This window comes from Sarcophilus harrisii, chromosome 3 (genome assembly GCF_902635505.1).
Source record: "Sarcophilus harrisii chromosome 3, mSarHar1.11, whole genome shotgun sequence".
Classification (NCBI taxonomy): domain Eukaryota; kingdom Metazoa; phylum Chordata; class Mammalia; order Dasyuromorphia; family Dasyuridae; genus Sarcophilus; species Sarcophilus harrisii.
This window is the reverse complement of record NC_045428.1, coordinates 134,572,931-134,717,109: the sequence shown is the minus strand read 5'-3', so window position 1 is coordinate 134,717,109 and position 144,179 is coordinate 134,572,931.

Here is a 144,179-nt window from a genome sequence, read left to right as displayed (position 1 = left end):
CCAAATTTTCTAAATGTACCCATTACAGAAATATAGTTCTCAAGATCTCTTTCCATTTTACCTGTTTAAACTTCTCTTGAGTTCTGTGTTTAGAGATAATTTTTTTTGTTGTTCAATTCTTGTCTTTTCATTAGAAATTGGTGAAATTCACCCTATGTCCATCTTCCTCCCTGAAAAATAATGCTCATTTTAGCTGGGATAACTTTTTCTTGACTATAATCCAACTCCCTTTTCCTTTTGGAATATCAGAATCCAGGTGCCTCAATTCTTTAAGTTGGAACTGGTAGGTCCTGAGGTTATCCTAACTGTGGCTCCTCAGTATTTAAATTATTTCTTTCTGGCTGCTTACAAGATCTTTTTTCTTAGTGAGATAGTTCTGAAGTTTCACCACAATGTTCCTTGGGGATTAAATTTTCAAGTCTTTTTCAGGAGGTGATTGGTGAATTCTTTCAATGGCTATTTGATTCTAAAATACTAGGGCAGTTTTCTCCTGTTAGATAGTATCTAAGTTCTTTTTTTATCATGTCTTTCAGGAAATCCAATAATCCTTAGAATATTTCTGCTAGATCTATTTTCGAGGACAGTTGTTTTTATTAAAAGATATTTCATATTTTCTTCTATTTTTTTCATTTTTTTTGTTTTTGTTTGACTGATTCTTGAAGTCTTATTAAGTGATTCATTTCCATTTGTACAATTTTAATTTTTAGTGTATTATTTTATTCAGTTACATTTTTTAGCTCCTTTTGTAATTGGACAATTAAAATTTTTTGTTCATCACATTCTTTTTTCATTTTATAAATTTTGATTTTAAGAGAATTGGTGTCTTTTTCAGATCTATTTTGTAGGGCATTTTATGCTTTCTAATTCCTTCTTGCAATGATCTATTTTCATTTCCTTATTTTGCTTCTATCTTTTAAGATCCTTTATGCAATCTTGCAAGAAAGCCTTTTGAAATGGAAGGCAGCTCATGTCTCCCTTTGGAGTTCAATATGGAGTTGCTTTGCCTTTAGGCACCTGAGGATTTGAGGTTTGTTTTCTCTCTCTCCATAAATGCTGTCCATGGTGAGAGTTCTTTTTGATTTTTTATTTATTTATTTATTTTTTAATAGGCTTTTATTTACAGGTTATATGTATAGGTAACTTTACAGCATTGACAATTGCCAAACCTCTTGTTCCAATTTTTCCCCTCCTTCCTCCCATTCCCTCCCGCATGTGGCAGGATGACCAGTAGATGTTAAATATATTAAAATATAAATTAGATACACAATAAGTATACATGACCAAACTGTAATTTTACTGTACAAAAAGAATAGGACGCTGAAATATTGTACAATTAGCCTGTGAAGGAAATCAAAAATGAAGGTGGGCAAAAATATAGGGATTGGGAATTCAATGTAATGGTTTTTAGTCATCTCCCAGAATTCTTTCACTGGGTGTAGGTGGTTCAGTTAATTACTGCTCCATTGGAATTGATTTGGTTCATCTCATTGCTGAGGATGGCCAGGTCCATCAGAATTGCTCATCATATAGTATTGTTGTTGAAGTATATACTGATCTCCTGGCCCTGCTCATTTCACTCAGCATCAGTTTATGTAAGTCTTTCCAGGCCTTTCTGAAATCATCCTGTTGTCATTTCTTACAAAACAATAATATTCCATAATATTCATATACCACAATTTATTCAGTCATTCTCCAATTGATGGGCATCCACTCAGTTTCCAGTTTCTGGCCACTACAAAGAGGGCTGCCACAAACATTTGTGCACATACAGGTCCCTTTCCCTTCGTTATGATCTCTTTGGGATATAGTTGGGATATAAGTTATAGTTATAGTTATATAGTTATATAGTTTATATAGTTATATAGTTATATAGTTATATAGTTATAATTATAGTTATATAGTTATATTTATATAACTATATAACTATAACAATAACTATATAAATAACTATATAATGTATAACTATATTATATAATATATATCCATATAATATATCCATATAATAGTTAATCCATATAAATAGTTATTTTTTCTAGGTCATTAAAATAGTTTTTTGGGAGTCTGATTGGTATAGAGCTAAACAAATTGATTAGTTTAAGTAGTATTGTCATCTTTATTATATTTGCTCGCCCTATCCAAGAGCATTTAATATTTTTCCAATTGGTTAAATCAGACTTAATTTGTGTGAAAAGTGGTTTGTAATTTTGCTCATAAAGTTTCTGATTTTCCCTTGGCAGATAGATTCCTAAGCATTTTATACTATCAGTAGTTATTTTAAATGGATTTTCTCTTTGTAACTCTGACTGTTAGATTTTGTTAGTGATATATAAGAATGCTGATGATTGACATGGGCTTATTTTGTATCCTGCAACTTTCCTAAAGTTGCATATTATTTCTAATAACTTTTTAGTAGAATCTCTGGGTTCTCTAAGTATACCATCATATCATCAGCAAAGAGTGATAATTTGGTTTCCTTATTGCCTACTCTAATTCCTTTAATCTCTTTCACAACTCATTGCCAAAGCTAGCATTTATAATACTATATTGAATAGTAACGGTGATAGTGGGCAACCTTGTTTCACTCCTTATCTTATTGGGAATTGTTTCAGTTTTTCCCCATTATGTATGATGCTTACTGATTGTTTTAAATAGATGCTGCTGATTATTTTAAGGAAAAGTCCATTTATTCCTAAACTCTCAAGTGTTTTTAATAGGAATGGATGTTGGATTTTATCAAATGCTTTTTCTGCATCTTTTGAGATGATCATATGGTTTTTGTTAATTTGGATATTAATATGGCCAATTATACTGATTGTTTTCCTAATATTGAACCAGCCCTGCATTCCTAGTATAAATCCTACTTGATCATAGTGTATTATCCTGTTTCTGTAGTCTCTTTGCTAATATATTATTTATGATTTTAGCATCAGTATTCATTAGGGATATTGGTCTCTAATTTGCTTTATGTTTTCAACCTACCTGGTTTAGGTATCAGTACCATGTCTGTGTCATAAAATGAATTTGGTAGGACTTCTCTATTCCCTATTTTATCAAATAATTTATATAGCTTTGGGGCCAATTGTTCTTTAAATGTTTGGTAGAATTCACCTGTAAATCCATCTGGTCCTGGGGATTTTTTCTTAGGGAGTTGATTAAGAGTTTGTTCTATTTCTTTTTCTGAAATGGGACTATTCAAACAATTTACTTCCTCCTCTGTTAATCTGGGAAGCCTCTATTTTTGGAGGTAGTCATCCATTTCACTTAGGGTATCAAATTTATTGGCATAAAGTTGGGCAAAGTAACACCTTATTATTTCTCTAATTTCCTCTTCATTGGTGGAAAGTTCTCCTTTTTCATGTTTAAGACTACTAATTCTATTTTCCTCCCTCCTTTTTCTAATCAGATTTACCAAAGGCTTATCTATTTTATTGGCTTTTTCATACAACCAACTCTTATTTTCATTAATTAGTTCAATAGCTTTTTTACTTTCAATATTGTAATTTCTCCTTTTAATTTTAGAATTTCAAATTTAGTATTTGATTGGGAGTTTTTAATTTGGTCTTTTTAAAAATTATTTTTGTTACAAGCCTAATTCATTGATCTTCTCTTTCACTATTTTATTCAAGTAACCCTCTAAGGATATAAAATTTCCTCTTATTACCACTTTGGCTGCATCCCACAAATTTTGGTATGATGTCTCATTGTTGTCATTATCTAGAGTAAAATTATTAATTGCATCTATAATTTGTGTTTCACCCAATCATTCTTTAAGATGAGATTATTTAGTTTCCAATCACTTTTTGGTCAATTTACCCCTAACTTTTTTGTTGAATGTAGTTGTTAATTGCATTATGATCTGAAAAGGAAGCATTTACTATTTCTGCCTTCTTGAATTTAATTGTGACTCTTTATATCCTAATATATGGTCAGTTTTTGAATAGGTTCCATGAACTGCTGAGAAGAAAGTAAATTCCTTTCTGTCTCCATTCAGTTTTCACCAAAGATCTAACATACCTAATTTTTCTAATATTCTATTTACCTCTTTAATTTCTTTTTTATTTGTTTTGTGGTTTGATTTGTCTAATTCTGAGAGTGCAAATTGAGATATCCCACTATTACAGTTTTGTTAACTATTTCTTCTTGCAACTCTCTTAACTTCGCCTTTAGGAAGTTGGATGCTATACCACTTGGTGCATATATGTTTAGTCTTGATATTGCTTTGTTGTCTATGCTACTCTTTAGCAAGAAGTAGATTCCTTCCTTATCTCTTTTAATTAGATCAATTTTTGCTTTTGCTTGATCTGAGATAACGGTGGCTACCCCTGCTTTTTTGACTTCATAATAGATTTTTACTCCAGCCTTTTACCTTTACTCTGTATGTATCTCTCTGCTTTAAATGTATTTCTTATAAACAACATATTGTAGGGTTCTGACTTTTGATCCAGTCTGCTATCTGCCTCCTCTTTATGGGAGAGTTCATCCCATTCACATTTACAGTTAAAATTACTAAACCTGTATTTCCTGCCATTCTAATAACTTTTTTTTTTATTATAGTAACTTTTTATTGACAGAACCCATGCCAGGGTAATTTTTTTACAACATTATCCCTTGCACTCACTTCTGTTCCGATTTTTCCCTCACACCCTCCACCCCCTCTCCTACATGGCAAGCAGTCCTATATATGTTGAATATGTCGCAGTATATCCTAGATACAATGTATGTGTGCAGATCTAAACAGTTTTCTTGTTGCACAGGGAGAATTGGATTCAGGAGGTAAAAACAACCCAGGAAGAAAAACAAAATTGCAAACAGTTTATATTCATTTCCCAGTGTTTTTTCTTTGGGTGTAGCTGCTTTTGTACATCATTGATCAATTGAAACTGAATTAGGTCTCTTTGTCAAAGAAATCCACTTCCATCAGATTACATCTTCATACAGTATCATTGTTGATGTATATAATGATCTCTTGCTTCTGCTCATTTTACTTAGCATCAGTAAATGTAATTCTCTCCAAGCCTCTCTGTATTCATCCTGCTGGTCATTTCTTACAGAACAATAATATTCCATAACATTCATATACTGTAATTTACCCAACCATTCTCCAATTGATGGGCATCCATTCATTTTCCAGTTTCTAGCAACTACAAACAGGGCTGCCACAAACATTTTGGTACATACTGGTCCCTTTCCCTTCCTTAGTATCTCCTTGAGGTATAAGCCCAGTAGAAACACTGCTGGATCAAAGGGTATGCACAGTTTCATAACTTTTTGGGGATAATTCCAGATTGCTCTCCAGAATGGTAGGATTCGTTCATAACTCCACCAACAATGTATCAGTGTCCCAGTTTTCCCACATCCCCTCCAGCAGTCATCATTATTTTTTCCTGTCATCTTAGCCAATCTGACAGGTGTGTAGTGGTATCTCAGAATTGTCTTAATTTGCATTTCTCTGATTAATAATGATTTGGAACATTCTTTCTTATTAGTGGTAATAATTTTAATTTCATCATCTGAAAATTGTCTGTTCATATACTTTGACCATTTGTCAATTGGAGAATGGCTTGGTTTCTTTTAAATTAGAGTCAGTTCTCTATATATTTTGGAAATGAGGCCTTTATCAGAACCTTTAACTGTTAAGATGTTTTCCCAGTTTGTTGCTTCCCTTCTAATCTTGTTTGCATTAGTTTTGTTTGTACAGAAGCTTTTTAATTTGATGTAATCAAAATTTTCTATTTTGTGATCAATAATGGTCTCTAGTTCATCTTTAGTCACAAATTTCTTCCTCCTCCACAAGTCTGTGAGATAAACTATCCTATGTTCCTCCAATTTGTTTATAATCTCGTTCTTTATGTCTAAATCATGGACCCATTTTGATCTTATCTTAGTATATGGTGTTAAGTGTGGGTCCATGCCTAATTTCTGCCATACTAATTTCCAGTTATCCCAGCAGTTTTTGTCAAATAATGAATTCTTATCCAAAAGTTAGGATCTTTGGGTTTGTCAAACACTAAATTGCTATAGTTGACTATTCTGTCTTGTGAACCTAACCTGTTCCACTGATCAATTAATCTATTTCTTGGCCAATACCAAATGGTTTTGGTGACTGCTGCTTTATAATATAGTTTTAGATCAGGTATAGCTACGCCACCTTCACTTGATTTTTTTTTCATTAATTCTTTTGAGATTCTTGTCCTTTTATTACTCCATATTAATTTTGTTGTTATTTTTTCTAGATCATTAAAATATTTTCTTGGAAATCTGATTGGTATAGCACTAAATAAATAGAATCATTTAGGGAGTATTGTCATCTTTATTATATTCGCTCGACCTATCCAGGAGCACTTGATATTTTTCCAATTGTTTAAGTCTGACTTTATTTGTGTGGAACGTTTTTTTGTAATTTTGCTCATATAATTCCTGACTTTCCTTTGGTAGATAGATTCTCAAATATTTTATGCTGTTGACAGTTATTGTGAATGAAATTTCTCTTTGTATCTCTTACTGTTGGATTTTGTTGGTTATGTATAAAAATGCTGAGGATTTATGGGGATTTATTTTATAACCTGCAACTTTGCTAAAGTTATGGATTATTTCTAGTAGCTTTTAAGTAGAATCTCTGGGGTTCTCTAAGTATACCATCATATCATCTGCAAAGAGTGATAGTTTGGTTTCCTCACTGCCTATTCTGATTCCCTTAATCTCTTTCTCGACTTTTATTGCTGAGGCTAGTGTTTCTAATACAATATTCAATAATAATGGTGACAGTGGGCCACCTTGCTTCACTCCAGATCTTACTGGGACTGCCATTCTAATATCCCCAGATTATGCTTTACCTTTTCTTGACACCCAACCCTCTTTCCCCTTTTTAAACTTATGTCCCCCACTTGTATCATGATATTCACCCTCTTCAGAATCCCTCCCTCTCCCCTTTTGAATCTTTTCCCGTCTCTTGTACCCTTCCCTTATTACTCTTTTTCGTTTCCCTTTTCCTCTCCCCCTTTTTAATGAGGCGAGAGAGAATTTTCTCTAAAACAAATATTTCAGTTATTTTCTCTTTGAGCCAACTCTGACAAGAGTAAGATACACACAATGTTCCTCCTTCTCTCTAAATTCCCTCAAATATGATAAGTTTCCTTTGCTTCTTCGTGGGATGTGGTTTCCCTTTTTTTATTTCCCCTTCCCACCTTTTTCTGCCATCATCCCTTTTCCATATCTACTTCCCTTTTTATGTTATATCAATAAAATCAAATTATACATGTTAGTCTTTTTGTATATCCACAACAGAAATACAATTCTCAAGAGTTCCTTTTACCTTTTCTACATCTCTTGAGTCCTATGGTTGGAGATCAAATTTTTTTGTTTAGTTCTGGTTTTTTCCTTAAAAACAAATGGAATTCATTTGTTTCATTAAATGTCCATCTTCTTCCCTGGAAGAAAATGCTCAGCTTAGCTGGATAGTTTATCCTTGGCTGCATTCCAAGTTCTTTTGCCTTTTGAATATAAGATTCCAGGCCCTTCGATCCTTTAATGTGGAGGCAGCCAGATCTTGGGTGATCCTTATTGTGGCACCTCAGTATTTAAGTTGTTTTTTTTCTGGCTGCTTGTAAAATTTTTTCCTTAATCTGATAGCTCTGAAAACTGGCCACAATATTCCTTGGGCGTTTTTTGGTTTTTTAAGGGTCTTTTTCAAAAGGTGTTTGATGAATTCTTTCAATGCCTATTTTACCTTCTGATTATATTACATCTGGGCAGTTCTCTTTGATGATTTCTTGCAAAATAGTATCTAGGCTCTTTTTTTCATCATAATTTTCGGAAAGTCCAATAATCCTCAGATTATCTCTCCTAGATCTATTTTCCAAGTATGTTATTTTTGCAAATAGATAATTCATGGCTTTTTCCAGTTTATAATTTTTTTTTTATTTTTGCTTGACTGATTCTTGCTGTCTCAATGAATCATTATTTTCTATTTCTTCAGTTCTGATTTTTAATGAATTATTTTCTTCATTAGTTTTTTTTTTTTTTTTACTTATTTCTGTATATGTCCAATTGAGTTTTTAAATGAATTGTTTTGCTCTATGGAATTTTTTTTCCATTTCACTAATTTTTTTTTTAGTGAATTATTTTCTTTTTGCAATTCACAGATCCTACTTTCTTTCAAGTACTTTGTCTTTTCCAATTCAAAAATCCTACTTTCTAGTGAATTCTTTATTTTTTTTTCAATTCATAAATCTTACTTTCCTGAGATTTTTTTACTTTTTTCCTATTCACAAATTTTGTTTCCCTGTACTTCCTGGGAATTTTTTATCTTTTCCAATTCATATTTCAGGAAGTTGTTGCTCTCTTGTAAAGCTTCTTTTTCCTTTCCCCATTTTTCTTCTAACTCTCTTTTGAGACTTTTAATGTTCTCTTCTATTAGAGCCTTATGTAAAAGGAGACAGGTGACATTCCCCTTTGGGGTATTGTCTGGTGCCTGTTTGCAATTAGATTCTTCAGGTTTGCAGACCTGGTCTTTTTTTGTATAGAAGCTGTCCATCGTTCTTTTCATTTTTTTATTCATTTTTTAAAGCCTTTAGGGTATGCCTTCTAGGCAAGGGGTTACCAGTTTCCTCTGCAGAGCAGGGAGAGATGTAAACCAGACTCCAAGGTATGTGAGTACTCTGGATGAAAGTTTCCCCTTCCCCCAGCCGGAGGTGATTTAGGATTGGCCAAGCTATCAAAGTGCCCATTTGAGCTGTGTGGTTTAGCAACTGCCCTAAGGCTAGAGACTAAGTGGTGAAAGTGTCATTGTCCCAGGCCAGAGTCCCTTGTGGGGCTGTAGGTATTAGCAACTGACCAGCAGATAGCCAGGCTATACCAGAAGTCTCTGCCCAGAAGTCTCTGCTTGGAAGCAAATTGCCTTGCAAAAGCTGTATTGCCCCAAGCTGAGCCCCTCCCCCCCCCCCCCCCCGTGCAGATTAGAGGCTAACCTGGGCTCTGCCCTCCTGCCTTGCAGGTTCGCAACTGCCTCAAGCAAAAGCCCCTTTCTGCCGGTTGGGTCTGTGAACTTGTGCTGCAATCTGTGCTCTCACTTCTGGTTTGGGGCTCTGCTTGGGGTCTTAGTTCTCTCCCTGCTTGTGCTGATCTTCACCCCAGTCCCAAGGACCAACATTTTCTGGTGAGATTCCAAATTTTCTTCAGCTGGTGAGTTGTTACACTTCTAATCTTTATGAATTCTAGCAGTTAATACTATTTTTGAGGCTCAATATAATATTGATAAAGAAGGTAAGAGAAGAGCTTAGAAAGTCGCATGTGCCTTCTCCACCATCTTGGCTCCGCCCCCATTTTTTTATTCATTTTAAAGAGTTGAGGTCTGTTTAGTGCAAATGAGTGACAGCTACTTTAATTTGCCCTGGTGTAGTTCTGCTGATTGATTTCCTCTGGGTAATTCTAGCTAGGTCTGGGGTTCTTTGGGAGCTCAGTGGTTTCAATTTGCCTTTTACAAAAGGCAAATCTATCAAACCACTTTCTTGCAATCAGAATAGAATGGCCTAAAAGGTTCACAGAAGATTCCCAAATGACTGGAAGCTGACACGCTCTGACTCCCGGGCCCACCTTTTTCCCTTGGTCTTCTTGTGCTGTTTTCTGGGCTTGGCAGCTGTCCCCCTACCCATCTGAAGCAGACCTGTTCTGAAGCTCTTCGTAGGTATCTTCTTCTAGAAATTTGTGATGCTGCAAATATTTGTTGGTTCTTTGACTCAAAAACCAGTTTAAAGGCTTAGTGTGATGTTGGTTTGAGAGAAGGTCAAAGGAAGTCACAGAGAGTCTTGTCTGCTCTCTGCCATCTTGGCTCCACCCCCTACACTAAATTTTTTCATCGAAAAGGAAGTGTTTCCCATGATATGATTGGCTAGGAATTTAAGGTTGCTAATTAAACTTATTGGTGTTTCCAGAATGCCAAGGTAACATAATTTCTCAGTCACTTTTTGGCAAAAAAGCAACAATATTTGCCTATAAGAATTGAACTATTCAGACCAGATGGATATCCCAAGACCATTTGACCCAGCCCAGATCAGTTTCATTATGGAGTATAGGGGATTCTATATTCATTTTATTTTATTAATTTTAATGGTTTTATTTTTTCCAATTATGTATAAAGATACTTTTCAAGACTCATTATTGTAATATTTTTGAGTTTAATTTTTTCTTTCCCTTCCTTATCTTCTTCTTCCCAAGACTGCAATAAATCTGACATAGGATGTAAATGTACAATCTTTTTATGCATGTTTCCATATTAGTGATATCATGAAAGAAAAATCAGAGTAAAAGGGAAAGATCATGAGAAAAAGAAAAACAAACCAAAAGGGTGGAAATTATATGCTTCTACACATTCAGTCTACATAGTTTTATCTTTGGATGCTTAGGATATTTTCTATCCCAATTCTATTGTATTTGTCTTTAATCAGTATAATTCTGAAAAGATTTAAGTCTATCATAATTATCATCACATAATCTTGCTTTTACTGTGTACATGGTTCTTGTTCTGTATGGTTAGTTCACTCAGCATCAGTTCATATAAGTCTTTTCAAGCTTTTCTGAATCATCCTACACATCATTTCTTACAGAATAATAATATACCATTATATTAATATACCTTAACTTATTCAGTCATTTGCCAATTGATGGGCACTTAATTTTCAATTCCTTGCCACCATAAAAAGAACATCTAGAAATAACGTTTCACATCTGGGTCCTTTCCTCTTTTCTATGTTCTCTTTGGGAGTGCTGTATCAAAGGTAATTCATAATTTTATGACCCTTTGGGCATAGATCCAAATTCCTCTCCAGAATGGGTAAGATTAGGTCACAACTCTACAAACAAACCATTAGTGTTCTAGTTTTGCAATATCATTATCTTTTTATAATAATCTTTTTCTGTCATCTTAATCAATCTGACTATCTGAAGTGATATCTCAGAATTTTTTTTTATTTTTATTTCTCTATAGTGATTTAGAGAATTTGTTGCTATGAGTATAGATGGCTTTTCCTAATCTAAAAATTGTCTGGTTGCAGATTTTGACCATTTATCAATTGGATAATTCTTATAAATTTGACTCAGTTCTTGATATATTTTTAAAATGGGGCCTTTATCAGAAATGTTGGCTGTAAAAATCTTGGCTTCATTGATTTTGTTTGTGCAAAAACTTTTTTTAATTTAATGTAATTAAAATTGTTCATTTTGCATTTCATACTGTTCTCTATTTCTTGTTTGGCCATCATCTCTTCTCTTCAGAGCTATCTTGTTTAGTAAACTTTCTGTTCTTTAGGTAAGTAAACTTACTTTACTTGACTATTAAATGACATATGAATGCCTCTTCTCATTCTGATAAACTTCCAAAAGACTCACTCCCCCAAAATAATTGTGGGCCTCATCTTAAAATCAAATACTAAAGATGATTAACACCTGAATCAGCAAAAACTGTTGCTTCATATGCCTTGCAGTCTTTGTTGTAATGATTTGAATATCATTCCTATAACAATGTCACAATTCCATTTTCACAGTTCACTACTCTAATGAGAATGGTTTAAGTGTTCTGCCTCACAAAACAGTAATATTATCCCTCCTTTTTAATTTTACCTTTTTTAAAAGGGTGGTTCACATATGTACTAGCAAACACCACAAACCTCTCAAATTAGAGATAAATCAAATGCAGATAAAAAGTGTAGCTTCCAAGTGCTGATTCTTAAGCTTCTCATTAAATTTTGCAGAGCTGCTAAATCATGACTGACCTGTATTAACAAATAGCTGTAAGACATTGCATTTAAATGTAAATCCTCACATTAAAAATTCAGAGAAGAATTTATCCAGTCAAGTCTTTTATAGTTATTGTTTTTTTTTTCTTCCCCTCCTTACTTCTTAAGAAGGAGCAGAATTTTTGAAGTTGTAGAAGAAACCTAAAAATTCAGCAATATGTGAATATGATTTACCTAAGCTGATGAACAAAGTGAAAAAATGATAACATTGAATCTCTCAGAATGGACAAAAGTTTATTCACATTTTTTGTTGTTCCAATTAGAGATTATGCCTTCATATCTTTCTTCACTTGCTAAAATCATTTCTTGGTAGCTTTTCCATTCTTCCCTTTCTTGCCCCATCATTTCCTTTTTGTAGTTGTTCAAACATAGATTAATGGCTTCTGCTGCAAGAATGCAATGTTTCTACAAATAAATATTGAGAAAACAATTGCAAAAAAAATTTAAAATTTTAGACATACAATATGAGGTAAGAATTCAGCAGAGGTAAATAAATTAACAATTTTAATTTAACATAATTTGAGACATATTTAATAATTCAGCAAATAAAGTCAAGAAGATATGAAAGACTCAAGTGGAAAGCTTCCAAATTTGAAAGTACTTTGAAAAATGTTTACCTTTCTTAGTTATTTTGCATGGATGTTATTTATTTCATATGGGGAAATATTTCCATCAAGTACTCTGGATATTGCTTCCAGTTCAAAAGTGAGAATATGTGAGAAATATTTGTTGAAGTTTTTCAAATATTTTACTTTGTCCTCTAGTATTTGAGGACAGTAATAATTTCCAAAACTTAGTAACTTGTCACATTCTCATATCAGAGATAAGAATATATCTGTTTAAAGAGCTGAAATAATGTTTCTTAAATCAGAGCCCAATAAAGAGAAAGATACTTTCCAGTTCTTAGCACAATATTTCTTCTATGTGGAAAATTGGTTTTTCATATAGCATAGGTACTAATCACAGTTCTACAATTTAATTACTCTTGCTATATCAGGAAATTTGATTGACCTTTCTGAATCATAGGAAAGAATACCATAACTGCCTAAGTCTCTCAGATGTTATAATGATTCAATTATAATAGATTCGATTTCATTCAACAGAACTTATCCTATTAGATACCAAGAAGGAATTTCTCTGACAGAGGCTTCCTAAAATATAGATAGATACAAGAAGTATTGATAAGTACGTTGCTTTAGGATGCATTTCTTTTCTTTTTTATTTAATAGCCTTTTATTTACAGGTTATATACATGGGTAACTTTACAGCATTAACAATTGCCAAACCTCTTGTTCCAATTTTTCACCTCTTACCCCCCACCCCCTCCCCCAGATGGCAGGATGACCAGTAGATGTTAAATATATTAAAATATAAATTAGATACACAATAAGTATACATGACCAAACCGTTATTTTGCTGTACAAAAAGAATCATACTCTGAAATATTGTACAATTAGCTTGTGAAGGAAATCAAAAATGCAGGTGGGCATAAATATAGGGATTAAGAATTCAATGTAATGGTTTTTAGTCATCACCTAGAGTTCTTTCTCTGGGCATAGCTGGTTCAGTTCATTACTGCTCCATTGGAAATGATTTGGTTGATCTCATTGCTGAGGATGGCCAGGTCCATCAGAACTGGTCATTATATAGTATTGTTGTTGAAGTATATAATGATCTCCTGGTCCTGCTCATTTCACTCAGCATAGGATGCATTTCTTGCCCAACTTCCCCCCCACTCTTTCTCCAGGATGGACATTAATTCTCCATGTTCATTGTTGTGAGAAGAAATTTATTCCATACAGTTCTTTAGTATCAGTTCTTCTTTCCCACTGGTTCTGAATAAGGGTCCTCCAAAGTTCTTGATCATTTGAACAGAATTGGATGATATGGGTATCATCATCTACCATCATTTCATTAAAAAAAATACACAGGACTTCTGGGCAAGATGGTGGAGAGGAGGCACACATCTCCTTAAGATCTGCATTTTCTCTCAGAATTTATTTTTTCACAAGTCTCAGAATTAGTGCTTGACTGAAGAAAAACCCAGAAATAATTACCAAGAGAAAACATCCTTGAAATTTGCCAGAAAAGGTTTGTTTTTGCTCAAAGGTGAGGACAGTTTTAGATCAGGTGCAGGCTGAGGGCAGGCAGCGGCAGCAAGAGCACTGCAGGCAGCTCACAGCTGAGCAGACCAGAGGGGCTGGGGTGTGATCTCAGCCATCTCTGTGGGGAGAGCTTTACTATAGTATTGGCTACTTTGCCCTGGCAGCAAGCCAGAAGACAAGCAGAGAAGCTAAAAACACAGGGTGTAAAGACTATAACCCTACAAACCTAGGGTCTCTCAGGACCTGGCCATACCCACTTGCAATGTCTCAGCATACTCTCAGAGTCTCAGAGTACAGATGCAGCACAGCAATTGCTGCTCTGCTAGTGCCTCGCTGCTGACCCCTGCAGCCTGTCTAGGAAGCTCAGTAACACCATCCAGTTTCCCCTCCCCCCAAAAGAAGCAGATTCCATTTTTTTTGTCTTTGTTTTTCTAGTTTGTCTTCTTTGATTCTTCTCTGACAAAATGAGCAAACAATTTAAACAGACCTTAACCATCGATAGCTTCTATATGGATAGAGAGCAGATTTTAAACCATGACGAGACTAAAAACAGACTGAATCCCCAAAGGAGGATATGATCTGGTCCCCAACACACGAGACTCTCATAGAAGAAATTAAAAATGCTCTCACAAGAGAGCTGGAAGGAAAATGGGAAAAAAAAGGGGAACATGGCAAGAGAGTCAGGATAAGCCATCCCACTCATTTAAAGATAGAGTGGATAAAGAAATCAAATCCTTGAAAAACAGAATTAGTAACCTGGAAAAAGAAAAAAAAGCTCTCTAAAAATTAATTGGTAAAATGGAAAAATTCCATAGAACAAAACAGCTCACTTAAATACTCAAATGGATAATTAGAAAAAGATATAAAAAATTAATGAAGAAAATTCACTGAAAATCAGAATCAAACAAATGAAATTAAATGACTCAAGAAGACAACAAAAATCAGTCAAGCAAAACCAGAAAAAGATAAATGAAAATAAACAATGGGGGGAAAATGTCAAATACTTTCCTGGGAAAACAATAGACCTGGAAAAAAAGATCTAGGAGAGACAATCTGAGAATTATTGGACTCCCTGAAAAATATGATGAAAAAAAGAGCCTCGACACTATTTTCCAGGAAATTATCAAAGAGAACTGCCCAGAAGTTATAGAAACAGGGTAAAATATAAATTGAAAGAAATCATCAATCACCTACTAAAAGGGATCCGAAAATCAAAACACCAAGAAATATAGTGGCCAAATGCCAGAACTATCAGACAAAGGAAAAAGTACTAAAAGCAGCTAGAAAAAATCAATTCGAAATATAGAGGAGCCACAATAATAATTACTCAAGATTTAGCAACATCCACAGTAAAGGATGGAAGGGGCTGGAATATGATATTCTGAAAGGCTAAGGAACTTGGTATGCAGTAAAAAAATAACTTATCCTGCCAAAATGAGCATTTTTCCAGGGAAGAAGATGGACATTCAATGAAATAAGTGATTTTCATCTATTTTTAATGAAAAAACCAGAACTAAAGAAAAAGTTTGATCTACAAATATAGACCTCAAGAGAAACCTAAAAGGTTAACCTAAAAGAACTATATTTCTGCTATAAAGATATAAAGAGCAAATTTATACTTTGTTCTAGAAACTAGAGGTGGAAAGGAAATTATACATGGAAAGGGGTAAACTGAGGGTACTACATCCCATGATGAGGAAACTAAATAATCTCATACTAAAGAATGATTGGGTGAAACAGCAAATCATAGACATGATTAATAACTTCACCCAAGAAAAAGACGATAATGAGACATCATACCAAAATGTGTGTGATGCAATCAAAGTGGTAATAAGAGGAAATTTTATATCTCTAGAGGCCTACCTGCATAAAATAGAAAAAGAGAAGGTCAATGAATTGGGCTTGCAACTAAAAATGCTAGAAAAGGAACAAAATAAAAAACCCCAATCAAACACTAAACTTGAAATTCTAAAAATAAAAGGAGAGATCAATAAAATTGAAAGTAAAACAACTATTGAATTAATTAATAAAACTAAGAGTTGGTTCTATGAAAAAAAAATAGACAAACCCTTTGTAAATCTGCTTTAAAAAAGGAAAGAGGAAAATCAAATTGTCAGTTTTAAAAATGAAAAGGGAGAACTCGCCACTAATGAAGAGGAAATTAGAGCAATAATTAGGAGTTACTTTGCCCAACTTTATTCCAATGAATTCGATAACTTAAATGAAATGGAAGAATACCTTCAAAAATATAGCTTGCCCTGATTAACAGAGGAAGAAGTAAATAGATTTAACTATCCCATTTTAGAAAAAGAAATAAAACAAGCTATTAATCAACTCCTTAAGAAAAAATCCCCAGAACCAGATGTGAATTTACATCTGTAAATTTACATGTGAATTCTACCAAACATTTAAAGAACAATTAACTCTAATGCTATAGAAACTATTTGAAAAAATAGGAATTGAAGGAGTCCTACCAAATTCCTTTTATGACACAGACATGGTACTAATATCTAAACCAGGTAAGTTGAAAACAGAGAAAGAAAATTAGAGATCAATTTCCCTAATGATTATTGATGCTAAAATTTTAAATAAAATATTAGCAAAAGGATTACAGAAAATCATCCCAAGCATAATACACTATGATCAAATAGGATTTATATCAGGTATGCAGGTCTAGTTCAATATTAGGAAAACTATTAGCATAATTGACTATATCAATAACCAAATTTAAAAAAAAATGATCATCTCAATAGATGAAGAAAAAGCATTTGATAAAATCCAACATCCATTCCTATTAAAAATACTTGAGAGTATAGGAATAAATGGACTTTTCCTTAAAATAGTCAGAAGCATATATGTAAAACTGTCAGTAAGCATCATATGTAATGGGGGAAAACCGGAACCTTTCCCAGTAAGATCAGGAGTGAAACAAGGTTGCCCACTATTACCATTATTATTCAATATTGTATTAGAAATGCTACTTAGGCAGTAAGAGTTGATAAAGAGATTAAAGGACTCGGTGTAGGTAATGAGGAAATTAAACTATCAGTCTTTGCAGATGATATGATGGTATACTTAGGGAACCCCAGAAATTCTACTTAAAAGCTTTTAGAAATAATTCATAAATTTAGCAAAGTTGCAGGATACAAAATAAATCCACAAAAATCCTCAGCATTTTTATACATCCCCAACAAAATTGAACGGCAAGATATACAAAGAGAAATTCCATTCAAAATAACCACCCATACCATAAAATATTTGGGAATCTATCTACCAAAGAAAGGTCAGGAATTATATGAGCAAAATTACAAAACACTTTCAGCACAAATAAAGTCAGATTTCAATAATTGGAAAAAAATATTAACTGCTCTTGGATAGGCCAAGTGAATATAATAAAGATGAAAATACTCCTTAAACTCATCTATTTATTTAATGCTATACCAATCAGACTTCCAAGAAACTATTTTAATGACCTAGAGAAAATAACAACCAAATTCATATGGAACAACAAAAGGTCGAGAATTTCAAGGGAATTAATGAAAAAAAAATCAAATGAAGGTGGCCTAGCTATACTTGATCTAAAACTATATTTTAAAGCAGCAGTCACCCAAACCATTTGGTATTGGCTAAGAAATAGATTAGTTATTTTTACCTTCTGAATGCAATTCTTCCTGCACAACAAGAGAACTGTTTGGTTCTGCACACATATATTGTATCTAGGATATACCATAACATATTTAACATGTGTAAGACTGCTTGCCATCTAGGGAAGGAGGTGGAGAGAGGGAAAGGAAAAGTCAGAACAGAAGTAAGTGCAAGGGATAATATTGTAAAAAATTACCCAGGCATATGTTCTGTCAATAAAAATTAACAATTAAAAAAAATAACGTCATGGTTTTATTTTACTCTGGGTTCTAAGGTCTTCCAAGCCTCATTATCTGCTCTATTGAAACAATTTTAGGTTACCTTGTCTTTTTCTATTACCCTCAAGCAAGGTGGTATAGTGCATATAGTACTTAGTATGAAGTCAGGAAGACCTGAATTCAAATAAATTCATCTTCAGATACTCACTGCCTGTTTGACCATTAAGAAGTTACTATACCTCTGATTGATTGTAAAATGAAGAAAATAATAAGCACTTACCTACCATAGTTGTCATGAGGATCTAGAAAGATATATTTGTGAAGTTGCTAAACATAATACTTATTATAAAGCAGGCACTTGATAAATGCTTCTCAATCTCTCTCTCTCTCTCTCTCTCTCTCTCTCTCTCTCTCTCTCTCTCCATTGTTCTTTCCTTTTTTCCTAAGGAAATGGCCTCTATCTATTCATTCTATATTTTCTTTTGAAACTTATACTCTTGTATGATTTTTTTCCTTAGGCAAACTGTACTAATCATAATTTTAATGTGTTTTAAAATTGATTAATGTGAACCTAATTTTAATGAATATGCCATATGTTGTGTTAAACAGTTACTTCCAAATGTGGCAACAATAACAACTGGAAAAATTCTCTTCATTGTGGACCTTCATATTACTGATAGTGTTGCCTTTACAAAGTACCATGTACTTTGTACATGGTACAAAAGTACCATGGACAAGTTATGGCATATGGATGCTATGGAATATTATCATTCTATAAGAAATGATAAACAGGATAATTTCAGAGAGGCCTGGAGAAACTTACTGAATGATGCTAAGGGAAATGAGCAGAACCAGGAGATTATTGTACACAGAAACAGTAATATGATACAATGATCAAGTCTTATGTTGGTGGTTCTCTTCTACAACGAGATGATTCAGACTACTTCCAATTGTTTTGGGATTAAAAGAGCCATCTACACCCAAAGAGAGTACTGTGGGAACTGAGTGTGATTCACAACATAGTATTTTAACTCTTTCTATTGTTGTTTGTTTGCATTTTATTTTCTTCATCATTTTTACTAGTTGATTTGATTTTTCTTTTACAGCAAGATAATGGTATAAATATGTATGTATGCATTCTATTTAATATATATTTCTACCATGATTAACATATATTGTACTACTTGCCATGTAGAGGAGGAAGGGAGGTAAAGGGAGGGGGGAACTAATACAAGGTTTTACAAGGGCTAATGCTGGAGAATTATCTATGCATATGTTTTGAAAAACAAAAAGCTTTAATAAAAATGGGGCGGAATAGTGCCTAAGAAGCAATAAATGAATCTTTTTTCTTTCCTTTCTCCTTCTCTCTCTCCTTCTCTACATACCTTCCTCCCTCCATTCCTTACTTTTTTAGTACCCTAGAACTTATAACAACAGGGAAATTGGCCAAATGAAAGGAAGTAGAAAGGCTAAGCGAGGAAAACAATTCCTTTAAAATTAAAATTCAACAAATGGAAGCTGATCACTTCATGAGAAATCAGGAAACAATAAAATTAAACCAAAAGAATGAAAAACAAATTGAACACAGTATGAAATATCTAATTGGAAAAACAAATAATCTTGAAAATAAATCCAAGAAGCATCATTTAAAAATTATTTATCTACCTGAGCCTTGATCCAAAACAACCAGGAAATCATTGTAAATGGCAACAGCTGTCCAGAAATTATCAAGAAAATTTGTCCAGATATTTTAGAATGAGAGGGAAAATTAAAAATTGAAATAATCCATAGATTACTTTCAGAAAGAGATCCCAAGATTAAAACTCCCCAAAATATTAAAGCAAAATTTCACAGCACCTAGTTTAAGGAGAAAATAATGAAAGAACCCAGAAAGAAAGAAATGAAGTATAGTGAAACAACAGTCAGAGTAACATAAGATTTAGCACCTTTTATGTTAAAGTATCAGAGGCTGGGAAATATGATATTTCAGAGGGAAAAACTTGGATTACAAGCACGAATCACCTACCCAGAAAAACTGAGTAATCCTTCTGGGGAAAGGTGAATCACTGAGAAGAACCAAGTCTTTCATAGTTGATCATAATCTTGCTATTACTGTGTATAATATATTCCTGGCTCTACTTGTTTTGGTCAGCATCAGTTCATGTAAACCTTTCCAGGCCTTTAGAGGATTAGTTTATTAATAATTTTTATTAGAACAATTATCTTACATTACCTGCATATACTACAATTTCCTTACTCTTTCCCCAGTTGATGGACATCTACTTATTTTCCAATTCTTTGCTACCACAAAAAGAGCTGTTACAAACAATTTTTGCACATGTTCATCCTTTCGCCTTTTTTATGATGTCCTTGGAATACAGATCCAGTAGTGGCATTTTTGGGAAAAAGGATATGCAGTTTTATAATCCTTTGTGCAAAGTTCCAAATTGTTTTCCAGAATGTTCTCTAGTTCTTCTTTAGTCATAAATTTCTCCTTTCTCCAAAGATCTGATAAGTAAATTTACTCTTTCTCTCCTAATTTACTTTTAGTATCACCTTTATATGGCCAAATCATGTCCTCATTTTTGACCTTATTTTACTATGGGATTTGAGATGTAGGTCTATGCCAAGTTGACATATTATTTTCCAGTTTTCCCAGCATTTTTGTCAAATATTGAGATCTTATCCTAGAAGCTAGAGTTTGGGTGTTTATCAAATACTAGATTACTCTAGACCTTGATTACTGTGTCATGTATATCTAACCTATTTCACTGATAGTCTTTCTCTTTCATAGCCAGTATCAAATGATTTTCATGAATGGTACTTTATAATATAGTTTTAGGTATGATATTGCTAAGCCACCATATTTTGTATTTTTTTTCATCAATTCTCTTGATATTTTTAACATTTTTTCTTCCAGATGAATTTTGTTATTAATTTTTTCTAGTTTTATAAAATATTTTTGATAGTTTGAATGGTATGGCACTAATCAAATAAATCAATTTAGGCAGAATTGTCACATTTATTATATTGGCTTGGCCTACCCATGAGCAATTCATATTTTTCCAGTTGTTGGGAATTGACTTTATTTGTGTGAAAAGTGTTTTGTAATTGTGTTCATGTAGTACCTGCATTTCTCTTATCAGGTAGATGCCCAAATATTTTATTTTGTCTACAGTTATCTTAAATGGAAATTATTTTTCTGTCTCTTACTGCTGGGTTTTATCTGTAATAAATAGAAATGGTGATGATTTATGTGGATTCATTTTATATTCTGAAACTTTGCTACAGCTGTTAATAGTTTTCAATGGGATTCTGGATGATTTTCTACGATTCTTTAAATATATCACTCTATCAACTGCAAAGAATGATAGTTTTATTTCCTCAATGTCTATTCTAATTCATTGAATTTATTTTTCTTTTCTAATTTCTAAAGCCAACATTTCAAGTACAATATTGAATAATAATGATGATAATGGGTACCTTTGTTTCATTCCTGATTTTATTGGAAATGTGTCCAACTTCTCTCCATTACAAATAATGCTTCCTATTGGTTATAAGATAGATACTGTTCATTATTTTAAGGAAAGCTCTCTTTCTCTCTATTCTCGCTAGTGTTTTTAAATAGGAATAAGTGCTGGGTTTTGTGAAAAGCTTTTTCCCATATCTATTAAGATTACCCTATGATTTCTGTTGGTTTTGTTTTTGACATGGTCAATTATGGCAATAGTTTTCCTGAATTGAACTATCCCTGCATATGTGATATAAAATCCCACTTAGTTATAGTGTATTATCATGCTTACAAGTTGCTGTAATCTTTTTGTTAATATTTTAATTAATTTTTTTGCATCAATATTCATTAGGGAGATTAATCTGAAATTTCCTTTCTCTTTTGAGTCTTCCTTTTCTAAGATCAGTACCATATTGTGCCATAGAAGGAATTTGGTAGTACTCCTTTTTACCTTTTTTTTTTCAAAATAGGTAAAGACCTTTTCATTTTTTTCCTAAAATGGGAACAATTTAAGTAGTTAATTTCCTATTCTGTTAATTTGGACAACTTATATTTTTGTAAAAATTCATTCATTTTTGTAAAATTTGTCAGATTTGCTGCCATACAGTTGGGCAAAATAGCTCCTAATTTTTGTTTTAAATTTTGATATTGATGGTAAGTTCACGCTTTTCATTTTTGATGCTGCTGATCTAGTCTTTTTCTTTTTTTTTTCTAATCAAATTGATCAAAGATTCATCTTTTGTTTTGTTTTTACATAAAACGAACTCTTAGTTTTTATTAATTAGTTCAATAATTTTCTTACAATTATATTAATCTCTCCTTTGATTTTTAGAATTTCTAATTTGGAGTTTTTAATTTGTTCTTTTTTTAACTTTTTTAGTTACATGCCCAATGCACCGAACATATTTAGTGTTATTACTACTTCATTGTTTATATTATGTTTTATCAAGATGTACTTCCTTCCTTATCTCTTTTATTTATTTAGATCTGTTTTCACTTTTGTTTTATTTGAGATCACATTTGCTACACCAGCTTTTCATTTTTTTACTTCAACTATTTTATTCATGCAGCTATTTAGAGATATAAAATTTTCCTAAGAACTATTTTAACTATATCCCCTAGGCTTCAGTGTGTTGTCTCATTATTTTCATTCTCTTGAATGATATTATGGTTTCTTTCTGTGATTTTTTATTTAACCCACTCATTCTTTAGAATCAGATTATTTAAATTCCAATTGGTTTTAATCCATCTTTACTTGGCCCTTTATTTGATATAATTTTATTGCTTTTTGATCTGAAAAGGAAGCATTTACTATGTCTGCCTTTTTTTGCATTAGATTTTGAGGTTTTTGTGCCCTAATACTGGGACAGTATTTTTTCTAAGTGCCATGTAGTACTTAGAAAAAAAAATGTTTATTCCTTTCTGTCTCTATTCAATTTTCTTCAGAGATCTATCATATCATATCAAACCTAGATATAATAGACTGAGAAAATTGAATATGCACCACTTGGTAGATACACATTTAGTGTTGTTACTACTTCATTGTGTATGTTATCTTCTATCAAGATGTACTTCCTTATCTCTTTTATTTATTTAGATCTGTTTTGACTTTTGTTTTATTTGAGATCAGAATTGCTACACTAGCTTTTTCATTTTTTTTTACTTCAACTGAAGCATAATAAGTTTTTTTCAAGATTTTACCTTTACTTTGTATGTATCTCTCTGTATCAAATTTGTTGCTTGTAAATAATACTTCTGGTTTATGAGAGAGATCATCCCATTCACATAAGCAGTTATGATTATCATATATATTTTCTTCCAACCAGTGTTCTCCCTTGAATATACTTTTGTTCTCTCTTTTCATCCTGACCTTGGGTGTTTTTTTTTAAGCCACCAACCCACTACCTTATTTTCTATGACCCCTGCCCCATTTTCTTATTCATGTGTAAGTGTTTTTGCCCTCCCTTCTATTCAGTCCCTCCTTTCCTCTTTTTCCTTCTATTTCTTTACAAGGTTAGATAATTTTTTATATTCAACTGAAAAATTGTTATTCTCTCTTTAAGCCAAAATTGATGAGATCAACTTTCAGACATTGCCTACTTTCCCAGAATTTGCCTTTTGTGTTGTGACTGGGGACTGCTCTTCTAGTTTGCTTCTCTACTGAGCCAGGGTTGGTGGTCTCAACTGTTGCTCTGCTATGATTAAGACCCTTTCACTGGATTTCCCACCCTATGTCTGAGTTGGGCTGAATATCTTATTCATCTTAGTAAGATTGTCCTTTTACATAGTTCTTCTGATCTACCTTGATCTGAAAAATAGTTTCATTCCATCAGGCTCTGTTTAGAGCCTTGGTTTCATGTGGTTTTCAAATGAAATTGGGAGAGCTGAAGCAGTTTTCTTGCTTTATTTTGCCATCCTATTTCCACCCTCGAAGTAATTAATGTTAATCTTAAGGGAGATTTGAACAGCATTTTATTTTATCAGTTTTAAAAATATATCAGACATTTAAGTATAATACTTTTACGGGGCTGGAGCCAAGACTGTGGATCATAGGCAGCAATCCTCACACCACTCTCCTCCAAACAATTATACACTGAAACTTCAAATTAAATTTTGGAGTAGTAGCATCAAAAAAGGTCAGGATGAGGCATTTTTCCAGATCAAGAAAACTTAGTAGGTCATTGGAAGTCTGTGGCACTATGATGAGTGCCTGTCCAAACTCTATAAACTTAGACTTGGCAACAGCAGACTCTTGGCAACAGATGCTTTCTATGCTCTTAGTCCACACACAGTAAAAGGGTCAAAACTGTTCAGAAAGGGATTACAGGGAACCATTTTCTAGTACTGGATAGAGGTGACACTATTAAGTAACTCCCCATACATACATACATAGTTCTGGGCTCTGTTCAAGTAATGAGGAGTGCTTTTTGTTAGTCTTGAAAGAGTGGGAGCCAAAGTTCCAATAAAAAGAGGAGTACTAGTGTCTGCAACTGCAAGGGAGAAAAGAAGATAACCGTTAAGACCAGAGTACAAACAATGAAAGTAGTGACCATGCTTCTCCTAGAATAAGACCACATTGAAAGCATGAAAAATTAATAGACAACCAGAATCAGCTTTGAAATCAGCATCACAAGTCTGAAACTTCAGACAGTGCCTTCCCAACCTTCATGAGAAAAGCCCAACTTTAATATAAAATTCAAAGTCAAACAAGAATTTGAAAATATGAGTAAAAAAAAGGAATTTGGCCATATAATGCTTCCATAATGTTAGTAAAAACCCAAATTTAAACTTAGAAGACCACAATATGAAAAGGATTGTAAACAAAGCCAAAAAATGTGTTTTTTTATTCTTTCATAGCTTTTTATAAAAGTTATATGTATGGGTAATTTTACAACATTGACAATTGCCAAACCTTTTGTTCCAATTTTTCTCCTCTTTCCCCACAGTCCCTCCCCTAGATGGCAGAATGACCAGTAGATGTTAAATATATTAGAGTATAAATTAGATACATAATAAGTATACATGGCCAAATAGTTATTTTGCTGTACAAAAAGAATTGAACTCTGAAATATTGTACAATTGGCCTGTGAAGGAAATCCAAAATGCAGGCAGGAAAAAATATAGGGATTGTGAATTCAGTGTAATTGTTTTTAGTCATCTCCCAGAGTTCTTTCGCTGGGCGTAGCTGGTTCAGTTCATTACTGCTCCACTGGAATTGATTTGGTTCATCTCATTGCTGAAGATGGCCAGGTCCATCAGAACTGATCATCATATAGTACTGTTGTTGAAGTATTTAAGGATCACCTGACCCTGCTCCTTTCACTCAGCATCAGTTCGTGTAAGTCTTTCTAGGCCTTTTTGAAATCATCCTGCTGGTCATTTCTTACAGAACAATAATATTCCATAACATTCATATACCACAATTTATTCAGCCATTCTCCAATTGATGGGCATCCATTCAGTTTCCAGTTTCTGGCCACTACAAAGAGGGCTGCCACAAACATTCTTGTACATACAGATCCCTTTCCCTTCTTTATGATCTCTTTGGGATATAAGCCCAGTAGGAACACTGCTGGATCAAAGATTATGCAGTTTCATAACTTTTTGAGCATAGTTCCAAATTGCTCTCCAAAATGGTTGGATGTAGTCACAATTCCACCACCAATGTATTAGTGTCCCTGTGTTCCCACATCCCCTCCATCATTCTGCATTATCTTTCCTTGTTATTCTAGCCAGTCTGACAGGTGTGTAGTGGTATTTCAGAGTTGGCTTAATTTGCATTTCTCTGATTAATGACGTGGAGCATCTTTTCATATGGCTAGAAATAGTTTCAATTTCTTCATCTGAGAATTGTCTATTCATATCCTTTGACCATTTGTCAATTGGAGAATGGCTTGATTTATTATAAATTAGAGTCAATTCTCTATATATTTTGGAAATGAGCCCTTTATCAGAACCTTTGACTGTAAAAATGTTTTCCCAGTTTATTGCTTCCCTTCTAATCTTGTCTGTATTAGTTTTGTTTGTACAAAAACTTTTCAGTTTGATATAATCAAATTTTTCTATTTTGTGATCAGTAATGATCTCTAGTTCTTCTTTGTCATAAAATCCTTCCTCTTCCACAGGTCTGAGAGGTAAACTATCCTGTGTTCCTCTAATTTATTTATAACCTCATTCTTTATACCAAATCATGAATTCATTTTGACTTTATCTTGGTGTGCAGTGTTAAGTGTGGGTCGATGTCTAGTTTCTGCCATACTAGTTTCCAATTTTCCCAGCAATTTTTGTCAAACAGTGAGTTCTTATCCCAAAAGCTGGGGTCTCTGGGTTTGTCAAACACTAGATTGCTATAGTCATTGACTGTTTTGTCCTTTGAACCTAACCTATTCCACTGATCAACTAATCTATTCCTTAGCCAATACCAAATGGTTTTGGTAACTACTGTTCTGTAATATAATTTTAGATCTGGTATAGCTAAGCAACCTTCATTTGATTTTTTTTTTCATTAATTCCCTTGAAATTCTTGACCTTTTGTTTTTCCATATGAACTTTGTTGTTATTTTTTCTAGGTCATTAAAGTAGGTTTTTGGGAGTCTAATTGGTATAGCACTAAACAAATAGATTAATTTAGGTAGTATTGCCATCTTTATTATATTTGCTCGCCCTATCCAAGAGCATTTAATTTTTTTTTCCAATTGGTTACATCAGACTTAATTTGTGTGAAAAGTGTTTTGTAGTTTTGCTCATAAAATTTCTGATTTTCCCTTGGCAGATAGATTCCTAAGTATTTTATACTATCAGTAGTTACTTTAAATGGAATTTCTCTTTGTAACTCTGACTGTTAGGTTTTGTTAGTAATATATAAGAATGCTGATGATTTATGTAGGTTTATTTTGTATCCTCCAACTTTGCTAAAGTTGTAGATTATTTCTAATAACATTTTAGTAGAGTCTCTGGGGTTCTCTAAGTACACCATCATATCATCAGCAAAGAGTGATAATTTGGTTTCCTCATTGCCTACTCTAATTCCTTTAATTGCTTTCTCAACTCTTATTGCCAAAGCTAGCATTTCTGATACAACACTGAAGAGTAACGGTGATAGTGGGCAGCCTTGTTTCATTCCTCATCTTATTGGGAATGGTTGCAGTTTTTCCCCATTATGTATGATGCTTACTGATTGTTTTAAATAGATGCTGCTGATTATTTTAAGGAAAAGTTCATTTAATTTTATACTCTCAAGTGTTTTTAGTAGAAATGGATGTTGGATTTTATCAAATGCTTTGTCTGCCTTTATTGAGATGATCATATGGTTTTTGTTAATTTGGTTATTAATATGGCCAATTATATTGAAAGTTTTCCTAATATTGTACCAGCCCTGCATTCCTGGTATAAATCCTATTTGATCATAGTGTATTATCCCAAGGATGATTTTCTGTAGTCTTTTTGCTAATATTTAAGATTTTAGCATCAATATTCATTAGGGAGATTGGTCTATAATTTTCTTTCTCTGTTTTCTGCTTACTTGGTTTAGGTATCGGTACCATGTCTGTGTCATAAAAGGAATTTGGTAGGAATCTTTCATTCTCTATTTTATTAAATAATTTATATAGCATTGGGGCCACTTGTTCTTGAAATGCTCGGTAGAATTCACCTTTAAATCCATCTGGTCCTGGGGATTTTTTCTTAGGGATTGATTAATAGCTTGTTCTATTTCTTTTTCTGAAATCAGACTATTCAAGCAATTTACTTCCTCCTCTGTTAATCTGGGAAGCCTATATTTTTGGAGGTAGTCATCCATTTCACTTAGGATATCAAATTTATTGGCATAAAGTTGGGCAAAGTAACGCCTTATTATTTCTCTAATTTCCTCTTCATTGGTGGAAAGTTCTCCCTTTTCATTCCAAAAATGTTAATTAAATCAATGCCCCAACAAAAATTCCTGAAAGAGTGCAATAAAGAGATAAGAGTAGTAGAGGAAATTTTTGGAAAAGAAATGAGAATAATGCAAGAAAATTATGAAAAGAAAACTAACAGCTCAACAAAATAAAAAATATATAAAAAGAATTTAATATATGCTAAAATAGGCACAAAAATTCATAAAAATAAATTCTTAAAAAAAAACAATGGAAATATGAAACAAGGGTTCCAATTATTACCAGTATAATTCATTATTGTTCTAGAATGGCTATCAATTACCAGAAGATAAGAAAAAGAAACTGAAAAATTTAGACAAGTAAACAAAATTATCACTCTTTGCAGATATAATAGTCTACTTAGAGAATCATAGAGAATGAACTAAATATTTTGAAATAGTTGAAATAATTAACAACTTTAATAAAGCTCTGAAACATGAAATAAATTCACATAAATTATTGATATTTTTATGTTATCAATAAAATTCAACAAGAAGAGATAGAGAAATTTTATTAAATATACTTTTAAATGATATAAATACTTGGGGGTCTGCTTGTTAAAACATATAAACACAGTTATAGAACTCTTTTTTTCATACAAATAATCTCATAACTAAACCATTGGAGAAATATAAATTGCCCATGTATAGACTGTACATGCAATAAACATGGTAATTCTATTTAATTTAATTATTCAATGCCATACTGATAAATTTGCCAAAATTATTTTATAGACGTAGAACAATAATAATGGATATTCAAGGAAATAAAGAATTTTCAAGTATTCCTGATGAAAAGATTAGAAATCAATAGAAAATTTAACATAAAACCCCAAGATTCAAAAGAAAAATAAAAAGTATAGTAGGGACTCAAAAATGCTGAACTGTTTAGATCCTTATGTGAGGAAATTATACATGTGACTCCTAAGAGTTATTAAGACAGCTATAAGAAGTTAATAAAGGAGGTTGGCTGTGATTCAATTATATTGAAATGTCTTCATTAAAAAAAAATTAAAAAACGAAACAAAAGGGGTGAGATATATAGATACTCTGGGAAAAGATGAAAGGGAAAGTTAAAATGGGGTAAATTATCTCACATAAAAGGCATACCCAATCAAGAACTTTTTTAGTGTAGGAGTGAAAATAGTGGGTGTTGCACACAAATGCTTCAATCTTATTTTCACTGGAATTGGTTAAAAGAACAAACACACAGAGAGACAGAGTTGAGTAGGGAAAGATAGCTTACTGAAGAACTAGAAGAGTAAAGGACTAAACAACCAATAGGATCAATAATAAAAAAGGGGACAAATTAAAGAAGTTGATGGTTGCAAGCACTATGTACTTTTCAGAAAATGGAATGAAGGAAAATACAGAGTATGGAATCCTAACTGTGATTGGGAATGGAATAAGTTCCCCCATAAACACAAGGGCATAGCAGAATGAATTTAAAAGCCAAGATCCAAAAAAAAAAAAAAATTTTTATAAGAGATGAATTTAAAACAGAGACACACCCAGAGTTTAAAAAGAGAGGATAAAATGGATCAGTACAAAATCAAAAATAGATATAATTAAAAGAAGTAATTTAAGGACTAAACATAAAACTATATTTTGTTAAAAGTACCATGAACAATGAAGTCATATCAATGATTTTCACTAGAACTTTCTCTGTTAGAGGGAGAAAATTTAGAATTCAATATTTGTAAAGAAATTAAAATTAAAATAAATAACCATTTAAAGAGTTTTTAAAGCTTTATTTTTTTCCACCTGAAGTTTATTTTTTAAAAATCTGCACACTATGAGCTTATATTTGCTACATATCTCATTTTAATGCATTATTAATTTGAAAATATTAGATATTGTAATTGTATCTTTTTGAGCTTTTACCAAAGAGTGAACCTACTCAATCAGTGGCCTTTCTGAAAGACCTTTACATTCCAACAGCATTCCACATTTTAAAATTTGAATTGCTGCATAAATAGAGGGTCAAATGGAAAAGCAAAACAAAACAAAACAAAATCAGCACAAAACAAAAAATAGAAAAAATTATTAGAGGTGAGATATTTCAAAAACTAGATAACCATCCACAGATAGTCATGAGCAAACTACATACTTTAGGGTCTAGAAACAAAATTCCTCTATGATCCATAAGTTTATGGATCCAGTGAAGCAAAGTTTCCTTTCAAACAACTATGAATTATGCAGTACAGAGAGTTCATGGGAGACTAAAAAATGTTAGGAAGAAACCAAGATTTAAAATCATTTGGGAGATCTGAATCCCCTGAAGCACAATTAAAAATATAGCTTTGTGGTCACTGATGTACTCAAACAGACAAATCATAATAGTATGTATAAACAGAATAAAATAGACAGAATGGAGAGGATTTCTCCCACCAGAATAAGGTAATGTTTGACATTAGATTATTTTCTGAATTTATCACACTCTCCCTATGATAATACTTTCAAATTCTATAAGCACATCGAAGCTGAAGAGGAAACTATTTAAAGATGCATACATGCAACATGTGTTAAGAACCTTTCATTTATATCTTGCTCAGTACATATGTGCTATTAAATTATTCTATATTACTGTGAAACTGAATAGAAATTTTCTGTGACCCACTGTACCAAATCAAAAGGAATTGGAAGAGGAGACCCTATACAATACAATCTTGACCTGACCAAGAATCTCTTTTACTGATTACCTAAAAATTAATTGTCCAGCATCTGCTTGAATTCTTTCAATGAAGGAAAATTCATTATCTCTGAAGTCAACACTTTCTTTTTGGTATATATAACTACAAGTAAGATATTAAAAGGGATTGAACATCTTGATTGACAATAACCCAGCATGCTCTGTGTGGCAGCAGGCAATTAGTGATAACATGGCTGGGAAGTAGAATAAAGCTTGGATTGTACTAGTCTGAATGTAGTGAACCCTAAGCAAAAATGAATAAAAAAAAACAAGCAAACAACACAAACAAAACATTTGAAAGAATATCATCCAGTGAAAATTCCAGCTAGGCAAGTGAAATTCTTTACAAACTGCGTACTATACATATGTAATTTATTATTGTTGCTGTTGTTGTGTTATTATGATTCAATAAATATTTATTAAGTTCATAGTATGCCCAACATATTGCACTATTTATATCATGATTAATCCAAGTCAAAAATTGTGGAAGAATTTGTGATTATGGTTTATCCTACCACTAACTAAACAATTTACAAATCTGTTAAATTATCCTATCCATATGTATCAATTCAGTAGCTATGAATAACTTAGGAAGAAATTATCCAAGTAAAAATAAATAACTCATATTCCCATGATATATTAAAAATGGGTGAAATACTGCCTGACATGATTCTATGAAGTAGGTAGTGTCATTTTCATATTCTCCATTTTACTGCTGAGAAAACCATCTCAGTTTGAGTTTACTCAGTGCCACCTAACTGACTGAACCTTGAATATTTATTGGAAATGAAGTTTATTGGCCACTTTAATTCTCCCTTCCAAGTTCTAACCACAAATAAACTCACATAGTTTTAATAGTATGATGCTTAAGAGTCTGTTTTTCATAATTTGTGCTTTATTATATAAAATTTCATATTTCTCTATTGATTTTATGAATATGCATCAGTTCCCCTGATTAGGTTTAAGAATAGCAAAGATATGGGCAATATATTCTATTTATTTATATTGAGGGACACATATTCTATGTGCCTCAAAGAAAAATGATTTTTTTCATATAGAACTACATAACAAATATTTCTTCAATATATTTGACTAAATAATTCAATTTTTAAATGTCTAAATCTCCCCTTTTCCATTTTTTGCTGTCATGTGATTCCTTTCTTTAATTCTGTCTCAGACCACATTACTTAGGCTTTACTGGGCCAGATATGAATTTCTACTTTTACTCTTGGCTCAACTAATATGATTTGCATCATTTCCTATAGACTTTAGTCTTCAGTTTGTCATACCATCACTCAATTCCCAAAGTAGAACAGGAGTCTACAAACAAACAGCTGAATCCATAACTAGGAAATGCCTAGTGAGAATTTTCTCCATGTTACTGGCAAACAAGAAAACGTGTTATTTTTTCTTACCCTGAGCATAGTGGCATGGCTTCCTATCCACTTATGTGTCCCCAAGACTGATAATTCTAGACATATGTAGTGTTTTGCTGATATGCAACCTTTCTCAAGGACCTTTCTATTTATAGTGTCTTAATTCTTGAACATGGGAAATATTCTGTTGAGATGAGAAGACACACTAGACAGACCTTCCTGATATATGAAGTGTTCTAACCTGTTTGAGTATTTTGAAATAGCCATTCCATTGTCTAAACATTTTATTTGTTAATCTATTGGTGTTTATAGCTCCCTTTCCAATGGACCATATGATCCGTATACCTGGGAGATTTTAGAGGTCCCTGAGTAAAACCTATTCATTTTACAAATGGTAAAATTGAGTCTCAACACAGAAAGCATTAATTTTGGAATTGAGTTTCCTGGTTTTAAATCCTGTGGTAATCATAAGATTACCACTACCTATATAACATAGAATAAGTTACTTAGTCTTTTGCCCTTTATTTTTTTCCTATTCTTTTGCTTTAAGTATAACATCCTTTATACTTCGCCTTCTTTTCCTAATATTTGACTGGCAAGTTCAAAGCTGTGCTTTTTTCATTCATATTCTAAAAACACTTTGCTGAAGAATGATTTTGTGGATTGTTGGGTTTTTTTCAATTCTGAATATTTCTGACAAAATTTGCTCTCCTTATATAAATATCTTGAGATGGTTTTGTAGATCATTTCCCCTTTCTTCACAGTCTTATCTGGATATAGCTAGCTGTGTTTTTTCATATCCAATCAGGAAAATATAGCCTCTTTTCCTTTAGACTGGGAGAAAAGTCCCAGATTCTGAGAATAGGACAAAACCAAGAGGATAAGGCTTTGAACCTGAATGTAAGAACAAATTTTACATTAATCGGAACTTTCCAAAAGTGCAATGGGATCATTCAGGACCTGATTGTCTTACCCTCAGTAGAGGATATTAAATTATTATTGGATGATCACTTGTTGGAGAGATAGTATAAATAATTTTTGCCTAAAAGTGTTTTGTGCATTTTAATGTCAAGGCAGGAGACATGATTTTGATTATTGGTTCTACCACTTATAAAATGTTTTAATCTGAAAAAAAAAAAGCTTTACCCTTGTAGACTTCAGTATTCTTATTAGCAAAATAAATGTTTATTTGACTGATTTGGTAATATGCTTTAGAAAGATTGTAGGAAAGGTATAGTGTGAGGAATGTTACAATGAGTCAGAATCTGAGCTTGATTACTAGCTTTGTCACTTGCTTGATGAATTTTTTTGAACCAGTAATTTAAATTCTTTGTTTATTTATTTATTTGTACGTGGAGCTCTCTAATTTCCAGCTGACAAGCTATAGTTCTAAATGATCTAAGGTCTTGTTAAAATTAAACTGTCTCTGTCTGTCTCTTCTTTTTGTATCTTTCTGCTCCCCTCTTGTTCTCTCACTTTTGCTCTCACTCTCCCATCCATCCATCTAGAGGTATATGGTATGTATCATGTATACAGAATGTAAAATTTATTTGTAAACCACACATCACATATATAGCTACAGATAAAAACATACATATAAATGAGTCATAGATAAATATAGATAGATAAATAAATAGAAAATTATAAATATAGATTTGGTAGAGGAAAGCTCTTTTCTTGTGATATGCATTTTTTTCAAATTATCATTAACTAGTTTAAACTGTACCTATACTGACTAAGTTAAGCTAACGTGGAGTACACAGGATTATTTTGCATTGGGGAGTTAGAAGCAGTTTGGGGACTTCAAAATGAAGCCTGCAAGATGGCATCAACTGGTTTAGTTAGTCCTATTTGATTCTATCTGCAATTATGTAGACATGGGCATAATCTTATGTATTTGCTGCCAAAGGTGAGGTCAAATTGAAACTTGTCAGAATAAACCTCATGAAATTTATATCCTAAATCTTCTGGGAAATACTTTCATTGACTTTAACTAAAAGCAATGTTACAATATTTTCAGAAAATGTGATACATTCATATTTAATAAAGAACCATTTTGAAATCACTGCACAGATATGAATAGCAAACTGCACATTGTATTCCATAAGAAATACACAATGACCCAAAGTGAATGTTTTTGTGTAGAGTCAAATCATATACAATATACACAGGTAGAAGCTTTTAGAAAGAAACTGTGTAAGTGACACCATGATATAAAGATGTTTTAAATAGGACTTGAAATACTTGCCCTATTGATATAAATAATGAAATATATACCAAGAGTTTTAAATGGAAAGGAATAACAATGAAGATTGGACTAGTGTTGGCAACACCATTTAGATGAAATTTTATGCTCTTGAACTTAGATTCAGCATGATAGCATTATTGGCTTTTTCTTGCTTCTCATGTTATTAATCTCAATTGCAACAATGAAATAGTTGCATTCTGACACTCTACACATACCATTTCAGAATTCTAAAACTTTTTTAGATATATAAATATAAATATAAAACCATGAAAGTCATGCTTTTTTAGCTAAAAGCTGTAAACTTTTCTCAATAGGCCACACCACACTTTCTAGAAATCTAGAAATCTGATTTTAAAGTTCTCTGGGAATTTTTTTCTATTGAGTTTTTCCAAGATCCTAGACCTGTCATTTCACAACTTTACTTCAGGGAATTCGTTATTCTACTTCCTCTTTAAAAATTATAAGAAATATCTTAAAATCCTTAACATCCTCCAAGTAGGTAATGAGAGAGAGAGAGAGAGGTAATACATGGAAGACCTATCTTCAAGCCCAGCCACAGATACTTACTAGCTGTGTGACTCTAAGCTTAATTTCTGTGTACCTTGATCCACTGGAGAAAGAAATGCCAAAGCATTCCAGTATTTTTGTCAAGAAAACCTTATGGATTGTGCTGGTGTTTCATGAAGATTTCATGAAGAGTTAGACATGACTGAACAACAATAATACAATCACCACATATGTGTATAACACACATACACAAATCTGCAATTTATTTTTTGTTACTTTTCCTTGTCTCCTATACCCAGTGAGTTATACTTCTTAACAAAAGTTTAAAAAAGAAAAAAAAACAGTTTAGCAAAAATAATCAATTAATTCCCCATGCATTTTTATTATGCAATATGCTACATGGCCATCACTCCACCTCTCCAATGAGGAGGAAAATGTGTATTTTTTTCCACTTTTCTCTAATGCCAAGCTTAGTCATCATAGTTATATAGTGTTCAGATGCTTTGTTTCCAGTTATTTCAAGTTATATTGTGTAATGACTATTTAAATAGCAACTAGGTTGTATAGATCATAACATTTAGAAGAGAAACATTGGATATAATCTTTTCACCTATTTTCATCTATAGATAATGAAACTGAGTACCATACATGGAAAGCAATTTCTTCAGGATACCAAGAGTAAGATACTCATAATGATAATATCTGTAGTATACTAATCAAAATGAACACATCTTAATATACTAAGCCTTTTAGTATTGTCTCTATACAACAAAAATTAAAATTATTTCCATTTTGTATTTTTTTTAAAAAAGGATCAGATAAATTATAAATAATGGATCCATTAGAAACTCCTGGTTCCATATTCAGTAATTTATTTATTTTTTACAATTCAAATTCACAAAGTCTGACTTCAAAAACAATGATCTTTCCATCACAACATAATGCAATTTATAGCAATGTAAACTAAGAATTTTATTATCCAGCTATGTTCAACTAACAGAGAACATGGGATTAAAAAGAAGAAAATAAGGGGCAGCTAATTTGTGTAGTGGATAGACCATCAGCCCTGAACTCAGGAGGACTCAGAAGTTGTTCACATCTGGCCTCAGACACTTAACAATTTCTGGTTGTCTGACCCTGGGCAAATCACTTAACCACAATTTCCTCAGTAAAAATGAACAAACAAAACAACAGAAAAGGAGAAAATAATAGCAGCTACAGTAACAACTCTAACTAATAAAAGTACTTAAAGTTTTCAACGTACATTTCCTACAACAGCTCTGTAGATATAAACTCACTGTTCATTTTACGGGTTGAGAAGGTAAATAATCAACTTTTTAGTTTGCATATTAAAGGATTCTCAATGGGATTCTGTAAAATGAACATCACTAGAGAGATAAAATATGTTACATTTAGAATTGGCATAACAATTTCAAGGGGAAAAAAAGATTATTATCACTGTATTAAAATGAGACAAAAAATAAGACTGCAATGTATTTCAAAAAAATTCCTCATTTTGGATTAACTATCCAATTTCTTCTCATTCTGATATATCAGTCTTTGCCTCGGGGGGTTAAGAAACAGTCAGTACTTGTCCAAATGGCTCACAGTGATTCTCTGTTGAAAATATTCTTAGCACAAGTAACTCTGTCAAGATGATTTAGGTCATTCTATTATAAGCTCAGTAGAACTCTTTTTACTAATATATGTGTGATGAAATGAAATACGTTTTGTATACATCTGAACATTGAATTTTACATTTTTCATAATTGCTTAATGAAATAGGCAAATATGATGGAATTATAGTCTTTTGATAAAGTCAAAAATAGCAATAACATGGGAAAAATTTTAATATTGGAAAGCAAGAGATTTAGATTTTACTGTATAGGCAATGACATTTAATATTGACAAAGGCTAATCTAATTATATTTTGTCTGTAAATTAATATTCTTTAAACAGGGTTTTTCACATGATTAACTTGCTAAAAATTTTCAGGATTTTTCTAGGACAAAAAGCTTGAAAAATTTTTAAATTCTTTGGAATAATATGCATAACTTTTCAAAGATATGGCCTTCAACTACTTTTATAGACATTTTAAATTTTTCTTCTTCAATGAATTGTATCTTTCTAACCAACTTTTCTACTTGTTTTTACCCAAATTCAGCATATTTTCCTTCTCATTCCCTGCCTTGCCACAGGCTACATTTTGTTGTTTGTAAATAAATATTTATTTTTAAATATGTGTGTGTGTGTGTGTGTGTGTATGTGTGTGTTACCATGTTTTGTAAGAAAAGGGGAAAAATCAATTCATTTCAATTTTATTAAAACAGTTCTTGGCCTACTTGTTTATGGATTCATATATGTATGTTTTGTATGTATACCCACATATATACACACACATATTTTAGCAAAGTATTTGACAAGGTTTTTCCTGCAATTCTTATAGGAAATGATTGAGATGTTTATTAAACAAAAGCATAAATAAATGAATTGGAACTGGTTTGAACAGATGAGTTAATAATAGCTCTATTTTACTTGAGAAGAAGGGTACAGTGGAGTATCTGAATAAGTTGACACTTATCAATGACTTGAATAAAAATAATGTTGACTTGTTGATTTAGTTTGCAGATCAAAAATTGCTACATTAAGTGATAAAATTATGACTCATAATTATGACTCATGAAGCAAAAAAAATGAAATTTAGTCTAATGGAAATAATTGAAAAAACTCATACTTTGGGCTGGAAAAATAAACTGCAAAATATCAATATTGGAGTTTCCCCCCAAAGAATAAAAGATTTATACCAGAACAATTTAAAGATCTTAAAATGGGGAGTTCTGGGGTGGAGACAAGATGGCAGTGTAAAGCCAGAAAGGAGCTCAAACCCTCCCAGTTTCCCTTAAAAACCACAAACAAAACAAAACAAAACAAAACAAAACAAAACAAAACCAAAAAAAAACACTAAGTCTCTGAACAGAATCTAGTGGAAAGAAATCATTCTTGACCTCAAGATACATTGAAAAAACATCAAGAAAGGTCAGGTTTACTGGGTGAAAAGAGTGTTCAGGCCAGCTTAGACAGACTCTGGGAAAGCCAGTGACAGGATTTTAATCATATAAAATTATCAACTGATAATCTTAGTCTGGGCTCAGTAGCGGAACAGATCACAGGAGAAGCCTTCAATCCCAGATCAGAAGTTAAACTCTGGGAAACCAGCCTGTTTCCCAAAAAGAGGAGGCAAAGCTACCCCCTGGAAACACAAGGGGCCCCTGTGCTCAAAGTCAAGGCTCAGAGCTGCACAAGAAGCTTGGGGCAGCACCCCATTTAACACAGGAGCAGAGCTCAACTATAAAAATAAAAGAGGAAAGAAAATGAGCAAGAAACAGAAAAGAACCTTGGCCATAGAAAGCTATTATGATTACAGGGAAAACCAAAACATCCACTCGGATGAGGAAAAATGTCCACAGAGGAAATCTCAAAGAGTGATATGAATTGGTCCCAAGCACAAAGAGAGTTTTTGGAAATGCTCATAAAATACTGTAAAAGGCAAATAAGAGAGGTTGAAGAAAAAAATGAGAAAAAGAAATGACAGTTATGTGTTGGAATCTATACAAAGTGTTAAGCCATTGGAGTTGATTTGATCTTAGAAAGAGATATTTTGGGCCAGAACTTGAAACAAGGTACTAAGTGGAACTGATAGAAACAATGCTTGTGTTCACACCTTTAGAGAGCTCATAAGTATCTAAGTACTCAATGGAGTTCACACGTTTGGGAGAATTCAGGGTTGGCTTAGTCTGAATTCACACCTCCCTTGAAGTTCTTAGGACCAGAGAGCACTCTGAGAGATAACCCATAATCCCTGCCTCGAGAAGGAGGAGTTAACCTTTGGGAGATGATATATATGGAGGAAGCTCTTAGAGCTAGGGGGGAATTTCTCCAGAACATCAATGGGGGTCAGAGACAGAGCACTCTGGAAGAAAGCCTATAAGCCCTATCTTCGAGGCAAGAGAGATTCATTGCATCTTCTACCTTGGTGCTGGCTGGAGGCTGAAGAAAGCAGAGGCAGAAGCCAAGGACAAAGCTGCAAGATCTCTTGGAGCCAGGCAGAGAGATAGGCCTCAACTAACTGAGCTAATTTCGAAGGATAAATAAACGTTTGCATTTTTATCAGCTGGCTGTGATTTTGGAGTAATTATTTATTTCAACTGAGACTAAGGCTGCCTCCAGGAAAAACTTCACAGGTATGCAAGAGAGAGTCAACAGCTTAGAAAAGGAAGGGGGGTGGAACTTGACTGAAAAAAAATAACTCCCTAAAAATACAATTGGTCAAATGAAAGAAAAAACCCATTGAAGAAAGCAATACCTTGAAATGTAAAATTAACCAAACAACAACAACAAAAAAAAAAAAAAAAAAAAGAAAGAAAGAAAGAAAAGGAGATATAAATGTTAACTAAGGAAAATCACACATTAAAAATTTGGGGCAAATGAAAGCTAATGACTCTTTGAGACAGGAAGAATCAGTCAAACATACTTGAATAAATGGGGAAAAAATGGGAACTGCCTTATTGGAAAAAATAAGTGACCTGGAACATAGATCCATGGAACAGCAAGGATTATCTAGGGTCTGGCAGCTTCTGCAATAAAGATTTGGGAAGCCTGGAAATCCATATTTCAGAAGGTAAATTATCTAGGATTACAAACAAGAATTAACTATTCAGCAAGACTTAGCATCATCTTTCAGTGGAGGCAATAGATCTTCAATGAAGTCATTCATTTTGAAAAGAAAAAAAACAGAGCTAAACAGAAAATTATTCTACAAACCACAGGATTCAAGAGAAGCATAGAAAGGTAAACAGGGGAAATATATATTATTTAAAGGCTATACTATTTACATCCCTAGAATAAAAAATAATATCTTTAACTCGTGAAAACTGCATCTGTTCCTGGGGCAGAAGGAGGAGGGCATCACATGGACAGAAAGTTAGGTTGTGAATAGATTCTAATTTGATATCAGCAAAGAAGACAATAAGGAGTGGAAAAATATATGTACTGGAAGAAGAAGAAAGGAGAAGTATAATGAGACAAATTAGATCACATGAAGAGGCACAAAAGACCTATTACAATATAGGGAAAGAAGGAAGGGGGATAAGTATTGCCTAATTCTTGATATCAGTTTTGACTCTAAGAGGTAATAACTTAATCATTCAGTTGTGTAGAGAAATTTATCTAATGCAATAAAGAAATAGCAAGAGAAAGAGGAAAGAAAAGGGAGAGGCAGAATAGAAGGGAGGGCAGAAACAATAGGATGTAAACAATGAAGCAATAACAATACTAAATGTACAAGCACTAATTGATAGAGCAGCCAAATTCCTAGAGGATATTTTAAGCCAGTTATAGCAAGAAACAGACAGCAAAACTATACTACTGGGGTGCTCCAACTTCTCTTCTCAAAATCAGAGATATCTAAATCTAACCACAAAATAAACAAGAAACTGGGGAGCTTAATGGGATCCTAGAAAACCTAGATATGATAGACCTCTGGAGAAATTTGAATAACAACAGAAAGGAACACAGCTATTTCTTGGCAGTGCAAAGCACCTCTACAAAAAAATTGACTATTTATTAATGCAAAAACCTCAAAATAAAATATAGAAAGAAAGAAATGGCAAATACTTCCTTTTCAGACTACAATGCAATCAAAGTTGCATTCAATTAAAGAGCAGGGAATGATAGACAATAAAAATCATTCTTTTAATGTGGATGCTGCTAGATCTTGGGTGATCCTTATTGTGGCTCCTTTATATTTGAATTGGGTTTTTCGAGCCGCTTGGAGATTTAGTAACTTTAGAAAAGAGGATTGTCTAGAGATTTAATATTTTAGTAAAATGTCATGCCTCGAAAAAGTTGAGTATGACTAGTTTAGAGATAAATGAAGAACTGAAAGTTTTGGGTGTTTGAAATTTTCTATAGAAATTTTGAATTCCCTAATTTGATTCTAGGAATTTCAGGCCAAAAAAGAATGGGGAATATCCCTGAAGTTTGTAAAAGCAGCATATAAAATTTCAATTAAATTATTGGCATGAATTGTAAATCACTCAGAGGAGAGATTAGTAATGTTGGAGCTAGTATAGAGTCTGGAAGTACAAATAAGGAGTGCATATTCTGAGTCTTTCATCTCAAAAGTGTGAATTGAGCAGAGTAAATGAGGGTGGAAACAGTGCTGGGCAGAATGTCTAGGAAGTATTTGTAATCAGGAGGGAACCAAGTCTCAGTAAAAAGCTATAAGATGGAAGGAGTAAGTAATAAAAACATTGAAAATGAAAACGAGTTTGTTTCCTATGGAATAGACATTCAAAAAGATATAGTAGAATGAGTTAGTAGAATTTGGGGAAAAGTGAGTAGATTTTGGTGGAGTTTGAGGGGAATGGGAATAAGGAATTGCATTGAGGGAATGGGAAATAGTATTTGGATGATAAAATACAGGGGCTCAGAATCATAGGAATGTGAAAAGTATGAGTTGGTGGTAATTATATAGCTAACTGCAATACACATTATGATTTAGTCTTCAGTACAAGAATTGTTTTACATATATTTATAAATCTGCCTGGTAGGGGAGAAGGTTAAAGGGAGCTAGACAGCTTGTAACTTAAAATGTAACACAAATACTATTTTTTTAATAAAAGTGTCATAAATATCTACTACAAAGAGATTGAATAAAAGATTTATTTTCTATTTGCACTTAGTCTAATACCGTCACAAGCTGAGATTCATTTTCACCGGAAATGTGAGCCTAGCCATCCCCACATTCTATTCATTGAACCACTTAATTGCTCTCATTGCTCTAGTTATTGCTGTTTGGAGGGTGGTGACATGAACTTCAAAACCTCCATTTAAGGAAGTAGCTTCATTCAGACATCTCATTTCTCACCTGACTTCATTACTTTTAGGCTCTGATTTCTTCAGTATATACTGACAGTAGATAACTTGTCACTTTGTCCTTTTCAGGTTTGTATTGTGTATCACCTACTCTCACATTAGATTATCAACTCCTTGAGTTCAAGAAATAGTTTTTTTATATATTTTTACTATAAATACATAGAATAGTGCCTGGTACATAGTAGGCACTTAAATATTTATTGACTGTTAATGAATTATTAACAATTAATTGTTTAACTAATTATGTTAATTAGCAGTTAAATTGCAGATTACCCAGTTTTCATCAGTTGATGGTGCCCCCTTTTAGAATTGTGTTTATATCTAATTTGTATTCATTATATCTAATGAAATATTTTTTCATTTAGTAATATTTCATTTTTCCAACAACATGCAAATATAATTCTCAACATTCACTTTTTTTTTTAAATTTTGAGTTCCAAATGTTTTCTCTTCTTCCTTTACTTTTCCACAACTGCAAGCAATCTTGTATATTTGAATACATGGGAGAGCTGTTGGAATACATGGGAGCCACCTGACAATGGCCGCTGGAAATCCAACCCAGAATGGATCTCCTCTTGTGAGAGGATGATACAAGAAGACTGAGACATAGTTGCTGTTCTCTGACCTCTCTAGACTGAGAGGCCGTTGTGTTGTCTGACTTCTCTCCTCTTCCCTCTGCCTCCAATTTATCTCATTCCCAATCTGCAACACCTGTGTCAGCAAAGGCTGCCTTGCAACTCTGTCAGATGTTATGATTCACAGCTGTGGAGGCTCTCAGAGAGTTGGCCTGTCTCTTAACACTTATATAGATGAAACACATGCAACCATTTTAAATATATTTCCATTTTAGTCATGTCATGAAAGAAAACTGAAAACAAAAAGGAAAAATCATAAGAACAAAAATATGAAAATAGTATACTTCTATGTATACTGAATCTCAACAATTCTTTCTTGGGTTGAAGATTGCATTTTCTATCACAACTATCAGAACTGTCATAAATCACTGTGTTGCTGAGAAAAGCTAAGTCAATCATAGTTGATCATCACATAATCTTTATGTTACTTTATAATGTTCTTTTTCTGCTCACTTCACTCAGCATCAGTTCATGTAAGTCTTTCCAAGTTTTTCTGAAATCAGTGTGCTCATCATTTCTTATGAAATAATAGTATTTTATTTTACTCAAATATCATAATTTATTCAGCTGTTGCACAATATGTGAGCATCCCCTCAATTTTCAATTAATTGCCACCACAAAAGCACAGATATTTGTGGATGTGGGTCCTTTCCCTTCTTTTATAATCTCCTTGAGATACAGTCTTAGTAGTGACATTGTCAGATCAAAGGATAAACAGTGGAACAGCCTTTTGGGTATACCTCAAAACTGTTCTCTAGAATGGTTGGATCAATTCAGTTTACAATTCTGATAACAATATATTAATATCTCAGTTTCCCCATATACCCCCCATTTTTATCATCTTTTTTTTGTCATCTTAATCAACATAATAGGTATGAAATGATAATCCAAAATTGTTTTAATTTGCACTTCTTTAATCAAAAGTGATTTAGACAATCTTTTCATATGACTATAAATGGCTCTAATTTCATCATCTGAAAATTGTCTGTTCATATCCTTGACCACTTATCCTTTGGAAATGACTTGTATTCTAATAAATTTGAATCAGTAAATTTATCTTAGAAATGAGTCCTTTATCAGAAATATTGGCAATATAATTGCTTCCCAGCTTTCTGTTTTGCTTCTACTCTTGACTGAATTGATTTTTCTTGTGCAAAATCTTGTTTAATGTAATCAAAATTATCAGTTTTGCATTTCACAACATTCTCTCTTCTTTGGTTATAAATTCTTCTTTTCTCTAAATGTCTGACAAGCAAACTATCCCTTGATCTCCTAATTTGCTCATATTATCATCCTTTATATCTAAGTTATGAAGTCATTTCAACCTTATCTTTGTGTAGGACATGAGATATCAGTTTACCATAATACTTTCCAGTTTACCCAGCAATTTTTGTCAGTTAGTGAGTTCTTGTACCAGAAACTGGAGTTTATGGGTTCATCATATAGACTGAAAGTCATTGACTATTGCGTCTTGTGTACCAAATCTATTCCAGTGATCCACTATTGTATTTCTTATACAGTACCAAAGAATTTGGATAACTGCTGCTTTATACTTGAGTTTTGGGTCTAGCATAGCTAGATCAGATTTTTTTTGCAATTTTTCATTGATTTCCTTAATATTTTTAACCTTTTGTTATTCTAGGTGAATTTTAATTTTTTAGCTCTATAAAATATTTTTTTTTGGAAATATGGTTTGGCACTGAAAAAATATATTAATTTTGGTATATTTCATATTTAATTATATTAGCTGAGTATACTAATGAGCAATTCATATTCTTCCCATTTTTTAAATCTGACTTTATTGGTGTGAAAAGTGTTTTATACTTGTGTTCATTTAGTTTTTAGGTTTGTCTTTCCAGGTAGACTCTCAAATATTTTATATTGTCTATAAGTATTTCAAATAACATTTCTCTTTCTATTTCTTCCTTCTGGTCTTTGTTAGTAATATATAGAAAAGCCTATGATTTGTGTTGGTTTATTTAATATCCTACAAATGTATTAAGGCTGTTGTTTGCTCCTAGTAGACTTGTTAAGTGATACTCTAAGATTTTTAAAATAGCTATCATATTATCTACAAAGAGTGATAGTTTTGTTTCCTTATTGCTAACTGCTAATTTCTTTCTCAACTCTAATTTCTAATACAATATTGGTTACTAGTGTTAATTGGGCACCTTATTTTCTTCCCTGAAATTCGGGGTGCATCTAGTCTATGTCTATTACAAATAATGCTTGTTAGTAGTTTTAGATAGATACTGCTATCATTAAAACAAACAAAAAACTCCATTTATTCATTTGCTCTCTAGTGCTTTATAATGATGTAATTCAAATATTTTATTTTCTCTTCTGTTAAGCTGGATAATTTATATTGTTTGTAAATATTAATTCATTTAAATTAGCTTGTCAAATTTATTGACATATAATTGGGCAAAATAGCTCCTAATAATGGCTTTATTTTTTCCTCTCATTGGTACTTGTTATTTGATTTCTTATTTACTTTTTCTAATAAAATTAAGCAAAAAATTATGTATTATTTATGATACCCTTTAATAAATTGTAATTTCCTTCCTTATTTATTTTAATTAGATCTATTTTTAATGTTTTTTTTTTTTTTTTTTCTGAGAGCAGGATTATTACCCCTGCTTCCCCACCCCCTTCAGCTAATAAGATACTCTGCTCCAGCCTTTTATTTTTACCCTGTGTGTACACACAGTCTGTTTCAAATGTGTTTGTTGTAAGCAACATATTATAGGATCCAGGCTTTTAATCCACTCTGCCATCTGTTTTGATTTATGGAAGAGTTCATTCCATTCACATTCATAGTTATGATTACTACTTGTCTACTTCCCTCCATCCTATTTTCCACCATTTATACTTTTCTCTCTCACATTTTCCCTCTTCACAGTATATTGATGTGGAACCCCATCTCCTTTAAACTTCCTCCCTTTTATTAACTCTCTTAACTCTTTCCCTTTCTACTTCTGCTGTTTCTATCAGTATTTCCTCTTTTTTCCCCCTTGCCTCCTTTCCTCTCCCATTTCCCTATCAAGTAAGATAAATTTCTATACCCAACTAAGTGTGTATGTTATTCCTTTTTTGAGACAAATCCAATGAGATTAAGGTTTAAACTATGTTTATTCCCTGCTCTTCTTTCCCTCTACTGTAATAACTCTTTGGTACCCCTTCCTGTGATGTAATTAACCCTTGTTTTAAGTACCCTTTCCTCTTCCTCAAGTACCATTTTTTCCCACTTCTTAAATTATTTTATGTCCTCACATTAAAGTTAGCTTATATCTTCATATGGATGTCATTATCATTTATAAGATTATGGATCAATTCTATAAGCCTCAAAATGAGGAAAAATATGCAATTTACTGAACCCTCAGTAAAGTGGAACAGTGTGCTAAATATTATTCAGTACTTTAAGTGAATCAAGACAGGGAATTTTTTAAACTACCAAAATCATTAAAGAATGGTATACATGGGAAATAAACTGCATTATAGAAGAATAAGACCTTGTTACCACAAACAAATTTATGGGGATATTTCTTCAGGGGCCAGTTCTTAAATAACTCATTGCAAATTATTCATTGACACAGAGATACAGAGCAATCAAATTCTAGAAAAAGAAGCATATGTTTAAATATTAAGCCTATGTTAAAATAAGAAAACACATTATTGAAAATATTGATTAGTTCAGAAAGATTTGGACCTTTTAAACTTCAGTAAAATTTGGATTTAATGTTACCTTATAAAAATTTATTTTTAAATATTTAAAAATAAGATTTGATTTATATATGTACATATGTATATGTTTATATGTGTATGTATATATATATATAATGTATATATGCCAACATATGCACACTCATATATTATCCCTTTTGAATTTTAAAATAACAAGTGGGGAAAATTATCAGAGTATGAATGGGTGTTGAAATTGAAGAGTGGTGAATATCCTTGATCCCACTACGTTCTGATATTATAATTATGAGAGATGTATATAAATTAATAGATAATCAAACAAATAAAAAGATTAACAAATGAATTAATGAATAAACAGTAAATGAATGAAAAAAACAAATAAACTAATGAATTTAGAAAAAAAATATATTTCCCATCACCTCCTGCAGCTTCAGGTTAAGTATTATCTGCTGACGTAAGGAGAATAGAATTGGAAATAACAGTGTTTGGTTAAACTTAAGTTCTGAGAATCCCAAAATAAAATTTGTGCTCAACTTCAATATTTGTCATAACGTTAACTTACATTTCTTGTTCTCATAATAACCTCATTCATTGCACAGTGGAAAGGTCTGGCATAAAGATGCCTAGTGTTCCAAAAATTAAAGTAGTCTAAATGTCTCTTCACTATTTTCTTTTTTAAGGAGAACAAAGAAACTGCTTTTGAAGTGTTATAAGTTATATTCCCTTCTCTTAAAAAAAAAAAAACAGAATTTTATTCCATTAAACTGATCTGTCTTCAGAAATGTGAACATTATTGTAATTAGGTAATTATACATAATTGTAATTATACACATGTGATTGTAATTATACATAATTTTAATTATACTGTACATTATGTAATTATACATAATCTTAATTATGTATTTGTGATAGATTCTAAGAAATTATAGATAAAATATACCTATTAGGGCATTTAGTCAATCCTCCTTTTTACAGTTCTTGCTTATAATTATTCCTTATCTAATCATCTTGTCTCATTTACCAGATGAATTAAATCATGTGACTAAACTTTAATACCATGCTGGCCAATGAATATGCTCCATATTTATTAGCATATACCTACAGTTTTGTAAAAAAACTGGTTAGAATTCGATTGTTGATAGTATGTCACTTCAGATTCTATCATGTAATGCTTTGCAAACATTATTTTCAGTGTTTAAATATATATCTTTAAAGTGAGGGAGAATCCATGTTCCTGAGTTGCCACTCATATATATAATCTTGAGTAACATTTTAATTCCCTCACCTGTGAACTGGCAATGGAACTTGTGGCAATTAGCAACCCACAATAGAAAACAAAAAGTGTCCGGATGTTTTTCAAGTGGAAATTTAAAAAAAGGAAGTGATTTCTTGGTTTTTAACCTCACAATATATAATAGAATATGGAAAAAAAAAAGATTGTATTTGTCCTATGGAGAAATGTAATAACTTCTTAAATCTTCTGGGAAAAGGAGGAACAGATTTATTATGTGCTCATCCAAGAAAGTGGTATAAATTCGATATCCTAGTATTAGGAATTGAGGCCATTTCTGTAAGTTATTCTAACTGGAAAATAAGAATAATACATAAGTTAAATTATCCATAGGTAATATTAGCTTTCACAATCAACAATTTCTTAATCACCCTAAAACTGAATCTTAATATAACATCTACAGAATTCTCTAGATGAGTAGATATTATTATATATTAATGACTAAATATTGTTATGCAATAATAATATGTATTATACAATAATGTAATATTCTAAATTTAAGCATAATCTTAATTTACTATAATGTTAAAGCATGAGATTATATCAATACACACACAAATACAAAAACATGTACACACATTGTGTATCCCATTGATATTCAGGCAGATTTAATTAGTTTTTCAAGAAGTATTTGTTAAACAGTATATGAAGAAAATTTGTCAAAAAACAATTTCCTCAAACTAGATGCATTTCCTCTCTTTATATATTCAAGCTATCAGGGGAAAGTAAGCACAAATATATGGTAAAAGGGTAAATTTATAGCTCTTGTTTATTCTTGCACTATGAATTCCTCATAAGTTTCTCATATGTGTATTTCTCTACTTATCATCTAACATTACTACCCTTATAGAATCCTGTACTTAGTGTGTCTGATTACTTAGATATTGATGATTCAGTTTCTATTATAAATATTGTCATCAAGGAAGCAAAGCCAAAATACTGGAGTAAAGGCAGAGCCTCATCTGAGATCATCCCCAGATCCCTCCAAATATCTTAAAATAATTATTCTAAATCAATTTTAGAGCATCAGAACACAGTTAATGTTCTGATGGAGTGATACAATCTCCCAGCTGAAGCAACTTAAAAGAGCAACAGAAAAGATCTGTTGCACCAGAGTGGAAGTAAATTGTAATCTGTTACACTTCCTGTCTCCATGACCCTGGCCACAGCAAACCTGGAGAATTCCTTGGGGTGTCTGAATCGGTGACAACAGTTGCAATTTCCAGGCTTCTCAGCCCACAGGCACCAAAAAGTATTCAAAAGTTGACAGGAAAGGTTTATTGCACTAAGGTGAGAGTGCAACCCAGCACACTGAAAATGCTTTTGGAATCAGGAGTGAGCAGTGACTGCCACTTCTGGAAGTCTCAGCCAACAGACGGTAAAAGGATTGAACAATTGGCCAGAGGGACATTAGAAGGGCCTCTTTGCCAGAACTGAGGCAGACTGTGTTGCTTTGCCTATACTCTGATCCAGATTTCAGTCCCAGCTTACACTCCAAGTACAAGAAGGAACATTAGCATATCAGACTTATTGGCACAGTAGAGCCTGTGGGACCTGCTCATAGTTCTAGCATAGAAAAGAGTACTTTGGATTGTTCACACACTAGAGCACATGCCAGGAGAAAAGTTAATATAGTCCTCCTTGGGTCATACCACCTCAAAAGAACTAAACACTTACAGATCTCTAGAGGAATTTCTGAAAACACTACACAAACCATCTGAAGCTTGAGTAATCAAAACTTCCACTTGGAAACAGAAACCTATCTTAGCAGACTTAAAAATCAATAATAAGGTGGAAAAATGAGCAAACAACATAAAAAAGTCTTACCCTTAAAAAGTTCCTCTGGAAATTTTTCTCTGCAAGAAAAATCAAAACACATAATGAGAAGAAGGTTACAAAAGCAAAGCACTTACATTCAAAGCCTCCAAGAAAAATAAAAATTAGTCTCAGACCAATGGAAGAGTTCAAAGGGGATTTTGAAAATCAAGTAAGAGAGTTAAAAGAAAAATTGGAAAGATAAATGAGTGATATAAAAGGAAATACAAAAATTCTAATGAGGAGAAGCGAAATTGGTCAAATGGAAAAGAAGGCCTATAAGCTCACTGAGGAAAATAATTCCTTAAAAATTAAAATTAAATTAACAAAAGCTAATGACTTTATGAGAAATGAACACAAAACCAAAAGAAGGAAAACAAGAACAACAAAACAATGAGAAATATCTCATTGGAAAAACAACTGATCTAGAAAATAAGTCCAGGAAAAAAAATTTTAAAAGTTTTGGACTGGGTGGGGGTCAGCTCAGATAGTGGAGACTGAGCACAATCTCAGTGTGCAAACTGCTGATCAGAGCACAGCTGTTGAAGACAGAGCAGATGCCAAATGCAGCACACCCATTAGTGGCCCACTGCTACTTCCTGTTGTCTGTTGAGGAAGCTTGCTTTCTATCACCTCCCCTAACCTCTCAAATCAACAGCAGATTAAGCCTCTGAACTGCTTTTGGAATGACAAAATCCATAAATATTTGTAGTACAACCCATTAGCAGAATAAGATTCTTTGGAAAAAATTCAGAACAGGTCTGTTTCAATCAAGCAGGGGGAAAGTCTGCCCAGCCCAGACTGCAGCCTAAGGAGCCCAAGGCAAGGAGTATTTCAGCCTCTACACACTCGGGAATCTTCCATAAAGCTTTTAGACTAGCTGTCCTGGTTGCAAGTGGGTGGCTAGCAGATTTGCTGCAAAACTCTCAAAAGCAAAAACAATAGGCAAATTCTAAGTCATTGAGCACAGGAAGAGCTCAGGAACTGGCTTGGATAAACCAGCACTGGAAGTCAGTAAGCTGGGTTGCTCCAGGGCAAAATAAAGAGGTATAACTCCTTTGCCTTAACAGCAGACCTCAAATCCTTAAAAAAAGAGCAAAAAAAGCAAAAAAAAAATGCTTATTATAGTTAACTTTTAAGGGGAGAGGTAACAGCCCTCTAACCCTGAGGTCCTAAAGGCAAGGAAACTCCAGATGAAGCCCTAAAGGAAAAGATTAGCTGGTTCAAATTTCATAAGACTTTCTTGGAAGATTTCAAAAAGAATCTTAAAAGAGAATTAGGGACTTGGGGGGTCAGGGGTGGAGTCAAGATGGCATATAGGACACATGCATCTATCTAAGCTCCTCTTTTCCCTCAAATTATTTTTTTTAATGAAACTCAGCCTCAGAATTAATGCTTGGCTGCCAAAACCCACAAATAAAAATATTGGGAATACAACACATTACCAACAGAAGATAATCTCAAAATTCATTAGAAAAGATTTGTTTTTGCTTGTGAACAGGGACAGTTAGGCCAGGCAAAGAATTAGGCAGACAGTGAAAGCATGGGAAACAGCTCAAATTGAGCAGACTGGAGGGGTGTGGAGTGTGGTCTTCACCAGCTGAAAATTTTCGAGGAGAACTTTACCACAGTATCAGCTACTCTGCTCTGGCAGCAAGCCAGTAGACCTGTAGAGAAGCTATAAACAGTATAAAAAACTATAACCCTAAAACACTAGAGTCTCTCTGGACCTGGCCACACTCACCAAGTACCAAGAAGGACTCAGCACAATCTCAGTGTGCAAACTGCTGATCCCAGCACAGCTGTTGAAGACAGAGCAGATGCCGAATGCAGCACACCCATTAGTGGCCCACTGCTACTTCCTGTTGTCTGTTGAGGAAGCTTGGTAATGCCACACTGCCCCAAATGCAGAGTGCAGTAATTATTATTATTATTATTTTGTTTTTGTTGTTGTTGTTGTTGCATTTATTATTTTTTTTTGTTAAATTGCATAAAAAGGCAAAGCAGGCTCTAACTATAGGTAGCTTCTGTACTGAAAGATAGTAGACTTCAAACCCTGAGGAGACTAAAAACAGATTGTCAACAGATGGAGCTGCAAATGGTGATATAACCTGAAAGAGAGCTAGAAGAAAAATGGGGAAAGGAAAGGGAAGCTTTTGTAAGAGGGTCTGAATAAGTCATGTTACTCATTAGAAGATAGAGTGGATAAAGACATCAACTCCCTGAAAAACAGAATTAGTGAATTGGAAAAAGAAAATAGATCCTTAAAAAATGAATTGGAGAAATGGAAAAAAAAATTCCATAGAACAAAATAACTCATTTAAAAATTCAATTGGACAATTACAAAAAGAAATTCAAAAGTAAATAATAAAATAATTCATTAATTCATTAAAAATCAGAATTGAACAAATGGAAATGAATGACTCAAGGAAACATCAAGAATCAGTCAAGGAAAACGAAAAAATAACAAACAAACAAACAAAAAAAAAAAAAAAACAACAGAAAAAAAGTTGTTAAATACCTACTTGGGAAAACAACAGACCTGGAAAATAGATGTAGGAGAGATAATCTAAGAATTATTGGACACTCAGAAATTCATGATGAACAAAAGAGCTTAGACACCATTTTCAGGAAATTATCAAAAAGAATTTTCCAGATGTTATAGAAACAGAAGGTAAAATAGACATTTAAAGAATTCATCTATCACCTATTGAAAGAGATCCCAAAATCAAAACCTCAAGAAATATTGTGAATAAATTCCAGAACTATCAGACCAAGAAAAATACTACAAGCAGCCATAAAAAAATTCAAATACTGAAGAGCCACAATAACGATTTCTCAGGACCTAGCAACATCCACATTAAAGGATCAAAGAGCCTAGAATTTGATATTCCAAAATGCTAAGGATCTTGGTAGGTAGCCAAGAATAACTTACCCAGCCAAACTGAGAATATTTTCTTCCAGGGAAGAACATGGGCATTCAATGAAATAGGTGAATTCCATTTATATCTGATGGAAAAAAAAACAGAACTGAACAAAAAGTTTGACCTCCAAATATAAAACTCAAGAGAAGTATAAAAAGGTAAAAAGAAATCTTGGGAACTATATTTCTGTTATGAATATACATAAAGAGTATATGTATAATTTGGTTTTATTATTATGATATAAAAAAGACTTTAGAGGTAGAAAGGAAATTGTACCAGAAAAGGGAAAAGTAAAGGGACTACATCTCATGAAGTGGCAAAAGAAAAATATCTGAGGGAAAGGGGGGGGGGAGGGGATGAACATAGTGTCGATCTTACTCTCATCAGAATTGGCTCAAAGAGAAAATATTAGATATGTTCGATTTACAGGGAAACTTCTCAAACATTGAAAAGTGAGAGGGGGAAAGCAAAAAGGGAAGGAGTAAGATAAAATAGAAGGGAATAGAGAGATTGTAAGGGAAATGTTTAAGAAAAGGGGAGGCACTTTAAGGAACTGGTTATTGACACACCCCCATCAACTTCACCTTCCAGGATGGAGGGAGGAAGAGGAGGAGTGGGAGGAGCAATGACACCACTTGCACATCCCTTCCCCACCAGGAATCTCCCCCTTCTATGACTAGATTGCAAAAGGCAGTACTTAAAGTCACAGAAGAAGGACAGGATATAGTTGATTTGAAAATAGGAATGTAAACTGTGATTCAATAGTTTAACTCTTCAGGTCAAAAAAGAAGATACACTCCTTTTGATATAGAAATACTCAAAGTCCTGAAAAAGACTTGCACTCTTTATGGGGATACATAAGCTTATGTTAAGATGTTATTACAGAATTTGACTTATGAAGTCTTAACACTTAGGGACAGGAAATCTATTGCAAGGACATCCTTAGAACTTGGACAAAATATGTTGTGGCTTTTTGAACATAGTGAACTCCGTAGGATACAAGACCAACAAAATAGTCACAGAGGAGTTAATCCTCCAATCACCTATGACCAACTAACAGGTGTAGGTTCTTATGCAGACATTTCAGTACAAATTAATTATCCCATAGCAGCATATGAGCAAATTGCTTCTGCTGCTTATCAAAGCATCGGCTTTTCTCCCCAGTAAAAATGGCAAGGGTGAAGACTGCACAAAAATTGCACAAGAGCAAAATGAGTCCTTTGTTGATTTTGTGGGACGTCTGCAGGCACCTATCATGTGAAATAATGGTGAAAATGCAGTAACAGACATTATGATAGGGCAACTTGCTAAAGAAAATGCTAATGAGGTTTGTAGAAGAATTATACTAGGACTATGCAAGGATACTCCTTTAGAGGAGATAAAAAGCTGATATGCCTCAGTGGGCACAAATAACTTTTATAGCCGGGCTATGATGCAGACTTCCCAAGATCTGACCATAGGAAGACAGGGTCTCTTTTGGCAAGGGACTTCCAGAGAGACTCATCAATGCTTTCAATGTGGTAAAGTAGGGCATCTGAAAGCTCAATGTTGGCATAGAGACAGAGTGAGAAAACAGGACGGGATAACAAGACTCAATACCCCATGTCCAAAATGCAACAGAGGCTTCCAATGGGCCTCAGAATGTACACTGATTTAGAGAAAAGGGATGAGTGGCCCAGCTCCAGGGCCCAAGGCAAAAATCACTTGGGGTATGATGGCAACCAATGCTACACCCAGAGAATGCCTAGAAGTCCAGTACCCAGACATGACCAATCAGCCAGGAAGCAACCTGATGGGAGAAAGAGATAACAATTGGAAAGAATAGAGCTGTATGCAGCTGGGACAACTGAAATTCAACCTGGAGAGGTGAAATCTGTTCCTCTCCAGCCTATGGATCCCTTGCCTCCAGACACAGGAGGCTTAACCATTTCACCTCCAGAGAGTACTTACAAAACAGTGTCCATCCATACACTGATGTGGGAACCTGGGGAATGTGTAGATAATACAGGTAGACAATATGTGACTTATCACCCAGGAGAAGTAGTAGCATCAGGTTTACTAATACAGACTCCTAATAAGCAATTTGGTGATAGTTGCCCAGATTCTGGCTCCAAGCAACAAAATCCAGGAATATACTGGACAGCAGCTGTGACAGCTGACCGACTTTGCTCACTATCTATATAAATGGCATACCATTAGAAGGATTGGTAAACACAGGTGCAGGTCATACAGTCATTAGGAGTGTCAACTGGCCCAGTCACTGGCCAAAGATTAACGCAGCCACCTACATGTCTGGCGTAGGAGGATCAATAGCAGCTGAAGTTAGTGCTATTCCATTGAGATGGACTTTTGAAAGTGAAACAGGAGTTTTAACTCCTTTTATATTTGATCAATCCCCATTAATCTGTGGGAAAGAGACATTTTACAAAAATTACAATTATAAATGAGTACTTCATTTTTTTAGGCAGGGCTGCTGTTGAAGGCATGCTAACACTTTCACCTGTTCTTATCCAAAGGAAAATTGATACACCAATGAGGATAGAACAGTGGCCATTAGGTAGCAATAAAATTCAGGCCTTATTAGATATAGTACAGGAACAATTAGACCAAGGACACTTAAGACCTTCTCTGAGTCCTTGGGATTCCCAGTATTTGTTGTGAGAAAGAAATCTGGAAAATGGAGGATGCTGACTGATTTAAGAAAGGTAAATGAATAGATGGAAACTATGGGAACCCTTCAGCTTAGACATCCATCTCCTACTCAACTGCCCAGCTAATGGCCTCTTTGGGTTATAGACATTAAGGACTGTTTCTATTCTATCCCTCTAGATAAGGAGGATATGAAAAGATTTGCCTTTTCAGTGCCCAGTGTTAACTTTGCTGAGCCTTATAAAAGATATGAATAGACAGTTTTGCCACAGAGAATGAAAAACAACCCTACTATGTGTCAAATGTATGTTGCTGTTGCTCTAACTCCAGTAAGAAAACCATTTCCAAAAGTAATGTTATTACATTACATGGATGATATATTGGGATGTGCACCTGAGGAACAAATATTAGAAGCATGTCTACAAAAGATCATAGAAACACTAAGTAACTACAAATTGCACATAGCTCCAGAAAAAATTCAAAGACATATTCTTTTTCAATATTTAGGATAGGAAGTATGGCCTAAGGTGCTTACAGTACAAAAACTTTCCTTAAGAACAGAGATGCTAAACACCTTAAATGACTTTCAGAAATTGATAGGAGATATCCAATGGATGTGTCTAGTGTTAGGCTTGACTAACTTTCAATTGCAACCATTATATGACATTTTAAGGGGAGATAGTACTTTAAACTTACCATGCCAGCTTACAAAAGAAGCTCAAGAGGCTTTGAGAGAGGTTGAACTGGCTTTATCCAATGTGGTTGAAAGAGTCACTCAAAAACACTTGGAAATATCGGTTTTTGCTACAAAAGAGGCACCCACAACAGTCTTTCATCAATGAGACAGTGTGACAGAGTGGGTGAACTTCCAGCACGACCAGAACAAAGTCCTACTCCTTACCCAGTGTTTGTGGCTAGAATTTTATTGAAGGCCATTAAGCCAGCAGTAAAATTATCTGGGATAAGACCTGACAAGATATACACCTTTTATACTAATGCACAAATTAATGTGTGCTGCAAAAACACCGCAGAGGGGCAAATTTTATTAGCCATGGCTCCAAATTTTACACACGGGTCTCCATTAAAGATAACCAGACTATTACATAATTTGCAATGGATTCTTGAAGAAAAGGTTTCTAAAGTTCCTCTTAAAGGACCAACTGTATTTACAGATGCATCAGAACATAATATTTGCGCTGTATACTCTTATGACTTAACTAAAGAGAGTAGTCAGAATTCCTTTTCAGTCCACTCATCATAATGAATTGTATGCAATCATTCTAGCTCTTACTTATTATTCAGGAGATATAAATATAATATCTGATTTGGCCTATTCAGTAGGTGTGGTACAAAGAATTGCCACAGCCCAAATAAAATTTGTAGCCTCTAATATATATCAGCTCTTTAAGGAACTTCAAGAACAAGTGAGAAAGCATCCAAGTAAGTTTTATATCTTGCACGTCCACTCTCATAGTAGACTTCCAGATCCTATTTTTGATGGTAATTCAAAGGTAGATAGCCTTCCATCTATGTTGACCAACACTCCTTTATTTCAGGAAGCCTAATAATATCCTTCTAAATATCATCAGGCTGCTCAATTTTTATGTTTACAAATTTTGAATAACAAGAGAGGAAGCTAGGAGCATGTACACCTTGTGTTCTCTTCCATGCTCCTACACTGCCTCCAAGGAAGAACCCTCATGTTTTGAGACCCAGTGAAATTTAGCAAATGTGACCCATTATAAACTTTGGGTTTCTGTCTTTTATCCCTGTTGTGGTAGACACCTTTTCAGGATTCATTTTTGCAATACCAGCAGCAAAAGAGACAGCCTGAATGGTCACTGAATTCCTTATCCAAGCATTTGCAATTATGGGTGTACCGCAAGCAATAAAAACAGATAATGGACCTGCATATATTTCTAAACATTTTGCACACTTTTGTGCACAGTATAAGATTTTACACACCACTGGCATACCCTTTAATGCTCAAGGACAGGCAATAGTAGAGAGGAAAAACAGAGACATTAAGACGCTCCTCCAAAAATGAAAGAAAGGGGGAGCCACAGGTAATCCTAGAGAACTTATAAATCTAGTCCTTTATACTATTAACTTCTTGATTTTTGACTAAGATGCACTGGCTCCGGCAGAAAGGTTTTATAATCTACCAGAAGGGCAGTGTCCAGTGCGAGCAACTCCACTATCTTTAAATAATCGCCAGGTGATGTGGAGAGACCCAGAAAGTGGTGAATGGAAGGGGCCAGATAGGTTAACTGCTTGGGGGATAGGGTTTGCTTGTACTTCTACAGATGGAAAAGGAATCAGATGGATGTCCGTTGGATAGAGATGGAGCAGACCCTTGAAATGAAGGAGAAAACCCAAGAAACATCAAGTTTTTCCATTGCTGACTGTGCCCACCACTGAAAGAGCATGGCAGTTATGGTGTTTGACTCATGGACATCAATAATTGTTGGACTTGAAAACCATCAGTAATCATTGGATTCTCTGAGAAATGATAAGACTGTTATAGAACTTCAAAATCTTCAGGAATCCTTATTAGATTTTCTGAGAAATGATAAGTATTGCAGGACTTCAAAATCTTCAGGAATCATTATTGGATTTTCTGAGAAATGATAAGTGTTGCAGGACTTCAAAATCTTCAGGAATCATTGAATTCCCTAACATATAAAAAGACTGTTGGAGGACTTCAAAAACTTGTGGGAATCATTGGATTCCCTGATATGTGAAGCAATGGACTAATAGATTAGTTTTGGACTATCTCTTGGCTGCTGAAGAAGGCGTATGTGTGACTGTTGTTTACATACCCTCCTTCTAGGACTTCTGGAAATCTGTTACAATAACATGTTTATTTACATTATTTGTTATACTACTACTTGCATGTACAATTCATGTTTGTTACATCACATTGAGCCTGCACTGACTGTGTGGAGAATCATCACTAATAGCCTGCGTGTTATTTCTATGTGCTTGTGCATTACCTCCTATTCTGATGGGTTTGTTCATATTTGTTTCTAATAAGACCTTTCAGTCCAGAAACCTACTAGCAATCCCCACTTCCCTTTGGTGCTTTTCATCTCCCTTACTAAGATGTCAGGGAAGGCGTGATCATCTCCTTTTTACTGATTTCACCTCCTTTCCTGAGAAGTCATGGAGGGTGTCATCACCTCCTTTTTGGGGTTCTCATCTCTTTGAGAAGTCATGGATGGCATGACTACCTGTGTGCTAAAATAAAAGAAAAGGGGAGATGTAAAGGGCTGAAACTGAGCACTTGGACAACTGACACTTAAGGTAATTACTTATTGGACAATACTCTATAAGCATATACTTGGAAAATGGCCTGCCCCACTATCCTGTGCTGGCTCAATCTGTTGGTGTTTACAGAGGCTTGTAAAAGGGATTAGAGGGTGGAGTAAGACAAGTGAGTTACTTTTTGGCTGTGAAAAGAGAGAAAGAAGGTGTGGAAATTGCTGTGTCCATCCCCCTGACTGCTACCCCAAAAGAACAAGAATAAAGATCAAGGGCTTTTGCTTATCCCTACTCCAGCTGCTTCTAAGGTATCCAGGGTGATAACTTGGTCTTCACACAGTATACATTAAATTAATTTGTAACTTTGTTCTATAGCAATGTATACTTGAATCTATACAGTTCTGAGTTTACTTTGAGAAAATTGCTTTGCCCATTGTTCCTAGTAGAAATAAAACTATTGTCTCTTGAACTGTGTATTGTGGTTTCTACATGACAAACACGATGATATCTGATCCATTGATACAACCAATAGTCTTTTGTGAAACATCTGAATTGCTTCAGAAATTAAATCTAATTTAATAATACATAGATTTTTGAAAAACATTTGTTCTCAGCCATAAGGTACTATTTCTTTCACTATAGACATCCTTCTTATAAAATGCCTATCAGTGCATATATGAGGCAGCTAGATGGCACAATATTAAAAGTGCTAGCATATAGTCAGGAAGACCTAAATTCAAATAAATCCTTAGATTCTTACTAGTTGAGTAAACTTGGACAAATCACTTTGATCTCTATTTGCCTTGGATGTCTGAAATGCAAAACTGAAATAATAACAGAACCTACCTTTTGGATTTTTGAGAGGATCAAATAAAAATTTTTAAAAATGTTTAGCAGGGCATCTGGCATATATTTTAGTTTAATTATTTCAGTTATATCTGTGTCATCATGACCTTATTTCAGCTTTTCTTGGGAAGGGGCACTTAGAGTGGTTTAACATTTCCTTCTTCCATTCATTTCACTGATTAAAAACTGAGGACTGAGGCAGACAGTGTTAAATGACTTGGCCAGGGTCATACAGCTAGAAAGTGCCTGAGGCCAGATTCTTCTGGCACAGTACTCTCTTCATTGTGGCACCTATTCTGGTATATACTAAGTGCTATACAAAATTTTATTTCTTTTCCTTCTCTTATGTACATAGTTTGCATAATCTTTCACCATTAAAAGATAAGTTCCTTTAGAGCCAAGACTAATTTTGTCTTTCCAAATAGCCACAGAACTTAACCCAACACATAATAAGCATCTAATAAATCCTTATTGACTTATAATTTTTAAGTAGATAGATGTTTTAGTATTCAAATTATTAATTTTAAATTATTTATTATTATGTGTTTAAAAGTAGTGTCATTTTTATTGAAATATTTTTGGTGTGTATAGATTATTGAGGCAGAACTAGCATTTCTAATGTGATGATTTTCTAAGCACTTTTCAGAGCTACTCATCCACTTTTAGCATCTGTCTGGCATTCAGCTTACATCTGTGTCTCCAAGAAGCTGTGGCATGTACAGTACCCACTTAGCAGCTGATAGGTTAAATCACTATATTTTTGTTCTCTGGGGAAACAGAAGACAAATAATAACATAATTTGTAGTTAAAATTAGAGATGATCAACTTAAGTTGAAATGTGTCTGCTACATCTCACCAGTTGAATTTGTGCCTATAAAAACAAATCAAAACAAAAACAAGAAAAAAAGCAAAACAACAAAAGAGTTGTCCCCAATCAGCCATTTTTTCTTTAATCATTAGGTCAAAGAAGGAAAAAATATCTATTTAGCAAGGACTTAACATGAGCCAGAAACTATATTAGGTCCTGGGGATACAAACATATAAATGGAAATGATCATTTCTCAAACAGTGAACAGCAACCATTTTTCACAACTGATTGTACCTGCCAAAATTTCAACTTTATATATGATACAAATGGAATTATTTTTTAATTGCTAGATCATGGCTTTAATTGCTTGAGGGGATATGGGAAAAATAGAACCTCCATATTTTGTTGGTGGAATTGTGAACTGATCCAGCCATTCTAGAGAATAATTTACAACTATTCTCAAAGGCTATAAATCTGAGCATTCCTTTTGATCCAGCAATCTCACTACTGAGTCTGTGTTGCAGAGATCATAAAAGAAGGAAAAGAATATACATGTGCAATAGGTAGGATGTCGTATTTTAAAGTGTTTTAATGTGCATTTCTCTAATTGGTGACTTAGAGCACTTTTTTCATAAGGTTATAGATAGCTATGATTACTTCATCTGAAAACTGTCCATGTCTTTTAATCATTATCAATTGGGAAATGATTTGCCCTAATTTTTATAAATTTGACTTAGTTCCCTATATTTTTGAGAAATGGGAAATGAGAAATTTTATCAGATAAATTTGAATCATAATTTTTTCACACTTATTTTGCTAACTGGATTTTGTTTCATCCTATTTTCCCCATTCCTGTTTACTTTATTCTTTTTTCTCCTTTCAACCCCTCCTTTCTATAAGATATTTTGTTTCTGTCTACCCCCTTCCTAAATCTCCCCTCCTTCTAGAAACAACTTTTTTCCCTTCACCTCCCACTTTTGTGAAAGATAAGATTTTTACATGCAATTGATTATATATATATATATATATATATATATATATATATATATATTTCCACTTTTTGAGCCAATATTGAGGATAGTAAGATTCACTCTCTCACTGCCCCTTAACTTCCCATCCTCTCTTTCCATCATTTATAAAAAGCTTATACTTGCATCTTTTACAGGGGCTAATTTACCCCATTCTATCTCTGCTTTGTACTGTCTTCTAGTACATTCCTCCATTATTATATAATTTTAATTCTTTTAGATATTTTTCTTTCTTATTCAATTTACAGGTGGCCTCTGTTTATATATACTCCTTCAAACTGTCCTAATTATAAGAAAGATTTTATGAGTTATAGGCATTATTTTCCCATTTAGGAATATAAATAGTTGAACCTTGTTAAGTCTCTTATGATTTCCCTATTCTGTTTATCTTTTTTATGTTTCTCTAAAATATTGCATTTGAAGGTCAACTTTTTGACTCAGCTCTGCTCTTTTCAGCAAGAATGCTTGAAAGTATACTATTTCATTGAATATGTACTGTTCCTTTGAAGGATTATAGTGTTTTTCTGGATAGGTGATTTTTGGTTGTAATCCTAGGATTTTTTTCCTCTAGAACATCATATTATAAACACATTCTTTCATGTAGAAGCTGCTAAATCTTGTGTTTGCCTGCCTGTGGCTTCACAATACTTGAATTTTTTTTCTGCCTTCTTACAAAGTCCTCTTCTTTACTTGCTAACTTTGGAAGTTAGCTATAAGATTCCTCAAAGATTTCATTTGGGGATCTCTTTTAGGAGATAACTAATGGATTATTTTAATTTCTCTTTTACTCTCTGGTTCTACAATATCAGAGCAATTTTCCTTGATAATTTCTTGAATAATGATGCATAGACTCTTTTTTTTGATAATGATTTTTAGCAAATCTAACAATTTTAACAAATTTAACAATTTTGCTCCTAGATCTACTTTCCAGATCATTTTCTTGACAATAATATGTTTAACATTGTCTTCCTCTCCCACCTCTTTTGGTTTTGTTTTATTTTTTCTTTGTTTCTTGTAAAGTCATTAGTTTTCATGTGCTCAGTTCTAATTTTAAATGAATCATTTTCTTTAGTGATTTTGTATCTTTCTTCCATTACATTTGCATCCCTTTTTGTATCTCCAAGTCTACTTTTAAAGGATATTTATTTATTTGTTTGTTTCTTTCTTCTGGGAATTTTTGTGTCTCTTTTTCCATTTCACCAATTCTGCTTTTTGAAGGCATTCTTCTCCTCATTGGCTTTTTGCATGTCCTTTATCATTTGTACTAGTCTTATTATTTTCTTGAGTATTTGTGTGTGTCTCTCCTTTACCAAGCTGTTGATTTTTTTTCAGATTTTCTTACATTGCTCTCATTTCTCATTCCAACTTTTTCTTCTGCCTCGTTTACTTGATTTCAAAATATTTTTTGAATTCTTTTATGTCTTGAGATCAATTCACATTTTTGTCTTTGAGGTTTTGAATGTAAAATCTTTAACTTTGTTATCTTCTTCTGAGTGTGTGTTTTGGTCTTTCTTAGTACCATGCTAATTTTCCAGTCAGAATTTTTCTACTGTTTGCTCATTTCCCCAGTCCATTATGTGACTTTTAACTTTTTGTTAAATAGGGCTGTTTCCAGAGTGGAGGGAAGACTTTCCCAAAATTCAGGGATTTTGTGCAGCTGTTTTCAGAAATACTTCTAGAGATTTTAAATTTTCACTTCTTCCAAGGTGGTATGATCTAAAGATCATATCACTACTTTCTTGCTTTCTTGCCTGAGCTCTGGTCTATGACTGACCAAAATCATTAATTTTGGCCCTAGAACTATTACAAATGTACCTGTTCCACTAGACCATAAACTCTGCTATCCTAGTACTCTTGCTTGTCCTGGGACTGCCACCTGGAACTATCACTCTATTTTGAGTATTGGCAAAGCAATAAAGTCTTGTCTCAGCAAAGAGATACCTATAATGTCTTTCTTACTAATTATTCAAATCTCTTATCATCTGTGAACTGAAATCATTGAAAACAGTTGCTACTATTGATGACTCAGTGGTTTCCAAGGTCTGCTCCTGGTTTGCTGGGTCCTAGTTTATACTGTTATGACCTGTGCTGGAGTGTTCTACATTTTCTCCATGGTATAACAAACCTTTCTTGCCAACCTTCTAAGTTATCTTGGGTTGGAGAATTGTTTTACTCTGTCTTTTTATGTGTTTGGACATTTACAATTCATTTACAGTCATTATTTAAAAGTATTTGGAAGGATTTAAGGGAGAGTCAAGCAAGTCCTTACTTTCACTCTATCATCTTGTTCCCTCTACACAGATGCAATTCTTAAATTATTTTTTTGGAGGGACCGACTTAATTTGGTACCATACATTCCATTTCAGTGCTTTGTTTTACTACTCTGCAATAGGAAACTACATAAATTTACTAGTCCATGTAAAGTTTCTGCTCCTCAAAATATACTTCAGAAGAAGACAACAAAGTCAAAGCTTTCACAGGCAAAGCCTCCAAGACAAAAATATGAATTTGTCTGAAGCCATGAAAGAGCTCAAAAAGTATTTTGTAATCAAGTAATGGAGACAGAGGAAGAAGTTGAGGTGAGAAATAAGAGCAATGTTAGAAATATATATTTTCTTGGATCACTAAGGTAAGCATTAAGAACTTGAAATAGATTTTAGGAATCTGTGGCCTTTTAGAACACCCTAAAAGTCTTAGAAATATTTCATTCCTATTGTTCTGATTTGATTTTAAGATTGTAATATATGCAAGTGGTGGAAATATCCAATGTAGTTTCATGTGTAAATATAAACAAATTAGACAACTTTAGGGGGGAATTTTCACTTTCCATTTTATAGTACATGTATTTTGTTATCTTCCAAATATGGAAAGTGTGGTACTCAGTAGGATCTAAATAGAATGAGATGTCCAGGGAACATACATTTATAATAAATACACATAGGCTGGTACTAAGCATAGGTGGGCTTTGTTGTCCAATAGCCTAAAACAAACAGAAATATGATGGTTAAATTCAATGATTATTAAATCATTGAGTATTGCTCTTCATTTAGTTCTCCTAACAGAAAAAACCTCCCCTGACATGTTGGGAGCCAAAGAAATTTAAAGGATTTCTCAGTATTTCGTCTCATTGTCTCCACTGCCCTAGGTGATTTGAAACAAACATCTGGCACTACTGAGCCCCACAAAATGCTGTGTCCAGTCTGTATACAATTATGTAGTATCTTTATATGATATGAGATTCTAAGGTGTGCTGAGCCAAGGCAGAGAGAAGCCAGGAAATTGCCTGAGCTCTCCTAAATTTCCTTCAGGAACAATGTTGAAACATCCTGTAAAAGGATTCTAAAGTCACAGAATGTACACAAATGTGAAGTAAAACAATTTTTTTTCAGTTTATGATACCTTAGAAAAACCTCAAGAAAGGTTTGTCTCACTTAAGTGAAGCACAGTTCAGTACAAACCAGGCATGTTGCAGGTAATCTAGTGGGGGTCTCTTAACCACAGCCCAGATCAGCAAAGGATGCAATCATAACAAAAAAAGAGAATAATCAATGTTGAAAGAGATGTAGAGAGATAGGCATACTAAAACATTAATGTTCAATTAAATATTTTAAGGAAAATATTCTAGAAAAAATGTGGGGAAAATGTCCATATTCTTTGACATCAAATGCTGCTGTTAGACATCTACCTCAAATACAACGAGGATATCAATGTCACAAAAACATTCATAGCAATTCTTTTTGATACTAGTAAAGAACTAAAAGGGATAAGTCAGTGCCGTTTTACTGGGGAATAATTAAATAAAGAGTGTCACAGGAAACTTTTCCAAAAGGAATGTTGAATTTTAATAAGCCAGATTTGAGAAGCATCAAAAAATTTATATGAAATGATGAAGAGTAAAGAAGACAGAATAGTAAAATATGTGCCCAATGACTATAGAGAGGCAAATTTAAATGATGCATATACACTGAAGAAATTAGAAAAATAAAAAAAAAGATATAAATAATTATATACATATGTAATATGTATATATGGGCAAATGTATAAGTATGGATGTATTTATGTATGTTTGTATGTGTATATGCATGCATGCTGGTATATTGTATCTTAACATGTATGCCTATATGTGTGTGTTCATACGTTCATATATTTTTTTTTCTCTGATTAATAATGACTTGGAGCATCTTTTCATATGACTAGAAATAGTTTCAATTTCTTCATCTGAGAATTGTCTGTTCATATCCTTTGACCATTTTTCAATTGGAGAATGGCTTGATTTTTTATAAATTAGAGTTAATTCTCTATATATTTTGGAAATGAGGCCTTTATCAGAACCTTTGACTGTAAAAATATTTTCCCAGTTTATTGCTTCCCTTCTAATCTTGTCTGCATTAGTTTTGTTTGTACAAAAACTTTTCAGTTTGGTATAATCGAAATTTTCTATTTTGTGATCAGTAATGATCTCTAGTTCTGCTTTGGTCATAAAACCTTCCCCTTCCACAGGTCTGAGAGGTAAACTATCCTATGTTCCTCTAATTTATTAATAATTTCATTCTTTATGCCTAGGTCATGAACCCATTTTGACCTTATCTTGGTGTACGGCGTTAAGTATGGATCAATGCCTAGTTTCTGCCATATTAGTTTCCAATTTTCCCAGCAATTTTTATCAAACAGTAAGTTCTTATCCCAAAAGCTGGGATCTTTGGGTTTGTCAAAGAGTAGGTTGCTATATTTGTTGACTGTTTTATCCCTTGAACCTAATCTATTCCACTGATCAACTAATCTATTCCTTAGCCAATACCAAATAGTTTTGGTAACTGCTGCTCTATAATATAATTTTAGATCTGGTACAGCTAAGCCACCATCATTTGATTTTTTTTTCATTAATTCCCTTGAAATTCTTGACCTTTTGTTTTTCCATATGAACTTTGTTGTTATTTTTTCTAGGTCATTAAAATAGTTTTTTGGGAGTCTGATTGGTATAGCGCTAAATAAATAGATTAGTTTAGGTAATATTGTCATCTTTATTATATTTGCTCGCCCTATCCAAGAGCATTTAATATTTTTCCAATTGGTTAGATCAGACTTAATTTGTGTGAAAAGTGGTCTGTAATTTTGCTCATAAAGTTTCTGATTTTCCCTTGGCAGATAGATTCCTAAATATTTTATATTATCAGTAGTTACTTTAAATGGAATTTCTCTTTGTAACTCTGACTGTTGGATTTTGTTAGTGATATATAAGAATGCTGATGACTTATGTGGGTTTATTTTATAACCAGCAACTTTGCTAAAGTTGTGGATTATTTCTAATAACTTTTTAGCAGAATCTCTGGGGTTCTCTAAGTATACCATCATGTCATCGGCAAAGAGTGATAATTTGGCTTCCTCATTGCCTATTCTTATTCCTTTAATCTCTTTCTCAGCTCTTATTGCTATAGCTAGCGTTTCTAATACAATATTAAATAGTAACGGCGATAGTGGGCAACCTTGTTTCACTCCAGATCTTATTGGGAATGGTTGCAGTTTGTCTCCATTACATATGATGCTTACTGATGGTTTTAAATAGATGCTGATGATTATTTTAAGGAAAAGTCCATTTATTCCTATACTCTCAAGTGTTTTTAATAGGAATGGATGTTGGATTTTATCAAATGCTTTTTTTGCATCTATTGAGATGATCATATGGTTTTTGTTAATTTGGTTATTAACATGGCCAATTATATTGATAGTTTTCCTAATATTGACGTTCATATATTTAAAGACAGTCTTGGTTGATATATTGGCTAAATTCTCTGAAATATGTTATTTTCTTTTTAAAAATCTTTGTTACGGTATATGGCTCTTTAGATATAGAAGACTGTTTAAATTAAAAAGAAGAAGATGCAAAAACATGTAAATAAAATTAAGAATTTAAACAGATAAAGAGGGGAACTAGAAAATCTTATGTTGGATCATGGTTATTTTATGTAAAATGTCTATCTAATGTGTAATTCCTATGTAATATTTCTTTTTACCAATACCAGTCTTTCTGGAGATATAAGAAGTCTAAGGTCCCATTCTTATCCACTTTTATGCAATCCATTATAAACTCCTCAAACAGTGAAATTGTGTTATTCAAATAAGTCTTCTGCTCATTGAAAAAGGATGAGTAAATAGGCAAACCATTCTCAACAGTAATATTTTTTTTTATTTTAAAAGTAATGATTTAGCAATCCACTTCTTGTAACATTATTTTATTCAAATTTTATTGACTTGCTCATATTATACATATCTGTTGTGGTAAACATTTTCTTCTTTTCTTAACACCTCCTTTATAACCTCTAAGCAAATGTACCTCTTATTTTACTGAGACTGAAGTTTTCTGAAGTGAATTCTAACCCATCTCACAAAATAAGTTAAACATTTTACATAATGTCAAAATTATACAGAGACAGAAACCTAAGAATCATATATTTACTTAGAAAATCACAAGTTAACATTATCTATATTTTAACACATTTTTATTTTGTTAAATATTTACCAATCATATTTAATCCACTTTTGGCTGCTGGTGACACTTTTGATTATTACCCATTATCTTCCTCTTGTCTTTGGACTATGGGTTCTACTTTCTCTGTCTTTGGTATTTGAGAACTATGAATTTGTTCTTGACCTCCCTCTTCTATCTCTTTACTTCCCTCTCTCACTTTCTCTCTCTCCACTTCCCTCCCTTTCTCTCTTTAGATAATAAATATAGATTAGACATTGATATGTAATGATAATATGTAATGACTATTTTAGTTACTCTACCATTTGACTATATCTTAACTTATTGGTTCTTTCTTATACTGATATGTTTCAAGATTTTTCTTCTCTACTTATATTGGAGCAATCCAGAATTCCTCCTCACCATTTTTTCAGATATTCTTCTACATAACATCTTTTGTCATACCATTTATCACTCCTAGCATCCAAGTTTTGAATGGTAAAGTCCTTCCCTTCCCTGAAATCCCCTCTAGGGCTTTATCTTCATCATAAAGACACTCTTCTTCTCCCCCCAAACCCAGAGAAATGATTTTTCACTTCTCTGATTTTAGTAATACCTATCTATCTATCTATCTATCTGTGTCTATCTATGTATCTATGTGTATGTATGCATGTATATGTATGTTCACACACATGCATACATAATATACATATATATGTGTTCATCTCTTTCTATCTTTCTTTTGGGGCATAATGTGATAGACAGGACACAGGATAGGATAAAAAGATAGTTTTTTTTCCATAGAAAGTGAGAATTCTGAGAATTCTGATAATCAAAACAGCTGCTTAATAGGTGCATCCAATCAATCGGATATATGTTCCTGTATCCTTTTCAAGCAGTCTTACCATAGGAATTGATCTCACTCAAACAAGCCAAGGTCAGTTATCTGGCAAAAGCAAATGAAAAATGAGCATGTTTAATAGACTAATTGCATGTTAACCAACACACCATGTTGGGGTTTTCTGCCATTTTTTTGAATATGGGATGCATGACAAGGGAAGGATAATAAGGAAGGCATGCAGAAGGCAGAAAGAGAAATATGGCTAGGCAGCAAAATATTAACTAAATAATTGGGAGAAGACTGGGTGGTACATGAGAGGGGTTTGATTAATATAAGCATGTACTTGTTTCTGTACCAGTGCATTTTTCCACCATAAAGATGTGTCCTCCCTTTTTTTTTTGCAAGAGTGCAATAAATGCTCCTTCAGCCACTCAAGAGAATTTTTTTATTATTTTGAGAGCTCTCAGACCCTGAATAATGTTCATAACTAATAGTTATTTTGACATTGCATTGGCATATCATTGAGAGTAGTGTCTAGGTCCCAATTATAAAAATTTCTCTTTATGCTTTTATTGACGAACACATTAAACTTTTAATAAAGCTTCATGTATTAATAAATGTAAGAAAAATTGGGGATATAAAAATAAATATAAACCTGTATATATAATATAAAAATATAAAATATATAAAAAAATAAAAACCTGCCTCATTCTTATTACAATATAGTTGAAGTAAGTATGCCAATAAATCCAGTAAAATGTCATTAGTTGCTAAATCACTGGCAAAGATAATGACTGATAGTACAGAGTTGGGGAACAGAGAGGACAGTATAACAAGGTGAATTTTTAAAGATTATGTTTTTCTTCCTTCCTTCAGTCTTGTTTACTAATTCTTTAATATCAAACTCTTTTAGAATAATACACATTCATATATGAATTCACACACACATGTATTTATATTTGTGTGTGTAGTATATATTAATGAAAGGCAGAATGTTAGTAGGGATAGGTAGAATGTCTAATCTTGGAATCATGAATGACTTTGGTATTGTCTTACCTATTTACATATAGTGATGTTGTTACCATGATTGAATCATGGAAATTAATTACCCAAAAGATATAAATTACCTATAATTCCTCTTTCTGCATTGATAGAGATATTTGTAATATATGGATTGGCCTCATGCAGATCATATCACAGTCTGGCATGAAAAAATGGCTATTATTCTACCTTGATAAAAAAAAATCCTTATTTCTCCAAAGAAAAACAAAAATCATAATAGATAAAGTTTTCTGTACTTAGATATTTTTTAAAAACAACATGGATAGACATTTTATAACAATGGGAAATTTTTTAAGTATTCAGTTATATTGTATGAAAGTTGTTTTGTTCATAATAATGACTTTTAAAATGTGGGTTTATTGATTTTAAAAAGAAGAAATAAGTCTCTTTAAGTGATCAGAACATTATTTATTACAAGGAATGCATTGTTATATAGAAATGGCCTACTTGCCTTCAAATTGTGGGAAGAGGGAAGGAAGAGAATTATATCTAGGTACAAAACATACATTTTTGTGAAAATCTGTAAAACTATTTCAAAGTCAAGAATATATGAAATGTGCTTTATCTGCAATGATAAATGTATACGAGAAACAGGGATATCTATAGATATAAGAAGATATATAAATACTCATGTACATGATTTATGTATATGAAAATGAAAACTATTACATCATAACATCTTCCCAAAGAGTTATGTCAGTGATACATACCAATGTAAAATAATGGAGAAATAGATATGCAAAGTGATTTCATAGTTTAATTTCTGTTTTCATGACCACATAAATCTACCAAAGATACAGTTTATAGTTGTAATTCTTAAAGTCTCTTTGAGTATTAGTAAAAGTCAGATTCTGAAAAGAAATGGTATCAAAACTACTTACTTATTATTAGAGACCATTTCTGCACAATGAAGATAAGGAGAGTGAGTATGGGAAATAGTTTTGAAATTATTTCATGATGTCTTTTGAGAACAAGATATGATTTTCTTCATAATCAATCTGTTATTGTGTTTGTGATTTCTAAAAATTATGTCATAACAGTGTTAATTGATAGAGATGGTTAATTTTGGCATGCCTATTTAAGTAAGAAAGAATTGTGATAATGGCTAAATGGTTGGAATTTTAAATACATGGAATAGTGACTTGCTTTGGAACAAAAGAGGGGTTTTATTTCTTTTTTTCATATCTAAGAATTAATAAGTTCAAAAAATCCTGCAGAGATGCCACAAATGGTTCCAGAAAGATCTAGATTCCAGTCCCATCTCTAACTCATATGCTTTGTATAACCTTCAACAATTCATTTATTCTTAGTCCCTGTAGGTAACTCTATGACTATATATTGCAAAGAAGATGCAATATGCATTATTAAGGGAAGTTTCCTCGCCACACAACTCCACAATTTCCCATGTCAGTGTAATTACAGCTACTATTTTTTTATTTAATGTTTCATTTTCAATTATACAAAGCTACAAAACCCACATACACATATACATTTACATATACATAAGCATATTGGTTTAGATCTATGATTAATTATTAAAGAAATTAATTATAATGACCAAATGTCTAAAGTGATTTAATTTAAATTAAGAGATACTAATAATAATAATATCTAACAATTATATGGTATTTGCTAAATATTAAAATCTATGCTATACACTTTACAATTATTAATTCATTTCATGCTTATAACAACCTTGAGAGGTTAGGGTCATTATTATCCTCATTTTACAAAGTAGGAAGCTGAAGCAAACAAAGGTGCATAATATCATTTAATTCTCAAAACAACCTGCAAGCTAGGAAGTATAAGTATTATCATCTCCAATTATTAACTAGAAATTCGAGTATCTGGGATATATTGAGAGCCACTGAAGTTTTGTTTTTGTGTTTCTTTTGATTTGTTGGCAGTCACATGGGTAATAACATATTTAGATCTGCATTTTAGGAAAATAACTTTGTCCACTAAATAGAAGATGAATTAGAGTGAGAAGGGAGTTGGAGACTAAATAGAACTTTTTCAATGAACTGGTTTGAGATAATAAATATATTGGAGTTCAAAGAAGATCCCCAAAATGTCAGGATTCCAGATTAGTGTTGGGAGGTGTCAGAAAAGAATTTGCAGGTTTGGGCCCATCTCCAAGTCAAGGGTCAAAGTTTATTATAATTGAAATGCCATTTAAAGCAGAGCAAATTCCAAAAGAAATAAGCAAAAACCCAGAAGCAGGAAGATAAATTTATGGGGAAAAGTTAGAGAAACCAGGTGATTCATGTCATTGATATGATAATTTTATGGTTTAGAGGTGGAGTTGAGGAGTGGTCTAGTTTTGATTTTGTGGCCAGATTTTCTGAGTAGAGGTGAGGAGGGGATGATGAGGGAAACCCTTTAAGAAGTGTGTTTTTTGGCCTGAAATGTCACTAAGTCAAGTGGTAGACAGGCAATTTTGTTATGTGCTTACTTCAACTTTAAGCACCTCATTACTGCTATTCATTAGTCTCAGAAACCCCATTATCACTGACCAACAGGCTGTTATCTCACAGCCAGCAATATTTGTGAGCTAATCTTCCTGGTCAGTTTAAGTAAAATGGGGCAAGAATGACTAGGGGAAAAAAGTATCTCATTTCTAAATATTCCACTCCCAAGACCAGGTACCTTAAGGATTATTGCTACATCTTTTCTAGGAGCTGCACATCAAATTCATGTACCAAAGTGGTGACAATGATAATAGAGAAATGTTAAAAAAAAAAAAAAGTTATGAAAATAAACAAGATTTGATATGAATGATGTGTTCAAATAAGAATTTGAAGAGGATATTGAGATTGTCACACTAGTTGATGTAATCTACCTAAATTGCCTTTTTTTTTTTTTTTTCAAAAGATGTAATCATTAAGATTTGGATAAGGCTCCACATTAATTTTTCAGTGTCATTACCAGTGGTGATTATTAATGTATCTTGAACAAAACCTTGAATATGTAGTTTCTGTATCAAAATGCCTGAAATACTTTGTTTGATCTTGATCCCTTTTGCAATAATTATTGATAACCGTGAGGATTTTATGACGTATATATGTTTACATATTATTATTTATGATGATGTTTTTAAATGGTTCCACTGAAGATGAGGGATTTGTGAGAAGGATTCTTTTCTCCTGTCACCACTATGCCTTTCTCATATCACAATGACATTGATAAAAATTATCAAGTTGAAATGATATTACAGATTTCTCAGTGATCTAATGCCAACTTTGAAAGAGTACCACCACAATCTCTCAAGTTATATACTTTCTAAAATGCTACTCACATGCACACACACACACACACACACACACACAAACACAAGTCTCAAAATCACTGCCTCTCCTTCAAGTTTCTTTCTTAGTTAAGTAAGACAACTTGCAATCAAATTGCAAGTCCATACATCTTCATAGTTCCTGACACAGTTAAATATCATCGTTGAAAAATATTTATTCATACCATTTCCTAGTTGAGAAAGTGATATGGGACAGCAGATATCTTTCTCTGGAAGAGGCAGCACTTGAGGTAAATTTCCTTTCTCACCCCAAAAGTAACAGGCAATATCAAATTTTAAAAACCGTATTGAACTAGGGATAAAAAACAGTTACTCTGACATTTCTTTCCTAAATTGACTACCTGAGAATATTTTCCTTCCAGGCTAACTTAACAACAGCAGTTGTTGTTAATAGTTGTGCTGTTAAAAAAACAAAAACAAAAACAAAACTGTGCTTTTTTTTTTTTTTTTTATTTAATAGCCTTTTATTTACAGGATTTATACATGGGTAACTTTACAGCATTAACAATTGCCAAAACTCTTGTTCCAATTTTTCACCTCTTACCCCCCCACCCCCTCCCCTAGATGGCAGGATGACCAGTAGATGTTAAATATATTAAAATATAAATTAGATACACAATAAGTATACATGACCAAAACGTTATTTTGCTGTACAAAAAGAATCAGACTCTGAAATATTGTACAATTAGCTTGTGAAGGAAATCAAAAATGCAGGTGTGCATAAATATAGGGATTGGGAATTCAATGTAATGGTTTTTAGTCATCTCCCAGAGTTCTTTTTCTGGGCATAGCTAGTTCAGTTCATTACTGCTCCATTAGAAATGATTTGGTTGATCTCGTTGCTGAGGATGGCCTGATCCATCAGAACTGGTCATCATCTAGTATTGTTGTTGAAGTATATAATGATCTCCTGGTCCTGCTCATTTCACTCAGCATCAGTTCGTGTAAGTCTCTCCAGGCCTTTCTGAAATCATCCTGTTGGTCATTTCTTACAGAACAGTAATATTCCATAATATTCATATACCACAATTTATTCAGCCATTCTCCAACTGATGGACATCCATTCAGTTTCCAGTTTCTAGCCACTACAAAAAGGGCTGCCACAAACATTCGTGCACATACAGGTCCCTTTCCCTTCTTTATAATCTCTTTGGGATATAATCCCAGTAGTAACACTGCTGGATCAAAGGGTATGCACAGTTTGATAACTTTTTGAGCATAGTTCCAAACTACTCTCCAAAATGGTTGGATTCGTTCACAACTCCACCAACAATGCATCAATGTCCCAGTTTTCCCGCATCCCCTCCAACAATCATCATTATTTTTTCCTGTCATCTTAGCCAATCTGACAGGTGTGTAGTGGTATCTTAGAGTTGTCTTAATTTGCATTTCTCTGATTAATAATGACTTGGAGCATCTTTTCATATGACTAGAAATAGTTTCAATTTCTTCATCTGAGAATTGTCTGTTCATATCCTTTGACCATTTTTCAATTGGAGAATGGCTTGATTTTTTATAAATTAGAGTTAATTCTCTATATATTTTGGAAATGAGGCCTTTATCAGAACCTTTGACTGTAAAAATATTTTCCCAGTTTATTGCTTCCCTTCTAATCTTGTCTGCATTAGTTTTGTTTGTACAAAAACTTTTCAGTTTGGTATAATCGAAATTTTCTATTTTGTGATCAGTAATGATCTCTAGTTCTGCTTTGGTCATAAAGACCTTCCCCTTCCACAGGTCTGAGAGGTAAACTATCCTATGTTCCTCTAATTTATTAATAATTTCATTCTTTATGCCTAGGTCATGAACCCATTTTGACCTTATCTTGGTGTACGGCGTTAAGTATGGATCAATGCCTAGTTTCTGCCATATTAGTTTCCAATTTTCCCAGCAATTTTTATCAAACAGTAAGTTCTTATCCCAAAAGCTGGGATCTTTGGGTTTGTCAAAGACTAGGTTGCTATATTTGTTGACTGTTTTATCCCTTGAACCTAATCTATTCCACTGATCAACTAATCTATTCCTTAGCCAATACCAAATAGTTTTGGTAACTGCTGCTCTATAATATAATTTTAGATCTGGTACAGCTAAGCCACCATCATTTGATTTTTTTTTCATTAATTCCCTTGAAATTCTTGACCTTTTGTTTTTCCATATGAACTTTGTTGTTATTTTTTCTAGGTCATTAAAATAGTTTTTTGGGAGTCTGATTGGTATAGCGCTAAATAAATAGATTAGTTTAGGTAATATTGTCATCTTTATTATATTTGCTCGCCCTATCCAAGAGCATTTAATATTTTTCCAATTGGTTAGATCAGACTTAATTTGTGTGAAAAGTGGTCTGTAATTTTGCTCATAAAGTTTCTGATTTTCCCTTGGCAGATAGATTCCTAAATATTTTATATTATCAGTAGTTACTTTAAATGGAATTTCTCTTTGTAACTCTGACTGTTGGATTTTGTTAGTGATATATAAGAATGCTGATGACTTATGTGGGTTTATTTTATAACCAGCAACTTTGCTAAAGTTGTGGATTATTTCTAATAACTTTTTAGCAGAATCTCTGGGGTTCTCTAAGTATACCATCATGTCATCGGCAAAGAGTGATAATTTGGCTTCCTCATTGCCTATTCTTATTCCTTTAATCTCTTTCTCAGCTCTTATTGCTATAGCTAGCGTTTCTAATACAATATTAAATAGTAACGGTGATAGTGGGCAACCTTGTTTCACTCCAGATCTTATTGGGAATGGTTGCAGTTTGTCTCCATTACATATGATGCTTACTGATGGTTTTAAATAGATGCTGCTGATTATTTTAAGGAAAAGTCCATTTATTCCTATACTCTCAAGTGTTTTTAATAGGAATGGATGTTGGATTTTATCAAATGCTTTTTCTGCATCTATTGAGATGATCATATGGTTTTTGTTAATTTGGTTATTAACATGGCCAATTATATTGATAGTTTTCCTAATATTGAACCAGCCCTGCATTCCTGGTATAAATCCTACTTGATCATAGTGTATTATCTTGGAGATGATTTTCTGTAGTCTTTTTGCTAATATCTTATTTAAGATTTTAGCATCAATATTCATTAGGGAGATTGGTCTATAATTTTCTTTCTCTGTTTTCAGCCTACCTGGTTTAGGTATCAGTACCATGTCTGTGTCATAGAAGGAATTTGGTAGGACTCCTTCATTCCCTATTTTATCAAATAATTTATATAGCATTGGGGCCAATTGTTCTTTAAATGTTTGGTAAAATTCACATGTAAATCCATCTGGTCCTGGGGATTTTTTCTTAGGGAGTTGTTTAATTGCCTGTTCTATTTCTTTTTCTGAAATGGGACTATTCAAGCAATTTACTTCCTCCTCTGTTAGTCTGGGAAGTCTATATTTTTGGAGGTAGTCATCCATTTCACTTAGGTTATCAAATTTATTGGCATAAAGTTGAGCAAAATAACTCCTTATTATTTCTCTAATTTCCTCTTCATTGGTGGAAAGTTCTCCCTTTTCATTTTTAAGACTACTAATTTCATTTTCCTCCCTCCTTTTTCTAATCAGATTTACCAAAGGCTTATCTATTTTATTGGCTTTTTCATAGAACCAACTCTTAGTTTTATTAATTAGTTCAATAGTTTTTTTACTTTCAATATTTTTAATTTCTCCTTTTAATTTTAGAATTTCCAATTTAGTATTTGATTGGGGGTTTTTAATTTGGTCTTTTTTTAGTTTTTTTAGTTGCAAGCCCAATTCATTAATCTTTTCTTTCTCTGTTTTATTCAAGTAAGCCTCTAAGGATATAAAATTCCCTCTTATTACCGCTTTGGCTGCATCCCACAAATTTTGGTATGATGTCTCATCATTGTCATTATCTTGAGTGAAATTATTAATTGTATCTATAATTTGCTGCTTCACCCAATCATTCTTTAAGATGAGATTGTTTAGTTTCCAATTACTTTTTGGTCTATTTCCCCCTAACTTTTTGTTGAATGTAGTTTTTATTGCATCATGATCTGAAAAGAAAGCATTTACTATTTCTGCTTTCTTGCATTTAATTTTGAGGTCTTTATGTCCTAATATATGGTCAATTTTTGAATAGGTTCCATGAACTGCTGAGAAGAAAGTATATTCCCTTCTATCTCCATTCAATTTTCTCCAAAGATCCAACATACCTAATTTTTCTAATATTCTATTTACTTCTTTAATTTCTTTCTTATTTGTTTTGTGGTTTGATTTGTCTAATTCTGAGAGTGCAAGGTTGAGATCTCCTACTATTACAGTTTTGTTGTCTATTTCTTCTTGCAACTCTCTTAACTTCTCCTTTAGGAAGTTGAGTGCCATACCACTTGGTGCATATATGTTTAATATTGATATTGCTTCTTTGTTTATGCTACCCTTTAGCAGGATGTAGTTTCCTTCCTTATCTCTTTTAATTAGATCAATTTTTACTTTTGCTTGATCTGAGATAAGGATGGCTACCCTTTTTTGACTTCACCTGAAGCATAATAGATTTTGCTCCAGCCTTTTACCTTTACTCTATATGTATCCCCCTGCTTTAAATGTGTTTCTTTGTAAACAACATATTGTAGGGTTCTGACTTTTGATCCAGTCTGCTATCTGCCTCCTCTTTATGGGGGAGTTCATTCCATTCACATTTACGGTTAGAATTACTAAATCTGTATTTCCTGCCATCCTAATAACCCCAGATTGTGCTTTACTTATTCTTGCCTCCCCCAACCCTCTTTCCCCCTTTTTAAACTTATGTACCCCTCTTGTATCACGATACTTATCCTCTTTATAATCCCTCCCTCCCCCCCAAAACTGTGCTTTTAAAGCCATTTGACATTAATCTTTCAAGACTCACTAGAGACAGGAAATAAAGAAAACAATTCTTCCCTAGTCACTTCAGCCAGTGGTAAAATCAAAAAAACATTTCTAGAATCACTAAAGGAAATATAGAGACAATGGGATATATGAATACAATAAAATATTATGCAAGTTAAGAGTGAAGTTGGGAGATGAAAGCACTATGACTATGATCTTTGTGAGTGGGGAGGGGTACCTTTGAGAATTCAAGTTGAATATAGATGTAAAAGGGTTTTGACCTAAATAATTTTCTACAGTAAAAAATAGCAATACGTGAATATCCTGTTTTTATTTTTCCCTAGTGCTTCTTGCTATAAGCTATAAAAGTAGAATGCAAAAAAAAAATTAGCATTGAGAAAATAACAAAATTTCAGACCAAATATGTGAGCAATTTGTTTATATATAAAGAATATATTTACTCAATATGTTTGGAGTATACCAGTGTTTTATATGGAATATTATAGTATAGTATAGAATGTTTAACATTCTATAAACTTGTAAAAAATGAAGAATTAATACTTCTTGAGGTATTAATATTGTTGTTCTTCATTTTGTGAAGAAGACCAAAATGATATCACTATGTTAAAATCAAGTTCCATTGTGTCTGAATGTGGCTGATCAAATCAATAAGAGCTCAGAGTGTTCTGCCACAGGTCAGGAACAAATAGTCCATATGAACATTTGGGGTGGCTTCTTTAATTTTTCATAATTCATGTTTAGTAAGGAATGGGAAGATTTAAGAATATAGCATTATAGTTGGAATGTTTTTTTCTCCCAAAATTTTCATTTATATTTATTTGCTAAAACTGAACAAAGTCAAACTGGAATTTCACCTACTTATTATTATTATTAGTGTTTTCCTCACTGGTTTATCAAAGGATCAGGCATTTAGAACTTAAAAAAAAAAGAAATTCCTTACTTTTTCATGAAAATGAAAATTAGAAAGATCAAGTGAAATATAAATTGGATTGCTCCTTAAGGGTGATAATTTTGAAAATATCAGCATTATAAATCAAAACCTCTGGCTTCATATTCACTAGTCATTCCATTAAACTATCCTGTAACTTGAATAGTAACTGATTAATTCATTCATTATAGGGGATCAGATCAAATTTTTAATATGATCAGCAGTACCACAATTTGAATACAACTATTATCCTATAGGTAAAGCAAACAAAGAGGTTAGCAATTATCCAATTAAATCAGTCAATAAGAAATTTCTGAAAAATTCTAACTTAAAATTACTTAAAAAAAAACTTCTTAAAAACAGACTTTGAGGGGTATACATTTTCTGGCTAATGGTTTTTGCAAATGTATTTCATATTGCATCAATAAATGCACTCTTGAACAGATAATACATTTTCAGGGCAGAGAATTGGCTTATATCTTCATATAGCACAATGCAAATGGAAGCTAGCAATGATTTTTTTTTTAATTAAAGAGAATGAGGGTTGTAATTTAATTTCATAAATTTTAAATTTCGAATCAAATTTTGAATTAGCATGTGCATATGCTAATTATACATATTACCATATACATATACTAATCTACTTTGAATTACCATTTACATATACTAATCTACTAAGTAATTGAAAAAAAATTGCAGAAGAAAAATTAACAATTGCAGAAGTTTTCTATCTCTATTTCTAGCATTTATTGATAGAACTACATTCATACGCCTATAATTCTTTAAACTCTCATGGTTTATGGTTTGGGCTTTGAAGTTTCATTTAAATCTAAGACATTATAATATGTTTATGAACCCTAGTTATTACTAAGTCCCTATTGGTTTTGTTATCATCATCAACAAAGGACTAAGGCTTAGTTGCTACTAGGGGATTTTCTTTATTTTGTTTATTGGGGGATTTTTGGAATTATAGAATTAATTTAATACACTGAAAAGCTATAACTTTATTATGCAAAAATAAATTCTATAGTGAGGTTGCTTAGCATTTTCTTTTTAAAGCCTCCTCCTCCCCACCTCTTTCACTATTTCCTTGAGTGCACCTTGTTTCATCCCGACTCCTTTGTTGTGTAAAATCTTCATGCTTCTTTGATGTTTCTTTCTACTTAGTTTTTGATGTCCATTCCAATTGCTAAGCTTAGTTAATTCTAGTAGAATAACATTTTATATATTTCATCTCTCCATAATTTATCAATTAATATAGGTCACACCTACATCTACTCAGAGAGATGACATAATACCTACACTTAAAGTCTAGTAGAGAAATATAACATATATGTATATGTTTCTGCATGATGCATAGCATTTAAGTAAATAGTGATGTTATATTTGCATATCACTAAACAAAACATCATGCTATCAGAGAGGTAATTTGTTTTTTTAAATAACTGTCTCAACAGAATATTTAAGAAGGAATTAGCCTTTGATTTTGGCTTCAAATAGTGAATAGGAATTCAACAAGTAATGAGAAATTCAAAGAATTAAATGTACAAGGAAAATGTGAGTAAAAATTTGAAACATAGTGGTATTTGAATGAAGCCCTAATGAAATATAAAAGGTATGAAGAATGTTATGATATAAATCCAAAATGGTAATATGGAATAAGATTATGAAAACTCTTAAATATGGAAGAAAGGAATTTGGATTTTTCTTTAAAGGGTAATTTATACTTATTGAGGATAGCCAAATGTCCTTGTAAATATTTCCACTTAACCTGGGTTTGAAATAAATACTTATATTCTACATTTTTATGTGTTCAAAATTTAGATGGAGAAAATAGATCAAAATGAGTTGAGTAATTCTATCTTTTCTTTGTTTTCTTCATCTCATTGACCCTGAGCACCAACTTAACTTCTTTAATTTCCCTTCTGTGCCCAAGATAGCTATAAAATTCATTTGTTTTATCCTTAACAATTTTCACTATCTCAGCATTTTTTCTAGTATTAATGCTCTTAAGAGTCTTCTTAAATTTTTCTTATACATTATAATTGTGTGTGTGGTATTGATGGCATAGAAATGTGTGTATCTACACACAAACACACACATACACACACATAGATCTCATTTTGTCTCCATTTCACCTCCATTTCCCCTCCATTTCTCAATATAACTCTCCTTTCTCTCTGAAGTAGAACTCATAACAAATAGTAAAAAGAAAGGAAGAAAAACATTAGAATTAAATAATGTTCAGATTTGAACTTAGTGATTATTTTTTCTATTTACTTTGTTATAATTATTATGTGTATAGGTTTCTTGGTTCTAATCTGGTTCACCTAGCAATCTCTCTCTTTCAGAAATTCAAATGCCAGGTATTTTTAAAGCATGGAGGAATCCACAACCAGAAATTAAATTTTTGATATGATTTCCATCAGCAAGACAGAACTGGAAAGAACTTCTAAACTGGATTTTCTCAAACAAAATTGCCATTAATGGTGTTGGTTAGATTCTATATTTCAATTATTTTATGAATCAACTGTGCCCATAGTGTACAATTTTTTTTTTACATTAGAATAAATTTACTGTCCATAACAGTTGAAGTTTTAGCCAGTTTCTTTAATAGTAATAATAGTGGATATTTATATTATAATTCTAAGCAAACTAGATAAAATTGTTTTTGGCTAATTATTAATTACAAAATAATAAAGTATTTTGAACTAAATTTCTTTCATCTACCTTATTATTCTGTTTTACTTTCCTTGTCTTACCTTTTCAACTATAATCTACTTATTCTTCTTAAGTTTATGAGTTTTTGCCAGATTTGATACTCTAATGTCCTTTATCCATTTCAATTTGTTTGTATCCTTCTTAATTTTTTAAATCTTGTTTTTCTTATAACTAGGAAGTAAAATTTTATCAGTTTCTAGCACTTCAGATAATTTGCTTTCAAATTTTCTTAATCACATATTTTACTTTATTACATCTTACCAAATGTGACTATTCAACTACATCAATTGTTTAAACCATTTCAAACCACATATATGGGTTTTCTTTTCCATAAATAATGCTAACTTGTTTTTCTAAGTTAATATATACAAAGATCATTATATATAGTTTTAAATTATTCAAATTTCATTTTGATTACCACTAGTTTAGAGCATGGACAGATATTTTGTGAATGGTTCCAATTGGCAAACATATTGTAAAAAAGTTCCTATTGATTGGCTTCAATAAAGAAAAAATAGAAAGCAAAACTATACTAGTGGGGAAGTCAATCTCTCTCTATCAGAACTAGGTAAATCAAAGCACAAGTATAAACAAGAAAAAAGTTTAGGAGGCAAATAGATTTCTATAAAAGTTAGGTATAATAGATCTTTGGAGAAAATTGAATGGGAACAGAAAGGAATATATATTTTCTCAGCAATATATGTAAACTATACAACAACTGGGCATGTATTAGGACATATAAACTTCAAAATCAAATGCAGAAAGGCAGAAATAATAAACACATCCTTTTCAGATCATTATGCAATAAAAATTAAATATGATAAATAATTGGGGGAAAATAAAGCCAAAATTACCTGGAAACAAAACAATCTAATCCTAATAAGTGGGTGAAACAAAACAAAACAAAAAAAAAACAAAACTTATAAAAAATCCATAATTTTGTGCAAAATTATGACAATGTTGAGGAAACATGCCAAAATTTATGGGATGCAGCCTATGCAGTGCTTAGAGACAATTATATATCTCTTGGTGCTTACTTGAACAAAATAGAAAAAAGAAAATATCAATCACTGGCTACAGTATTAAACTAATGGGTGCGTTCAAAAGGCATTAAGCAAGATTTTTTTTTTTACTACTTCTTCCTGCCTGGCAGCATTCTGAGAAGAGAAGAGAAAGACTTTTGAAAGTGGAAAGACCAAAGTCAGCATGGTCTATAAATAAGGTCTGCCATTCTATATCTTAATATTTGTCCTATCATTTTATTTAAAAGAGGTTGGAAATTACTTGAACTTTGTGAATTTCTAGAGGTCTCTGCCAGAAATTATAATAATCCAGTTTGGGTATCTCAAAGATAGATGTATTTAGGAATCAGACCAAAAGAATATTAAACAATAACTCATCAAACAGAAATGTTGTATTCATGTATGAATTTGGTGCTACTAATGCTATTTAGAGATTTTGATAATTCTGAGTACAGTATCCCTATACCACATTGGCCTATAGGTGTCACATATATATTTTTTTAAAATATAAAAATTGTTGAACTGCTTTCAACTGAAGTGATTTGTGATCTGTGTGATTTTTTCAGAATTTCAATTCTATGATCATTGAGTACCATGACCACAGTTATAAATTTTTTCAACTTTATCTCAATGGAAAATAGAAGAGGTAATTTAAGGACTTCCAAAATTGACTTTGGGATTGTTCCATTAACTATTATTTTCAGAAATTTTATTTTTTTTCATAATTTATAACTTCATAAGATCTTTCATAGTAAATCAAATTTATTAAAGAAGATGCTATGCTTTGAGTACCAATTGTCAAGTTAATGTTTGGCTAAAATCTGATACTTTTGTTCTCTTCTTTCTCCTTTTCTAACACTTTGTCCTTATTACTGCTCAAGAAGGACTAAGGGGTTGTGGAGCCAAGATGGTAGAGAGGACAAACATTTCTTTTTGATCTTTCCGAGTACTCTCACACTAATTACAAAATTCAGATTCTGAAATAGTGCTGAAATGGCAGAATCTATGCATATTGGCACTGTAGCAAGTTACCTGCAGGAGACAATTTGAAAGAATGTCAGAAATCATCTGTTTCAGTGGGGCAGTGGAGGAGGTAGTCAGACACAGGCACAGGGACAAAGCATGGAGGCCAGTACATGTTAAGCAGATGGGGAGCTTACACAGAGTGGAGAATCTATGGGAAGGACTCTACAACAGTGTTGGCTATTCTGCCCTAGCTGCAAACCAGTTGAACAGATAAGAACTTATAAAGCATCCAACACAAACACTAAAGTTAAAGAGTGCCCCACAAAGAGCAGGAGTCTCACAGGACCTGGCCACACCCAATCAGGCCCTGGAGTGACTCAGCAAAATCCCAGTGCAGCTGCTGCTTCCTAGTGTCTGTAGAGGAAGCTTGAGACTTCCTTGCCCTAAAAGAAGATCCCATTTTTTTTAAATGAGTAAAAAGGAAAAGCAAATCTGATTATAGAGAGTTTCTATAGTGAAAGAGAAGAATAGATTTCAAACCCTGAGGAGACTAAAAGCAGATTGTCTTCACATGATGTGCCAAAGAGTTATATAACTAGGTCTGCATCACACAAGACTCTCCTAACTAAAAATAAAAAGGATCTTTAAAAAGAGCTAAAATAAAAATAGGGAAAGGAAAGGAAAACTTTGCGAGAGGGTTAATAAAAAGCATATATTTCATTAAAAAGATAGATAGGAAAAAGAAAACAGTGACCTGAAAAACGAAATATGAAATGGAAAAAGTAAAGTACTCCCAGGAAAACAGAATTTGTGACTTGGAAAAAGAAATTAACTCCTTAATTTTTTTTTTTTTTTTTTGTGTGTGTGTGTGTGTGTGTGAAATGGAAAAAAAAAAAATTCCATGCAACAAAACAAGTTATTTAAAAGCACAATTGGACAAATACAAAAAGAAGTAAAAAAAAGTAAAGGAAGAAAATAATTCATTAAAAATCAGAAGTGAACAAATGGAAATGAATGACTGGATAAGAAATAAGTAATCAAGCAAAACCAAAAAAAAAAAAGAAAAAATAGGCAAAAAATGTTAATATAGTGCTTGGGAAAACAACAGACCTGGGAAATAGATCTAGGAGAGATAATCTAAGGATTATTGGACTTTCTGAAAATCATGATGAAAAAAAAATAAAGTCTAGATACTATTTATCATAAAATTATTAAAGAGAACTACCCAGATGTCATAGACTCAAAAAGTAAAATAGCCATTGGAAGAATTCATCTAACACCTTCTAAAGAGACCCCAAAATTAAAAGCCCAAGGAATATTAGCTAAATTTCAGAACTAGTGTACCAAGGGAAAATATTACAATCATCCAGAAAAAAAAAAAAAAAAAACTGTTCAAATACAGAGAAGCCACAATAAGGATTACTCAGGATCCAGCAGCTCCTACATTAAAGGACAAAGGAGATTCAAATCTGATATTCCAAAAGGCAAAGGAACTTGGAATGCAGCCAAGAATAAACTACCTCTCTAAATTGAGCATTTTCTTCCAGGGAAGAAGATGAGCATTCAATGAAAGAGGCGAATTCCATTTATTTCTGATGAAAAACCCAGAGTTAAACACAAAATTTGACCTCCAAATATAGGACTCAAGATAACAATAAAAAGGTAAAAAAAACTCTTGAGAAGTGTATTTCTGATTTGGGTATACATAGAGAGAACATGTATTATCTGATTTTACTATTATAATATAAAAAGGAACTAGAGGTAGAAAAAAAGGATTGTATCAGAAAAAGGGAAAAGTGGAGGTAAAAAGAGGGAAATGACATCTCATAAAGAGGCAAAGAAAACCTATTCTATTTCAGGGAAAGGAAAGAGGGAGATGAACATTTTATGAATCTTACACTCTTTAGATTTGGCTTAGGAGAAAATGTTAGACCTATATGGCTTATAGAGAAACTTCTCTCACCTTATTGAAAAGAGGGAGGGAAAAAAAGGAAAAAAGGGGAAGGAGTAAGCTAAATAGAAGGGAATACAGAAATAGCAGAGGAAAGGTATAAGAAAGCAGGAAGGACTCAAAAGGGTGAGGGCTGCTTGAGGCAAGTGGTGCCCATAAGTTAAATACTGGGGAGAGGGATAAAGGGAAAGGAAAGAGAAAAGTATGGAGATAAGATGGCAGTAAATACAGAATTAATAGTTTTAACCATAAATGTGAATGGGGTGAACTCTCCCATGAAGTGGAGGCATATAGAAGCCTGGATTGAAAGCCAGAATCATACAATATGTTGTTTATTGGAAACACATTTAAAGCAGGGTGATACATACAAAGTAAAGGTAAAGGCTGGAGCAGAATCTACTATGCTTTGGATGAAGTAAAAAAAGCAGGGGTGGACAACATGATCTCAGATTAAGCAAAAGCAAAAATTGATCTAATTAAAAGAGATAAGGAAGGGCACTATATCTTGCTAAAAGGTACCATAGATAATGAATCAATATCAATACTAAACATATATGTACCAAGTGGTATAGCATCAAAATTCCTAAATGAGAAGTTAAGAGAGCTGCAAGAAGGAATAGACAGCAAAATAATAATTGTGGGAGATCTCAACATTGCACTCTCAGAACTAGATAAATCAAACCACAAAATAAATAAGAAAGAAGTTGAAGGCATAAATAAACACTAGAAAAATGATAGCTCTTTGGAAAAACCTGAATGGAGACAGAAAAGAGTACACTTTCTTCTTGGTCATTCATGAAATCTATGCAAAAAATTGTTCATATATTAGGACATAAAGACCTCAAATTTAAATGCAGAAAGGCAGAAATAGTAAATGCAACCTTTTCCAGTCATGATCTAATAAAACTACACTCAATAAAAAGCCAGGGGAAAATAGACTAAAAAGTAAATGGAAACTAAATAATCTCATCCTAAAGAATGAATGGGTAAAACAGCAAATCATAGACACAACTAATAATTTCATCCAAGAGAATGACATTAATGAGACAACATACCAAAATTTGTGGGATGCAGCCAAAGCAGTAATAAAGAGACATTTTATATCTTTGGAGACTTACTTGCATAAAACGGAGAAAAAGAAGATCAACGAATTGGGCTTTCAAGTAAAAAAAAAAAAAAAAAACTATTGAATTGATAAATAAGCCTAAGAATTAGTTTTATGGGGAAAAAACAACAAAATAGATAAAGCTTTGGTAAATTTGATTAGAAAAAGTAACAAGCAAAATCAAATTGTTAGTCTTACAAGTGAAAGTGGAGGACTTTCCACTAATGAAGAGGAAATTAGAACAATAATTAGGAGTTACTTTGCCAAACTTTATGTCAATAAATTTGATAACCTAAGTGAAATGGAGGAATACCTATAAAAATATAGGTTGTCCAGATTAACAGAGGCAGAAGTAAATTCCTTAAATAGTCCCATTTTAGAAAGAGAACAAGCTATTATTCAACTCCCTAAGGAAAAATCCCCAGGGCCAGATGAATTTCCATATGAATTCAGCCAAATATTTAAAAACAATTAACTCCAATGCTATATAATCTATTTGGAAAAATAGGGATTGAAGGAGTCCTACCAAATTCCTTTTATGACACAGGAATGAAACTGATGCCTAAACCAGGAAGGATGAAAACAGAGGAAAAAAATCATAGACCAATCTCCCTAATGAATAATGATGCAAAAATATTAAATAAAATATAAGCAAGAGATTACAAAAAGTCATTCCCAGCATAATACACCATGACCAAATAGGATTTACACCAGGGATGGAGACCTGATTTTAGCATAATTGATTATATCAATAGACAAATTAAGAAAAACCATATAAAATTATCAATAGATACAGAAAAAGAATTTGGTAAAATCTAACACCCATTCCTATTAAAAACACTAGGAGGTATAGAAATAAATGAACTCTTCCTTAAAGTAATCAATAGCATCTTTCTAAAAATATCAGTAAGCCTCATGTGCAAAAGGGATAAACTAGAACATTTCCAGTAAGATCAGGAGTGAAACAACTTTGGCCACTATCACCATTACTGTACAATATTGTATTAGAAATGCTATCTTTGGCAATAAGAGATGAAAATGAGATTAAAGGAATTGAAATAAGTAATGAAGAAACCAAATGATCACTTTTTCCAGATGATATAATGGTATAGTTAGAGAACCCCAGAGAATCAACTAAACAGCTATTAGTAATAATTGATAATTTTAGGAATGTTGAAGGATTTAAAATAAATCCGCATAAATCATTTTCATACATCACTAACAAAACCCAAAAGCTAGAGATACAAATGAGAAATTCCTTTTAAAATAACTGTCAGTAGTATAAAATATTTGGGAATCTAGTTGCCAAGGGAAAGTCAGGAATCACATGAGCAAAACTATAAAACATTTTCCACATAAATAAAGTCAGATCAAAACAACTGGGAAAATATTAAATGCTCTTGGATGGGTCAAGGAAATATAATAAAGATGACAATCCTCCCTAAAGTAATCTATTTATTTAGTGCTATACCAATCAGACTCTCAAGAAACTATTTGACTGATCTAGAAAAAATAACAACAAAAATCATCTGGAAGAACAAAAGATCCAGAATTTTGAGGGAAAAAATGAAAAAAAAAAAATCGAATGAAGATGGCCTAGCTGTACCAGATCTAAAACTATATTATAAAGCAGCGGTCGTCAAAACCATTTGATACTGGCTAAGAAGTGGACTTGTTGTTCAGTAGAATAGGTTATGTTCACAGGAAAAATTAGTCAATAACTATAGAAATTTAGTATTTGACAAACCAAAAGAAGCTAGCTTTTGGGAAAAGACTTCACTATTTGACAAAAACTGCTGGAAAAATTAGAAACTAGTATGGCAGAAACTAAGCATTGACACACACTTAACACTGTATACCAAGCTAAGGCCAAAATATATTCATGATCTAGACATAAAGAAAGAGATTATAAATAAATTAGAAGAACATAGGATACTTTGCCTCTCAGACCTGTGGAGAAGGAAGGTATTTGTGACCAAAGAAGAATTAAAGATCATAATTGATCACAAAATAGATAATTTTGATAACATTAAGTTAATTTTTTTTGTACAAAGAAAATTAATGAAGACAAGATTAGAAGGGAAGCAATAAAGTGGGAAAACATTTTTACATTCAAAAGTTTTGATAAAGACCTCATTTCCAAATAATATAGATAATTGGCTCAAATTTATAAGAAATCAAGACAATTTCCAATTGATAAATGGTCAAAGAATATGAACAGACAATTTTCAGACAAATACATTGAAACTATTTCTAGTCGTATGAAAAGTTGCTCCAAATCATTATTGATCAGAGAAATGCAAATTAAGACAACACTGAGATACCACTACATACCTCTCAGATTGACTAAGATGACAGGAAAAGATAATGATGAATATTGGAGGGGATGTGGGAAAACTGGGACATGGATGCATTGTTAGTGGAGTTATGAATGAATCCAACCATTCTGGAGAGCAATTTGAAATTATATTCAGAAAGTTATCAAATTGTGTATAACTGTTGATCTAGCAGGGTTACTACCGGGCTTATCTCCCAAAAGATATTAAAGGGATCCATATGTGCAAAAAATGTTTTGTGGCAGTCCTTTTTGTAGTGGCTGGAAACCTGAAACTGAATGGATGTCCATGAATTAGAGAATGGCTGAATAAATTATGGTAGTGAATGTTATGGATTATTGTTGTGTAAGAAATGACCAATAGGATGATTTCAGAGAGTCTTGGATTTACATGTATTGATACTAAGTGCAATGGGCAGATACATATCAACAAAAAGACTATATAATGATTAATTCTGATGGACGTGGCTCTCTCTCTTCAACAATGAGATGATTCAAACCAGTTCCAATTGTGTAGTAATGAAAAGAGTCAGCTACACCCAGAGAGAGAACTATGGGAAATAAGCATGGACCACAACATAGAATTTCTATTCTTTTTGTTATTGTTTGCTTTTGTTATTGTTTTCCTTCTCAGGTTTTTTTCTATCTTTCTAGATCTGATTTTTCTTGTGTAGCAAAATAACTGTATAAATATGTATACATGTATTTGATTTAACATATACTTAACATATTTAACATGTATTGGACTATCTGCCATCAAGGGAAGGGGGTAGGGGGAAGGCGGGGAAAAGTTGGAATAGAAGGTTTTACAAGGGTCTGTGTTGAAAAATTACCCATGCATGTTTTGTAAATAAAAAAGCTATAATAATATTTTTTTTAAAAAAGGACTGAAGACCATTTTGCCTTTATGATCTGTTTTACTGTTCACCATTGCTAATGTGATCATTGCCATATACTCAATTTTTCAGCATCAAAACTTTGTATTTGTCAAAATTGGTCCTTGGCAAATAGGCTCATACCAAGACTTTATTTTAAGTCCTGGTTTATATGCCAGGTTTATATATGGCATTAGTTTATATATATGGCATATATATATATATATATATATATATATGTATGTATGGAATAAGTTTACATGCCAGTGTTAGTGTTCCATTTTCATAACATTCAAAAACTAAGATCATTCCCTTTGAAGGTAGTCTTGAGGTCTCCAACCAGAATTTGTTTAATATAGGACATGAACATAGTCTGGATCTTAAATTGGCAATTTATGTTACCTTTATGACATTTTTATATTATTCCAAATGGTTACAAAAGAATCATATTTGATTTCATGTGTGTCTTTTTGTTAATAGATTTGAAGGAGGAAAATGAATCTTTACTTTAAAATCTTTCCATCAAACTTTAACTTAATCTCATTTTATGAATAATACATTTGATTATCTTTCCATCTTCTAAAACCCTAGCCCCATATTTTTTAATTACATACATATACGTACATACATGTATGCATGTATATACAAACATGCATACACACATTTATTTATTATAAGTACTATAATTTATTCTATGTTAGAATTCCCTAGTTTAAAATGTTCTGTATTGGTGTAGAGAGACACTTTATCTCCAGCTTAATATCTTAATACATTGCTAGGGTTCCTAAGAAGATAAGTGATTTACTCAGGTTCACATAAGCATTCTGTAGAACTGGTAGGGCTTGAACTCAGAACATTCTGACTTTGAGGCCAGCTGTTTATTCACTGAGATGCAATTTCCCCTTTATTATCACATTTGTTTTTATATATTTATATATGGGTATGCTATCTCTGCTAATAATAAAATATAAGTTACTTGAGTGTAAGCACCATTTTAGTGTTCGTTTTTTCCTCATCCCAATATATAACAATTCTTGGACATGATAGACAAATAGAAATGTTAGTTGATTAAAGTATTTTTATGTTAGAGTTGTCCAGGTCTGAGGAACACTAAAGTCCATTAGTATCATTGTCTTTTACCCTGTTTATTCACTATGATGCAATTTCCCCTTTATTAACACATTTGTTTTTAATATATTTATATATGGGTATGCTATCTCTGCTAATAATAAAATATAAGTTACTTGAGTTTAAGGACAATTTTAGTGTTTGTTTTTTCCTCATCCCAATATGTAACAATGCTTGGACATGATAGACAAATAGAAATGTTAGTTGATTAAAGTCTTTTTATATTAGAATTGTCCAGGTCTGAGGAACACTAAAGTCCATTAGTATCATTGTCTTTTACCCTATCTTTCCAGCTTCTACCTTTCCCCTGGTTCTGTCTGAGCTTTTGGTGAATAATTAGTTTATCTCTGGCATTTATATTCATTTGATCTCTTCTAACATTTTGTTTTCTTAAATCTTACAATATTTACTTACTCCCATTTTCCAACATTGGCCAATATCATTGCCTGTTCTGATCTTTAAAAGTTCACTGGGTCTTATGTGTTTTATTTTAGGTTTTAATACTTAAAACATTTTTTTTCAGTGCTCTTCTCAATTCTCTCTTGATAACCTTTCTTTTTCTCCTCTCTGTCTCCCCAGTTGTTCAACATCTTCATGTTGCTCACTACTTTCTAAAGAACCTACTACATAAAATCTCACCTTTGTTTCCCAGGCAAAATTCCATGCTAGAATCATATCTTTCATGTGCATCATTCATCAGAACCATACTAAGAGATTTGCAAGGTAGTATAATAGATTCATTTAAGTTAATATAATGAAGGTTAAGTGTATTATAATATTAGGCATTTTTTATTTTAGTTACAGCTTTTCTGTGCCATTACCCAAGGGAATGAAAAATAGCATCATGACATACACAGAAAAAGTGGAATAGGATTTGAATGCTGTAACTGTGGAAAAGTTGTTTCACTTAACTAAGCCTCTGTTTACTCAAACATTAAACTATTAAAACCACTTCTAAAAATGAAAGATTAGAGTAGATTGCCTTTGAAGCTGTTTACAAGTCAATATCTATGATCCTATAATTTGATAATTATAAGTTTCAGCAGCAACACATGGGCAAAATTTTAGAAAGGGAAAGGAAGGAGTTTTGCATTGAATTTGCTTCACATATACAGTTCCCTATATTAATTGTGCATGAACACAACCATTTGAAAATATGACATTGTCTTCTTTAATCAATCATAGGCTGTTATTTTGCCTATCCACTTCTAGAACATTTATACACTTTTCTTTTTAATCATCCATTTGCTCCTTTGAAAAATTAAATATATATATATATATTCTTATAGTATACTATATTGAAAAATCCTCCACTTAGTAAAATTTACTTTTTCTTAGCATTGGAAGACATGATCTAATAATTCTACTCCTTGGCAATATGCAGAAGACAATACAATCACCAGCCAAAATGAACTACAATATTTTTTTTTGTTATTCACTTAATCAGTCATATTTGACTCTTAATGACCTTATGGACAATAAGAATCCGAGTATTGTTTTTGTTGTTGTTCCAAAAATGCTGGAGCAGTTTACTGTTTCTTCTTCAGTGGATTTAGTGGTTCCTTATGCCAGGAAGCCAGAGATTAAGTGATTTGCCTGGGGTCAAACAAGTTTAATTTGAGCTCAGATGATCCTGATTTCTGGCCCAGTGCTGTATTCATTGAGCCACCAGTTGCCTTGTAATTCATTTTACAAAAGAGTAAATAGTAAATATCAATTCTTCTTTAAGTCAACAATGAATAAATGTTGTGGAAATACACAGTTACTGGAGATGCATTTGAAGATACATTTTTTCCTCTCATACACTTCTGTAATTTGAATGAACAGATTAGGAAACTTGAAAAGACATATTCTTTACATAAATGCCATGCTATGATTCTACAATAAAGTTAATAAGCTCAAAGTTTGCTACAGGCAGATAACAAGAGGTCATTGTTATATTTTTCAGAGGTTCCCATTAACATTAATATGAACTACATTAGGGAAGATTAGTAAAGATTAGTGAGGTCCATTAGTGTTAAAGGAAATTATGCAAAGGAATGAAAAGGAGAATAGATTTCCTCAATCTTCAAAAATGCAAAACTAAGGATATTTTTACTGACACCAAAATGTCCTAACCAATGTCTGCAAAGCAGTGTGTGCTCCCCACTTAAGAAAAGTTTGCCCTGAATACATCATAGCTCTTGCCAGTTTTGCCAATATTCATTTAATCCAATAAATAGTGACACTCAAAAGTCATTTCCCCCCAGTAGCTGGATGATGTTAACTTTTTTTTTACTTTTATTTTATTTTTCACCAGTTACATATTGAAGAATTTTTTACATTTGTTTTTGAAACTTTGAGTCCCAGATTCTCACTCATGCTTCCTTCCCATCCCCCCACTGAAAATACATATGTGAAGCTATGCAAATCATTTCCATAAAAATCATGTGTGAAAGAAAACATAGATTCTTCTCCTAAGTGCACACACACACACACACACAGACACACACACACACAGGCACACATGCACATACGCAAAAATAAAGTAAAAAAAAAGTATGCTTCATTCTGTATTCAAACACAATCAGTTTTTTTTTTCTGGATATAGATGTTTTTTTCATCTTAAGATCATCAGAGTTGTCTTGGATCATTGCATTGCTGAGAATAACAAAGTCATTCATAGCTGATCACCTTACAATATTGACATTACTTTGTACACAGTACATTTTACTTTATATGAGCTCATGGAAGTTTTTTTCAGGTTTTTCTGAGAGCGTTTCACTCACATAGCAACTATTGGCCACTTAGTATATCATTGCTATATGCTACTTTTTTCAAAGCATAAATTTGTGCTCAAATAGTAATCTGAAAGCTAATACAGAGCTTTGATTGGTTTATCTGTTTTTATTTTTGAGATTGGGAATCCTCATTTTTTTTTACTCATTATGAGAATGTAGCTGTCATTTGTGGGCTCAATCCCCAGTTGGATTTACACAGGAGTTTGATTTGCTCCATTTCTGACATAAGATAACACTTTGAATATGTGCAGCAATCTGTTGGACACAAGGTTAAAAATCCCTGACTTAGACTTACTACTTGGTATATTATTTCTATGATTTAAAACTAATAATTTCTCTCCAGCCCTGAATCACAACAAGCAGTCCCTTTTAAGGGATTAGGGTGGAAATATGTGAAGTGACAACTTGTCCTTGATACACTTGGAAATACCTTGCTTACAGGGTTTTGCCAAAGAAATGGTCAATGAGAGATCATATGTTCTAATTTTCTGTTTGGAAAATATAGTCACTGTTAATTAGTACATCCCAAGATATTATAAAAGGTCACATTAGGAAGACAGGAACTTGTCTCTTATTTCTTGTTTGTTGAAATATCATATACTTCTAATGTATTCTTTGATTCAGACTTGCTGATTTTTGTTGTTATTGTTTTGATTCTCTTATTTGCCCATATATACTGATATTTGATCATTTCTATCATTTGAATCTGTATTCTGGGAGACACTCCTGATTTCTTTAATGGTTAGATTCCTTTCTTAGCAAAGTTCTTCTCCCAATATTCTCTCTAGTTTTTAGAGTCCCTATTAACCAGGATGACAAAACTTCTGCCTTCAACTACTCCCAAACTCCAAGTCCCTGAAGTTAGTCATTTACCTGACTGCATTTTATAATACAGTAAGTCCATGGAACTCTAATATATTCTAATAATTCTATGATATGTTGCTACTAATAAGGTTTATTTTCTAGGTCCCAGATTTCATCTCTATCATTACTTTCTTTAAAAGGAAATTCCTTTCTAAACATAACATGATCATTTAGTCATTTTGATTAAATTGTATCTATTATACTGCCTTTGTCTAAAACTCTGTAATTTTGTTCCAAAATTTACTGGTTGCCCTTTCAGTTCTCCTTCTGCTTGATAGCTTCTCTTGGGAAAGGGTTTGATTAACTAATTAAAGAGCACATTGCCACACAGATAGAATAGACTATAAATAGAATTGAATCTCTGTGTGGCAACTGAACCAACAGAAGACAAAACTGTTTTTAATATTGGATAGTGAACTAAACAGATCTAAAGCATTAGCTTAGCATTGTTATCTAGGCACAAATAGAAAATACATTCATTTCTTGAAACCTTTCAATAAGCCTTCAGTAGTATTTAGTATACTAAGGTCATTTAAGAACTGGAATAGTATTTGACATGTCAAATTTGTCTCATTGATTCTGGAAAAATCCTTGGCAATTATTATTAAAAAATATAGAACAGATTTAAAATAATCTTGTTGCTCAATGTTGAAGTCCTTCTCACCACCACCATCAACAATAACACATACCATGTAGTCTTTACCCCCTCTTTTTGCTTCTCTTTTAGTCCACATCAAACTATAAGAATGTTTTCTCATTTTTACAGATGTGACCAAAACATCATTAAAATTCTTTAATCTTCTCTGGATGATTTGTTTCTTCATACAATGATGAAAATATGTGCTTAAGACAAGCTACTTCCAGATTGTACTTTTGATGATCCATTTCAAAATTGTCGAAATTGAGAGTGTGGAAATGGGAAGTGATGTGCTAATGGAATCCATTCATTAGTGGGGAGGAAAAAAATTAAACTTTAAAGATAAGTATAGCTTGGAAGTAAGTATCACTTAATATTCATCCTCACTACTGCATGATAATATGTTTATTTTTCTGTGGTTAACGATATCAGAATTCTTTCAGCAACTGAAAGATGCTCTAAAAGTCCCAAATCTACCCCCTAATTTATACTTCTCTTATTATAAAATCCTTCTATTTCTCCTTTGCTGAGGAAATCATTTCATCTATTTTAAGATAAATATAATCTTCTCTGAAACCTTGTTTTCTCTGAATCATGTCTCAAAACCCTCTATATGTTTACCTGTCTATTCAATTTGTAATTAATTTTAAAAGGGCAAACTTTACCTACATTTAGATAAATTTTAGACTTTTGCCCTTATTCCCATTCTTTGTTTTATCTTCCAAGTGTTTTCCACATTGATCATTGCATTTTTACTTTTTTATAATCCAACTAATAATTAGTCATGCAGTAAAATTTAATTGTAGGAAATGAAATCTTTATGACAGTGTAAATGCAGGGACCTGCCTGAACTCTCTTCTCCCTACAAATACCTTTACATAATTACAGTAAACAAATTTTACCAAAGAAAATTATCAGAGTGAAAAAGGATATCAAAATGCACACTCAGAGGGAAATAAAGTCAAAACTCCTGAATCTAAAATATTAAAGAAAAATGGGAATTAGTCACAGGTGGTGGAAGAGCTCAAAAATCAAGAAAGAGAGATACAGGAATAATTGGGAAGAGAAAGGAAAGCTGTGCAGATAAAAAAATCATGGCACAAAGATGGCACAAAATATACTGAAGAAAACCACATTTTAATAACTGCATAGATCAAATAGCAAAAGAGGCACACACACACACATACACACACCAAAAAATTCCTTGGAAAGCAGCATTGGTCAAATGGGGGAAAACATTAAAACATTCACTGAAGAAAATAATTCCTTAATAATTTGAAATTTGCAATTGGAATCTGATGACTTTATAACACATTCAAAAACTAAACAAACAAAATGAAAAGAATGAGAAAAGAGAAGAAAATGTAAAATATCTGATTGAAAAAATAAGTAAAACTGACCTGGAAAATAGATCCAGGTAAAATAATTTAGGAATGATTGAACTATCTGAAAGTCATGATCAAAAATGGTCCTAGACATCATCTTTCAAGAAGTTATCAAGGAAAACTGTGCTGATACTTTAGAAGTAGAGGGCAAAATAAAAATTGAAATATCCACCAATTACCTCCTGAAAGAGATCATGAAAACTTCCTATAATATTATAGCCAAATTCCAGAGATCCCAGATCAAGGATAAAAAATTGCAAACAATTCAAAAAGAAACAATTCAAGTACTGTGGACACATGGTCAGCACACAACATTTAATAGCATTTACATTAAAGGATTTTAGGATTTGATGTATAATATTCTTCAGAACAAAAGTTGTAGTAATGCAACAAAGAATCATCTGCTCATCAAAATTGAAGATAATTCTTTGGGGGTTGGGGAGATTGACCTGCAATGAAATAGAGGACTTTGAAACATTCATGAAAAGACCACAGCTGAATAGAAAATTCTATTTTCAAATATGAGTCTCAAGAGAAGTATAAAAAAGGTAAACAAGAAAAAGGAATTATTGCATTCCAAAGAAGTGTTTTAAAAAGGAAAAATAACCTACATGTACAAAGATATTTATAATGTTTCTTGTAATGGTTGCAAAGAATTAGAAATTGGATGGATGGCCATCATTTAGGGAGTGCATAACAAGTTATCACATATGATCATGATAGAATAATATTGTGCTTTAAAATATTATAACAAGATGACTTCAGGACAAAACATGGAAATACATACATGAATTGATGCAAAATTAAATAAGCAGAGCCAATAGAATATTTTGTACAATAACATTGATATAGTATGATGACCAATATTGAATAATTTAGCTATTCTCTTTACAATACAATGATTCAAGATAATTCTATAGGATTGATGATAAAAGTTAATGTTACAGAAAAAGCACTAATAGACCATGATTGCAAACTAAAGATACTTTTTGTTTACTTTATTTTCTTGGGAAGAATGATTATCTGTGTTTTCTTTGACAAAATGCTAACAAAGAAAAATGTTTTGCATGACTACACATGCATAAACTTTGTTAAATTGCTTGTCTTCTCAACAAAAGGGAAAAGGCAACAGAGAAAGAATTTGGAATCCAAAATTTGAAAACAAAATATTAAAATTGTTTTTGCATGTAATTATGAAAATTTGATTGTGGAAAAAATTAGCATAGCTTCATCAAAGCCCTACCACTCAATTCCAATCTATTATATTTACATAGAGATGATGCCAGTTTCTTGAAGTCCTTTCCAATGGAAGAAAAGACACCTTTTAACTATATCTAAATTTCTTCAGTAGAGACCTGGAAGAAATCAAAGTTAATTGTCATGAGAAAAAAGTTCCAAAAAATTACAACTCTAAAGTACTGAATCATACTTATCAGGTTAGCTAAATATAATTTTAAAAGGACAAAAAAAAAATGGAGGAAAAATGTAGAAAAACAAGGACTATTACACAATGAGAATTGATATAACCTTTCTGGACAGTTCTTTGGAACTACGCCAAAAGTGCAATAAAATTATATATAGACTTAGATGTACAAAAAATATTTATAACACTTCTTTTTGTGGTGGCAAAGAATTGGAAGTTGAGGGAATGCCAATTGGGGAATAGCTGAACAAGTTTTGATATATGATTGTGATGGAATACTATATTGTGCTGTGATAAATGATGAGTAGAATGGTCTCAGGAAACCTGGAAAGATTTATATGAACTGAAGAAAAATATAATAAGCAGAATCAAGAGAACATTGTACACAGAAAGAGTAATATTATGATGATAAGTTGTGAGTAACTTAGCTATTCTCAGCAATAAAATGTTCCAAAACAATTCTGAAGGAAATAGGGTGAAAATGCTATTGATATCTAGAGAAAAAAAAAAAACTAATGGAGTAGGAAGGAAACCTGAAATACAATTTTAAACTTTTCTTTATTATTTTATTTATTTGTGTTTTCTTTCACAACATTACTAACACATGAACATGTTTTTTGTGATCTCATAATCTATATCAAATTGCTTGCCTTCTCAGGAAGAAGTCAGGGGAGGGAGAGAATTTGCAGACCAAATTGTTTAAAAATTTAATATTAAAAATTGTTTACCCATAATGGAGAAAAATATAATTAAAAATAATAAATAACACTTTGATGTGTGGCAAATAATGGCCTCAATTTATATGAGCAAATATTAAATAATGCAAACTTAGGTCATTATTTTAAGACAAATGATTTTAGATAATTAAATCTATGATAAATAATACAAATAGTTTTATGATAAAGAAAATAGAAAATACATTAAGAGATAAATGTTAACAATGAAAATGTTTAATTGTTAATAAATTTTACAAATTTGAACACATTCATTTAATAAAAATTGGCAATAATATCATAGTCTCCCTTTCCATAGAAGCAGAAGAGTCCAGAAGTAGCTTTGGAAAATCACCTTGTTTGGCCATGATATTTTTATATACTGATGAAGTGTTATAAATGTTATAAAGCTACCAATGAGATAGGAACTTCATTATCAGGCAGACAGCCATACCCTGCCCTTTTCCTCTTTTTCCTAAGCTGATTGTTTAACTCAAATAATTTCAGAATAATCAATATAGCTATGCTATTTTATCTTTCTCTCCTTCTTTTCCTATAATTATAATTCATAATGTCCAAAGCAGGTAAGGGGATTGCCAAAATACTCAAAAAAAAATCCCTTAATGTTTTGCTTCCTAGGAATAAAGTCAAATAAATATCTTATTGCTCAGCATCATAGAATGAAAAAGACAATTGTTGATTGATTTTAAGGAAATTCTCCTCCTGAAAATCGATTTGTGATTTTAGAAGATAAATATTGAATGGAAAATGGAAAAAAATTCTAACTAGTTAAGTTTGTGCATTTCATTTGGGGAAATTGATAGAAACTCCCAGTAAGTTTCAATGAACAATGTTAGCAGGAGGTTTAAGACTAAAACCTGCTTCCCTACTTGACATGTATCATTAGCTGGTATCTATTAAGAACCATTAGTGGTGCAGCTGTGAGCAATCCTACTGTAGATACTATCTTTTCACCTCAAGACATATTTTAATCTAAATGTTTAGTTTATACCCTTAGTACTAAACAACATTTTTATTGCATCACAAATTTCAGCAAATAGTTTAATCTCAACTAGACTGCTAGGTAATTAAGAAAATAATGCTGTGATTATTCTGTTCTTGTTAAGAGGAAATATTTTAAGTAATTTGGCTAATCACATTGTTGGTATTTCAGCAAATGTAACATCAGTTGGTATATTTAGCCAAGTAGAAATTTTGCACAAGAAAGAGATATTTAAATTAACTTTTGGGTGATAAGTTTGTGGAAAAGAGGCAAAAGAGGATGGGAAATTAATCTTACTCCCTTATTGGAATAAAATTTCACTAAATTCCCCACTAATACCTCATGGTGGGTTGAAGTTGACCCAGGGATTTCAAAGGCTAAGTCAGCAGAATGAGAAGTTTGGCAGGGCTATCAACTGAGAAGTGTATATTAGTTCTGGTGCAACAGAAAACTGTATATGTCATCTGAAAAATACACTTGTTAAATTCCAAGATGTTTAGGATCAGAAAGTTAGTAAGTCAATGAATATTTATTAAATATGTACTATATGCCAATCATCATACTAATTCTTGGGCAAACAAAAAGAAACAAAAGCTGGTCCTTGCTCTCAAGGAGTTAAAAATCAAATGGGGGAAAACAAGAAGCAAATAAGTATTTGCAAATAAGCCATATATAAGGTAAATAGGAAATAAAAGAAGGAAAGGGCTAAAATAAAGAAGAATTTGGAAAGATTACCTATAGGAGATGAGATTTCATTTCGATCTTTAAAAAAAAGCAAGAAAAGTCACTAGATAGAGATGACTTATAAAAGCATTAAAAGTTTATATAGTCCTAATCAATCATGAAATTCACTTCCAAGATAAGACAGTGAAGATGCTAATCTATCACAGTAAATGGAGTACCCCCATGGATGAACTTACAGATCATTGAAAATTTAAAGCATATGAATAATAAATATATGCTGTCCCCTATGAAAATAAAATATAAGATTGAAATAAAATTCTATTTTAAAAATATATTGGGGCAGAGCCAAGATAGTGATGAGGACACAGACATGGTTCTAAATTCTCTTTTTCCCTCAATCTAGTTTAACAATACTCAGCCTCAGAATTAGTGCTTGACTGTCAAACTCATGGATATTGGGAGTACAACACATTACCAACAGTAGATATTCTCAAAATTTGCCAGAAAATGTCTATTTTGCTTGTGGGTGGGGCCAGAACGGGATAAGCCAGGCACAGACCTCAGGCAAGCAGTGAGAGATAGGGAAATAGCTCATGGCTGAACAGACTGGGGGGGGAGGGGGGGAGGGGGGGAGGAGGGGGGTGTGGTCTCTGCTGACAAAAAATCTGGGGGGAAAACATTACCACAGTGTGAGCTACTTTGCCCTGGCAGCAAGCCAGTAAAACAGCAGAGAAGTTATAAACATAGGGGGTAAAGAATGCAACCTCAAAAATACTAGTTTTCCTGGACCTAGCATACACATCCAACACCCGGAGTGACTCAGCATGACCAAGGCACAGCCTCAGTAGTTGGTCCCAACGTAGTCCTAGTAGCTGCCTTTCCACTGCTGCTGATTTCAGGATCTGATTTCAGGTCCCAGTACAGCCAGTGAGTGCTATCCCACTTCCCTTTCACTGCCACTTCCTATTGTCTGTAGAGTCATCTTGGAAATACCCCACTGACCCTGATAAGCAGACCCTAGGTTTTTTTTTTTGTTTTGTTTTTTTTTCCAAAATGAGCAAAAAGGCAAAGCATGCTTGAACTATCAATGGCTCGAACTATGGAAAAAGAACAGACTTCAAACCCTAAGAAGATTAAAAACAGTTTGTCTCTAGATCCAAAGGTGGATATGATCTATTCCCCATCACACAAGGCTATCATAGAAGAAATTTAAAAGGATATTGAAAGAGAGCTAGATGAAAAATGGGGAAAGGAAAGGAAAGCTTTGCAAGAGGGTTAGGATAAGTCATTAAAAGATAGAGTGGAAAAAGAAACCAACTCCCTGAAAAACAGAATTTGTGAATTGGAAAAAGAAAATACTTCTTTAAAAAAATGGTGAAATGCGAAAAAAAATTCCATAGAACAAAATAACTCATTTAAAAACTCAATTGGACAAATACAAAAAGAAATAAAAAGTAAATTGTTATGGGCCAGAGCTCTGAAACAAAGAATCTTACAAGGTGTTAAGTCAGTGGAATTCATAAAGACAATGGTTATCTAGTTTATTATCTAGTTGGTGATTAAAAATTCTCTAGTTCAGTACATTCCTTAGTACTTAATCTAGTTCTACAAGATTTACACCTACAATGATGTAATTATAATAGTATATAACAGCCAGCTGGGACTCAAAGACAGATTCATTCCATCTTCAGTCAGGATCTTGGTGGCTCTCCTGGGGGACTGAGAGACAGATTTTTTCACTTCATCTCACATCACTGTGGTTGCTGACCTCTTACACTTTTCCCACTGAGACCAAGGCCTGTTTGAAAGAATCGGCAGAAAGCTGGCTCAGACCCCAGGCAAGGAAACTAGATTGTGAAGGAGACAATAAAGGATTTGGACTTTAACACCTGGCTATTCTAGTGAAGATTAATCAACTAAAGAGAAGGCTGTTCCAGAGACCTCCAGAAAAACAAATAAGAATGCTACAGTAAATGAAAAAAGATAATTCATTAAGAATTCATTAAAAAAATGGAAATGAATGACTCGATAAAACACCAAGAATCAGTCAAGCAAAACCAAAAAAAAAAAAAGAAATTAAATACCTACTTGGGAAAACATCAGACCTGGAAAATATATGTGGGAGAGATAATCTAAGTATTATTGAACTCCCTGAAAATCATGATGAAAAAAGATCCTAGACACTACTTCTTAGGAAATCATTAAAGAGAACTGCCCAAATGTTATAGAAACAGAAGGCAAAATAAACATTGAAAGAATTCATCAAATTTCTACTGAAAGAGATCCCAAAATCAAAACTCCAAAAAATATTGTGGCTAAATTCCAGAACTATCAGACCAAGGAAAAAAAAATACTACAAGCAGCCAGAAAAAAAAAATTCAAATATTGAGGAGTCACACTTAGAATAATTCAGGATCTAGCAGCATCCATATTAAAAGATTGAAGGGCTTGGAATCTGATATTCCAAAAGCCAAAAGAACTTGACATGCAGCCAAGAATAACTAACCCAGCCAAAATAAGCATTTTTTCCAGGGAAGAAGATGGCCATTCAATGAAATATGTGAATTTCATTTATTCCTGATGAAAAAAAACAGAGCTAAACAAAAAGTTTGACCTCAAAATATATGCTCAAGAGAAGCTTAAAAAGGTAAAAAGAACTCTTGAGAACTGTATTTCTATTGTGCATGTACATAAAGAGTACATGAATAATTTGATTTTACTGTTATAAAAAAGGAACTAGAGGTGGAAAGGAAATTGTACCAGAAAAAGGGAAAAGTGGAGGTAAAAAGAGGGAAACTACATTTCATGAAGAAGCAAATGAAACCTATTATATCTGAGGGAATGAATGAAGGAGGATAAACAAAATGTTAATCTTAAGTATCATAAGATTTGGCTCAAAGAGAGAATATTAGATTTATTTGGTTTACATAGAAACTTCTCCCACCTCACTGAAAAGTGGGAGAGGAAAAATTTAAAAGGACAGGGTTAGTGCAAATAGAAGGGAATACAGAAATAGTAAGGAAAAGATTTAAGAAAAGGGGAGGGACTTCAAGGGGGAGGGAGGGATTCTAAAGAGGGAGAGCTGAGTGAGACAAGTGATGCTCATAAGATTAATACTTGGGAGGCCTGTAAGGGGGAAAGAAAATTATCCCCATAATTTGGATATAATAAAATAGCAGGACATACAGAATTAGTAGTTTTAACCATAAATATGAATGGAGTAAACTCCCCCATAAAGCAAAGGCAGATAACAAACTGGATTAAAAGCCAGAATCCTACAATATGTTGTTTACAGGAAACACATTTGAAGCAGGATGATATATACAGAATAAAGGTAAAAGGCTGGAGCAGAATCTAATATGCTTCAGGTGAAGCCAAAGAAGTAGGGGTAGCCATCCTGATCTCAGATCAAGCAAAAGCAAAAATTGACCTAATTAAAAGAGATAAGGAAGGACACTACATCTTACTAAAAAGTAGCATAAATAATGAAGCAATATTAATACTAAACATATAGGCACCAAGTGATATAACATATAACATTCCTAAAGGAGAAGTCAAGAGAGCTGCAAGAAGAAATGGACAGCAAAACTATAATAGTGGGAGATCTCAACCTTGCACTCTCAGAACTAGATAAATCAAACCACAAAATAAATAAGAAAGAAGTTAAAGAGGTAAATAGAACACTAGAAAAGTTAAGTATGATAGATCTCTGGAGAAAACTGAATGGAGACAAGAAAGGAGTACACTTTCTTTTTATCAGTTCATGGAAACTATATAAAAATTGACCATATATTAGGACATAAAGACCTCAAATTCAAATGTAGAAAAGCAGAAGTGTAAATGCATCCTTTTCAGATCACAATGCAATAAAAATTACATTCAATAAAAAGCCAGGGGGAAATAGACCAAAAAGTAATTGGAAACTAAATAATATCATCCTAAAGAATGATTGGGTGAAACAGACAATCATAGACACAATTAATAAATTCACCCAAGAGAATTACAATAATGAGACATCATACGAAAATGTTTGTGATGCATCCAAGGTGGTAATAAGGGGACAATTTATATCTCTAGAGGTTGACTTGCATAGAATAGAGAAAGAGAAGATCAATGAATTAGGCTTACCATTTACAAAGCTAGAAAAAGAGCAAATTAAAGTCCCCCAATCAAACATTAAACTTGAAAGTCTAAAAATAAAAGGAGACATCAATAAAATTGAAAATAAAAAAGAAACTATTGAATTAATATATACAACTAAGAGTTGCTTTTATGAAAAAAAAAACCAACAACAACAAAATAGATAAACCCTTGGTAAATATGATTAGAAAAGAGAAGAGGAAAATTAATTGTTAGTCTTTAGAATAAAAAGGGGGAAATTTCCACTAATGAACAGAAAATAACAGCAATAATTAGAAGTTACTTTGCCCAATTTTATGCTAATAAATTTGATAACTTGAAATGAAATGCATGAATATCTTCAAAAATATAGGTTTCCCAGATTAAAAGAGGAAGAAGAAAATTGCTTAAATAATCCCATTTTAGAAAAAGAAATAGAACAAACTATTAATCATCTCCCTAAAAATATCCACAGGGCCAGATTGATTTACATGTGAATTCTACCAAACATATAAAGAAGAATTATCTCCAATGCTATATAAACTATTTGAAAAAATAGGGAATGAAGGAGTCCTTCCAAATTCCTGTTATGACACAGAAATGATACTGATACCTAAACCAGGTAGAATGAAAAAAAAGAAAGAAAATTATATACCAATCTCCTTAATGAATATCAATGAAAAAATCTTAAATAAAAAAAAATAAAAATTAAATTAAATAAATAAATAGATAACTAACTAAATAAATAAGTAAAGGACCTAAGAAAATCATCTCTAGGATAATACAACTGACCAAGTAGGATTTAGACCAGGAATGGAGTGTTGGTTCAATATTAGGAAAACTATTATCAATATTATCAAAACTATTAGACTATATCAATAACCAAATTAACAAAAAAAATGATCATCTCAATAGATGCAGAAAAAAATTTGATAAAATCCAACATCCATTTTTATTAAAAACACTGAGTATAGACTCTTTATTTTCCCCAAAAAATAGTCAATAGCAATTACTAAAACCATCAGTAAGCATCATATGTAATGGTGATAAACTGGAACGATTCCAAGTAAAATCAGGAATGAAACAAGGTTGCCCACTTTCACCATTACTATTCAATACTGTATTAGAAACACTAGCTTTGCAATAAGAGATAAAAAAGAAATTAAAGGAATTAAAGTAATTCATGAAGAATCCAAATTATTACTCCTTGCTGATGATATGATGGTATATTTAGAGAACCCCAGAGATTCTACTAAAAAGCTATTAGAAATAATCCACAACTTTAGGAAGTTGCAGGATATAAAATAAATACACATATATCATTAGCATTTTTTTATATCACTAACAAATTCCAACAGCTAGAAATAGAAAGAGAAATTCCATTTAAAATAACTGTCGATAGTATAAAATATTTGGGAATCTATTTGCCAGGGGAAAGTCAGAAACTGTATGAGCAAAATTGTAAAATATTTTCCACACAAAGGAAGTCTGATCTAAGCAACTGGAAAAAAAAATATTAAGTGCTCCTGGATAGGTCGAACAAATACAATAAGGACAATAATACCTAAATGAATCATTTGTTTAGTGCTATACTAATCAGACTCCCAAGAAACTATTTTAATGGCTTAGAAAAAATAACAACAAAATTCATATGGAAGAACAAAAGATCAAGAATTTCAAGGGAACTAATGAAAAAAAAAAATCAAATGAAGATGACCTAGCTGTACCAGATCTAAAACCTTATTATAAAGCAGCAGTCACCAACACCATTTGGTATTGGCTAATAAATAGACTAGTTGATCTGTAGAATAGGTGAGGTTCACAAAACAAAATAGCCAATAATTATAGCATTCTAGTGTTTAACAAACCCCCAGCTTTTGGGATAAGAATTTATTATTTCACAAAAATTGCTGGGATAATTAGAAATTGGTATGCCAGAAACTAGGCATTGACCCATACTTAACACCATAGACCAAGATAAAATTAAAATGGGTTCATGATCTAGGCATAAAGAATGAGATTACAAATAAATTAGAAGAACATAGGATAGTTTCCCTCTCAGACCTATGGAGGAGGAAGGAATTTGTGACTAAAGAAAAACTATAGATCATTATTGATTACAAAATAAAAAATTTTGATTATATTAAGTTAAAAAGCTTTTGTACACATAAAAATAATGTGGACAGGATTAGAAGTGAAGCAATAAACTTAGAAAACATTTTTACAGCTAAAGATTTTGATAAAGGCTTTATCTCCAAAATATAAGGGGAATTGCCTCGAATTTATAAGAAATCAAATCATTCTCCAATTGATAAATGGTCAAAGGATATGAACAGATAATTTTCAGATGAAGAAATTGAACCTATTTCTAGCCATATGAAAAGGTGTTCCAAATCATTGTGGATCAGAGAAATGTAAATTAAGACAACTCTGAGATAGCAGTACACACTTGTCAGATTGGCTAAGATGACAGGAAAAGATAATGATGAATGTTGGAAGGTATGTGGGAAAACTGGGATACTGATGCATCATTGGTGGAGTTGTTAATGGATCAAAACCATTCTAGAGAGCAATTTGGAACTATGCTCAAAAAGTTATCAAAATGTGCATATCCTTTGATCGAGTAGCATTATTACTGGGCTTATATCCCAAAGATATATTAAAGAAGGGAAAGAGACCCGTATATGCAAAAATGTATGTGGCAGCCTTTTTGTAGTGCCTAGAAACTGGAAATTGAATGAATGCCCACTAATTGGAGAATGCCTGAATAAACTATATGAATTTTATGGGATATTATTGTTCTATAAGAAATGACCAGCAGAATGAATACAGAGAGGCTTGGACAGACATACATGAACTGATGCTAAGTGAAATAGATAGAACCAGGAAATAATTATTTACTTCAACAATATTACATGATGAACAATTTTGATGGATGTGGCTCTCTTCTACAATGAGAGGACCCAAAATAATTTTGATTGATCAGTAATGGGCAGAACCAGCTATACCCAGAGAAAGAACACTGGGAAATGAGTATGGACCATAACATAACATTTCCACTCTTTCTGTTATTATTTGCTTGCATTTTTGCTTTTTTCTTCTCAGGTTGTCAGGTTATTAACTTCTTTCTAAATCTGATCTTTCCTGTACAAGATAATTGTATAAATATGTATACACATATTATATTTACAATATTCTTTAACATATTTAACATGTATGGAGCTACCTGCCATCTAGGACAGGGGATGGAGGGAAGGAGGAGAAAAGTTGGAACAGAAGGTTTTGCAAGGGTCAATGTTGAAAAAGTATCCATGCATATGTTTTGTATATAAAAAAGCTATAATAAAAATTTAAATTAAAAATTATATATATATTTTTTCTATATCTTTATAGCTAACATTGATTCATCATTATTATGAACATTTTATAACTAATTCCCTTGTCAATAATAAAATACGGGATTATATAATAATAGTCTATGAAAAAAACAATGCTAGACTTAGAGATTATACTTTAAAATTTTCAAAAGTATCAATTATAAGTAATAGCTATTCAAATCACTGGTATAACATTATAGTGGGACTACAAAAATAATATCTTGTTCTTTTAGTATTTTTGGTAGCGTAATTTCTTTCATTTTCCTCTCTGTAAATCAGATAGTTAAGTCATTCAGAGCTCAGGATCAAACTCCTAAAATGCAGAAAATGTCTAAAGGAAATATTCAGTTATGAATCTTAGGAATATTATTAAATTGATAGATTATACTTAGTATGAATCATCAGACCCTTCTCTGATTCTGTTATTGTGGATTCTAAACTATAAAGTTAAGAGTTGTACATTTAATGCTATTTAATTTTTTTTACCCTAGGTCCACAAATCATGCACATGATCAATAACTGCTGTAACTGTCTAATCTCTCTCCTAATTATCTATAAGGGGAGAAGTGATTATTACTTTGAAACTTAGTGAAGCTGTATAATAGAGGAGTTTGTATAATATATGATGATGGAAATATATAGATCAACTAGAGTGCTATGACTAAAGATTTCATCAGTATCTTTCATGTTGTATATTCCTTTACTTTGAAACTTAGTGAAGCTGTATAATAGAGGAGTTTGTATAATATATGATGATGGAAATATATAGATCAACTAGAGTGCTATGACTAAAGATTTCATCAGTATCTTTCATGTTGTATATTCCTTTAAATAAACTTGGGTTGGGGATCTTTGAAGATACCGTAGATAGAAGATGTTGAAGTTCAGCTCCAGTGAATACCAAGAGTATGAATGAATATTTGAGGCTAGGCAGAAAATATTCTTTGCAATCTCCTCTGAAAGTTTTGAATAATTTTGTTGATTCATATGTTTCCAATTTGAAATACAGTTTTATCCAATTAATATCCCTCAACAATTTTTGATAATCATTTAAAGTAACTAAGTTATCTGTTCGAATTCATATTTTAAGATAGGTTTAGAATCAGTCATAGGTTGCATCCAGAATGCCTCTTTTCCTGTACCTCAAAAATTTTCCAGCACCCCAAAATTTATTTTTATTTGTTTCCTATTTTTGTAAGGTATTATTAATAACTGTGCTATCTTCTTCCTCCCTCTCTTTTTTTAAAATACCATGTTGAGGAGTGGCATAGCAAAGAATACATATTTACCCTAAAAAAATCAGAATTTACCACTCCAGGCATAACCTTACACTTTAGCAGTGACTGTGAACTGCATCTTAAAATAAGACCTAGCATATTAGAAAGAAGTAAACCTGAGACTCCAGTGGGGAGATAACATATTGCATATTATCAGTAATTTGGTGTGACACCAAGGGGGACAAATCAAGGCCAGCACTTTCCAGGGTAACATGTATAAAATATTGTACTATCAATAAGTCAAATGAAAGATGTTGCTTGAAGGCACATCATGAGGGAGGAATAAGGGAAAGTACAGCTCCCATTGAATGGTTTCCTGATACCAAATTACCTTCCCTTTCATTCTGAGAGTGATATTCAGAACCCCAATTTCTCCCCTTCCTGCATTTTGGACTTAAGGTTAAAGTTTTATCTGCTGAATTGAGATGAAGTTAAACTTTGGAGCAATACATTTTTTTTTCTCTTATGTGGGCCAATTGTCCACAATTATATAGCTACAAGAATTTGAAAATGTTTTAGATCATAAATTTTCCTGATTTCGTGCAGCAGCCATTACTGTCTCTTGAAAAGAATAAGTCCCAATATTCTGACACCTTTGAATCATTTCATCTAAAAAGTTGTTTTTGTTTTTGTTTTGGTTTTTGGTTTTCCTACAGCTAATGCTTTCTTACAATTGACATTAGCATTTTCAAAGGCAAGCTGTTTCAATAAAACTTAAGCTGCCTCTCCATGCAGATTGAAAGCTGGATTGCCATCATTAAGTGATTGACAAAGTTGACAAAAGTCTCCTAAGGTTCTCGTCTGAATTTTGTGTAAGATGTTCCACTATTATTTTTTTTTCTTGGTACTTTTACCCATGCTGCTCTAGGTATTCCCCAAAAACACTGTCTTCCATCTCAAATAATCTTCTTTTTTTTTTTTTAACATTTTGTAAGGGTTTGTTATAAATATAAGCAAACATCAAGGTAGACCTTTTTCCTCAAGGAGAATGCATTTGAATGGAATTTGAAATTAGATTCTGAAGGTTATTTTTAGCTAAAAATCATGAGCAAATGAGTTGCTATTATCTATATGATCATTGGTTGGTCCTACTATAATTTCATAGAAATTTGTTATTTTTCTTAGCCCCAGAATTAGAGATGGGAAAATGTAGCATATCTTTGTTGGAAGCCCCAATCTCTAAGTTGCTTGACAAAGTCCAACACTGACATCAAATGTGCACAGCACTCATGCAGAAACAACATTTCCTTCTGTGATTCTCATTAGTTTTTTCCCCACAACTAATGCACATGTATTGTAAGGATTATCTAAACACTTAATTTCAAATTTTAACTTAAAAATGACTTTTTTTTAATTCTGGAAATTTCATCTTTAAATGTTGAGAAAACTTTCCAGGGTTTCATGCTTTTTATAGAATAAACATCTCAACAAACAGATATCCACATCCACCCCTAAGACTCTTTTTTTTTTTTTTAATAGCCTTTTATTTACAGGATATATACATGGGTAACTTTACAGCATTAACAATTGCCAAACCTCTTGTTCCAATTTTTCACCTCTTACCCCCCCACCCCCTCCCCTAGATGGCAGGATGACCAGTAGATGTTAAATATAAACATAAATTAGATAGACAATAAGTATACATGACCAAAACGTTATTTTGCTGTACAAAAAGAATCAGACTCTGAAATATTGTACAATTAGCTTGTGAAGGAAATCAAAAATGCAGGTGTGCATAAATATAGGGATTGGGAATTCAATGTAATGGTTTTTAGTCATCTCCCAGAGTTCTTTTTCTGGGCATAGCTAGTTCAGTTCATTACTGCTCCATTAGAAATGATTTGGTTGATCTCGTTGCTGAGGATGGCCTGGTCCATCAGAACTGGTCATCATATAGTATTGTTGTTTGAAGTATATAATGATCTCCTGGTCCTGCTCATTTCACTCAGCATCAGTTCCTGTAAGTCTCTCCAGGACTTTCTGAAATCATCCTGTTGGTCATTTCTTACAGAACAGTAATATTCCATAATATTCATATACCACAATTTATTCAGCCATTCTCCAACTGATGGACATCCATTCAGTTTCCAGTTTTTAGCCACTACAAAAAGGGCTGCCACAAACATTTGTGCACATACAGGTCCCTTTCCCTTCTTTATAATCTCTTTGGGATATAATCCCAGTAGTAACACTGCTGGATCAAAGGGTATGCACAGTTTGATAAGTTTTTGAGCATAGTTCCAAACTACTCTCCAAAATGGTTGGATTCGTTCACGACTCCACCAACAATGCATCAATGTCCCAGTTTTCCCGCATCCCCTCCAACAATCATCATTATTTTTTCCTGTCATCTTAGCCAATCTGACAGGTGTGTAGTGGTAACTTAGAGTTGTCTTAATTTGCATTTCTCTGATTAATAATGACTTGGAGCATCTTTTCATATGACTAGAAATAGTTTCAATTTCTTCATCTGAGAATTGTCTGTTCATATCCTTTGACCATTTTCAATTGGAGAATGGCTTCATTTTTTATAAATTAGAGTTAATTCTCTATATATTTTGGAAATGAGGCTTTTATCAGAACCTTTAACTGTAAAAATATTTTCCCAGTTTATTGCTTCCCTTCTCATCTTGTCTGCATTAGTTTTGTTTGTACAAAAACTTTTCAGTTTGGTATAATCGAAATTTTCTATTTTGTGATCAGTAATGATCTCTAGTTCTGCTTTGGTCATAAAGACCTTCCCCTTCCACAGGTCTGAGAGGTAAACTATCCTGTGTTCCTCTAATTTATTAATAATTTCATTCTTTATGCCTAGGTCATGAACCCATTTTGACCTTATCTTGGTGTACGGCGTTAAGTATGGATCAATGCCTAGTTTCTGCCATATTAGTTTCCAATTTTCCCAGCAATTTTTATCAAACAGTAAGTTCTTATCCCAAAAGCTGGGATCTTTGGGTTTGTCAAAGACTAGGTTGTATATTTGTTGACTGTTTTATCCCTTGAACCTAATCTATTCCACTGATCAACTAATCTATTCCTTAGCCAATACCAAATAGTTTTGGTAACTGCTGCTCTATAATATAATTTTAGATATGGTACAGCTAAGCCACCTTCATTTGATTTTTTTTTCATTGATTCCCTTGAAATTCTTGACCTTTTGTTTTTCCATATGAACTTTGTTGTTATTTTTTCTAGGTCATTAAAATAGTTTTTTGGGAGTCTGATTGGTATAGTGCTAAATAAATAGATTAGTTTAGGTAATATTGTCATCTTTATTATATTTGCTCGCCCTATCCAAGAGCATTTAATATTTTTCCAATTGGTTAGATCAGATTTAATTTGTGTGAAAAGTGGCCTGTAATTTTGCTCATAAAGTTTCTGATTTTCCCTTGGCAGATAGGTTCCTTTGTTTTTTTTTTTTTTCTTTCTTTTTTTTTTTAATTTAATAGCCTTTTATTTACAGGATATATACATGGGTAACTTTACAGCATTAACAATTGCCAAACCTCTTGTTCCAATTTTTCACCTCTTACCCCCCCATTCCCTCCCCTAGATGGCAGGATGACCAGTAGATGTTAAATATAAACATAAATTAGATAGACAATAAGTATACATGACCAAAACGTTATTTTGCTGTACAAAAAGAATCAGACTCTGAAATATTGTACAATTAGCTTGTGAAGGAAATCAAAAATGCAGGTGTGCATAAATATAGGGATTAGGAATTCAATGTAATGGTTTTTAGTCATCTCCCAGAGTTCTTTTTCTGGGCATAGCTAGTTCAGTTCATTACTGCTTCATTAGAAATGATTTGGTTGATCTCGTTGCTGAGGATGGCCTGGTCCATCAGAACTGGTCATCATATAGTATTGTTGTTGAAGTATATAATGATCTCCTGGTCCTGCTCATTTCACTCAGCATCAGTTCCTGTAAGTCTCTCCAGGACTTTCTGAAATTATCCTGTTGGTCATTTCTTACAGAACAGTAATATTCCATAATATTCATATACCACAATTTATTCAGCCATTCTCCAACTGATGGACATCCATTCAGTTTCCAGTTTTTAGCCACTACAAAAGGGCTGCCCACAAACATTTGTGCACATACAGGTCCCTTTCCCTTCTTATAATCTCTTTGGGATATAATCCCAGTAGTAACACTGCTGGATCAAAGGGTATGCACAGTTTGATAAGTTTTTGAGCATAGTTCCAAACTACTCTCCAAAATGGTTGGATTCGTTCACGACTCCACCAACAATGCATCAATGTCCCAGTTTTCCCGCATCCCCTCCAACAATCATCATTATTTTTTCCTGTCATCTTAGCCAATCTGACAGGTGTGTAGTGGTAACTTAGAGTTGTCTTAATTTGCATTTCTCTGATTAATAATGACTTGGAGCATCTTTTCATATGACTAGAAATAGTTTCAATTTCTTCATCTGAGAATTGTCTGTTCATATCCTTTGACCATTTTTCAATTGGAGAATGGCTTCATTTTTTATAAATTAGAGTTAATTCTCTATATATTTTGGAAATGAGGCCTTTATCAGAACCTTTGACTGTAAAAATATTTTCCCAGTTTATTGCTTCCCTTCTAATCTTGTCTGCATTAGTTTTGTTTGTACAAAAACTTTTCAGTTTGGTACAATCAAAATTTTCTATTTTGTGATCAGTAATGATCTCTAGTTCTGCTTGTCATAAAGACCTTCCCTTCCACAGGTCTGAGATGTAAACTATCCTATGTTCCTCTAATTTATTATGATTTCATTCTTTATGCCTAGGTCATGAACCCATTTTGACCTTATCTTGGTGTACGGCGTTAAGTATGGATCAATGCCTAGTTTCTGCCATATTAGTTTCCAATTTTCCCAGCAATTTTTATCAAACAGTAAGTTCTTATCCCAAAAGCTGGGATCTTTGGGTTTGTCAAAGACTAGGTTGCTATATTTGTTGACTGTTTTATCCTTGAACCTACTCTATTCCACTGATCAACTAATCTATTCCTTAGCCAATACCAAATAGTTTTGGTAACTGCTGCTCTATAATATAATTTTAGATCTGATACAGCTAAGCCACCATCATTTGATTTTTTTTTCATTAATTCCCTTGAAATTCTTGACCTTTTATTTTTCCATATGAACTTTGTTGTTTTTTTTTTAGGTCATTAAAATAGTTTTTTTGGGAGTCTGATTGGTATAGCGCTAAATAAATAGATTAGTTTAGGTAATATTGTCATCTTTATTATATTTGCTTGCCCTATCCAAGAGCATTTAATATTTTTCCAATTGGTTAGATCAGACTTAATTTGTGTGAAAAGTGGTCTGTAATTTTGCTCATAAAGTTTCTGATTTTCCCTTGGCAGATAGATTCCTAAATATTTTATATTATCAGTAGTTACTTTAAATGGAATTTCTCTTTGTAACTCTGACTGTTGGATTTTGTTAGTGATATATAAGAATGCTGATGACTTATGTGGGTTTATTTATAACCAGCAACTTTGCTAAAGTTGTGGATTATTTCTAATAACTTTTTAGCAGAATCTCTGGGGTTCTCTAAGTATACCATCATGTCATCGGCAAAGAGTGATAATTTGGCTTCCTCATTGCCTATTCTTATTCCTTTAATCTCTTTCTCAGCTCTTATTGCTATAGCTAGCGTTTCTAATACAATATTAAATAGTAACGGTGATAGTAGGGCAACCTTGTTTCACTCCAGATCTTATTGGGAATGGTTGCAGTTTGTCTCCATTACATATGATGCTTACTGATGGTTTAAATAGATGCTGCTGATTATTTTAAGGAAAAGTCCATTTATTCCTATACTCTCAAGTGTTTTTAATAGGAATGGATGTTGGATTTTATCAAATGCTTTTTCTGCATCTATTGAGATGATCATATGGTTTTTGTTAATTTGGTTATTAACATGGCCAATTATATTGATAGTTTTCCTAATATTGAACCAGCCCTGCATCCCTGGTATAAATCCTACTTGATCATATTGTATTGTCTTGGAGATGATTTTCTGTAGTCTTTGTGCTAATATCTTATTTAAGATTTTAGCATCAATATTCATTAGGGAGATTGGTCTATAATTTTTTTTCTCTGTTTTCAGCCTACCTGGTTTAGGTATCAGTACCATGTCTGTGTCATAGAAGGAATTTGGTAGGACTCCTTCATTCCCTATTTTATCAAATAATTTATATAGCATTGGGGCCAATTGTTCTTTAAATGTTTGGTAAAATTCACATGTAAATCCATCTGGTCCTGGGGCTTTTTTCTTAGGGAGTTGTTTAATTGCCTGTTCTATTTCTTTTTCTGAAATGGGACTATTCAAGCAATTTACTTCCTCCTCTGTTAGTCTGGGAAGTCTATATTTTTGGAGGTAGTCATCCATTTCCCTTAGGTTATCAAATTTATTGGCATAAAGTTGAGCAAAATAACTCCTTATTATTTCTCTAATTTCCTCTTCATTGGTGGAAAGTTCTCCCTTTTCATTTTTAAGACTACTAATTTCATTTTCCTCCCTCCTTTTTCTAATCAGATTTACCAAAGGCTTATCTATTTTATTGGCTTTTTCATAGAACCAACTCTTAGTTTTATTAATTAGTTCAATAGTTTTTTTTTTACTTTCAATATTTTTAATTTCTCCTTTTAATTTTAGAATTTCCAATTTAGTATTTGATTGGGGTTTTTAATTTGGTTTTTTTAGTTTTTTTTTAGTTGCAAGCCCAATTCATTAATCTTTTCTTTCTCTGTTTTATTCAAGTAAGCCTCTAAGGATATAAAATTCCCTCTTATTACTGCTTTGGCTGCATCCCACAAATTTTGGTATGATGTCTCATCATTGTCATTATCTTGAGTGAAATTATTAATTGTATCTATAATTTGCTGCTTCACCCAATCATTCTTTAAGATGAGATTGTTTAGTTTCCAATTACTTTTTGGTCTATTTCCCCTAAGTTTTGTTGAATGTAGTTTTATTGCATCATGATCTGAAAAGAAAGCATTTACTATTTCTGCTTTCTTGCATTTAATTTTGAGGTCTTTATGTCCTAATATATGGTCAGTTTTTGAATAGGTTCCATGAACTGCTGAGAAGAAAGTATATTCCTTTCTATCTCCATTCAATTTTCTCCAAAGATCCAACATACCTAATTTTTCTAATATTCTATTTACTTCTTTAATTTCTTTCTTATTTGTTTTGTGGTTTGATTTGTCTAATTCTGAGAGTGCAAGGTTGAGATCTCCTACTATTACAGTTTTGTTGTCTATTTCTTCTTGCAACTCTCTTAACTTCTCCTTTAGGAAGTTGGATGCCATACCACTTGGTGAATATATGTTTAATATTGATATTGCTTCGTTGTTTATGCTACCCTTTAGCAGGATGTAGTTTCCTTCCTTATCTCTTTTAATTCGATCAATTTTTACTTTTGCTTGATCTGAGATAAGGATGGCTACCCCTGCTTTTTTGACTTCACCTGAAGCATAATAGATTTTGCTCCAGCCTTCTCCCTTTACTCTATATGTATCTCCCTGCTTTAAATGTGTTTCTTGTAAACAACATATTGTAGGGTTCTGACTTTTGATCCAGTCTGCTATCTGCCTCCTCTTTATGGGGGAGTTCATCCCATTCACATTTACGGTTAGAATTACTAAATCTGTATTTCCTACCTTCCTAATAAGCCCAGATTGTGCTTTACTTATTCTTGCCTCCCCCAACCCTCTTTCCCCCTTTTAAACTTATGTACCCCTCTTGTATCACGATTCTTACCATCTTTATAATCCCTCCCTCCACCCCTTTGAGTCTTTTCCCCTTCCTTCCCTTATTACTCTTTTTCTTTTCCCTTTTCCTCTCCCCCATTTTTAATGAGGCGAGAGAAATTTTCTCTAAAACAAATGTCAATTATTTTTTCTTTGAGCCAACTCTGCTGAGAGTAAGATTCACACAATGTTCCTCCCCCTCTCCAAATTCCCTCAGATATGATAAGTTTCCTTTGCCTCTTTGTGGGATGTGGTTTCCCTCTTTTTATCCCTCCTTCCCACCTTATTCTGCCATCATCCCTTTTCCATATCTACTTCCCTTTTTTATGTTATATCAGTACAATCAAATTATACATGTATTCTTTTTGTATATCCACAACAGAAATACAATTCTCAAGAGTTATTTTTACCTTTTCTGCATCTCTTGAGTTCTATGGTTGGAGATCAAATTTTTGTTTAGTTCTGGTTTTCTTCAGAAACAAATGGAATTCATTTGTTTCATTAAATGTCCATCTTCTTCCCTGGAAGAAAATGCTCAACTTAGCTGGCTAGTTTATTCTTGCTGCATCCCAAGTTCTTGTGCCTTTCGGAATATCATATTCCAGGCCCTTCTTTCCTTTAATGTAGAGGCAGCCAGATCTTGGGTGATCCTTATTGTGGTTCCTCGGTATTTAAATGTTTTTTTTTTTGCTGCTTGTAAAATTTTTTCCTTAATCTGATAGTTCTGAAATTTGGCCACAATATTCCTTGGGGTTTTTATTTTAGGGTTTCTTTCAGAAGGTGTTCGATGAATTCTTTCAATGCCTATTTTACCTTCTGATTCTATTATATCTGGGCAGTTCTCTTTGATGATTTCTTGTAAAATACTATCTAGGCTCTTTTTTTTATCATAGTTTTCGGAAAGTCCAATAATCCTCAGATTATCTCTCCTAGATCTATTTTCCAAGTCTGTCGTTTTTGCAAGTAGATAATTCATGGTTTTTTCCAGTTTGTCATTTTTGGTTTTGCTTGACTGATTCTTGCTGTCTCAATGAATCATTAGTTTCTATTTGTTGAGTTCTAATTTTTAAAGAATTATTTTCTTCATTAGCTTTTTTTACTTCTTTCTGTATATGTCCAATTGAGTTTTTAAATGTATTGTTTTGGTCTGTGGAATTTTTTTCCATTTCAGTAATTTTTTTTTTTTTAGTGAATTATTTTCTTTTTCCAATTCACAGATCCTACTTTCTTGGGTGTTCTTTGTCTTTTCCAATTCAAAGATCCTACTTTCTTGCGAGATCTTTGTCTTTTCCAATTCACCAATCCTAATTTCTAGTGAATTCTTTATTTTTTCCAATTCACAATTCTTACTTTCCTGAGATTTTTTTACTTTTTCCAATTTGTATTTCAGGAAGTTGTTGCTCTCTTTTAAGGCTTCTCTTTCCTTTCCCCATTTATCTTCTAACTCTCTTTTGAGACTTTTAATGGTCTCTTCTCTGAGAGCATCATGTAAAGGAGGACAGTCTGATGCATTTTTGCTGTTTGAGGTCTCTTCAGGTTTGCTGACCTGCTCTTTTTCTGCATAGAAGTTGTCATTTATTCTTTTCATCTTTTTATTCATGTTTTAAAGCTTTTAGGGTATGTCTCCTAGGCAAGGGGGTTACCAGCTTCCTTTGCAGAGCAGGGAAAGATGTAAACCGATCTCTGGCTCCGAGGTATGGGAGTGCTCTGAGTGACAGTTTTCCCTTCCCCCAACAGGAAGTGGATTCAGCACTGGCCGAGCTATCAAAGTGCCCAGTTGGGCTGTGTGGGTTAGCGATTGCCCTAGGCTAGAGACTAAGGGGTGAAAGTGTCACTGCCCCAGGCTGGAGCCTCTTGTGGGACTGTGAGTATTAGCAGCTGACCGCAGACCGCAGCAAACTCTGCCCAGTGTCTCTGCCTGATGCAAATCGGCCCTGGAAAAGCTCTATGGCCCCAAGCGGAGCTCCCCACTGCGCAGATTGGAGGCTAACCCGGGCTGCGTCCTCCTGCTGTGCAGGATCACAACTGCCCCAAGGAAAAGCCCTTACTGGGGGTTGGGGCTGGGTGCTTGTGCTGAGATCTGTGCTTTCACTTTCGGTTTGAGGCTCTCCTCAGAACCTAATTTCTCTCCCCGTCTGGGCTCATCTCCCCCCTGGCCCCCGAACCAACCTTTTTTTGGCGAGACTGCAGATTTTCTTTGGCCGGTGAGTTGTTCTACTTCTTATGTTTACGAATTGTAGCAGTCAAGAATATTTTTGAGGCTCGATATAATATTGATAAAGAGGGTAAGAGAAGAGCTTAGAAAGTCGCGTGTGTCTTCTCTGCCATCTTGGCTCCGCCCCCCTCAAATAATCTCCTTTAAAAGTGGTTTTTGCCACTGAGCACCATCTAAAAGATGTCAAAGCAGTTCAGGAGAAGGATTTCAGATAATATTCTCTGTCCCTGCTACTTGATTGATTTTGCCCTATTCCAATTCGATATGTGTACTATGTTGATATCAGCTGAACAAGGATCAATCTTATAAATTTTATTTTTTATTTTATATTTTTTATCTTTTAAATTTTTATATTATAATTTATATGATATCTTATATTCTATACCCCATATTTTTATCTGATATCTACTATCTTATAAATTTCTTATGTTTTACATGTGATATCTTATAATTTGTTCCTCATGTCAGCCTGGTGATAAATTACTTTTGGTGATTGCCTCTTCCTTAATCTTATTTCTAGTGGAAAGTAATTTTACTTTCCCCACTTACCTTAATGTTTGAGTTCACTAGGAGGTCACTCTTCTACCAGATATTCAAATCCATCCAAGTTTAAGGCGCCATCAGTTGGAGTCCAGCTCCAGTGAATACTGAGAGTGTGAATGAATATGGCCACTACTAGCTACTTTCAGGTGACATCATACCAGGGTTAATGTACAATCCATACTTTGATATTTTCTTATCTACCTTATCAATACCAAGATGCTTATCAACACAGAATTGTAAATACCATAGTTGTGATATTTATCAATACAGAGTAGTAAATAGCAGAAATTATCATACCTCAAGTGTGACTTAGATTCATTGTATAGTTAAAATGCCTTGTTCCTGTCACATGCATTCTTCATCAAGATTATCCTAAATTTACCAAGCAATTTTTTACAGTTATTAGGGAGATGGTGAGCCAATAGTTTAAATTGCTTGCCCTAACAGAGAGTAGGTTTTGAGTAATATCTGGACTGGACTATAGCTGTTCATGGACTTGTTGAATGCTGGCCCTCTACATGAAAAGAAGAGAACTATCAGTAAATAGAAACATATGTTAAAACATAACTTTAAACATATAATATCTCTAAAGCCACAACAAAATTAGTAATAAAATCAGAAAAAGAAATGGTCTTACCCATTATATTACCAGATAATAACCAATTTCAGTGTTCCAAAAACATGAAAACAGGAAAAATATTATTCTCCTTATTGTACAAATGAGAAAACTCTGGTTCAAGAGCTTTTGGAGTATTATAGAACTAGTAAGTAAAATAAAACCAAAACAAAGTTTTTCTGTCTGTAAAACTTGTCATTTTCCAAACATCACACTGCCTCCCATATAAACTATGTATAACAAACTTCTTATATTTCATAAAGACTCTGAAATTTGAAAAAAAACAAAAAGGCAATCAAATCAAATTATTGTGTTAAATATGAATTGCTTTTACAGCATTCTTGTCAAGAAGTCATCCACAATATCCTTAGATAATTCTGCTAAAATAAATCTCTGCTTTCAAAGGCAGTCCATTTTACCTTTTGATGAGCCATAATTCTTAAAGGGTGGAATACTCAAATTTTGATCCAAGATTTGCTTTCTTAAACTTCTTTCCATTATTTTTATTTTTTACCTTAAAAAGGAAAACAAAAATCCATCATATCCATCAAATCCAGCAAATCCATCCTCTCCTCAATCAGTTCACTCAAACAAGTACTCAGGTGTCAAAATGATTTGCATAAAATGGAGGGCTAACCATGTCATCCAAATGGCAAACTTGCAACTCACACACATAGTCAAAAAATTCAGGTGAATCCCTCTAATCTCTAGGGTCAAATAAAAATCATATCTTTGCTATACAAAGCCTTTCACAACCTGATTTTTTTCTTACTGAGAAAATCAATTTGGTAACAATTCCATCTTTTTTAATTGATTCTATTTTGTTTCAATACAACCATGTTATAATAACTGTGAAAGTCATGTTTATTTGTCTTTCAATTAAGTTCAGAAATTTAAAGGTTTACAAATTCAGTCTTCTGCTCTAAGTTTAAAAGTTTCATTTCTATAAATCACTTTAATTAAAAGAAACTTTTTAATCTCTGTCTATGTTAACTTGATCAATTATAGGAAATCTGTTATTTAGACAGCATTAGTTATTCTTGAAATTAGATTTCTTTTTTCTTTTTCCTTCTCCTCCTCCTCCTGTTCTTCCTGCTTCTCTTTTTTTTCTCCTTGATCTTCTCCTTTTCCTCCTTTTCTTCCCCTTCCTTCTTCATTTTTAATTGTTTTATTTTTGCCCAGTTACATGTCAAAACAATTTTTAACATTCCTATAATATCTCTAAACTACAACAAAGGTAGTAATGAAATCAGAACAAAATGGCCTTAAATTTTATATTACCAGATAGTAACCAATTGTTTTGTGACTACCTGTTGGCCTTATCAATAAATGATTAGGCTCCCAACTTTGTGCTGGAACAACTTCTTAGGAAGACTGTTGCAGTGAAAGTATACCAGGGGGGAATTTCTTACTGGAGAACTGCTCCAGAGACATGATTTTTCCCTTAGTCCCAATTCTTCTGAAAAAAAAGGTAAAGCATCAACTTCATTGGGAAAGGTACAACTTTGCTTGCCTCTTGTGTATCTAGTATGTTGTCTGTGTCCAGAGTAATTCTTAGACAAGAACTGGTAATAGAGAATTCAGGAAATCACCATAAAAGATGAGCTCCTAGAAATTTTTCTTATGGAATATTCTCACATTAGGCATTAGGCTGGAGCTATTGCTGTCCTTTCAAGGAAGTCATTAATAGGCCCTGGGAGAATTTTTTCCCCATAGTTAAAGTCCAGAGGAATAAATGCCATTCCTAGTCAAAAATGACAAATTTAGCCTACAGTATATGAGTCCCAGATTCAGTCTAAAAAAGCACTTCCACTTTTACACAATGATTTGTATGTACTCTTGTTTATATTTTATCATATTTTCTGTATTTTATAAGTCAAACTAATTTTTTTTCTAGGCCTTATCAGCAATAGAAGAAAGAATGAAAAAAATTAATTTCTTTGGGATAATTGGTCTCTCTTCCTTTCAGAATTCTGGCAAACTTAGAAGGCTGAAAAGAGACAGAAATAAAAAGGAATATTGCTTCCAAGTTGGCATAAATGTATTGCAATATAAATTAATATGCCAACTAGATAAAAGCCCCAGTCCTGGAGTCAGGAAGACTTAAGTTCAAATCCAGTCTCAAATAATTATTAACTGTATGACATGAAACAAGTCATTTACCCCTGTTTGTTTCAGTTTCCTCAATGATAAAATGATCTAGAGAAGGAAATGGGAAAGTATTTCAATATATGGCCCTGAAAGAGGCCATAAAAAATCAAACACAACTGAACAAAAATAACAAATTAGAGGCAAAATTTTTGACTGAAATGTAATTTTTTACTTTAAGTTTCCAGAATATGGATGGCATGGATGTTTTTATAAATGCTGAAATGTTTTAGTGATACTCTGTAGCATTTGTTTTTTTTAAAAAATGGGATTAAACTTTGAATGTTACATGAAAGTAACAGTTTAATTTATTACTCTTTCCGGATCTGTTACAAATTAATTTTACTGTTAGGATAGAGGGAAAGCTAAATTCACTAAAGTCACTGCAGTTAATGTTACCTGATGATTAAGAATTGCCTATTATAATTTTTTCCTGGTTCACAAAGAAAAGCTTCTTTAAATTATGGAGCAATTGAAAAATAAAATAAATAAGTCCTGTTTAAACATATAATTTGATGTTCAAAAGTTTTACAAATTAAAGTTAATTACAAATAATTTAACAATAAATTTTTAAAGTGTGTTTTGAAATTTTGTTATAAATTATATTATATTCCTCACCAGTGGTTGTTCTTCTTAGAATACATCAAATGATTTGTCAGAAAGAAGATGAAATTCATATTCATTTTAATAGACTATGGAAAATCATAAGTGGGACGTAGCATCAGATCCACTCAAAATACATGATTGAGGAATTATCAATTCTGTTTTTGCTAATCAGTGTCTGTCAAAAATTAAGTGGCATATCTATATTTTGTATCAGGTAGCATGAGAATATAAGTGCATTTCCCTACAGGTCTGTGAGAAAAAGAACAAAGGAGAAAATCTTTAAATAAACATCTACCCCCAGCCTCTAGTGAATGTCATACAAAGAAGAGTCTCCCTCCTTTATTCTACATCACAAAACTGCATGTTATCGAAATAAAAGTCATTTTAGGATTAAATAAAAAAGCCATTTTATAATCTATCTTGAAAAATAATGAGGTATTATTACAAATGAATTAAAAATTACAAATTGTAACTGAAATGTAATATCATAACTTTATTTCTTGCCATGGTTTAAAGGTTTTTATAATTGCTAGAAATATTTTAATGAATTTTTTGAGGTTTGCAATCAGTATTAATATTAAAAGCAAACAGCACAAACCTCTTTCCTCATACTAGAGGTGATATAAATATTATTGTAACTAAAGAGATGATTTTATCTACTAAAGAATGAATAGAATTGAGGCTATTATGAAATACTTGTTTAATTAAATTAGTAGCTAAAATGTCTGAATGATAATAGACTGTGAAAATCAAGAAGAAACAGAATTTTTTTTTTTTTCCTGAGCCAATTGGGGTTAATTGACTTGCACATGGTCACACAGCCAGGGAGTGTTAAGTGTCTGAGACCAGATTTGAACTCAGGTTCTCTAGACTTCAGTGTTGGTACTCTATTTACTATAACAACTAGCTGCCTCAAGCAGTAATATTTACCAATTAAATGCATATATAGATATATCTATATACATATGCATGCACATATACATGCATATGTATCTACATGAACACATATTGTATGTGAGCATTATAAACATATGTGTATAGTACATATGCATATAAAACATACATATACATGTTTTATACATTATATATACATCTATGTACATTATACATGCACATATACATGTGTGTGTGTGTCAGAGAGAGAAAAAATTCAATGGAATAAAGATCAGTTCCTTTCCCAGTCTAGAATATTATTGAGAAAGAAAGATTAGAGGAATCAAAAATTGAAGAAAGGGAAATCATAAAAGATTTAATAAAGTTAAACTGTTTATGTTCCTCTATGGAAAGATGATATTTATAACTTCTCAAAGTTGTTTCATTATTAGGACAATTTGAAGGAGAATTTATAAACAGTGGGCAGAAGTGTGAGTTAAATGTGAAGGAGTGGAATCTAAAAAATAAAATAAAAGGCTGAGAGAGGAATGTACTGGAAGAAAGAAAATGGGAGAGGTAGAATGAGATAAATTACCACATATAAAAGAGGGGTAAAAAGCTTTTACAATTGCATAGAAGGTGGGGAATGTAATGGTTAGTGAGTAAGCCTTACTCTCATCAGAACTGGTTCAAAAAGGGAAAAAAAAAACACTCATATATAGAAATTTATCTTAGCCTACAGAAAAATAGCAGAAGAAAAAGATAATAGAAGGGGAAGATGAGAAAAGGAAAAACAAATAAGGAAAGGGGTCTGTCAGAAGCAAAATATTTTTCAGGAGAGAAAAAATGAAAGGACAGAATAAATAGGTGAGGAGGGAGAGAAATAAAAATAAAAATAATACTTTTGAAAAGATTTAAACAAGCTGCTGTGATAAATGCCTTATTTCTGAAACATATACAGATATGAGGCAAATTTTTTAAAAATAAAAACCATTCACTAAATGATAAATGATCATATGATATGAAGTTTTCAGATGAAGTAATCATAACATTAGTCACATGGAAAAAAGCTCTAATCTACTATTAATTGGATAAATATAAATTAAAGCAATTCCAAAGTACTACTATATTCTTATTTGACTGACTAATAGGACAGAAAAAGGAAATGATGAATATTGAAAGGGAGGTGGGAAAAATGAAAAATTAATAAATTGTTGGTGGAGTTGTGAACAACTATTCTGTTGTTCTAGAACCACTTGGAACTATTCCTAAAGGACTATAAAATCATGCAGACCCTTTTTACCCAGCAATACCACTACTAGATATGTATCACAAAAGAGATTCCAAAAAATAAATAAATAATAAAATTATCTAAATGTTCAAAATTATTTATAGCAGTTCTTTTTTGGGGTCAAAGAATTGAAAATTAGGGAATGGCTGAACAAATTTTAACATGTGATTATGATGGAATACTATGGCTCTCCAAAAAATGATCAGCATGGATGCTCTTAGAAAAATCTGAAAGGACTTCATGAACTAATAAAAAAAGATATGTACTCTGTGCAAAGTAGCAGTAATATTGTAAAATGACAAACTTATTCTCAGCAATACAATGATTCAAGATAATTCTGAAGGTCTTATGATGAATAATATTATCCATACTTAAAGAAAGAACTGATAGTCTCAATACATATTGAAGCATGCTTTAAAAAAAAAAAACAAAAACAAAACAAAAAAAAAAACCTTTCTTTATACTTAAGCTTTTTTTGTTTTGTTTTGTTTTTTTGTTTTGTTTTGTTTTTTTTGTGTGTGTGTTTTCTTTCACAACAGGACTATTGTGGAAATGTCTTGAATGACTACACATGAATAGCCTGTATCAAATTGCTAGTATTCTCAGTGATTGAGAGAGGGCTAATGAGAGGAAGAAAGAGAATTTGAAATTCAAAGTTTTAAAAATGAATGTTAAAAATTGTTTTTGTCATGTAAGCAGGATCAAAATTAAATAATTAAAAAAAGAAGAAAAACAAGAACAACAATTAGAAAATAAATATCTAGAGCTTCTTTTGAAGATCTTTCCTTGGAGGGAGGGAAACCTATAGTAATTTATTTGCAACATGGAATTATTTGAAAATAGCATAGTAAAATTCTGAAATCAAAGAACCATATTTTGTAATATGAATAATATAAATTACTCATATATCATAAAAGCAGGAAAATGGAAATGTCTTCCCATTACAAGATTACATGATTTCTTTCTGGCTGAATGGAAAACAGAGACAGAGAGACAGAGAGAAAGAGACAGAGAGACAGAATAGGAGATTTCTTTAGGAGAGTGGAAGCCCATTTCTTTAAATATAGGAGTAGATTTAGGTTGAAAAAACAAATAACTGACTTAGCTATTTGGGTATTTTTAAAAGAAATTAATGAGAAAGGTATAGAAATCAGTGAGTACAACTAGGAATCTTGAAAATTGAACTAATTAACATCATTACATTTCTAACTTTTAAGTAGTAACAACTAATGACACTTGGGAAAAGGTTTTTTTTAAATATTATACATTGCAATTAGTGAATAAAGATCTAAATTAGATTGACAGAATTTTATTCTGAAATTATATAATTGTGGTAAATAAAAATGTTATACAAACATTCTTTTTTCATTTTTTAATTAAGAGAGTTATGGATCAGAAAAACCTGAGATAAAATTCAGTCTCAGAAATTTGTTAGTTCCATGACCCTAATCAAATTATTTTCCTTATGGTAATTTTAGTTTCTTAATCTATAAAAGAAATAAATCACAGCATTCAACCAACAGAGTTGTCATAATAATCAAAATGGTTTAATGATTGCAAAATGTTTAATATACTGCTAGCATGTGGTAAGCCTCATGTAAATATTAACTATTATTATTATTATTACTATGATCATTTGTTATTATAACTTTTTATTTAGAAGTTATAGGCATGGGTAATTTTATAACATTGACAATTGCCAAACCTTTCGTTCCAATTTTTCCCCTCCTTTTCCCCCAAATGGCAGGTTGACCATTACATGTTAAATATGTTAAATTATAAATTAAATACAAAATAAGTACACATACCCAAACAGTTATTTTGCTGTACAAAAAGAATTGGACTCTGAAATAGTGTACAATTAGCCTGTGAAGGAAATAAAAAATGCAGGTGGACAAAAATAGAGGGATTGGGAATTCTATGTAATGGTTCTTAGTCATCTCCCAGAGTTCTTTCGCTGGGTATAGCTGGTTCAATTCATTTCTGCTCCATTGGAACTGGTTTAGTTCATTCCATTGCTGAAGATGGCCAGATACATCAGAATTGATTATCATATAGTATTGTTGTTGAAGTCTATAATAATCTCCTGGCCTTGCTCATTTCACTCAGCATCAGTTCAGGTAAGTCTCTCCAGGACTTTCCGAAATCATCCTGCTGGTCATTTCTTACTGGACAATAATATTCCATACTATTCATATACCACAATTTATTCAGACATTCTCCAATTGATGAGCATCCACTCAGTTTCCAGTTTCTGGCCACTACAAAGAGGGCTGCCACAAACATTCTTGCACATATAGGTCCCTTTCCCTTCTTTAAAATCTCTTTGGGATATAATCCCAATAGTAACACTGTTGGATCAAAGAGTATGCACAGTTTGATAACTTTTTGAGCATAGTTCCAAATTATTCTCCAGAATGAGTCGATGTATTCACAATTCCACCAACAATGTATTAATGTCCCTGTTTTCCCACATCCCCTCCAACATTTTACATTATCTTTACCTCTCATTCTAGTCAATCTGACATGTGTGTACTGGTATCTCGCAGTTGTTGTAATTTGCATTTCTTTGATTAATAATGACTTGGAGCATCTTTTCATATGGCTAGAAATAGTTTCAATTTCTTTGCCTGAGAGTTGTCTATTCATATCCTTTGACCATTTATCAATTGGAGAATGGCTTGTTTCTTATAAATTAGAGTCAATTCTCTATATATTTTGGAAATGAGGCCTTTATCAGAACCTTTGCCTGTAAAAATGTTTTCCCAATTTATTGCTTCCCTTCTAATCTTTGTCTGCATTAGTTTTGTTTGTACAAAAACTTTTCAATTTGATATAATCAAAATTTTCTATTTTGTGATAAGTAATGATCTCTAGTTCTTCTTTGGTCATAAATACCTTCCTCTTCCACAAGTTTAAAAGACAAACTATGCTAAGTTCTTCTTAATTTATTTATAATTTCATTCTTTAGCTTAGGTCATGAACCCATTTTGACCTTATCTTGGTATACAGTATTAAGTGTGGGTCAATGTGTAGTTTCTGCCATGCTAGTTTCCAATTTTCCCAGCAATTTTTGTCAAACAGTGAATTCTTATCCCAAAAGCTGGGGTCTTTGGATTTGTCAAAGAGCATTAAACTTATTGACTATTTTGTCCTTTGAACCTAACCTATTACACTGAACAACTAGTCTATTTCTTAGCCAATACAAAATGGTTTTGGCAACTGCTGCTTTATAATATAATTTTAGATCTGGGACAGCTAAGCCACTTTCATTTGATTGTTTTTTTTTTTTTTTTTATTAATTCCCTTGAAATGCTTGACCTTTTTTTTTTTTTTCCATGTGAACTTTGTTGTTATTTTTTCTAGATCATTAAAGCAGTATTTTGGGAGTCTGATTGGTATACCGCTAAATAAATAGATTAGTTTAGGTAGTATTGTCATCTTTATTATATTTGCTCACCCTACCAAAGAGCATTTAATATTTTTCCAATTGGTTAGATCAGACTTAATTTTTGTGGAAAGTGTTTTGTACTTTTGCTCTGTAGTTCTCTCCCTGGTTGCGCTGATCTTCTCTGACCCCTCAGGACAAACTTTTTCTGATGAAATTCTAGATTATTTTTGGCTGGTAAGTTGTTGTACTTCTAATATTTGTGGGTTTTACCAGTCAAGCGGTATTTTTGAGGCTGAATTTAATAATTGGTTTTGAGGGTATGAGAGAGCTTAGAAAGTCACGTATGCCTTCTCTGACATCTTGGCTCTGCCCCCTTGATTATTTCTTTAATTAAATGTAGGTGTTGCATCACATACAACACATACATTTTTACACCGGGTTTTAGTGTCAGTATAAAATGATAAAGCTGATCAAATGAATGATTTTCTATATAATTTGGAAACACATTCAACTGAATGTGTCATTTGGCAATGTTTTGTTTTCTTTCTTGTTTAAAATATATATTTTGTATGTTATTCTTGTATTACTATGTTTTTTCTCCTACTTTGATTTTAAGGAAATCATCATATAAGAGATTTAAGAGGATGATATAATTGTTTAATTAGAATATTTAAGTCATTTTAGTATAGACATTATTGATTAACTCACTAGAAGCTATTGTCATAATGTTAAAATTATGAAGCATTTAATTGGGTATATTTTAAAGAGGATGAATAAGCACAACAAAAAGACCTTGTAAAATCTTCTTATTTATAAACTGGTCAGGTTCTTTGACTTGAACCATCTGCTTGGGTAGCAAACAGATCTTAACAGCCTATAAAAGATATTGCTAAAGTTTTTGAAATTCCTAAATAATTTATTGGTTATTAAGAAAAAGATCCCCCTGTCTATTATAAGCACTCCTTGCAAAAGGAAGAGAGACATATATTTGTTTACAAGAAAGAAAGTATTTATGTGATAATTTCTGATTTTGAAAATTTTGAAGTTGTGCCTAGAATTGTATATATTGTGTTTATGTCTTCATTCATCTTAATCTTAACAGACATGAGTCTTAAAGATTTACTGTTACTTCGGGGATTAAAACACAATACCTTAAGAAATGGCTATTTCTTATTCTGGAGATAACCAGAATATACTAGAGACTTACATAAAGTGCTCAGTTTCTTTTTTCTATTTTAATTTTTTTTTATTTTTAGTAAAGTTTCATATATCCATTATCAATGTGGATTTCTAGAATTCTTAACTCCTTGTTTATTTTTGTAGTAGACTGATTTTTAATTCAGGAAGAAAAAAGAGAAGAACTAAAGGATTTTGAGTGATTTTTTTAAAGGCCTGATAAGCTTTTTATTATTAGGTTTTTTTTTGTTTTTTTTTTTTTTGCAAAAACATGAAGGTAATCATTACTGTATCTAATCCTATGCTAAAATTTGCAAAACTTGCTATTTGAGATAAAATTTCAGTTTTGAATTCAAGTATAAATATTTGAAATAGTATAAAGTTAGTCATCCACCATTCAAGAGAAATGCCATATATTGCTCAAAGGAAGAGAGACCTGGGAGATACTACAGGTAGATGTCTGTGTCTGGGAAAGTTGAGAAGATGATCTTGGCATAGAGTCACAAAACATCATATTCATCAAATTTTTCCATGATGTTCTTTCCTTTTTGTACAGGACTGTTTTCTATATCTCACCATATTAGACTATATAGTCCTAGATTATATACCTGATTTGATAAATAGCATGCCGAAAGAACTATGGACAAAGTTTGTGGGTTTTTTTGTTTTTCTATTAATATATCAGCAATTCAAGGCTTGAACTAGTTTTCACCTCATGTACTAATGTTTTTTTTGAAAATTAAAAATATATAGGAGACTATTAAATTGTATTGAATCTTGTTACTGGTGTATTTGAACAGAAATACCAGAAATCTCTATAAGTAACTTCAAATCAGAGAAGCAAATCTATTTAATAGGACACTCTTTCAAGACTTTCCTGAGAATAAGATCTATTCCAGAATGTCCAAGAAAAAATTGTTCTACTGTCCCCATGACTATATGGGACATTTGGACTCTAATATGAAATGTGCTTAGTAAACCAATGTTTGAAGTAGATTACTAAGTAAAGAGGAGACAATATTAGTAACAATGATGAGCACTATTGTATTGCATTGACTCTTTTTTTTTCATGTTATCTCTCTTTGTTGAGTTTTCTTCATTACACGGTGATGTTTAAATCTTCCCTCTAAAATTAATTGAGATATTCTCAATATTCTTGTGTTATGATTAATTGATCTTCTTTTCACTTTTTGAGAGGAAATTATTCTTATTTCATCAGAGGAAATTGTTGGTAAATCAGGAATATTCAGAAAGTTATAGCAAAGATAAAAGTATCTATTTCAGTTGACCTCTGGTAAAATCCCTCCTCGGTGTTTGTAGCTTCAGAAAAATGCCCTGATAGCCATACTTGACACATGTAATCTTATTGTCCTCTGTGTTATTCTTTTTTATACTTTTTGCATTAGATGCTGCGTTAAAGTCTGCTATAAACTTGCTTCAGAAAAAATTTATGTTTAATGCATAGTGTTGATGATAAACATGTCAAAAATCTGATAGTATTAGCTTGCAGATACCTGATTCATGGGAAACGTGCCTCATTGAATAAAGGAAGAATTGAGAAAATTAAATTGATATTGTCTCTGTTTTTGTAATTTAATCTATTCTATATCATCACCAATGTTCTTCCACCCAATCACATTGTTCCCTATGCCTATAATTTTTCAGACTTTGTAGGCAGTCTATCAGGTATATTATTCTATTATTTTTAAATATTTCTCCTTTGGTATGTAAAAATTATCTGTTAGACTTCATTGCAGACTTTTGGGCGTGCTAAGGAGTCAAATATAACTTTTGTTGTTAACTGTTAATCTTATCAATAAATTCATTGTGCTGGGAGCTATGTTCCTCACTTTACTTTAATAATAATCATGATACTACTGTTCCAGTCTTCTTAAAATGTATTATATTCTATGTACTCTATCATCTAGTTGCAGGGAACTTTTTTCTTTCTTCTAAGACAGTCTTCTTTCATCCATTTCCATGCCTTTCCTCCAGTTCTATTTCCTTCATCAACACCTACCCCTACATGATTTAACTCAAATTTTACCTTTTGAAAGATATAGATAGATAGATAGAGGCACAGATACACACACATACACAGATTATGGATAATGTATTTATATATACAAATTATTTATTGTCAAATAGCTAAATATGCATTTACATGTGTATATATGTGTATGTGTAGATGGAGAGAAAAAGAAATTTGGATTATATTTTTTGGTATGTGGTCTCCCTCTTAATAATGTGAACTTTTTGATGTCTGTCTTTCTTTTTTTCCTTTTTTTTAATATTCCCAATGCTTGACATATAAAAAAATTCTCAATAAATGTTATCAACTAACTTAATATTTTAATAATACAGGCTTTACACATATGATGACCATTATAATTTCCTTCCGGTTTTGTTTCTTCTATAGACTAAATAATTCTGTATACTTTAATTCATCTGTTTAAATAATGATATGAAGGTTTCTTATTTCTGTGACATGACTGAATATCTTTCACTTTATCAATGTTATCCCCAAACTATAACATTCAGAACAGAACTCAATACAATTGGCCTTAACAGCAAACTGGAATATAGCATCCCTAATTCCAATATAGTAATAGATTGTTTTGGTTGTAATTTCACAATTTGCTCCTGTACTCCCCATTTTTTAAAATTAAGATTTCATGAATCATCATAGTTAATTAAACTATTTCTGAAACACCATGCTAACATCCAATTTCTTATTTATTTTTAAGCTTCATCACATTCTCAAATTGAATAATCTTGACATATATGTTCTTATAGAAGTCACTAATAAAATTATTGACCAGAGAAATAGTGAGGATTGAGAAGAGCAGTGAGAGTTACAATCTGAAAATAATTATCTCCAAGCAATTTAATTACTCTTTTAAAACACAAAATCTTAAGAGTCAAAAAATGCCTAGAGTTCATCCAGTCCAAACTCTTATAAAATGAACATACCTTCTTCTACATATGTCAATTGCATTATTGTATAACTTTGTTTTTAAAGTTTCTTCTCATATTGTCTAAAACTTCCTTTCTATGCCTTATATCTATTGTTCTTAGTTTAATCCGTTGTAGCAAAATAACAAGATTATTCTCTCCTTCCAAATAGTAAACTTTCAAGTGTTGGAAAACAAGCATATCTCCTAAATGCACTGTGCATTTTGTGGGCATTTTTCTAATTCAATTTAATTTTCATTTTAATAAAAATTTGCTGGAACTGTGAACTGATCTAAACATTTGGAGAACAATCTGGAATTATGCCTAAAGAGTTATAAAAACTACCTATACACTTTGATCCAGCAATACCACTACTTGAGCTATTTCTGAAGATAATTAGGGGAAAAAACTAAAATATTAATGGCATTTCTCTTTGTGGTAACAAGAAATAAAAAAGTTCATGGACGACCATCAATTGAGGAAAGGTTGAATAAGTTGTGGTATGTGATTATAATGGAATACTACTGTTCTAAAAGGAATGGTGGGCTCAAGGGTTTTAGCAAAATAAAGAAAGACTTTCATGAAATAATAAAGAGCAAAATGAGCAGAATCGAGAGAATACTGTTTGCAGTAATAGCAATGATTTTAATGAAAGACTTTGAATGAATGTTATTTTTTATAAAAACTCAAATTAAGTATAAGGATCATCTGAAAAAAGATACTATCTGCATCCAGAGAAATAAATGGTAAATAGAAATAGAAATACATATATATACATACACTTACCTGTGTCTAATGGTAACCATCTCTAAGGTGGCAGATGGGGGAAAAAATAATTGCAAGATAAATTTGTTGTATATTTAAAAAGAATAGCAGGTTATGTATAGTAGATTTGCAGTTTCATTTGCTATCTTTTTTATTGAACTGTATCATAGAAATACTTGGTCTTTATTGCACAAATTAAAAATAAAATTTTAAAAAAAGCATTCAAAACACAATGTGAGACAGGATGGTAACACAACGAAAAGAAAATAGAATACCTCTCTTATAGATATTGCTCTGATATAAATCTATGTCAACATATTTGAGGATGTTCCAAAACACTCGTTTACTCATTTATAAAATGAGCAGATCAAACTAGCTGATCTCCATGCTAGGATGTTTATAGCATCAACAACTCCTGAAATAGTACTGGAGATAGCATATTACAAACAATTCAAACAATCACCACCACCACTATCACCATGATATTGACCATTATTTTCCCTCTGTTCCTAAAGGAGAGAGGTAGGACTTTGTGAAAACTATCTATGCATAAGTTTTGAAAAAAAAAGTATATTTAAATTAATAATTTGGATTTTTAGTGAGAAAACTTCTCAGAGATAGTCCAGGATTGCTAATCACACTTTAAACAAGCCCTCATCTCACTTCAATAAATTTACCCATAAAATGCCTTTGTTTTTGTTTTATAAATAATCCTTGTCTTGATATCTGCTAACTTTATGTTATACATCTTGTTAGTGTGTTAGTGTGTAAGCTCCCAGAGAAAATATCATTAGGCTTCTCTTTGTACAATAACATAAACAATTAAACACTTAGAAGATCATTTAATTATCTTGGAAAATGAATAGAGATTTATTAAAAGTTTCAAATGAATACAAACTATTTCATGAAACAATCTCATATTTGTGAAATAAAAATTGTAAAGAATGTCTGGAAAAGACAACATAAAAGATAATTTTAATAAAATAATTTTAGGTATTTTCCATGCTCCCTGAAATAGTCATGTTCACATATCAAAATGAAACACAAAGAAAATAGTGTGGGAGAATAATGAACAACACATTCCCTCATATGAAATTAATATGGTGTAACCTCCTTTTTGATATTGAAATAGTAGCTAAGCTTAGAGAGAGAGGAATGAAAGAAGATAGGTCTTCTCAACTCCAAAGATGATATAAATCATATTACTCCATTTCATTAGTTGTTTAATGGGGCCATCTTCAACAATATTCAATTTAAAAGCATTGATTTAAAAGAACACATTATTAAGAAAAAGAAATATCTATCTCTTTAAAAAGCTTAAAATAGCTGTCTTTGGAAATAATTGAGAAAAAAAGAATAGGAAGAAAAGAGGAAAAGCATAAAGGAAAAGAACATATTGAAAAAAACAATAGAATTGGAAATATAGACTATATATGTGTGTGTATGATATATTCACAAATATGTAATTTAGAAATGTATTTTTGTTTTATGGAATCTTAGTTTTTATCCTTATTTATTTGTCTTCATTCATTCATTCATATGTTCATCTATGTACCTATTTATTTATTTAGCTATCTGGTGATTTGTTTATTTTAAGCTGGATGTTTTTGCTTCTTTGATTAAGTAATAGGTACACAGTGAAGAAGATAAATTCTGCTGCTTCAGATTTACTCAGTTTTCCAACAGTTACATTTATATTACATGGAGATAATAATAGTACCTACTTCCAAGAGTTGTGTGGCTCCAATAAGAAAATTTTTGTAAAGCATTTGGCACAGTACCTAGTACTGTGAGGGACTTAATACAATCTTTTCTTGTTTTGGTTGTTGATTTTGATACAGATCTATTTTTTTTTACATTCATTTTAGAAACTCCTAGTGTGGAAACTATTTTCATCAATACAAATTATCAACTCATATGTAATTATACTTTCAGAAAATTGGTTCACTGAAAGTTTTATTGTATTTTTGGAGGCAAGACTTGAACGCATTTCTCTCAATTTAAGTATAGGTTTCTATTTCATCCACTAAAATGACTCTAATAATTCCTGAATTCTATTTAAAAAAAACTAGTATTTGGGAATCTTGATAGAATCCTCCTTCTACAAATTTAGACATTTCTTTCACTCTTTGCAAACCAAACTACTTTATGCCTTATCTTTCTAACAAAATTTTGCAAATGCTTTTATTCTCAAATCTTCCATATATGATTCACACAATATATTTTATTAATAATATTAATTTTTCAATTATACCAATGGATTTGTCTTATCTCATTTTGCTCATTTTTGTTGCATCATAAAATTACTTTTATTTTTGTTGTTTTTGAAAATATCTTTTGCTCTAATTAAGAAAAATATTTATTATCAAACTGTTTTTTCCAATACTCAGCTTTTTTCTATTTTACTTTTCTGGTTTGATCACTGGTAGAATACGAAAATTATTTTCTGTTATTTTCATTTAAATTCAGATTCTTTATAAAAAACTTAAGTGAAAACACTAATTCAAACTTTGTTTTAATTTGTTCTCCTATGCAAACATAAACAATAAGTGAAAGGATTTTTTTTTCACTTTCTAGGGACATCACCTTTAAGTATGCTACTTGTATCACATTAAACACAAAAGTTATCGAGGGGTTCTTTGGAAACTATGAGTTAAGGAATTAAGAAAACACTATTTTGACAAAGAATAAGCCATTTTTACTAACTCAATCATTTATTAAGGATGGCCCAAATGTACACTATCTCATAAATGTTTAATAATATCTATTTAATTAAACTGTTTTGACTTGAAGTGAATTGCTACTGCTATGTGATATCTGGACCATTTGAATTTCCCTTTAATAAAAATAACTAGTACCCTTATAGAAATAATTGCTTTATACAATATTCAAGTGATAGTGAATAGTTCCCAGTGTGCCAAATGGGAATTGTACTCTATTATTGTAAGGGTATAGCTACAATACACTCTAGTCCTACCTTTAGCACAGTAAGAACAAAGTTCTCTTGGAAATAGTGTGTGTGTGTGTGTGTGTGTGTGTGTGTGTGTGTAAACTCTAAGAAGTCTTTAAGATTTTTCATCTGTGATATTCCCCTCTTCCTAGTCAACCCAAAACAAGTCAACAGCAGCCACTTTTATTTTTTTTTCCTCCATAGATTTTTTTTAAAATAAAAATTGTGCTTAATGGAGCCACTACAATGCAATTTTAATGTTGCAAGATAGAAATCTCTATACACACTATAAATATTTCCAGTCATGAAAAAAAGGAGCTGGTTTGACTTATTTTAAATTTAGGAATAAAGCTGTCACAGGCTCTTTCAAAAGTCCATAGCATATTCTCTGTCAAACAAATTTGACATAAGCTAGAGATTTACCTTAAGTTTATTTTTGTATGCATGTATATGGGTATTCATTTATGATATCCAGAACTTCTGGCCAAGATGGCGAAGAGGACACAAACATCTATTTAAACTTTGTATTTGCACTCAGAATACTTTATTTCATGAAAAGGTCTCGGAATTAGTGCTTGACTGAAAAAAAAAAAAAAGCCCACAAATAATAACCAACAAAAGATATCCTCAAAATTCGCCTGAAAAGGGCTGTTTTTGTTCAGTTGGGATTGGTTAGATTGGATGCTGAAGGAAGGAAGGCAGAAGCAGCACAGCAGACAGTGAGACTAGAGCAGGCAGCTCATGCTGAGCAGAACTGAGGGGTGCAGGGTGTGATCTCAGCTGTTTCTGTGGGGTGAAATTTAACACATTGTGGCTACTTTGCCTTGGCAGCAAGCCAATAGATCAGCAGAGAAGCTATAAACTAAGGGGGTAAAGGCTATAATCCTGAAAACTTAGGGTCCCTCAAGACTAGGCCATACCCACCCCGAGTGTCTCAGCATGCTCTCAGAGACTCAAAGTATAGATGCAGAACAGCACAGCAGAACTGCTAGTGCTTCACTGCTGCCCCTTGTAGTCTATAGAAGAAACTCGGTAATACCATCCAGAACCCCCCCTCCCAAAAAAAAAAAAAAAAAGCAGACTGTATTTACTTTTTTTGTTAGTTTGTTTTCTTTGATTCTTCTTTGACAAAATGCCCAAGAAATTAAAATGGGCTCTTATTATTCATAGCTTCTATATGGATAGACAGCACACTTTAAACCCTGAGGAGACTAAAAACAGATTGTTTCTAGATGAATCCCCAAAAGGGGATATGATCTGGTCCTCAACACAAAAGACTCTCATAGAAGAAATTAAAAAGGCTCTCACAAGAGAGCTAGAGGAAAAATGGGAAAAGGAAAAAGAACCTTAGCAAGACAGTCTGGATAAGCCATCCCACTCATTTAAAGATAGAGTAGATAAAGAAATCAAATCCTTAAAAAACAGAATTAGTGAATTGGAAAAAGAAAATACCTCCCTAAAAAATAAAATTGGCAAAATGGAAAAAAAAATTCCACAGAACAATACAACTCACATTAAAAACTCAACTGGAAAATTAGAAAAAGATATAAAAAACTGAGTGAAGAAAATAATTCATTGAAAATCAGAATTGAACAAAGGAAAATGAATGAGTCGAGGAAACACAAAGAATCAGTCAAGCAAAACCAAAAAAAAAAAAAAAAAAAAAGAAACAATGGAAAGAAATGTCAAATACCTTCTTGAGAAAACAACAAACCTGGAAAATAGATCTAGGAGAGATGATCTGAGAATTGTTGGACTTACTGAAAAATATGATTAAAAAAGAACCTACATACTATTTTCCAGGAAATTATCAAAGATAACTGCCCAGATGTTATAGAAACAGAGAGTAAAATAGAGAGTGAAAGAATTCATCGATCACCTATTGAAAGGGACTCTGAAATCAAAATTCTGTGGCTAAATTCCAGAACTATCAGACCAAGGAAAAAATATTACAAGCTGCTAGAAAATAATCAATTCAAATATACAGGAGCTACAATAAGGATAACTCAGGATTTAGCAGCATCCACATTAAAGGATCAAAGAGCCCAGAATCTGATATTCCAAAAGGCTAAGGAATGTGGTATACAGCCAACTTACCTACCCAAAATGACCATTTTTTCCTCCAGGGAAGAAGATGGACATTCAGGAAAATTAATGTTTCTAATGAAAAAACCAGAACTAAACAAAAAAGTTTGATGTCCAAATATAGAACTCAAGAGAAACCTAAAAAAGATAAGAAGAAATCTTGGGAACTATATTTCTGCTATAAAGACATATAAAGAACACATGTATAATTTGCTCTAGAAACTAGAGGTGGGAAGGAAATTATACCAGAAAAAGGGTAAATTGGGAGTACTACACCCCACAAAGAGGCAAAGGAAACCTATTATATCTGACAGAAAGAATGGAGGGGGATTAACATAGTGTTTATCTTACTCTCATCAGAATTGGCTCAAAGAGAAAAATATTAGACATATTTGATTTATGGTGAAACTTCTCCAACCCATTTAAAAGTAAGTGAAGAAAAGTGAAAGGGGGAGGAATAAGCTAAGAGGAAAGGAATACATAAATTGTGAAGAAAAGGGGTAAGATAGAGGGAGGAACCCTAAAGTCAGGGATGAGATACTAAAAAGGGAAGGCTGTGAGAACCAAGTGGTGTTCACAAGTTTAATACTGGGAATGGGGGTAAGGGGAAAGGAAAGGAGAAAAGCATAATCAAAGGTTAACAAGATGGCAAGTAATAAAGAATTGGAAATTTTAACCCTCCTCAAACAGAAGTGAATAGCAGACTGGATTAAAAGCCAGAATCCTACAATATGTTTTTTTACAGGACACACACCTGAAGCAGGGAGATACATGCAGAGTAAAGGTAAAAGGTTGGAGCAGAATCTACTATGCTTCAGGTGAAGTAAAAAAAAAAAAAAAATAGGGATAGCCATCCTGATCTCAGATGAAGCAAAAGGAAAAATTGATCTAATTAAATGAGATAAGGAAGGAACCTTTATCTTGCTGAAGGGTAGCATAGATAATGAAGCAATATCAAAACTAAACATATATGCACCAAGTCATATAGCATCTAACTTCCTAAAGGAGAAGCTAAGAGAGTTGCAAGAAGAAATAGACAGCAAAACTATAATTGTGGGAGATTTCAACCTTGCACTCTCAGAATTAAATAACTCAAAGCACAAAACAAATAAGAAAGAAATAAAAGAGGTAAATAGAATATTAGAAAAATTAGATATGAAAGATCTTTGGAGAAAAAGTATGCTTCTTTTCTGTCACCATTCAGTTTTCTCCAAAGATAACTGAATGGTGACAGAAATAAGCATAATTTCTTTTCAGCATTTCATGGAACCTATACAAAAATTGACCATATATTAGGACATAAAAACCTCAAATTCAAATGCAGTAAGGCAGAAATAGTAAATGCATCCTTTTCAGACCACAATGCAATGAAAATTACATTCAACAAAAAGCCAGGGGAAAATAGACCAAAAAATAATTGGAAACTAAATAATCTCATACTAAAGAATGATTGGGTAAAACAGCAAATCATAGACATAATTAATAACTTCACCCAAGAAAATAACAATAATGAGATGTCATACCAAAATGTGTGGAATGCAACCAAAGTGATAATAAGGGGATATTTTATATCTTTAGAGGCTTACTTTAATAAAATAGTGAAAGAGAAGATCAATTGGACTTGCAACTTAAAAAGCTAGAAAAAGACCAAATGAAAATCCCCCAATCAAATACTAAACTTGACATTCTAAAAGTAAAAGGAGAAATTAATAAAACTGAAAGTAAAAAAAAAACTATTGAACTAATAAATAAAACTAAGAGTGATTTTATTAAAAAAACAATAAAATAGATAAAACTTTGGTAAATCTGATTAGAAAAAGGAAAGAAGAAAATCAAATTGTTAGTCTTAAAAATGAAAAAGGAGAACTTTTCACCAAGGAAAAGTAAATTAGAGCAATAATAATGAGTTACTTACCTCCAAAAATATAGGCTTCCCAGATTAACAGAGGAGGAACTAAATTGTTTGAATAGTCCCATTTCAGAAAAAGAAATAGAACAAGCTATTAATCAACTCCCTAAGAAAAAAAATCTCCAGGACCAGATGGATTTACAGGTGAATTCTACCAAACATTTAAAGAACAATTAACTCCAATGCTATATAAACTATTTGAAAAAATAGGGAATGAAGGAGTCCTACCAAATTCCTTTTATGACACATACATGGTACAATACCTAAACCAGGTAGGTTGAAAACAGAGAAAGAAAGTTATAGACCAATCTCCCTAATAAATGTTGATGCTAAAATCTTAAATAAGATATTAGCAAAAAGACTACAGAAAATCATCCCAAGGATAATACACCATGATAAAGTAGGATTTATACCAGGAAGGCAGGGCTGGTTCACTATTAGTTAAACTATTAGTATAATTTACCATATCAATAACCAAAATTAACAAAAAACATATGATCCTCTAAATGGATGCAGAAAAAGTGTTTGATAAAATCCAAATTTCATTACTATTAAAAACACTTGAGAGTATAGGAATAAATGGACTTTTCCTTAAAATAATCAGTAGCATATATTTAAAACCATCAGTAAGCATCATATGTAATGGGGATAAACTGGAACGATTCCCATTAAGATCAGGAGTGAAACAAGGTTGCCCACTATCACCATTACTATTCAATATTCTATTAGAAATGCTACCTTTGCTGTATTAGATCTAAAATTATCCTATAAAGCAGCATTTATCAAAACCATTTGATAGTGGCTAAGAAATAGTTGATCAGTGGAATAGGTTAGGTTCAAAGGACAAGATCATCAATAAATTTAATGATCTAGTGTTTGACAAAGCCAAAGACCCAAGCTTTTGGAATAAGAACTTACTGTTTGACAAAAATTTCTGGGAAAATTGGAAATCAGTATGGCAGAAACTATGCGTTGACCCACACTTAATACTGTATACCAAGATAAGCTCAAAATGGGTTCATGACCTAGGCATAAAGAATGAGATTATAAATAAATTAGAAGAACATAGGAGAATTTACCTCTTAGACTTGTGGAAAAGGAAGGCATTTATGACCAAAGAAGAACTAGAGATCATTATTGATCACAAAATAGAAAATTTTGATTGTATTAAATTGAAAAGTTTTTGTACAAACAAAACGAACACAGACAAGATTAGAAGGGAAACAATAAACTGGGAAAATATTTTTACAGTAAAAGATTCTGATAAAGGCCTCATTTCCAAAATATATATAGAATTGCCTCTAATTTATAAGAAATCAAGCCATTCTCCAAATGATAAATGGTGAAAGGATAGGAACAGACAATTCTCAGACAATTAAATTGAAACTATTTCTAGCCACATGAAAAGATGCTCCAAATCATTATCAATCAGAGAAATGCAAATTAAGACAATTCTGAGATACCACTACACACCTGTCAGACTGGCTAGAATGAGAGGCAAAGATAATGCAAAATGTTGGAGGGGATGTGGGACAATGATACATTGTTGGTAGAATTGTGAATACCTCTAGCCATTCTGGAGAGCAATTTGGACCTATGTTCAAGAAGTTATCATACTGTGCATACCCTTTGATCCAGCAATGTTACTCCTGAGCTTATATCCCAAAGAGATCTTAAAGAAGGCAAAGGGACCTATATGTGCAAGAATGTTTGTGGCAGCCCTCTTTGTAGTGGCCAGAAACTGGAAACTGAGTGGATGCCCATCAATTGGTGAATGGAAGAATAAATTGTGGAATATGAATATTATGGAATATTATTGTTCCATAAGAAATGACCAGTAGGATGATTTCAGAACAGCCTGGAGAGATTTACATGAACTGATGAGTGAAATGAGCAGGACCAGGAGATCATTATATAATTCAACAACAATACTATGTGATGATCAATTCGGATGGATGAGGCCCTCTTCAACAATGAGATGAACCAAATCAGTTCCAATAGAGCAGTAATGAATTGAACTAGCTACCCCCAGCAATAGAACTGTGGGAAACGAATATGAACCACTTCGTAGAATTCCCAATCCCTCTATTTTTATCCACCTGAATTTTTGATTTCTTTCACAGGTTAATTGTATACTATTTCAAAGTCTGATTCTTTTTGTATTGCAAAATAACTGTATGGACATGTATACATATATTGTATTTAACATGTACTTTAGCATATTTAACATATATTGGTCAACCTGCCATCTGGGAGAGAGGGTGCGGCAAAGGAGGGGAAAAATTGGAATAAAAGATTTTGCAATTGTCAATGTTGAAAAATTACCCATGCATATATATTGTAAATAAAAAGAACAAAAATAAAAAAAAATCCTGAAAAAAATAAATTAAAAAAATAAAAATTAAAAATTTTTAAAAAGCTTTTTTATTTCCAAAACATATGAAAAATTATTTTTCAATGTTCATCTTTGCAAAATCTTGCATTCCAAAAAATTTCCCTTTCTTCTTTCCATCTCTTCCATAGATGGCAAGTAATCCAATATATCTTAAACATGCAGTTCTACACATATTTCCACAATTGTCATACTGCACCAGGAAAATCATATCAAAAAAGAGAAAAAAAAAAAAAAGAAGCAAAACAAAATTCAAGCAAACAACAGCAAAAAGACTGAAAATGCTATGTTGTGATCTACAGTCAGTTCCCACAGTCCTCTTTCTGGTTGCAGATGGCTCTCTTCATGACAAAACCATTGGAACTGACATAAATCACCTCATTATTGAAGAGAGTCATATCCATCAGAATTGATCATCATATAATTTTGCTATTGCTGTATATAATGATTTCCTGGTTCTGCTCATTTCACTTAGCATCAGTTCATGTAAGTCTCTCCAGGGCTCTCTTGAAGCCATTCTGCTAATAATTTCTTATAGAAACATTCATGAACCATAATTTATTCAGCCATTCTTCAACTGAACAGCATCCACTCAGTTTCCAGTTTCTTGCCACTACAAAAAGGGCTGTCACAAACATTTTTGCACATATGGTCCCATTCCCTCCTTTATGATCTCTTTGGGATACAAGCTCAGTAGAAACACTGATGGATTAAAAGGCATGTACAGTTTGATAACACTTTGCGCATAGTTCCAAATTGCTCTCCAGAATGGTTGGATCAGTTCACAACTCCAACAACCAATGTCTTATTATCCCAGTTTTCTCACAACTTCTCCAATATTCATCATTTTCATTTCCTGACATCTTAACCAATCTGAGAGGTATGTAGAGGTACCTCATAGTTGTCTTAATTTCCATTTCTCTGATTAATAATAATTTAGAGCATCTTTACATATGACAAGAGATGATTTTAATTTCTTTATCTGAAAATTGTCTGCTCATATTCTTTGACCATTTATCTATTGAAAAATGACTAGAATTCTTAAAAACTTGAGTTAATTCTATATATATTTTAGAAATTAGGTCTTTATCAGAACTGTTTTATAAAAATTTTCCCCAGTTTATTGCTTCCCTTCTAATCTTGTCTGTATTGATTTTGTTTGTGCATTTTTAAACTTAATATAATAAAAAATTATCCATTTTGCATTGCATAATGTACACTAGTTCTTCTTTTGCTACAGATTCCTTCCTTCTCCACAGATCTGTAAGGAAGACTATTCTTTGTTCTTCTAATTTGTTTATAGTATTATTTTTTTTTACATATAAATCATGAACCCATTTCAATCTTATCTTTATAGTGTATTAGGTATAGGTCAATGCCTCATTTCTGCCATCGTAATTTCCAATTTTCCCCCAAAATTTTGTCAAATAGTGACTTCTTTTCCCAGAAGCTAGGATCTTTGGGGTTATCAAATATTAGATCACTATACTCATTGACCATTGTGTCTTCTTAACCTAATCTGTTCCAGTGATTGACTACTCTGTTTCTTAGCAAGTACCAAGCCATTTTGATAACCATTGCTTTATAATATAGTTTTAGTTCTGGTATAGCTAGGCTACCTTTATTTCTATTTTTTTTATTAATGTCCTTGAAATTCTTGACCTCTTCTTCTTCTAGATGAACTTTGTTATTATTTTTTCTAGCTATGTAAAATAAAGTCTTATAGTTTTGATTGGTATGTGTGCCTATATTTTCTATATAATTTCCTATAATAAAATTTGTTTCTCAGATGAAAAACATATTTAATTTTTGCATTTTTGCCCCAAACTTAAACATATTAAAATTTAGTAAATTAGTAAATTTAATGAATAGAAGGGGTATAACTAAAAGTTAAGATAATTTTCCTTATATTTCCTTAAATTGAGCTAAAATCTCTACCCAATACTCTCACTTCACCCCTATGGTTCCAAGTAAAAGAAATGTATCTTGTGAAATTCAAACAACAATGATAGATATTGTTTCCTATATTTCTCCATTCCCATGCCCCATAAGTGCAAAGCATCCCCAGTTTCTCATGTGGAATCATTTCAGATTGCAAACAAGCTGTGAAGAACTAGCCTCCTTTGGTTTTTTTGCTTTTTTTGTCCACAGTGCTTGACATATTTCCTTAAATAATGCCAGGTAATTTTAAATGTCCTTTTAATGGAATGGTATTCAGAGTTTGATAAACTCTAAAACTCTTTACATTACATTGGTGTGTATTATTCATCATAAATTCCCTACTTTGACTTCT